The sequence below is a fragment of the Tachypleus tridentatus genome, chromosome 8 (assembly GCF_004210375.1).
Source record: "Tachypleus tridentatus isolate NWPU-2018 chromosome 8, ASM421037v1, whole genome shotgun sequence".
Lineage (NCBI taxonomy): Eukaryota > Metazoa > Arthropoda > Merostomata > Xiphosura > Limulidae > Tachypleus > Tachypleus tridentatus.
This window is the reverse complement of record NC_134832.1, coordinates 70,649,389-70,793,567: the sequence shown is the minus strand read 5'-3', so window position 1 is coordinate 70,793,567 and position 144,179 is coordinate 70,649,389. Positions and strand designations below refer to the sequence as shown.

The 144,179-nt window shown below is 32.9% G+C and overlaps 2 protein-coding genes and 2 long non-coding RNA genes across 11 annotated transcripts; 2 read left to right on the top strand and 2 right to left on the bottom strand.

Moving 5' to 3' along the window:
• The first annotated feature begins 3,663 nt into the window (after window positions 1–3,663).
• On the top strand, window positions 3,664–21,155 carry LOC143222622 (heparan sulfate glucosamine 3-O-sulfotransferase 6-like). Its single transcript, XM_076449332.1, has 2 exons — window positions 3,664–5,297; window positions 19,581–21,155. Exons 1-2 carry the CDS (start codon window positions 4,738–4,740, stop codon window positions 20,191–20,193), a joined length of 1,173 nt encoding a protein of 390 aa, XP_076305447.1. The 5' UTR covers window positions 3,664–4,737; the 3' UTR covers window positions 20,194–21,155.
• A 5,329-nt stretch (window positions 21,156–26,484) lies between these two features.
• LOC143222623 (uncharacterized) lies at window positions 26,485–29,440 on the bottom strand. Its single transcript, XR_013012390.1, has 3 exons — window positions 29,349–29,440; window positions 29,014–29,154; window positions 26,485–26,637 (listed from the first exon to the last, which is right to left on the bottom strand). It is a non-coding gene; the product is annotated as an uncharacterized LOC143222623 (long non-coding RNA).
• A 37,210-nt stretch (window positions 29,441–66,650) lies between these two features.
• LOC143222620 (nonsense-mediated mRNA decay factor SMG5-like) lies at window positions 66,651–118,096 on the top strand. Of its 8 annotated transcripts, XM_076449328.1 has the most exons (14): window positions 66,651–68,993; window positions 86,039–86,144; window positions 87,859–88,093; window positions 88,751–88,867; window positions 89,524–89,631; window positions 94,462–94,617; window positions 95,293–95,358; window positions 95,609–95,765; window positions 97,247–97,337; window positions 103,772–104,005; window positions 111,247–111,376; window positions 112,868–112,989; window positions 115,497–115,585; window positions 117,862–118,096. In XM_076449328.1, exons 10-14 carry the CDS (start codon window positions 103,841–103,843, stop codon window positions 118,016–118,018), a joined length of 663 nt encoding a protein of 220 aa, XP_076305443.1. In that variant the 5' UTR covers window positions 66,651–68,993; window positions 86,039–86,144; window positions 87,859–88,093; window positions 88,751–88,867; window positions 89,524–89,631; window positions 94,462–94,617; window positions 95,293–95,358; window positions 95,609–95,765; window positions 97,247–97,337; window positions 103,772–103,840; the 3' UTR covers window positions 118,019–118,096. The 8 variants fall into 8 exon arrangements, 5 of the variants coding, with proteins under 5 accessions (XP_076305443.1, XP_076305444.1, XP_076305442.1 ...); XM_076449329.1 differs by lacking the exon at window positions 88,751–88,867; XR_013012386.1 differs by lacking the exons at window positions 66,651–68,993; window positions 86,039–86,144; window positions 87,859–88,093; ... (3 more) ...; window positions 112,868–112,989; window positions 115,497–115,585 and adding an exon at window positions 91,265–91,770 and having other exon boundaries at window positions 103,775–104,005; window positions 117,862–117,993.
• Window positions 114,747–132,925, bottom strand: LOC143222621 (uncharacterized). Its single transcript, XR_013012389.1, has 3 exons — window positions 132,333–132,925; window positions 131,086–131,199; window positions 114,747–115,190 (listed from the first exon to the last, which is right to left on the bottom strand). It is a non-coding gene; the product is annotated as an uncharacterized LOC143222621 (long non-coding RNA).
• Between the last annotated feature and the right edge of the window lie 11,254 nt (window positions 132,926–144,179).

Genomic DNA, 144,179 nt, shown 5'->3' with positions numbered 1-144,179 from the left:
GGGTTCTTTATACAAATATTTTTATTTTTCTAAGAAATCTTCAAGTTGTGTCCATTATTAAATGTGCAAGTTTTTCTGCGTATCAGACAATAGTTCATTTAAAAACGTATAGTTAGATATAAATCTACTGCTTAGAATTCATTATGATTATTTAAACCATCCTAAAAAAATGAGGAGGGTTTTAAAATTGTTAAGGAAGTGAAATGATAAAAAAATGAAAGAAGGGGCAGACTAAAATGGACAACGCTATCCGAAATATAAAGAACAAAGAGGATCTTAAATGAAACCACAATACAAAGAGATGCCAATGGTCAAATTTCATTGTACAAATTGGTATGAACATTAGAATAGAGCGATTACAGATGGATATGTTGACCACGAAATCGACTTCACTGACGGAATTAGTTAAAGATTTTGATAAAAATGACTACATCAAACTTACACAAAGTAGCAGAACTACTTTGAAAGAAAAAAAAAGTTGGTCAAATTGGTATAAAACTGGTTTACTTTATGATTGATCATAGACGGTAAAACATGTCTTTTCAGGATGTGAGGACATCAGGATACCTGGTGCTAACTTCCCCTCTGGTTCAGAAAAATATCTAAATAACCACCTTAAGTAGTAGATCCAGCAAATAATTTTTTCATCAAGTTTTTCTTAAAATGTTACCTAAAGCTGTACTTTTAATTGGGACAGTAATAACAGTGGAAGTCGTGAAGTATGTTAAAGATAATCACGAAGAAGTAGGTTTGCTTAAAAAATTGTCTACTGTATTTCAAAAATGGAAACATTATACATTTTTTTACGTATTATAACTTATCTCGAACGAGATAGTCTGAAGTAATTTAAATTTAAAAGTCAATTTAACTTTTATATGTATGAAATTTATATATAACAACAAAGTTAATACACACAGTTTTCTTTCTTAACATAAAGATATTTTAATATACAAACCACAATACAGCTTATTATAATGGTTTTTACAAATAATTATTTATATACAAACGCATTGCAAACATACAGACAATACTGAGTCTTCTATATGTTCTGAAACTGAATAATTTATCGACGGTTCATGATGTGCGAATTAATTTGACGGGAAGTTAGCTAGCTTTATCACACGTGGGTTTTTTCCACATACAAAAATATTTAATGTTCTCTTGAAAATGCTGACGTCCGAAGTTAGTTCATTGAAGTTGAACCGATTGTAATGTGTTCGAAATCTATAAACGTTTCTGGTCAAATATTTCTAGTTTTCCGTTTAATAAGCGTTTATCACATTTAAAGCTTTCGAGTTTATAGTATATCAAATATAGCAAACCAATAATATAAACACTATCTCTTGCCGTGCCGATCCATAAAACTTTAAGATGAGTTTCTTAAAATTTCAATTGGCAAGTTCAAGTGTGAAAAATAAACTCTTGAAGAAATAAAGTAACATAATGGTACAATGTCAATTAATATTTGTAAATAGCTTGCTAATGAATTAGTATACTAGGATTTAACACAAAACTAATCATTATATGCTTTTAACTATGCATTTCAATGTCAATTTTTACCAATTAAATATCAGTCTAAAGCCGGAGTAAAATGAATGAAAGTGTAACTAAATAAAAGTACGATCTACTATTGAAACTCAGTTAAGGTTTTGCTTGTCTTTTTATATTTTATTAAACAAACTATAAGAAGTAGCACCTATTATATTCAGTAATAACTGTTTTTACACTCTATCTAGTATTGGTATTTTATATTTATAAGAAAGCTACTAAGTTTATTTCCGCAGTCCACAGTTTTGAACAACTGATAAGATGATATAATGCACAGTTGTTTTGTTATAACATTATTCAAGGTTCTGGACTCCTTTTAGAGCGTCCAATTCACGATTTTTTCCCCTATTCGACGAAAAGTACTCTGCTCTGAGATGGCATTTTATCAGCGTCTCGTCTTTTAAGAACTTCTTTAATTGTTTTTTTTTTTTTTTTTGAAATTTCGCATAAAGCTACTCGATGGCAATCTGTGCTAGCCGTCCCTAATTTAGCAGTGTAAGACTAGAGGGAAGGCAGGTAGTCATCACCACCCACCGCCAATTCTTGGGTAACTCTTTTACCAACGAATAGTGGGATTGACCGTCACATTATAACGCTCCCACGGCTGGCAAACAGGCTTTAAATATGGGGTTCTACGAGGACGGCATGCTTTGAACACAGAAGAGCGTAACATGTTTGTAACTGTAGAGGTGCTTACTTCAACCCCAGTTTCCCTTACCAGTTTCTGTATGTCATTACGTGTTAAACGAGGGTTCCTACTAACTTCTCTGAGAATCTTCCTTTTGGTTCTCTCTGGAATTTTGGTGGGGCGTCCGGAACGAGGGAAGTTAGCAGTCGATCTTGTAAGCTTAAACTTGGCAATTATGTTTTTCACAGTAGATTTCAGCACATTAAGTTGTGTAGCAATACTGGTAAGAGATACACGAGACTTGTATTTTACAATAATTCGGTTTTTTAAATCACTGAACAGTTGTTTCCTGTTCGCCATGATGACCAAACAGATAATGACGGAGACGGCGCTAAATTGCCGGAAGTACATTTTTTGCTGGCTAAATTCCAATAATCATGAACCCAGTGTCTAGTTCTGGAATGGTATAATGTAGTTTATATGCCAAACTAAACAATTTTTTTTCGGGAATATCAGTTTTTTCACACCTTTTCTGAAATGTACGAACACTTTCTGCTCCTCCTATTTTTGGTTATTTGTTTATAAACAGTTAATTTGTCGTTTAATTTACATAAAATTTATGTAGATGTGTGTTAGTATAATATTTATAATACATTGAACTTCTATTAGCCTAATTGTGCTACTTTTTCAGTTATGAGCAAAAACCCACTTGGGTCGTCGGGGTAGGAACACTTTCTGTCGTAACTGTATATAGTTTGGATCTAAGTGGTAGAAAATATTTCGATTTACTTTTTTTTTAACCTAATTCGTCAAATTTAATGTTTTTAGATCAGTATGGTAGTGTGTGTGTGTGTGTTTATAATTATAGTTCCTTTGGAACTGCGAGACAAGTTATGAAAAATATTTTTTTTCTGTGGTTCTATGAAGAAACAAGCCATTAAATACAAGTTTTTATTGTCAGATAAAAACAATGTTATTTTCATTGTACCCAATGCCGACGAAATATTTTGTATATAAAAATTAGATGAGATCATAAATCGAGATCAACTGTTTGTTCACAAACGTAGAGGATTCATATTACTTCTTTAAAATACACATGTAATGAATAGCAGCTAATGTATACTATTTGTTTACATTGCGTTGTTAAATTGTGTAAACCTAATTTCATTACATTTATAGCATTTACTACAAATGTACTTTGATTTTGCGTAGCTGTAAAGTAAGTTATTCATTAAAGACTGTTAACACATTTTGTTCTTTCATTTGCTCAGATAGGGCCTCGTCTCTTCTTTCACACTGTGATATAAACCAGACGTGGAGTTGATGAAATATGATAACCTGCGCGATTAGGTAATCACTTAGTTTAAAAATATTTACATAATTATCTGATATTACGTTACTAAATAGTATTTAAGATAAGTGTTTTAAGAAAACAAAAGTATAGAAGAAAGCATTTGCTATCCACAGTTTTAGTTGGAGGAAGGTTACAAAGAATCTTTCTGCTAGTAACGTTAAGGTCCTATTTTATATATAGCTTAGCTGTACCTTAACTTTTGTAATGTATGAATACAATTAATAGGATAAAAGGCAAACAATGTTTGTTTGTTTTATTCTGGTCGAAGGAATAATGATATTGATAAAATTATGTATCAACAAATGTCCCCCAGAGGCTCAGCGGCATGTTTGAGGACTTACAACGCTAAAAACCGGGTTTCGATACCCGTGGTGGGCAGAGCACAGATAGCCCATTGTGTAGCTTTGTGCGTAATGCAAAACAACAGTGTATCAACAATGCTAACATTGATAGATTTTAGTCCAATCTTAAAAACTCTCCGTTTCCATGGTGTGTGAACCTCGTGGCAACAGATGTTAAAGCTAGCTACGTGTTTATCTCTAGACCAACCTTTGGGTCAACGAGCAGCAAACAATTTTCTGTTTGAAATTTTATAGATGTGTTGCGCGTCACGTGTAATCGTATTAACAGAAGCATCCACGTCGTTTCATAACGGTTTACCCGTAGCTAATAGCAACTAAGTCGGTCGACTTTTCCTGCTTCACGACGAACAGTCGGCTCAGGTTTAGTTTCAACAGCCAATCACTTTGTAGCTGTCGTTACACTATTTCATGCTTGATGCACACACTACAAGAGTTCTTGTTCGTGTGGTTTCAGTGCACCGTAGTGTACCCTGGCTGACTGCAGAACGTACGTATTTTATATGTGAATCAGGCATTACATTACGCAAGTTGCCGTATGATTGGAATTTTTGACAGTGTAAATCTTACTTTCTGATTTAACTCGATACAATTTTATTTAGAGATCATAACAGAAGCCAATTTGATAGCTTGGCTAATATTTATACCTGGGAACAATATTAAAAAAAAATATTTTGGAAATACTTGGTACTAATTCACAATGAAAATTCAACTAATATCATAATTTATTCAATTGATCTTGAAAACAATGGGGTAACAGACAAACACTTTGTTATGGTTTTGTTCTGAGAAACAAAACTGATGGTATAGAAAAATGGGTGCAACGAACAAATAATCTGCTTCACGGTATGACTGGCTTCAATTCCTCGGGTGTGATTCAGTTTTACCGCCGCTGGCGAACACTTTTAGCGACGGGGTTAAGCCTTTCAATGATCTGCATGTTAGTGTTCGATATTCAAACTCATTCTTCTAAACACAGATGGCGGCAGTATCACAGTAATTTTGTTCGTGGTGCATCTGAAGAGAAGAAATCGACAAACATTACAGTCCTGAAGCAAATATCAAAAGACCAGAAAGAAAAAGTGAATAAGAGCTCGTCTTGCAAGAAACCTGTCGAAAGACATTGGTCGACAAACAAGTTCCACTATAGGCGTCTTGTTCAGGATTTTTTCTATGACTATGGAGATACAGTAAATAATTTTCAGCATGTTCCCAAATCTATGTTGAGAACGAATTTGAACAGATTCCACTGGGGTCGGCGATTGCCCAATGCTCTAATCATCGGCGTAAAGAAAGGCGGAACGCGGGCTCTCCTTGAGTTTCTACGGCTTCATCCTGATGTTCGTAGTCCGGGACCAGAACCACACTTTTTTGATAAGTACTATCACATGGGGTCCGATTGGTATAGGTAAGAAATTTTTATTCTAAGAGTCTCTTTCAGAATTAACCAAATTAACTAGTGCTAATATGTTACAGGCAGACAAATCCGAAACAACTAACGGAAATTAATATATATATTTTATTTCGAAGAACCATAAATTAAAGTAAAAGATTACTTCTCATAAGGCCTAGTCATGGCCAGGTGGTTTGGATGCTCGACTCACAATCTGAGGGTCGAAGGTTCGAACCTTCCGTACACCAATCATGTTCGCCGTCTCATCCATTGGGGCGATAAATAATGCGACGATAAATCCCACTATTCGTTGGTAAAAGAGTAGCCCAAGAGTTGGCGGTGGGTGGTGATGAACAGCCGCCTTCTTCTAGTCTTACACTGGTAAATTAGGAACGGCTAGCGCAGATAGCCCTCGAGTAGTTTTGCGCGAAATTGAAAAAAAAACAAAATTTAAAATCTGAACTGCACTCACCGTTCAATTTTGTACTTCTGAGGAGATAGAGACGTAATGTTGACAGATGGTGGGAAAGTATTTAAGGTACTCGTTGATACCTGCGTATGATGTAACTGTATTCGAGCTTTGAAGCTGGTTAAAAGACATAAGCAGTTGCCACCTCTCGCTTGCCAAACATATATTATTTTTTATATTCACGACCAATAACACACGACTGTTTCTTCTCATAATGAATAATTCCTTTATTTATTTTTTTTAAGTTAGGATAACTAATCGGACAAACTGTTAGACTTTGTGATTTTTTTCTCTAAATCTCAAGACAGTTAGATATATGATATGTTTCTTGCGTACACTGTAAAACACGTACAGACTTTTAATCCGGATAATTTATATAAACTCCAGATCAAAGGAAGATAACGCTAATGCACAAGCTCGCATTTAAAAAAAAGAAAGTGGTAATGTGTTTGGTTAGTACACTGTACCGTGTGTCGTAAAACATAATGTTTTACCTCATATTAAGTGGTAATGTGTTTGGTTAGTACACTGTACCGTGTGTCGTAAAACATAATGTTTTACCTCAATATGTAAATAGGATGCATATATATATATATACATTTCATATCTGATCATGTCCATTATTTAAATTAGAGTATTACTGTAATTGTAAATTTTTAAGTTATTTGTATATACTATGTATTTTCGTGATTTTTTAAACATAATATTTGACTTTTTTCTATATAAATAAGAGACGACGTTGCATCTGGAAGACATAATCTTTTTCATCTAGCTCGTATCTATTACTCTGTTGGAATGCCACCAAAGTTACTGTACATCTTGACGAATCACGTTTTAATACAATTATTAATTGACGACATTAAGCATGAATACACTTCTCATTGTATCAGTTATTTTCTTTGTTTGATTCAGTTGAGAATAGCGTCTAGCTGTTTAGTGAGTTGCAGCAAATTCTCAAGACTTTGTTTATGTGTAATATTAACATACTTGGATCATCAACACCAAAATAAACTGAAAAATTAAACACATACGTATATATAACTAATCGTTGGTGATTGAGGTTTGGAGAAAGAGTCGACTGAAAGAGTTTTATTATACGATATCTCTATACATCAGTATTTTGGTCTTACACGTCACAATTTCAGCACATGGTGCAATTTTTTTCTTTCATATTTAAGATGCATTTCAAACTTTTCGATACATCTTTAAGTCTGCATTATAAATATATCGTAAGACATAGCAACTTTACATGGTGAATCTTAGAAAGTGGTCAATGTTTTTATTTCTGAATTGTTTCATTGCTGTTAAGTTGGCCAGCGTAAGTTATAAAAGTGGTAATGCGACTAACGAAGAAGGTCAACTTATCTCTAAATGTTCTAATTCGACCACTAGAGCTGGTCATCTTGATTTCTTAATGTGATATTGCGAACTCTGATGATGGTCAACATTATTTTCAAAATGTCAGTATATAAATTGAAAACTTAGTCGCCATCAGGTATAAAATGTACAAATGTAACTATAAAGTTGATTGACTTGACTTCTGAAGTTTTTTAAGATGGCCAATATCATCTAAAAAAATGTCCGAGTTAAAACATTACTGCAAGTCTGTCTCTCATAGCAACTCGTTTTTTAATGTAAGTGTTATTGTTGAAGTTATAATAATTATAGGCCGAACTAATGTGTATACTACGTTATAGAGAATTAACAAAACAATTCAGGTATCCCTACTGTGCTTCTCTGATATTAATTACTGCTGATACACCTTCATTGGTAAGTAATGACTAGTAGAGAAAATCCATGTTTTACTGGATTGCCATACCTTCTAGTTTACAGATATTCTGACTCTCTCTCAGAGAAGTAAAAAATTCCTGCTTATCCATTTATTTCACTTGTTATACACAAGTATCTAACTTCTGCATCGATAAATACGTAATTCTATCTTTACTTCATTTAGTAGGCTGCATAATATATTACACATAATTGTACTTGAAACGTAAATACTTCACTTGTAACAAATAACTGAACCTTGTACAGATTGAAAAAGACAGAAAATAGATGACATACGCTGATAAATGCTTCGTTAGTGTCACGTTTCAAAACTTTTAAGTAGGTGTAAAAACCCCCAATCTGAAATTATATATATATATTTATATCTGTCAGATTCATGTGAAATTGTTATGCTGGAACTAACTTTCTGAAATTGAGTAGATTTAAATATTCATATTATGATTACTAATTTAAAATTTACTATACGATATCTTTATAGATTTATATTTTGGTCTTACACGTCATACTTTCGGGAAATTGTGCAATCTGTTTCATATTTGAGTTACGTTTTAAACTTTTTGATCATTTGAAAATATATACTTTGGAAGTATTATTTAAAAATTTGTGATATTTGAACAACTCAATATATTCTAGTAAGTATGCTTCAAAATTTATGTTCGTGTACAAACCGTTACAGTTTATAGGCTTCATTAGAATGTATATGCTGAGACAATATTGTAAATGTGTAGCCATTTAATTTAATATGTCAGAATTATTGGTAACGGTACAATATATGAAAATTGCCTATCATTCTACAGCGTAATGAAAACATCTGATGACCTTAGGTAGTGTTTCGATTGAAGATAAAACGTTTAATGAAACCCATTTATAATAATTAGAATATATTTATGTATACTTATAAAATGACTGTCATATTTTAGCATATATTTTATGTTCCACTGAATTATCTGGTTAAACACATTCATCAGTACAGAGGAGTCTGAACCCAGTACTTCAAGTCTCATTGTATGGATTCAATAAATTAATAAGTATATTAGAACCCCTTTGTTACTGGTAAAATTACAGGATGACATACAATACGTTAAACAGACGTTAATCCGTGATGACGAGAAAACCCACTTGAAGAGAAAATTATATATTTAAAAACGGCTGGTATGGGTACAGAAAGCACTAAAAGAGGAGCGAACAACTTTTCGATTTTCTTCTGTGAACCTGACAATGACCGAAGAAGATTAAAACGTTGTTCGTTCCTCTACTAGTGCTTTCTGTACCCATACCAGACGTTTTTAAATAAAAATGTTAAACAACTTAGTTTTTCATATAATCTATTTTCAAATATTTTGTCCACACAGACTTCACTCTTAAACAGTTGAAAACACGTATAAGCATTCAGTGACTGGCTTATTGGTTATCTAAGGTTATATTAGTATAAAAAATGTATACTCTATCAAGTAACTTAAGCTATTTAATTTTTTTATGTAAAATACATCAACGTTCAACCATTAAACCAAGTGTTTGTTAGTAAAGACGTTTTTTCCATACCGTGAAAGAAGACTTTTGGCAAAGTATATACTCATGTTTTTACTAAATCATAGGTTTAGGTAATTATAATTATATTAACAGTTTATCATCTGAACAAATTAGTGACGAACCATGAGCAAGATAATTTGGCTGATACACAAAACAGATGCACTTGGGTTTGAAAAACTCCTGTATTATAAATCACGTATCTATCTAAAAATGCAACACCACGAAAACGATAAAGATTGTGAAAACACAATGCTGAACGTCACAAACCCCGAAAGTATTGTGTATTTCTGTACCAATACCAAATACAGTTTCAAGTACATAACTAAGTATGCATGCCCTCAACAATTGAGGTTGTGGAAGCACCTTCTTCCTGTACACATCCTGTGCTTGTGCACGACCATTGAATTTTATAGTTTTAGACGATAAATACTCACCTATATTGTTTGGGTATCGAAAGCCGGTCTTTAGCGATATAGCCCACAAATTCACAGCTGAACCACAGGAGGGCACGCAGATAGAAGTCTGTTTTATTAGTATGTTTAATGAAGTTATCTTTTAAAAATTGCAGTTTGAAGGATCTTTTTTAAAAGTTTGAGTTGTACTCCCAAACAGAAAATGTATATTACTTATATAACTCACAACAACCGCCTACATTTCTACATGGGAACTAGAAACACCCATATATTAATTAATTTTGTTACACCCTATACATGTTGGAACACCCGTGAGTGTATTCACCAATTACACACGTGTTTCTTGAAATTGAGTGAGAAATTTGTTAGAAAAAGTATTTTAATTATAATTTTAATTTTACTGATATAAATATATTTTCCATTTTTATAGTAAAAGTAAAGTTTCTGAAGTAACTTCGTATATTTTCACTTTGTTATCTATTCTTATTCGGCCATCAGGTTTCCAAATCTAATATGTATTAAATTTTTATTATTTATCGTTATTTATCACACTGAAGGTTTCGAATATCAAGCTGCACTGTAGAAATAGGGTGAGATAAATCACGAAGCAAGTTGCATTCTGAGGAACACAAGTATTGTGTTTGAATATCTACAACACAAGCTGAAATTAAAAGCAAGACATTTATTATGGGCTAACCAAAAAGAAAACCCAAGCGTGATGGGAGATGCACAGCATCTGTGCTGAAATTCATACAATCTTCATGCATATAATAAAAATGAAATTTTACAATACAGTATCCTCCAGTGTCACAGTTGTATGTCTGCGAACCAATACTGCTAGAAACCGGACTTCAATACAGGTTGTGAGCAGAGCACAAATAGCCCTTTGTGTAGCTTTGTGCTTAATAACAAACAACAACTACACAGCGCTGTATTTAAAATACACAATTATGAATTCAAAATCGCATGCTATTTATATTGTTAGAAAACACACAAAAGGTGTTTGTTTATATCTCCACAATAATTAAGCAGTTGCAGTTTACGTACGCCTGTTTTTAGAAATCACCATTTTGTTAAGTATAAATAACTACTTCATTTGATAAATAATATATAGTAATAAAAGGACGTGTCTATGTGTGATCGTCATAACCCCAAGAGTAAAGAACCTAGAAACCTGAAATTTTGCACATATACTAAATGTACTCTGAGGGTTAGCACCTGGGTATTATTAATTATCCATATGCATGTGCGCATGCTTCTTTTTGTGAGGCAAGCAAACGAGAAACCACATAAACAAAAGCTGTGAATGCTGTAGTTCCAAAAAGAAAAAACTCACATACGTGAAATTTCGCATCCATACTAAGCTGAACGTAAGGATGTGCACCTGGTTACTATTTATTTTATCCACGTGTATGCGCGTCTTTTTAATGACGCAAGCTAGCAAAACACAACATAGAAAAAAAAGTAGCTCTACATATTACAAATATAAATTGCAAAGATATATAGGTTTATGCGTGCGCGCATGCGACTGTGCGTGTCTGTGTATGTGTGATCTCAAAACCCCAAGAGCAGCGAATCTAGAAAACAGAAATTTTGCACACGTATTAAGTAGGCCCTGAAGATGTTCGCACCTTTTTAATATGACAGGCTAGCGAAAAACCGCATAGAAACGAACTGTGATCGCTATAACTCCAAGAAGAAAGAACCTAGAAATTTGAAATTTTGCACCAATATTAAGTGCACTCTGAAAATATACACCTGGGTATTATTTATTTTACCCATGTATGTGTGTATTTTTTTAATTAGGAAAACTAGAGACTAAAACACACAAAAGATAAGTGGTTCTTTACTTTTAACAGATAGAAAAGCCAATATATAGTTTATACCTTATGTTAACTATTTTTCAGAATACACACACTATCAACCTAATAACCCGAGTAAAACCAGATACTTTCATTATGGAGTAATTTGTTATGACTGTATATCGATGACAGTATGTTATCGAAACACACGAAGTATTTTACGTTATTAGTGGCGTGTGAAGTAATATACATCTAAACCAATCACATTTTATACTGTTGTATAACATAATACTTGTGTTAATTTACCACACTACACTCTTCACTGTGTATACGTCTTGAGCCTGTAGATGAAAACGTTGTTCAGAGAATATTATCAATACTTCTGATATTGGTGAAAATTATACTTATGCATGTTTATGGCCTTACAACATAAAGATCCGTAGTTTGATTCTCTGCGGTGGACAGAATGCAGATACTCTTTTGTTTCGCTTTGTATTAATCAAACAATTCACGCTATAATATTTATCAGTGGTCAGCTGTGTGATAGAACTCAAGCAAAGAAGTCGAAACTAACCAATTATAAATATTCTAACATAAGAAATGCCTGAAAACTATAGTTATCGACTGGTTAATAGCTTATTAACATTGTATTATTTAGAACTATATCTAGATCAATGGTAAGCAATATTGACTACAAATCCTTACCTTTAAATTTTGATTTATAATTGAAGCTAAAAAGAATTATACTTGTCATAAGGTAATAAGATTTAGGTTATTGTATTTTCAAACATTACACTCTTTATTCTTCCTTATTATTTTTCCGAGAAGATACAGCAAATATGGTAGTAGGTTGAACACTCTTTACATAAGTCATATTATCTATATAAGCAATCGTGTTTCATTATCTTGAAAAGACAGGTGTTCACACCATAATAAATTTTATTAAAGATGTGAAAAAATTTGTTATAAAAATTATATAATTATTTCAATGAGTGAAATATTCTCAGCAGGACATATGTTTTATCTCTTTATATCACTTGTTGGTAGAAGTTTTACTCCTCCTGTAAAGTTGGATAAAAACTAGTAAACCAAAAGTTTTCACAGCTGTCTAGCTGAACATAACAAAAACATTTTTTTTTAGTTCTGTTTTCTTAAGTTGTTCGTTATTTACCACCAGTGTTAGCCATCTAGAAATAACAATGTCATTACCTGGATGAAGGATGTTTGCTGTTTTCAAACTTTATTTAATGAAAACATGACTTAAAACTAAATGCTGCGAACACAAACAGCAAAATTAAAAAAAAACAATGCGCATCTTTTAATGTTACATTATTAACTTGAAACTCGAAAATGGTAAAGCAGGAGAAGTTTGAAGAGTAATAGACTTTGTTCATAGTTGTACAAGAATGAAAACTTATGTTGTTTGTCTTAAAATTAAATGAACCTTGAATTTATATTTTATGATTCAGAATCTCACTTCATAAAAGGTAAAATTTAGAATAATTATGTTTATCAAAGTTTGTTCGAGTCGTTTATTTTAAGACCATTCTGAAACGAAGCGTTAATCGGTAAACACGTAACGAAATTTAATGATTTGTATTCAAGCATTAGCGTTGTCAACATCTCCCACTGACATCTCCTGTGTTAAATTTGGTAAAAATATGGCAAAGGCTAAAAGGTTGAGAGAGTTTGAACGTGGCAGAATTGTCGAGCTGCAAAATCAAGATCTCTTTCAACGTGCCATTGCTGGTGAGGTTGGGCGTAGTAAAACTGATGTTGCAAATTTCTTAAAAAACCGTGAGGGATACGGAACGAGAATTTCAAGTAGTTGGGCCAAGAAAATTTCGCCGGCGTTGATTAGGAGGATTCGACGGATTGTCTGGTAAGACACCACCCGATCGTCGAACCAGATTAAAAGCCCTAACGGACGCAGAATGCGGCTCAAGAACAATAAGACGGCATTTGCGAGATAAAGGATTTAAAAACCGTAAACGTCTTCAAAGGCCACACCTCCTTCCACACCACGAAACAGCTCGGTTAAACTTTGCTGAGAAGGACCAAACGTGGGACCTAGAAAAGTGGACGAAGGCTTTGTTCTCTGATAAGAAAAAAAATAACCTGGATGGTCGAGATGGCTTCCAACGTTACTGGCACGATAAGGATATCCCACCGGAGACATTTTCCATACAACACAGTGGAGAAGGTTCCATCATGACCTGGGGTGCTTTTTCCTTTCATGAAATAATGGAGCTTCAGGTTATACAGGGGCGTCAAACAGCAGCTGGCTACCTTGGCATGTTGGAGAGAGCATCCTTATTGACTGAAGGCCCTCGCTTGTGTGGAAATGACTGGATCTTTCAGCAGGACAACGCTGCAATCCACAATGTCCGCAGGACAAAGGAGTTTTTTATGGCGAATAACGTGTTTGCCCGAATTGAACCCCATTGACAATGTTTGGGGGTGAATGGCAAAAGAAGTCTATAGAAATAAACGTCAATTCCAAATAGTGCATGATCTTCGTGAAGCCATCTTCACCACTTGGAATAACATTCCAGCCAGGCTTCTGGTTGAATATAATAACGCAAAATGCATATTTTTTCTTCATGTTTATTGGCCTTAAGATTTTGGCCAGCAGTGTATAAACATATCACTGATTTGATAACATATTTGATATTCTGTTGTTACTATTCACGTAGAACAACCGTATCAGTTTATACTTGTTAAAATGTAATTACGAAATTATATACACCAGCTGAATCAGTTCACATGTCTTCAGGGAGTACAGCCACACTAGATTATGCATGTTAAAATATTATGAAATTTGGTTAAAACACGCTGTATTAAACACCAGCAGGTTAAACTATATAAATCAAGCAATATAATCACATTAGCTTAAGTGAGTTGACATACATCAGGTAGTATATACATATTAGCTAATGTGCAATAAATAGTCGCCAAGCAGAAGAACAGTAATCTTGTGAAATATAATTACTTTGTATAACAATACCACTGCTATCGATTTAGATATATTTTAACACTATTATTATATTGATAATTGAAAAAAAATATTATGTGGTTTATTCATATTACTTCAAGCAGGGTGAATCTTTATCATATAGCGATGCATCTGAATGGATCCTTATCCAGGAAATCATTTACGAACAGTTATACCCAAATGCATAATGGATCGTTTATTGTATCGAAAATGACTTGTCCACTAATCATAGTTGAGAAACTTCCTGATTTGCTAGAATATTTCATGAAAAACAGAAGCATTCTTGTCCTCCTTTTATCAAATTTAAATAGTTTTCTGTGTGGCTAAGGAGATTTCTTCTTTTGATGTGCAGAAAAGACAAGTTAACCTGTTAAAGACACTCGGGTTTGATGTTCTCAATGCGTTTTATATACCAAAATGCTAGTGAGATATAAAATATCAGCTATTGTGACTTTTTCTATCCTGAAATAGGTTATGTTATCGACTTGAAATATTAGTATCAAACTAAGAAGTTTAGATCAATTAAATCAACTAGTCGAACAAATTGCATGCTCATAATTCAATACAAAGGCTTATATAACTTCAGCTTTAAACGATAATGGTATTAATTTCTGTTGTTATTTTAAAAAAACGTTTGTTTCATAATTTCTACAAAAATCATGTTAAGATTGTGCAGTCTACAGAAGTTGAATGTGTTATATTAAAACGATTTTCGAGTCTCGCCACGACAGTACAGGCCATGTTGACATATTCATTCATGGTTCATCTAAGAACTGTGAAACTTGACAATAGCCCTGTAACGTAGTATATATTACATAAGACATGACTGTGAGACTGTCATATTCAAAGCAGATCTCTCCTCTCTGATTGCTTCCGTTTTGTGAATAAACAAGTGAATAAACCTACAGGATCTGCGTCCGACGACATGAACACTATCTCCTCTTATAGAACAGCATGAATTCTGTTTCGTTAACCAACTTCCTGAGGTATGAGATAGCTGAGCGCGAGATATAAATGTAAGGCTTTTTTTTTGGTGAGCCCATGTCCTGTTGACCTCATATCCAGACAAAAATCCTTTCTGATCATGTTGCAAGCTGTTACCTGGGAACGCGGACTGATTTTGCAACTGACACGTTTGTTCATAAATTCTCATTTGCTAAAAGACATCGCTCTTTGCTTGCAATGTTTAGTGTACAATATGTTGTAGGTCTTTTTTAGATGGTCCTGATGCCCCAAACTGAACCATATTCATTTGTCTTCTAGTGTCATGAGGTATGAGGGTGTGTTTATTTATAACAAAGCCACATCAAGCTATCTGCTATGTCCACCAAAGTGAATAGAACCTCTGATTTTAGCGTTGTAAATCCGAAGACTTGACACTGTCCTATGGGGTTACAGGTACAAAGGGTAGCCCTGTTTTAAAAATTCCAAGTTCCCGATCTGAACACTTCTTTTTGATATGAGTGTATGAATATTTTGCTCAAAAAGAATTGTTTCATACTCATCCAAAACGGTCATTTATAGTGGCACCACAATGTCTAGTAAACCCCAGACAATTTAAAATGAAGCTTCGATACGTGCGTTTCACTGCGATTTTCTATCGACTATGGTGACTATGTTACTTGCTGAATTACACTCTGTAAATTGTTTTAATATATCTTACCCAATTTTCTATATAACCAATGTTTATATTTGACAACGCAATGTTTATAAAAATAATTCCATTAAATTTCATTGTTTTATGTAATACAAAGAAAAGTACTTGGTGTTGCCGGGCTTTAAAATATAATTTTATAAAAACGTGAGCAGGAGCTGTCTTCTTCCACTAGTTCCTCGGAAGGACAGAGGTAAATCTTCAGGTTTACAAGCTAAAACCAGCGGTAGACACAGCGAATATTTCGATGTGGATTTTACATAAAAAATAAAAACACTCTAAATTATTCTACTATGTCAAATTATAGCACACGAACCCTTCGTCTGAAATAATTGTGACGAATTGCATGAAACGTCAATTTCAGTTACGGATGTTTTCCTACCTATTTCTTCTTTCAGTTGTGTATTCATTCTTAGTATTAAAGCACTAAAATTAAAATGCCTGTTAAAATCAAGTGTTCGTCCGATTATTTTTCCATCTCAACTCATTGTTTACGTTTGTGTGTGTGGAGGATCGTCTGAGGTATTCCAATACATTTTATCAATTTAGTTGCTTAGTGATAGATACGCCGACATCTCTGTTTTTATATCAATACTGTGCTGTAGATAGCCTAGTTTTGGTATCACATGTTATATTAAGCAGTTCTTTAATATAGTGTTTTATCACCCAATTCAAGAGCATGCCAGCTTGTAGGAAGACTATTAGCGTGAAAGAACTTACATGTGCTATCTGGATCATTTATTCTTGTTTGTTAAAGAGTATTAAACGAAAACTAGCTTTAGTTTTATGATAAGATTCTTATCTTGATATAGACCACGCGAACAAGTTAATAAAGATTTCTTTGTTTACTGTTTATTACCTACATTTAGACAAATTGGGGATGCTCCGCTTCTTTCAAAAATTCTAAAGTTGCATCCGCATGACTGCCAACATTGCAACTGTCCCAAACAATTATTTTATTGGTTAATAATACTTGCTTATTTTATAAGTTGGCTTGCAAGTAAAAAAAAAAACACTTATAATTTATAAGGATTCTTTTATACCTATTTGATTTCGAATGTAGCATACATAATTGAAGTGTGGGAACACGTGTATTTCGTAAATCATAATGTGTAGCTATTAAGAATATACATTTACGTGTGTCTGTTGTAAAGGTGATTCTATAAAAATGTGTTTACCACATCTGAATATTAGTTTTGTAAGTAAATTTGTTACATAATGTGTTATTTATAGAAGGTGTTTTGTAAAAACATGATTATGTGACTTTGCTATGTGTAAGTAAATATAAATTCAGCATTGCTGGGAATAATCATGTGATATTCCTTCAAGTTGACTTTATTTACATTTTGATATTTTTAACGTTTAATTAAGGTATGATCACTCTAGTGTGAAATATGTATGAAGCTAATATTTACATATAATCTTTAATTGCTTATACAGTCCTACAGTATGTGCACTGGTTATTGATACTGAAATTAATGTATTTCTACTCAAAGTAAAAAAAATGGCTAAATAGTTATAACAACTTTTTTTTATGCTAAACTGGATTAAGATGAAAAAACGTACAGCCGTTTTGTCATGTACAGTGATACCTAGTTTTCATAGGAAGGTACGTTAAGATGAAAGCAGAATTTCATTTGGAAGATTTCTTAGAAAATCATATTTAATTTTTTATGTAAAATAGATCAACATTCAACCATAAAACCAAATAAAGTACTTTTAGATTTTCTTTACTTTTATTCTGTATAAGATCAAGGCACCACAGGTTTAAAGTTGTTTTGTATTTTCATTTATTTATATTTTTAATAATATATGATACAGCATCGCACAGTATTAGACTATATTTTTCATCTTACATTTATATAGATGGTTGAGTACATTATATCAAAACGATTCTGAATATGCAAATCAGCACGTCACATTACAACCACTGCCGATGTAAAGTCGTGGTGAGTGTAATGTATTGTAGCTACATTTTGACATTGTTTCATAGCTGAAGTGATGATACTTCACAAACTTCTATACGTCTGGGAAGTGTAGGTGTCAGTCATTTCTAATACACAGTATTTATATACTCAGATTTGTGGTCTAGAACTTACAAAACAGAGATATTTTTTGCATTACATCAAATTGGAAAACAAATGAATATATATCAATTTTGGTAGGGATTCTCAAACACGTACCACTGATAGTAAGTGTAGCTAATGCTATGGTACATGATACAATTAATATAAAATATCACACAATTTATAATAAGCCATATCTGAGCTTTCCATGTACGTATACATACCACTCTTCTCACGTATAAGCTTACCTTCTCTCTGAACAGACTCGCCAATATTTTCATTCTTTCAAGTTGACAAAAATGGTACCACATATTCTTGAACTGCATATTCCGCATTAACAGGTACGTGTTACAAATATGAATTTTTGTTACTAGGTTTTTATCTTTTTTGAAAATTAGGCCTGAGTTTGTAATTAGAAAAATAAACAAAAAATGGTACGTGAGCCTGAAACGTTTGAGAACCACAATGAACTTGGGGAGAGGAGCATCCAGAAGGAGACCTACAACAAATCGCATTTATGATGAGGTGAAGAAAAGCGCAGAGTTTTGTAACAGATGATAATTTACGAACATGAAGATCAGTGACAGAAACTGTCTACATGGTCAAAGCAACAGTATACAAAGATAATGAAAAATGATCTCTATCCATTAAAGCGACAAACGTCACTATTATACAAATTGTATCTACAATATAGACAAGAAAATAACACGAATTATAGAAAACGGCATGAATGGAGAAAATGGCAGCAGTTGGCAACACTTGATGAAGCGTATGCTTACTTACATGCCTGTAACAAGTTTCGTGTTATTTTATAACGGCCAGTGGGTGAAATTAATTTCAAAATTTTTTCGAAGGAATCCATAGTTATCGCTGGTGCGAGAAGAAAGTTAAGATAAGGAGAATGGATACAAAGGTCAAGGCTTACTGTCAGAATGAAGGAGTTATTCGCAAATAAGGCCAACAGGGTACGAGCACATCAAGATAAATAAGACTCCCAGTCATAGTTCCGGTTCAATCGCTGTTTGTCTCAAGTGGCTGAAGAATGAAATGGATATTCATGTTGTGTTTTAAGAAGGCATACTGACTGTTAAGACGGGTATTGAAAAACCTTTGTCTCTGTTAACTAGATATATTATGAAAAGTATTTAGGGAAGAATGGTATGCTTTGGATATGAAAGCATTTCGACTATACCCCTCTGAACTGGAAACAGCTTTAAATGAAATGTCGCTAAATAGAGCATGACCTATGTTGCCACATAAAGTATAACGACGTACTGAAGCTTCAAAATTATTTTAATATAAAGTACTCAACCTCTGTATTGTAATATGTGCCTATTTTCCAAGTATATAAGCATTATCATGACTTTTTTCATTACAAAAAGTATGCTCAAGGAATTTAAAATAAATGCACATAAATTATAAGTAGTTTTATGTACCAAGTAATGGCAGAAATATCACGATGCACTCCCTCAGTTGTCATTTACAGATGGTTCATTCAAGTAAACTCTGTTTTTCTCATTAAATACATGAAAATTTGTAGTTATTTTCCATAACGATTTAATGTTTCCCCTTGAATTTCAGGAAGCAAATGCCGCCAAGCATAAAAGGACAAATTACTATTGAGAAGACACCCAGCTATTACGTGACACCTGAAGTACCTGCACGTGTCTACAATATGTCACATCACATGAAACTGATCGTTGCGGTTCGTGACCCAGTAACTAGAGCTATTTCTGATTATACTCAAGGCATTAGTAAGCAACGAGGTTCCAAGAGCTTTGAAGAAATGGCATTTTTTAACGTGACTACAGGACTTGTAGACACATCATGGAGGGCCATCAGAATCGGTCTGTATGCCAAACATTTGAAAAGATGGCGTCGGTTTTTTCCACTGACTCAATTTCATTTCGTGAGTTGTGAAAACCTAATATTAGATCCAGTAGGAGAAATAGCCAAAGTTCAGAATTTTCTAGGCTTACAGAAAGTCGTAGATCAGAAGTATTTTTACTTTAACGAAACAAAAGGATTTCCCTGTATACGAAAAAGCCCATCAAAGTCTCATTGTTTGGACAAAACAAAAGGGCGAACTCACCCTAAGATTAATATAACTTCATTGCAGAGGCTACGAGATTTTTTTAGACCCTTTAATTTAAAATTTTATCAACTTGTTGGAAAAGATTTTGGTTGGAATTAGATAAGAAGCATTATGTAACAAGAAGCAGCCAACAACACTTGGCTTAACTGCGACTTCTGTGATAAAGTTGTATGTTTTGTGCTGTGAAGATGTTACGAAAAGAAGTATTTTTAACTTGTTGTGCTGTAAGCTTGCATTTGTCACATTAAATTCTAGAGCAATTGTCCTGTTGAAATATCTTGAAACATTTAGTTGACGAAGACGAAAGATAAGTTATTCCTCCATGTAACAAATAAGCCAAAAATAATGTCTATTGTGTTCTATGTTTAAATACTGACACTTAGAGATATTCAGATGTCACTTTACCCATATTTGCTTTGATATACCCTACGCGCTTACATTTTTAGAGTCGGTTACGTGTTTTAGTGGAAACTGATGTTAAGTGTTTTTCGCCCAAACAAAGTTTTATTCATATTATCTGAAAACGTACAAACTTCAAGACGCAAGTCCTTTTAAAATATTTGTGTATTTTTTTAAAAAACCGTAAACACATGAACTGGATAAGGCTTATAAAAATACAAGACCAATTAACTACATTATGTTTCTATCAGTGAATATTCAAGTATTTCTTCAACATAAACTGAAGCAACTTGACTGTATTGCTTTATGTGAGTACGGTAATACATGTTATAATTTAATAAACACATCTTTAAATGACATTTTAATAAAAAATATTCATATTATTTTTATTATGGTAGTGCATTTTTTAATACCGAAGTATGTACGTTAAGTTTTAAATTAATTGTGAAAAGTAATCGAAAAGTATCACAAACTAAGATAATTTTTAACGAGTCTTCGAAATTATCATATATGTTATATTAAAATATAATAAAAAAACAAAGACAGATCATTAATAGCGTCAGTCTCTAAAATACCGAATTAGCAAAAAGTAAATATTTAGGTACAGTAAATTGTGTATAAAGACGTGATTATTGAATAAATGTATTAACATTTTCTCCACAGAATGAAGCCATTTCTGATTTTTGTTCTTCTTTGGGTGTCATTTGGGTAGTTATATCATTATGACATTATTTTATGTCCACTGATGACATATTATCCATTGTTTTTAATTTTGTTTTAAAATTAGTTTATCTACAATATAAAGTTAAATGATACATACTGGTTCGTTGTATACCTTAATATGATGGGATAGTGTTTACAAAGGATAGATATAAGGTTTACGTGTTTATCACTTCTAAGCACAAGAGGAAAACGGATAAATTCATACGAACTAAATTCAAAAAAGCTTAATTAAAATTAGCACAAATATGATATTTGCATATCTCGACTAGTTAAAAGCATTATTAAAGTCCTTATTATTTCAATAATCCTATATGTCACTTTTAATATTATTTGCGGTTTTCATTAACAACAACATAACATTTACTAAAGTAGTATCATTGTAATATATATGATGAAATAATATTGAGATTTTAAGCTATAAAATTTCAAGATATCGATTGTGTATAGGCGTTTAATGAGCAACATAATACGGGGAGTTTATATTTAAGAGAAGTTTTGCATCATAGCTATTAAGGTGCATGAGTACCAAGCCTGCACTATGTTATTTTCTTTCATAAATTTGCTCCTTAAATAAAACGTATTTTGGTGTAAAAGTTTACCAATAAAAATTGCTTATAAGTAAAATTACAAAAAAAATATATACATAAATAAATGCATGCACACAGTACACACACACACACACATACAAACATATACATACGAAATGATTCAGGAGTCTACTGTCAGGCAAACAATTTAAAAATGGGAAAGCGTAAAAAGAATTCATTAGTATGGATTCAATTATTGGGCCTAAACTCAACGGTATACCTTACAGAAAGTTAATTAATGTGTTTTATAGACTCTAAATGTAATTGGCTAAGTTGTATGCAATAAACACCAAAATATGTTAAACCAAATACTGATAAAGTTGTTTCTAATGAACAAGAGATATATACACAAATGCACCTATTCCACGCATATAGAATTGTGACAAGATTGAAGTCGGGAAATAGAAAGTGTTCCTAAATGTACATCTAACTTTGGGAGAAAATGCAGAATTACTACTTTAAAAGAACGAACAGGTTATAAACAATTAAAATAAAAATAAGCTAGCACACAAAAATTATGCTGGAGTTGTTTCTAAATAATCAAAATAATGTCATAGTGTTTAATCCGTGATGACGATAAAACCCACTTGTAGAGAAAAATATATATGTAAAAACGGCTGGCATGGGTTGAGAAAATCTTTTTTATGTAGAGGAGCGAACAACGTTTCGTCCCTGTGACGATGACCGAAGAAGGTCGAAACGTTGTTCGCTCCTCTACATAAAAATAAATTCTCAACCCATACCAGCTGTTTTTTACATATATATGTCATAGTATTTATCTAAAGAGTAGTTTAAAATGGACCTTGTTTTATACGGAATATAATAGAATGCCCGGAGGTGCTAACAGATGACACACTGAACTGCTAAGTTTGTTTGTTTTGTGGGATACCTGCTATATCCACTACGGTAAATCAAACTCCAAATTTCAGAGTGTAAGTCGGCAAACTTACCGATGTTTCACAAAGTTACTTTTACATAAATATCAGTAAATTATAAAAGAAAACATTTTTTTACATTTTTATTATAGTTACTAGTTACGTTATAAGCTCTACAGAACAATATATTTATCAAATTATCTTTATAGTTAAGAGGTATAAAAATGCCCTTACAAATCATATATACGTTGGTATATGATGCATTCCTTTTTAAAAACTATATTCAGAGTTATAAAAATCTAGATCTTGAAAAATAATCTCAAGTTGAAAATCCATAGTTGAAAGAACACGATAATCACAAGAACAAACACACAATTTGTAGGCCTGTGATGCAATAAAACAATTCAACAGACCAAACTGTAGGGGGGATGATTGTATGCTCCATACCCCCACTTAAAATGAAGGGAGAGATGTATACCCCCATCCCCCAGGATCTACACCCCTGCTAAATAGGGTATGAAATGTTGAACAAGAGGTCTCAGTAGTGAGTTGCACGGCCATCATTGCGAATAACTGCAAACATTTGCTTTGGCATGGTCGGTATAAGCGTTTGCAGAAGGTTGGCTGAAATGTTATTCCAAGTGGTGAAGATGGCTTCTCGAAGATCATGCACTGTTTGAAATTGACGTCCATTTCTATAGACTTACCTTGCCATCCATCCCCAAACATTTTCAATGGGGTTCAGTTCGGGCGAACACGCTGGATGGTCCAGAAGAATCACATTATTCGCCATGAAAAAGTCCTTTGTGATGCGGGAATTGTGGATTACAGCGTTGTCTAGTCATTTACACACAAGCGAGGACCTTCAGTCAATAAGGATGCTTTCTCCAACATGCCAATGCAGCCAGCTGCTTTTTGACGCCCCTGTATAACCTGAAACTCCATTTTTCCATGGAAGGAGAAAGCACCCCAGATTATGATGGAACCTCTTCCACTGTGTTGGGTAGAAAATGTCTCCGTGCCAATAACGTTGGAAACCATCTGGACCATCAAGGTTAAATTTTTTCTCATCAGTAAACAAAACCTTCTACCATTTTTCTACGTCCCATGTTTGGTGCTTCTCAACAAAGTTTAACCGAGCTGTATCGTGGTGTGGAAAGAGGCGTGGCCTTTGAGGATGTTTACGGTTTTTAAAGCCTTTCTCCTGTAAATGCCATCTTATTGTTCTTGAACTGAATTCTGCATCCATAAGGGCCTTAATCTGGTTCGACGATCAGGTGGTGTCTTGCTGAACAATTCTTCGAATCCTTCTAATCAACGCCGGCGAAAGTTTCTTGGGCCGACTACTTGAAATTCTGGTTCCGTATTCCTCACAGTCTTTTAAGAAATTTGTAACAGCAGTTTTACTACGCCCAATCTCACCGGCAATGGCACGTTGAGAGAGACCTTGTTTTTGCAGTTCGAAAATTCTGCCACGTTCAAACTCTGTCAAGTTTTTAGCCTTTGCTATATTTTACCAAATGTAACATCGGAGATGTCAGTGGGAGATGTCGACAACGCTAATGCTTGAACACAAATCACTAAATTTTGTTACGTGTTTATCGATTAACGCTTCATTTCAGTGTGGTCTTAAACTTTTGACCAGCTGGTATTTAGGCTAATTTCATAGTGTTAACATTTTCCCTATTAAATGCTAAAAAAAGTTTTTCATTTTTATTTTCCCTTTTCTTATTTTTATCTTTCGAAGCTCTACTCAAATAAGTGGTTGAGTCTAACAACGCAATATGCGTATTTTTTCTTGGTGTTCATTGGCCTTAAGCTTTTGGCCAGCAGTGTATATATAAACTCATGCTTTTAAAAGTCCAACAAATTAGTAATACTTCGCGGTCACCTAATTACTGATAATAGACGGTTCAGGTGTTAGTGATGATTAGAAAACAAATACCACTGACGTTGGTATAGTGAATGAAATTAGGATGTTAGTTACATACAATTTGTTCAGAATGTAAGAATGTAAGTAACCACGAAGAAAACCCAATCACAGATAATGGTAAAACGGGATATTTTATGAAGATCTATTAAACAATAATTATTCCTATTAAGTAGTAATTTAAAATTAACTTAAAGCTAGAGTTATATTCTGACTGCTGTAACAGTTGCTGTTACTCAGAAAATGACAAATGCTGTCGTGTAAAATCTGAATTTGTTATTCGGGAAGTTTCTTTTTTTCTCCATTATGTTATGAAGGCAAAGGTACGTGGGATATTCCAAGATAGATGTGTAATATGAGTACAACAGGGGCAATCGTGGGCCCTAAACTTGTGTGTATTGGGCAAGATTTCAAGCTGTTACCTTCTTAGAAGTTTTCTGTTGATCCTCCTTTTTGGTGCTGGCACCGACGTTTGCGAAATAAGTAATTACTTTCTTCGTGTTCTCAGTCTTGCCGGCACCGGACTCACCACTGTTTTTGAAAGGTAAATACCAACGTTAAGATGTTAACTTCACAGTGGTGTGGAGAGGCTTGTAAAAGGTCGAGGAAGATGGAAGCAAACTTCAGGTATTTTTATGAGTCAGGAAGTGAAGACACGGTAAACTTTTAAACAGCGAAACATGAATTTCAGACATTGGAGGAGAAGGAAAGAGGTCAAAGGTGTACCTGACCCTCCCGCGTCCAACAAAATCGGACATAAAAATCCGGTACCACGGACGGGACATTGGAAGACTGGGTTTAAGGGATCTGTGGGCTCCGATGACCAAATTCAAATAACAGAAGAATTGGGATGAGATTCTTCGGCGTATTTTCATTTAAATTATCCAGATTAAAACAAATGAATAATTTGAGGTTTCAAAAGCAGGCTTCAATGAGCAACTAAGTTTGAGACAAATCTCAAACTAAGGTGCAGATAAGCACACACAGATTAACCATTTGTTTAAATATTACTATACAAAATGATGTCTTGATAAAGTTCTGAAACGTTTCTCCTAAACTCTTGTATTCTTAATTCACTTTGAATTATGTAGAAATGATTCAATGTGTCTGCATTACGAGGTTTAAAAACTAACAAGTGTTTGTGCTTATATTTATATTTGTAATTTAATCAAAGAAACAGAAGCATACATACATATATATACAGTGATAGATGTAAATTATGACTGAGCTTGACATTACTTTTAAAATAAAGCTATCATAAAAATATCAAATAATAAATTCATTTGTATTGAGAAACGATTACAATATCCGTATAAAACAAACCGAATCAAAACACAGTTAATGCCCTCTAGGAATAGTTACAGATTTTGGAAGTTGTGTTTGTTTGTTTGTTTCTGAGGACTATCTGTGCTAGCCGTCCCTAATTTAGCAGTGTAAGACTAGAGGGAAGCAGCTAGTCATCACCACCCACCGCCAACTCTTGGGTTACTCTTTTACCAACGAATAGTGGGATTGACCGCAACTTTATAACGTCCCTACGGCTGAAAGGACGAGCATGTTTGGTGCGACCGAGCTTCAAACCCGCGACCCTCGAATTTCGAGTCGAACGCCTTAACACACTTGGCCATGCCTGGCCATGGAAGTTGTGAGTGAATGATACATAAGGCGTAATAATAATAGCCTTAATTAGGTATGTTAAAAACTTTACACTTTCGGAGGAAAAATATTTTAAACCCTATATATCTCACATTACAGAAATAGGGTATTAATGACTAATCTAGTTTACGATATTACGTTTGTATGTGTGTGTGTGTGTGTGTGTATTCTTACCAAGTTTACAATTTTTTTTTAATGGAAGAAATGTACACCATTAAAATACTCTTTCTTTCAGTTTTTCAACTGTCCATATCACAAATACAAATAAATTATTATTATTTTTATTAAGAAACAAACAATTTTAAGGTATATATTTTTAGAAAAAGTGCCAAATAAGATACTTTCATGATCAATAAGGTCTGATCTTCTCGATCTGAAAAGGAAAAAAAAAATTAATTAAAATAATGATTTTGAATGTATTTACTTGTAAGAACAATTAATAAACAAAAGTACTTCCGTTTTCCTCTTGCCCTTGTAGATCTGGACCACACGGTTCGTGTAAATAGGGAAACGTTTGTAAGGGTTGATACAGAAGAGGCCAGAGTAAGTCTAAATAAAAAGAAAGTACTAAGACACATTCTCTCATTTGATACATATCATACCAACATTTTTTTATACTTAGCAGCGAAAATTATGAATCAAGGGGAAACAAATATAGATTTAGGCAAGGTAGAAGCCGTCTTCAGCTAAGACCATTTTATTTTTAAATAATGTGTTTGGACTATGAAATAGGTTGTCTTTGAAAGTTGTGGAGACAGTAAATTTGAGTGAGATTCAAAGAAACCTTGTACACATATGAATGATAATGGTTAGCTATAAATTAATGTTATTATTTGCTTAATAGTTTTGTTTGGCTTAGAGGATAGAACAGCCAAGATGGACCAACAGGTTGCTTGTCGTCCCTAAACATTATGTTATGTTCAAAGTATAAACTGTTATAAGTGGAGATCATATGCTCACTTACTCGTTTTTCCGTGTCGACATACATGTATTTGACATACAAAGTATTAACTAAAAATATAGTTTTGTTCCTCAGTGATATAAAGGTATAGAAAGGACAGCTAACAGAAGTGGCAACTAGGAAGTGTGGAGGTACAGCGGCTGGAAGACATCTGGAGCTATTTTTTACAGAAATCACTTTTGAAAAATATTGTAATGCTTGTTATTGCCAAGATAACAGTAGTGTCAAATATTAAAACTAATACTTACCAAAGTTTTTCACGAAGATTTTCAGTCTACAGTATTATTCGAATCACAATAATTTAATGACTTTCTATTGTGTAATAATTTTAAACTTAAGATATGAAAACCAGTTTCTGCAGTTTTTTCTCATTCTTTTAAGCCTTGTAAAAGCCAAGACACCCGTTAAATATACTAGTAATAGGCAATAAAACATATCTTTTATATCCTCAGCATAGTACAGAATAACAAAATAAGATATATTTATTATTTATGGAGAAATATACAATTAATATCCTTTTATTAATATCCTTCTCACCCCCTACTGCTTGTTACCTTTACCCCGAGAGTTACACGTCCTTACCGAGGTATCCAGTAATTCGAGTGACTTCGATTCAGAGAAAAATGTTTGCTTATATTAATGTTTGGTAAACAGAAAGAAAATGTGGGTTGTTATCTAAGTGATAAATGATCAGTCGTACTATACAGAATACTCCAAGGAAATGGACAAAACGTTGATGTACAGGCGGTACTTTTAGACATGAGAAAAGAAATAAAGAGGGGGGAATCCGGTGAGAATATTTTCAAAATGTGGAAAAGTTGAAATCACGAATAACTGCATGTGTAGAACATGACACATATCGTCACTACTACGTCTGTTATTTGTTGGAACTGGGTATGGTAATCAGTGTGGTTGGCATCATTACATATTCTTCTTTGTTTTCACTCACAAGCTATTGGAATGTTCCAGACAGTAGTGAACAATGTCAGTCAGTCTTCGAAACACAAGTTGAACGAAAGCCTAAGTAATTTATTATGAGTTATCGCGAACGTTGCTGAAAATAAATTGAACAGCGTCAACACCATAATAAGTATATTAACATTTCTATTAAATTTATGTTTTTCTACCTTACCCAATCCAATAATTATGTCGCGCATATAACAACAGAGAGAAAATAAAGTCATGGTCATTGTTTGTTTAAGTAAAACAAAAACACGGTAAATGGAACAAAATGATATCAGAGAAAATAGTTTCGGTATATTCATACATCCTCTTCAGAAAACGTGAGACTGAAGAAGACGCACAAATGTGTAGAAACTGTTTTCGGTGATATCAAATTTTTGATAGTTTATTCCATCTTCTGTTGTGTTTTTCACAAACTTTTACACACGATGTGTTTGTTTATTATATTTTTGTTGCTGCTTTTTTTTAAGTCTCGCATGAGACCCTCTAACAAGTTGCCACTGTTAACAAATAAATTACATTCTCACTTTAAAGTGAACATAATCCAATAAAAACATGGTGCACCAAACATAAACTTTAATTTAGAAAATTACATTTTTTTCAAATTATTTTACTTTTTATATGGTTAATAAAATATTTCAATCACAGAAAAATGCAAGGTGCTTACGTTTCTTTTTTTAGCTTGGGATCTTTCATTAAATTATACTGAAACATTATAAACAGTCGCGAAAACATGCAACTAGAAAGATAAAATTATCCTTCTAATAAACGAATCTACCTTTAAATGCATGTATAAAAAAATGGTTGAAAATAGTTGGCACTTACGTATATAAGTTTAGCAAAATAACGATCCTTCAAATTATGCCAAACACTGGCGTCGTTCAGGTAGGTCATATTGGACATGTCTTCGGTTTTATCGAACTTTGGTGAGTTAACTTATTGAAGTTGATCCTTCTTCACCACTCGCTGTGGAAGAAAAAACAACTTATGTCATACAAAACTATATGTCAAGGTATAGCAATAGTTATTCCAATAATCCAGTGATGATTATATGTATTCTATGGTTTAATTTCAACAGCTCAAACACATAAGGCTATTGACGCGAAAATTTTCAAATGTTTTGTAAGAATAGGAATCTTCTGCAAAATACATCCACTTACCCTTACTTAGTATGTTCAATGTTACCTGCAGAAAACATCAGCCGATTTATATCCGTAGGTAAAATGGAAGAAAAAAATAAAAAATGTAGCTTCATATTAATATATGTTATGGATTTATTATGATTATAAACTGATTTTTTTTTTGCCTTTTAAATTCAGAGCATTATGGATGTGGAAGTGAGTGCGTTAGAAATAGTTAATATTATTTAGTCTTATTAACTAAAATTAATAAAACGTAACAACAAAGAATAAATCTTATTACAATGATCACAACAAATCACATGCTTCTCAAAGCTTTAAAAATTTACTAAAATCGTCATGTAACAAATGTTATCCAATAATTTCACGATTATGGTCTTGCCTTTTCGTGGGGCCCGGCATGGACAGATGTGTTAAGGCATTCGACTCGTAATCTGAATCTCGGTCACACCAAAATATGCTCGCCCTTTCAGCCGTGGGGGCGTTATAAAGTGACGGTCAATCACACTATTCGTTGGTAAAAGAGTAACCCAAGAGTTGGCGGTGGGTGTTGCTGACTAGCTGCCTTCCCTCTAGTCTTACACTGCTAAATTAGGGACGGCTAACACAGATAGCTCTCAAGTAGCTTTGTGCAAAATTCAAAAAACAAACAAACAAATACAAAGAAAGTATTATTAAAATACCTGAGAGATTTAAAAATTTCAAAACAGTTAGTTAACCCTTGTCTTGAAATTATTAGGCAAGAGGCTTATTTTCAACCTATTGTAGTATCGTGTGTTTTCTCATAAATACTGTCATTAAACTTAAAATGAGATATTTCGTGGCAAAAATTAAATTAAACTAGATAGGCCTTGCACAATCATCTCAAAAATCTCATGGTAGTGAATGCTAGGGTGAAATGACTTAATGTGAAAGCTAGCAGAATACGTTTACTCATAAAATTTTAATTTTCCAGTTACAGTTTTTGTTTATATGTCTTAAAAATATTTTTAGTTTTACATTAATTATTTTCAAATGTCTTGAGAAAAGAATAAGAAAAAAACACACAAAATTTCTGTTTATTTGATTGAACTTACCGGTATTTTTTGGGCACTTTATCAATAATAACACTCTCTTTTTTCAACTTTAACAAATTTCTATTTAAATAAACTTTTTTTGTTGTTGAGTAATGATTTAGTTTTCTAAGTTTAGTTTCATCAGAGATTATTTAAAAAACTTTACTTATATAATCATACACATATAAAATAATTATATCATTCTTTCATCTGGTTTAACTGTAATATTTTTTTATTTTTGCGTAAATGATTAATTCCTTCAATGTGTTCTTTATTATATTTATTTTTTAAGTAAATAAAAATGAGCTAAAGCCACCATATTCACTTCTGTTACTTGTTGTAACAATGTCTAACATTTTCTTCATAAATAGGATTATCCTTTCATTTCATAAGAAGCTTTTCCAAACACAAAAATTAATAATAATAATAATTCAATTTTTTTTATTTTTACAATTTCAACCTTCTACACAATACATTTTCTTTTGTTTCAGTAAGTTTTATGTCAAATTAAGGTTATATATACTTTTTATTTGGATTATAAATAAATGTGTTAAGAGTACCTTCTTTTAAAATCAGTGTAGTTCCAGCAAAGAACAAGATGCTCCGTAGCACAGTCGTATTTCTGCGGACTTACAACTCTAGAAACCAGGTTTCGATAACCGGGGTAGGCAGAGCACATATAGCTCATTGTGCAGCTTAACTACAAACAGGCAAAGAAAATGAAACAAAAGTGACAATAAAACATTACAAAGATTAAGAAACTTAACTTGAAATTACTGGTAATATAAATTATCCGAAGACAATATATTTCATATTATTAGCCTAGATCATGCACAAAATGATAAAACTGATAGGTTTTTCGGAATTTTTTTGTTAAAATTATTATTTCTATGAGCTTTCGCGTTCTCTGAAAATAAAAAAAAAACAGTTGATTACTTAAAATACGTATGAAGAGCGCTTATTTTTAAGTATTTAACAAGACACTTAAAATATCTGTCTAGCAGTAGAACAAACGATTCCCCTTAGTAAACTCAGCAGATAGCCAAATGTGGTTTTGCCATAAGAAAATACACACACAGAGGACAAAAGATATACTCCGCCTGATGGTACAAAATATAATAAATAGAATAGAGACATACAAATATATAAAACAAAATTTAAAATATACAAATTAATTACTGAATTAGTTTAAAGATGAGAGCAAATTCATGTTTAACCTATCCTTACTCATACTAATTTATAATTACGTACAAATCTAAGCATATTTAATGCACAAGCATAATTATATGTGCATACAGACTATACATTTACACATTTTAATAATAAACCTGTATAAATAAATAGTTTTATTTCATAAGTATATTGGAGTCATTGTTGTTTTGTTTTATGAAATGAAGATTATCCAGAAAGGGCTTAATGAAATTGGTTTATTATTATGGATTAACTTCACAAGAGATTAGCAGTTGTTGATTTACTTTACAATGGCTCCTTTTATCTTCATTGTTTATGCTCGTTTTCTATATCTATTACTGTCATAATCATTCAAGTTACTTGAAATTAATTGCACAGGAATATCGAACAAAAACAAATATTTCCTTTCCATGATTCTTACTCTTTTTCATGTTTACATGCAGAAAACACTATATTTTACCATCGTACTCTTGTTGTATTATTATTTTTCATTCGTATCTGTTTCTGTTGATACATTTTAAAGTAATTTTAATACGATGTCATTGCTTTTGAATATTAACTGTTGCTAGAGTAAAATTGATTTTTGCCTTTTTTTTTTTGATCGGTGATATAATGAAGAATTACATTTTGTTGTTGTTGTTTAAACGGATATTTGCTGGTTCTTTGCTACTGCCAACTGTTTATGTGGAAGAAATTAAGATACACTTAACATAGAAATCAGTAAAGTGAAATATAATTTCTTCCATTTATGTTTTGAGGTGTTTTTTTAACTGAATGCTATTGCTTTTCTCTTTTGAAATCATACAATTTTAGTATATTTCGGCATTGCAGAAATACGAGCAGCAGAAATATAACATTTACATTTTAAAAATGAAAACTTTAAACTAATATTCCCTTATTTAAACTTCTTTATAATTAATTTGGTGTGTTTCGTTGAACATAATAAAGTATTAGTAAACACTACATAGAAGACACTTAATAAAGACCTATATGGATAAACACTAATAATCTCAATAAAGAAACAGTTGTGACAAGCAAAGAATTACATAGAGGGCACTGCAATAAGACTTATATATAATAAATTTGATAAAGAACTGTTTAGAAAACAAACTTATATAAAACACATTCAATAAACACAAATTATATGGAAGAACTTTAATAACAATGTTTGGAGATAAAAAACTAAACAATGTGGCGTTAACGACTGTGAGTAAAATAATTAAACAAGAAAATGTACTAAAGACCTTAAGTAAAAAATAAGATATTTTAAGTGACGGCCCGGTATGGCCAAACGTGTTAAGGCGTGCGACTCGTAATGTGAGGGTTGCGGGTTTGGATCCCCGTCGCGCCAAACATGCTCGCACTTTCAGCCGTGGAGGCGTTATGATGTGACGGTCAATCCCACTATTCGTTGGTAAAAGAGTAGCCGAAGAATTGGCGATGGGTGGTGATAACTAACTGCCGTCCCTCGAGTCTTACACTGCTAAATTAGGGACGTCTAGCACAGATAGCCCTCGAGTAGCTTTGTGCGAAATTCAAAAACAAACAAACAAACAAACAATTTTAAGTGATATAACACGACATAGACTAGGACTTCAAAAGACGAATGAGAAGAAAATAACAATTGCTTAATTAAAGAAGAATCGAACTGTTTAATAAACATTGTAAATAGCTATGTACAAAATACTTAATCACTAAAGTCAATAATGATCTATAATGAACACTCTTCATAAAAAAACACTGTATAGCAATATAGAGAATAATTAAAATGAAAAATACACTTGATAAAAATATACTGATACACTTATAGTGTTTAATCATTTTGTAAGTTTATTAGAATAAAAAGATAATAAAAATACACCAGGTGCACATAATTTTTTTATGAGGAACTGCAGCTAAAGTTATGAAAAGTTTAGGCATTAACTAAAACCACTGTTAAAAATAGGACTTAAGTTTATATTTAAGCAGATCTCGTCGAATGCGTTCTAAAAACATATAGTTTTACTTATTATTCTGTCATCTAACAACAGATATAACAAACTAACATCATTTTCAAGGGGAGCCACGTTTTTTGTCCACCACTTGTATAATAAAGACCTTTATGCATATAAGATAAACAAAACTGGTTTACTTTATTCCCCTCTAATTTTTCAAAAGTGCTTATAAATATTTTGATTAAGAATCATACAGACAAGAAAAAGACAATGAACTTTAGAGAACACAAAATTATACATATTAAACACTTGATAGAACGTAATTCAACCTTATATATATAAAACACCAAATCAGGAATTATATTAAAAGTGCTTTGTAAAAAAACATATAATGCATTATGGTAATGAACCACAAAGAAGACAAATAATACAATTAGAAAAAAAACGATAATGATAGAAATTTTAATAGAATAAGTTAATTTGTTTGTTATGAATTTCGCACACAAAGCTACTCGAGGGCTATCTGCGTTAGCCGTCCCTAATTTAGCAGTGTAAGACTAGAGGGAAGACAGCTAGTCATCACCACCCACCGCCAACTCTTGGGCTACTCTTTTACCAACGAATAGTGGGATTGACCGTTACATTATAACGCTCTCACGGCTGAAAGGGCGAGCATGTTTGGAGCGACGGGGACGCGAACCCGCGATTCTCAGATTACGAGTCGAACCCCTTAACCCACCTAGCCAAATAAGTTAATAATGATTTTGCGAAATAAAAATATCTTAGTTTATTTATAGATAAATAAATGAATTAAAATTGAAAACACAAATTAACAGGAAATTATTATTTACATCGAAAAAGACATGATAGTTTTAATGTGCACAAGTGTTGAATAGTTTACCTAAAAGCTAATGTTTTAACAATAACAAAATAGGAATATAAAACTGAAAAATACTTTCATAAAACTTGTAAAAACGGTTTTATAAAATTTGTTACAATAATTCAGTGTGCTATTATTCTTGTAATAGCGGCCATATTAATGTTTCATTTCACAATAGTATTCAGCAAAAGTCGAATAAATATAATCAGATAATTCAATATGTTACAGATGTTAAAAATACACGAACCAGTCATGACAGGTTTAAATATAAAATTATTTATGATATATCTCATTTAACTTCTTTTTTTTTACATTTACAGCTTCGATAACATTGCCCAAACTTTATTTGTATTATTAGATGATGGCAAATGTTTTTCGTTTCCTTAACAAATGTTAACATTATTAGTGTACAGTAAGAATATAATTGAATCAGAAAAGAAATAAGAATTGCTTTAGAGAAATATGACGTAATAAAAATGAACGTACTATGGGTCTGGTATTGAAACAATTAGTAAACCAATACGGAATTAATTCAGAGCTAGAAATTTTAATCTGTATGACATATGGTCTGAATTTACATGTTGGAGAGTCGTAAGGTCCATGCAGAACTGCCTCTAAATTTGAACCACTTTCCAAAGGAAAAACAACCAGCAGTAACATTCACCGTAAAAAATGAGTTACTGCATAACAAATGATTATGAGGAACACCTCTAATCTAAATATTTTCAGATAATTACAGTTACGACAGAAAGAGTTCGTACTCCTGCGTCGTGAGTATTTTTTTTTATAACTTAAAAAGTATCATGATTAGGATAATGAAAGTAGAGTATATTATAAATATTATACTAACACACGTCTACATAAATTTTTATGTAAATTGAACGAAAAATAACTGTTTATAAACAAATAACCAAACACAGGAGCAGTACTGCAAATCGACCTCATCCACGTCGGCCACGTGTGACCACCCCAGCACAGGATCGCCACATCCAGCTTGTTCACTTGTGGGACCGTCTAAGACCAGCGACACAGACAACAGATGAAACGCATCACACTGCAAACGGTCCGTAACCACTTGCGAGATCCTCAACCCAATTGTAGTGCCGTTTGTCCGGCAGCATAATGTTACCTTCCAACATGACAACGCCCGACCACATGTTGCCAGGATCTGCACCCAGTTCCTTGAAACTGAGCACATTCCAGTTCTGGACTGGCCTGCGTATTCGCCAGACATGTTGCTCATAGAGCATCTTTGGGATGTTCTGGATCGACGTGTTCGCGACCGTGTTCCAGTTCCGGATAATGTGCTTCTGCTCCGTGTGGCACTCCAGCAAGAATGGAATAACATCCCACAGGCCACCATAGACAACCTGGTGAACTCCATGCGAAGATGTGTTGCTCTGATAGAAGCAAATGGTGGACACACAGGATACTGAACAGTAAATTTATTCAGCCTGACCCCTACCATGTTTGAAGGAGTGACAGTCCTGTTCATATGCCAATATCAAGATGTAATGGACAATGATTTGAAGATTATTCAATAACAAAATGAATTGTGGTTGATTTCGTATATTGCATGTCCCTAATGTTAATAAAAACTCAAAAGTCTGACATGGGGCGTTTATATTTTTGTTCAGTGTATATTCAAATTAAACTTCAGTTGTACTTCAAGCCTGCACTTAATTAATCTATATGCTGTGATACTAACACTTATTTAATACCTAGTACACATCATCTAGAATTTCAGTATCAAGATGGAATGAATCAACAAATAGTTTCAATCAATTTTATAGAGAACGACCTTTATATCTTCTGACTGTTGTATAAAAAACTTCATTAAATAAAATACATTGAAATGACCGCTGTAATATATTTAGAAGTAGTGCACAATTATGTTTAATAAAGAATAGACTTCGAGAGCTAATTAGTGCACAAGATAACAAGAAGCGAGTGTCATTCAGTTGAAATATTGAAGTGAGAAAACTGACAAGTTACACAATCATGTACAATTATTAAATACTCATTCTGATGATTAATATATTTGATGATGTTACAATAAAGTGGAAGATAATCGATTACATGCTACTGTAATATTGTTTTAAAACTGTATGGAGAAAACGTTTGAAAACTAAATTAATTTTTCTGAACAAACAAAGTGAAATCTTACATGTTTAGCTTATGTTGAATCCATTATTCGTTTATTTATGTATTGAAATATATTTAGTATGATGTATCAATGTTTATTTTCTCGTATTGTTATACAGATGTAAAATATAGACTTTATCTGAAACCGTAATAAAAACATAGTGTAGAAAAGTTGAATGAAAGCTGATCCAGTATTTTATGAGCTGGGGTGTTTATAGAATAACAGTGTATTTAGAAGTTTTATTAATAAATGTATCAGTATCCTTCTCAAGTCTCTAATTTCACATTGTTATTGTAAGGTATGTTCAATAATAATAATAAACAAGTGTGTTGGATATAGAAAATGTGGAGGAATAATAGCTAGATTTATAACTAAAGGTTCTTTGATATGATGATTGATAAGTCTCTTTTGGTAATAAGCTATATTCAAGTGTCAGCAATATTGCTGAAATTGTCCCCAACGTTTATAGATACATCACTGATACTGATCATACAGTAACTCTTTGATGGTAAGGATATTACTAAGTTAGAGTTGTGTCTAATAATTTTTGATAATGAGAATATATCGAGCTTTTAGTATAAATACAAACAGTTCTTGTCAGCAAGAAACAAGCTTAAGTCAAAAATTTCTGAAAATATCTATAGAAAGGCAAGAATATAGTTTTTGTTTTGTTTTATACAGTATTATAGATTAAACATAATTATTTCTTTAGATAGTTTGTTTAAACTCTAGTGTAACAAATCACCTTGTAAAGCAAAACAGAAGATTTAAAAATCGTTCCAGATTAATACATTGATTGAAATCTCCTCAGACATAACTTAATACTAGGCATTGTACATCCAGATTTTAACTGTGTTATTCAATTCTGAGAGACAAACGTCGTTAATTATATACGGTTTGATCGGAAAATGTAGGATATTTTCATCATATTTTCAAGTACAGTTGGATCAGCTGAATAATCGATAGTAGGTCCAATGACTTCCTTACTTCGTGCTTAGGGACCGACTTCTAGCCTAAAAACATTGATTTCTAAACAGATTTCTTTAATGTTCTTGCGACTTACTAAATAGTGTACACATCTAATACCCAAGAATATTTGACACTTGGTTGGATAATTTTTGCAAACTAATAAGAATTCTGGGTAACAAAAATACTTTAATAATTGATCATAGTCAAAGATGGTAAATCGACAGCCTGGTTTCCTGTAACTCTCGTTCTAAACATCAAAGTTCTGTTTACTCTTTCGTACATAAGTTGTGTTCAGATTAGCTTTTTGCATAGGCTTTCCCCTGTCACGGTGGTGTTAGTTGAGAGATAATGTAAAAAGTTGCTTCTTAATATTATCTGGATTGCATCTTGGTCTATCTATACTTGACAAATATAGTCCCTTTAATGGTCCAGCGTCACTGTGTAACTTCTTGTACGCATTTATTATCTGAGCTCAATTTTTGTGCATATTACGTGTGTGTAAATCTTACATGTAATTTTATAAAATTATAATATTCTTTTCGTCAAGAATTTGAAAATAGTGTAAAATACATCAGTTCTTCCTTCTTAAATAAATTTTTATTATCGATAAAACTTTTACCATCAAAATTCCGCGTGTCTATCTTTTCATGTTGCGCTGAACAACGGTTGCGTTAATCCAACCTTAATATTGACCAAATAATAGTTTCATGACGAGTTGTTTCACCATAATATTACTATTATATTTCATTCATTACCACAACTCATTAATCAATCACAAAATAATATTGTTTTACATTACCAACAGTATTTAAAATTAGATGTCGTCAATATAATGTACTACATAATTCGTACATAATGAATGTTTCTCAAAGTAATAATATTGTCATCAAACAGTAACTTCATTATCATAATCGTATATAACAAGATATATTATTTTATATATTACTAAATACAACACAGTCAAATAGCGTTGTAAATCAGCAGACATCCCGCTGTGCTACTGGGGGGTGTAAAAGTTCATTTCACATGCTCTCATCCTGTTTGTCTGTTTTTCTTCATCAGTTAAACATTTATACTGATACAGTTGATAACCTTTTACTATCTTTGACCTAATTGGGCTTCTTTGTCTTATGATTCTATGTGGTTCTTTCCACAATTTTGTCAGCTTTATAATGTTTCTTCTTTGAACTCTTGGAATGCATAATATGCATTAGCTAAAAAGACGTAGTTAAACTTGGCATTCTTCTTCAGTTATTCCAGTTGTTTGGTTGTTTGTTTTTGAATTTTGCGCAAAGCTACACGATGTCTAACTCCGCTAGCCGTCTGTAATTTACCAGTGTAAGAATAGAGGGGAAGCAGTTAATCATCATCACCCACCGCCAACTCTTAGGTTACTCTTTTACCAACGAATAGAGGGATTGACCGTCACTTTATAACGCCCCTACGGCTGAAAGGGCAAGCATGTTGATGTGACGGGTATTTACATCTATAGTCTTAGAGGACGAGCTTCTGTGATGCATTCATTAGTTGTTAGGTTGCAATACATTCACTTGTTGTTTTAATCATTATTTATGACTAAAATGTTGACTTATATGTTAATATTACTCTTCTGTTAAGGCATTTTTTGTTTAATCGATCTGTTATGATTGACATTAATATGCTGGACTGAGTGTTTTGAGCGAATAATGAACGCATGAGTTATTGGATTATATATATGGAATGATTTATGCGAAATGTTTATTTGTTAATGTAACGAACAATAAAACTGAGCCTCCTTAGCCCCTACCTAAATATTTCACTGCAGCTATGTCCATAAGTTGATTTGTATCTGCTGTGAAAACAATTTTGCAAACACTATTGATACACAGGAAATGGTCTGATATTTCTTCGCTTGGCGTTCCTTGTCGAACTTCGCTGCTTGAAAAATGAGAATAATATGATAAAATCATAAAAGATGCTGTCCGTAGCTCATTCAGTATTTTAATCTCATACATCTATGGCGTGCGTGAGCAAGTCTCTATTCCCTCAATCACCGAATTTGGAAAATGAACATAATTACATTGTATTGTTAATATTATTGTCTTTAGTCAGTGTGTTTGAACCCGGTACCTTTCCGCTTAGTACAAACACACTGACTCGATGGTTAAAGTGAGTGTAACCACAATGCCAGTGGTTTTTTTTTCATTCGTGCTACTCAGTGTGTTTTCATCTATTTTAAACGTGTTAGTCTTTGTAACCCAAATTATTATAATCCAAATGTATTATGTAGCTCTTAATATAATGAAATGCTATTTACCAAGTATTTGTTTCACTTATCAATTGATCCAAGTTATTCAGAATACCTCAACTTCCTTAATATAGCTAAAAATACCCCAAAATATAATGTATTCGGAAAACTTCACTGATTTATAAGTCACTTAACCTTGACTAAAATAATACATACAGAATATATAAAAACAACATAAATATTTTAATATTTACTAACGATGAGTTTACAAATTGAAATTGGTACCGATTTTCTTTAAGATAGTTCCACTAAATAACGGGATATTCTTCAAGACATGTAGTGTGAAATAATTTTGTAATGTCAGATTAACTTAATTCGTGAGACATAAAGAGATTGTGAGCACAAATGTAAAATCAAACTGAACGATCCTCATTCAAACACACTTATGCTGCAATGGATGGTTGCATTCAGTGCAGAGTCAGGTTGGAAGTTGTTAGGTATTAAGACGAAATGACAAGGAAAAATAATTCTGTTAAGACCACATTCCAAAGTGAATATACATCATGTTACTAATTTAATTAACTCACTAACAACAGACTCCTCCAGCCTGGTTAACATTACCTATATGGAAGGTATTTTTGTCCAGAGATCACTCAACTTTCAATAACAGGTGATGTTATTACCATTTCTGCTATGAAAAGTGGTGTTATTTAGGTGAATGATACAAAACAATAGATAAATATATGTAAAGCAAAAAAAATTTAGTGACTTTCTTGACCAACATGTTATGTTGGAACTGCATAAATACCAAATGTTAAAAGAAATCAGTATCAATACAAGCAGATAGAAAACACAAGGTATGGTTATATACCACAGTCCTAACTAGGACAGATATTATTAAGAAACTTAGTAATTTTAAAGTAACTTTCTTTAAAGTTGACTGGAAACATAGTATCAGAAATAGAGTTTGTCATTGGTTGTAGGCATAAAGTAGTTGATATGAAAATATTATGCTTAAGATTTACAGAAATTGAGTTCGTCATTGGTTGCAGACATAAAGTAGTTGTTATGAATATGTTATGCTTAAAAGTATGGCATTATTTCTATCATCACGTGTCAGTTTCTTTACTTGAATTACGCGAAAAGCTACTCAAGGGCTATCTGCGCTAGCCGTCCCTAAATTAGGAATGTAAGATTCAAGGGATGGCTGCTAGTCATCACCATCCACCGCCAACTTTTGGGCCACTCTTTTACGAATGAATAGTGGCATTGACCGTCACATTATTACCTACCCCCGACAGCGTTTTTGGTGCGACGAGGATTCGAACCCGCGACCCTCGGATTACGAGTCGAACGCCTTAACACACCTGGCCATGCTGGGCCCGGCATAGAAGGATAACTTAAAGTACCAGTTGTCTTTAATTAGCGTCTGTTAGTTTTCCAAAAAATTTCTCGATGGGGTTTAACATTCTAATATTTCTAAGCTTAATAAATGTCAAAGCTGTGTTGCCAGGCGACAGTTTAATGTTGAAAGACGTGTACAACCATTATAAAAGAATAGATTTTACACTATTCAATTATAGCCTGAAGAAACATTTGCCAGTGTAAGAATGTGTATCATGAGATAGAAAAAAAGGCTTAATCCATTGTTCTCTTGACGTGTACCGAGTGCTTAACGAATGGTAGTAAATAGTTTTCATTTAGATGTTATATTAAGTAATATTAATGTGTTTTTGTGTGTTAAACAGAATGATGTCGTTTAAAATAAAACTACATAATTGATTAATTTTTTATCGCTTCCAATATTCAGTATTCACCACCATCTTGTAAATACTTTCCGTTGAGTTTTCCTCTCGTTTTTTTTTTTTTTTTGCACTTCTTCGTAAAATCGTACACTTGAACTTCTGTAATCGAATGTTAAGCTTGATCGTCACATGGTAACATTCCCGCAGCTGAAAAGGCGAGTATGTTCAGTGATAACATTTTAACTTGATACTCGCGGATTACGGATTACTAATTTTATGTAATGTGATACATCCTTGGATTCACAAATTTTTTAAAGTAAAACGAGAGTTTTACAGGTTGGCATTTACATATTAATCAAAACTATTCGCCGCAAACTACAAAACGAAATTTTACTATTCGGCCTAACAAACAAACACTCTCAGAACACTATGCCATTATCTTATATTTGTCAGTATATTAACAATATTTCATATTTTCCTCTAATATTATGAAACTGAACTAACAACATTAACAATTTTCTGTTTATTAACCAGTTTCTCTGTATCACAAATAACATTTTTACACAACGTGCACTAATAAGTTTTGATCAAACTTCATACCTTTACCACTGAAATGCGAATGTTTAAAGGAAAACGTGAATGTAATTGATACTTGAAAGAAATACATCATTTATTACGAACACAGTTTCGTTAGTCAAGGCGTCAACAATCCTCGATGGTCGATAACATGGACGTAATAAATGATTTATTTTTCAATCGTACAGCTGTTCTGTTTTGTTTCAGTTAAAAGTTAGATGTATTAACATATTTATTCGACATTTTTCTTACAGCTTTATTTTTTCCAATAGTCATAATGGTAATTTTTAGTAAATTCACTTGTATGTATGTCTTATGAAATATACTATTATAAGTAAAATTCAATGAAATAACTTCGGTTTAATTACACACAATCAACCAACATTTGTAGTTTGCTGAAATCACTGGTAAACTGCAAAAATGGTAAGTGGTCAAGAAGTCTGCTTATTCCTTATGGATATGTGACATCAAATATCGCCTAAAATTACATTCAATAAAACATATCATCAAAATTATTAACAAATTAGGAATTATTGGGCGGAGAATACTGAGATATTACCAGTTTATTGTCCTTTGTTTATGACAACCAATACACTGTGAACAGTAAAATAAAATGTTAGACTGCTTAGATACAGGTCTATTTTCTTCTAATTTCCAGGCAACAATAATCACTCTGTTCTTTTTTATCCATGCTACTATATTTTCTTAATTGGAGCTTGACTGGGACTATTTGGGCTTTATATATTACTGCTTCATTTCTTTCACGACTATTGTTCTTGGAGATTACATACATGGAGAGGGTCCAGACCACATATTTCAGCCGCTGTACAAAGTCTGTGATATATGTATGTACTTTTGTAACACGTCTAATTCCTATAACACTTATTTTTTGTTTGAGAAACACGACCTTCATCCTGTGACAATTTTCACTTTTTTCTGTTATATTTTCAAGAGTTTATTTTCACTAAAAGTACAATGTTAGAAAACATTATTAGTGGAATGTATAAACAAATAATTTATTCTTGTATAGAAGTTGTAGTTTGGTAAAGTTTATTTCATACTCCAAATGAGTGTTTTGTGTAAAACTTTTTTTTTTTTTGTCTAATTGTTTGTAAAGTTATAAGACCGCTTACTTCACCACATTCATGATAGATTATACTCGGTTCTGAATCGTTTGTTTTATTTACGCTACACAATTGCTTCAGTAAATAACTTATTAATACGAGTCTTAAAATTTCTTAAAATCGGTAAAATAATTAATGAAATAATTTTTTTGGACATCTTGCAAGTCATAAATTCTCAGACTATGACACAGAGAAAACTCAGAACACTTTCAGAGCTGCACTCATTATACTTACTATGTAGTTTTTATAATACTTGTTGACGTTTCTGAGTCTACTGAGTGTTGATTTTATGAAATGTTCTAAGCGTATTTTACAATATTTGGTAAACTGTCCTTGCAACGTTCCAGTAATTGTGTACTTGTGCTTACTAATATTTCATGTATCCCATGTTGTATGCAATGTAGAGTTATGCAGTATTACTTTTGTATAATATATTTCTCTTTACTTTTGTATCTTCCTCCAGGTTTGTACAAAAGTTATTTGGACATTTATATTTATTAGAATTTAAAATAAAACAGCTACATTACCTAAATACGATTTTAAATATTCGTCCGAAACTGCTAAACTTTATTTATTTGCACTCATATGAGCGGTGAACAATATTTTATTTTTCACTCACTACTATTATCCGATATTAATGCACTTTCATGTACTTTAATGTTAACTGGAATCCCAAATCGTAATGTTTAAGATAAAACAAAGGCTTAAGAATATATTTATTTCGAGGAACATGTATTTAAATGTAGAACTCATGATTCATAAACTAAAACCAATTAATAATATTTGCCAAAGATGACATCAGTAAAAATATCACTGCATGGTAATAACCCCATTTGGAATACCAACAGAAATCTAAAATTCTAGTCAAAACCTAATACATATTTTATTCAGATATTATTTAGGTTTCGCGTATTCGATATATAACAAAAGCTTTCCTCGAAAATGTCTGGAAAAAGTGAATTGTTTCGTTTTACCTTGTTGTATTTAATTATCTTTAATTCTGCAGAACGTAAAACTCTTTCATTTTTGCCCACAGTGGCACAGCTGCATGTCTGCGGACACACACCTGTTAAAAACCGAGTTTCATTACCCGTGGTAAGCATAGCACTGGTTGCCCATTGTGTGGTTTTTGCTTAATTCTAAACAAACAACTAATTACTTTCGGAAAGAATATATAGTGTTGCTTTCTAACATAAAATGTTACACCCTTAACATACAGATATTTTTTATATTAAAAACTCAGAACTTCCAAAACGAGAATGTATCTTATACTTTATTATATTGTGAAACAAAGGAAAATGGATCAAGTTGCGACACAAGAACCATTCAGAAAAGGACTTACTACCAGTCGTGTTTGAGCTGTAGTAAGCACAGTTCGGCATTTTGTAACCGGTTAAAATCCATAAACACAAAGTACAGTGGCAAAATCTTTTATGTGTCCCTGCCAATACTGTGCAACACAATCAAGAAAGATATTCAAAAGTGAAACAAGATGCATCTATAAAAGGAGCTTCCACTACATAGTTGTTCATTCATCGCATATCTCGAACAGCAGAGAATGAAACAGTGAAGTGGTAAATGCAATACCGATAGATTTTAGTGACTTGGACTGTTGAAATGGTGCTTGGAAATCATCATGACTGGGTTTTGTGTCATGTACTATGAGTCTTTATTTTAATATAACAATCAGTTTCTGAATTCAAAATCATTGTTTCAAAAAACATTAAATCACACCGAGGTTATATGGACCAACGTGATGAAACGTTACAGCTGTCGCTACACAGAGAGTGTCAATCAGAAGTTACTTTTACAAGCAATATTTTGAATTCTATACTGAATTCTCTATGTCTAATGAATTATAATATTAAACAAGCATGCAATATTTACAAGACAGAAGCTTAACTTTATGATTATTGAAATATATATTAATATCTTTAAAATTATCTACCCTTCTACAAAATATGAATCATTTAAATTTCATATTTCTTGTACAAGAATGTGTATCACTAATATCATTTCAAGTCGAATCTCATTTACAGCTACTGTTTCAGTAGCAATATTTAAAGTTAAGTAAAATATAGTGTTTTAGTAACATAACTGAAAAGCTGCATCACAGTTGTGTGTATTGTTTCCGTAAAATCATAAGAGAGTTGCATCAAAGTTGCCTTAATCACCTAGCCATGCCGAGCCATTTTGAAAGGATGCAACGAGAGTCATCTATTGTTAACTGGTCAGATGAATTATGTGGCGCCACTGATCATGTGTGGAAAAACTTTAAAGATAAAGTTTTCAATATTCAAATTAACCACATTCCTTAGAGAAAGAAAGTTGGTTCACAAAGAGTGTAAGTAATAAAATTAAAGAAAAGCATCATAAATGTATGAAATTTAAATTGATTTGCACGACAAGAGATTCATGAAATTATAGGAGATAAAAAATTGTGAACCAAGAAATTAGAACTTCGAAAAGGAAGTACGAGAAAAGACAGGCTGGAAATTAAAAATTGAACAGTAAGGATTTCTTTAAGTACATTAAGGGTAAACAAAGTGAGAGAATGCAGATGGCGCCATTCAAGGATGAAAAAGAGAGGCTAGTGTATGATAATTATATGATGGCTGGGTTACTAAATTTTGTTTTTCTTCGATTTTCACTAACGAAGACTTAAGCAGTACTCCATGTTTTGAACAGTTGCTAAATAAACGAGTTTGAAAAAATTACTACATTAATTTTGAAGTAGTTTAAAAAAATTTAGAATATTAAAAAAATGATAAGTCTTCTGAGCCAGATCACATTTCTCCAATGGTTTTGAAGGAGTATAAATATTGGATATGTGAGCCATTTCCAACTATTTCCTGTCAGTTCTTATGTAGTTGGTAAAACCAGAGGATTGGAAGTTAGCTTAGGTAAATAGTCTTTTAAAGAGAGGTAATACAAATTGTCTCAGTAAATGTAGACCCATTTGTCTACATTTTTGGAAAATATTAGTAAATTATATTAAAACATGCTTTGCAAAAACGTTTGACAAAGTTCAGAATTGCGTTGTATAGTACCCATGGTTCCATTGAGGAAAATCTTACGTTACAAATCTTTTGATATTCTTTGAAAAGGTTATTGCTTATATAGATCAGAGTAAGAGTATAGATTAGGTTTATATGGATTTGTCAGAAAGCATTTGCAAAGTTCCACATAAATGGCTGTGAAGAAACGTATCTCTGTTGGTGTGAAAGATAAGTAACTGGATAGAAGAGTGACAAGAGTTAGGTTGTTACAGATGGAGATTAGTGAAACCGAACTAATATTGTTACTAGGGTACCTAAGAGCTGGGTCTTAAGACCACCATAGCTACTGTATAAACTTTATTTGTTAACCTTCTTTCTTTAGCTCAGAGGGTAGAACTAATAAAGGGGAGTGTATAACTGTTTTCATACAGTCGTTTCAATTACAATGTAAAACATTTAATTTGTGTATGATTTCAAAACCAATTAATTATTCAGGCAAGTTTTCTTCCCCTGAAATAAAATAAAAAATTATGATTTCCACAATATCAAATAGCGTCTAAACTGGTTTTGTCTTGATATCTAGTAAGGAATCTGACAGACTAAATAATTAATTTCAAATACAATGACAGCAACTTCTATACGAGGTTAATTGTAATAATTACACCGTTGCGACCTTTTACCATCATCATCAATTAAACATTGTAATTATTGTAATTTATAACCGTTACCTTAGTTTCTGCAGGATTATGCTATGATAATTGTCAGAATAATTTTGTTTTCTCTACAATGAATTAACTTGCAAATAATAATTCTTGCATCTTGAAATATATTAATAATGTAGATGTTTACTGAAGGGTTCTCTAATGTGTTTTGTTTGAATAGTAGACAAAAACAAAATCACGAGTAACAAATATTTTTAGTTCTCGCTTTTAAAGTTCATATGTCATGCTCTTACAGAGTCCATAATTATTCTCGTGATTCATGGCATGTGCACGTTTTACCAATGTCACATCAGTACAAATTGTAATTTCAAGTGTCACTCATGTGACATCATAGTAGTGCCTTCTGACTGAGTAACAAACACACAACACGTAGTGGAGCTAATAAAACCTCTTGGAAAATTATACAGAATTTTCATAGGGCAGAGAAAGAACGAAAACAACGAAGGTAAACACCCTCTTGTTTGTACCAGAACAGCGTTACTTTTATTGTTATTACAATAACAGAGGACCAAGACCACCTAGAGAGATAACCTGTTTTACCAATTGCGCCACATAAGTCGTCCACTCGTGTCATCGGATACAAGAAAATAGCTTCTGTAACTATATCTAGACCTAGGTAGACTGGAGTGTGATTTTATTCGTTTTGTGAAAAAAAAGGAGAAGTTAATATACAGATTGATGTTTCTATTTTATATTGACATGGGTGAAAAAACTTAAAACATTCAAGTACTGTCATGTCAAGTTTATGATACTAACAAACATAAAACACAAGTCATAATTGTTGAAAGATATTTCACAAACATATATGATATACAAATTCCACACAATTTAAACTTTACTGTGAAATGAATTTATTAAATTAAAATCATTGATCATCCACAAGTGATGTCAAAACTATTGTATTTTTCACATCTGAAAAAACACGCTTCTTTGAAACAGATATTTACTAAAGTTAAACTTTATTAATTTATTCTAATATCTTCCACTAGTATGGGAGAGCAGTACATAAAATTCAACATATGGGGTTGCGTATCTCAATGTCTAAAATTCGAGCCAAAGTGCAGCTAATTACAATCTGTAATTTCAGTTGTGCCCGAGTTATACAGATCAGTTATAGGAGGTCTGTTCAAAAAATACGCGGACTGTTTGAATTGCGCGGCTCCAGTTGGTTCCATGGGAATCCGCTTGGTGTCGCTAGGTTCGCACAGATCAGCTGATTACGACGCCCTTTCCCGATTGCAGATATCTTCATTTGTGTATTAGCTACGCGGTTTTAAGTGAAGTGCGATTTTTTTGTTTGGCGGATTTCAGAATGAATGACCTGAAGGAGCAACGACTTGCTGTGATATTTTGTGTTAAACTTGGAAAATCTGCGACTGAAACTTTTGCTATGCTTAACACGGCTTACGGTGATGTTGCTATGAAGCGTACGGCATGTTTCAAGTAGCATGAACGTTTTAAGGATGGTCGACAGTCCATTGAAGATGATGAGCGTCCTGGACGTCCTTCCACGTCAACTGACGACCCACACGTCGACAAAATCAACACCCTGGTGCGGGCAAATCGACGTCTGACTGTCAGGGAGCTTGCTGAAGAGTGTGGGATATCAGTTGGATCTTGTTACGAGATTTTGACCGAAAAATTGAAGATGCACCGCGTTGCTGCGAAATTTGTGCCACGCCTGATGACGGACGAACAAAAAGCCCATCGCGTTCAGGTTTGTCAGGAACTGCTTGATCGTTCAGAAGAAGATGAAAACTTCTTGTCAAGGATCATAACAGGTGATGAATCATGGGTTTATGGTTATGACATTGAAACGAAGGTCCAATCATCCCAGTGGATGGGTGAAACATCCCCTAGACCCAAAAAAGCACGCTAAGTTCGATCCAAGGTCAAGGTGATGCTGACAGTTTTCTTCAATGCTAAGGGTGTTGTTCACCACGAGTACCTTCCTGAAGGCTCCACAGTGAACCAGACTTACTACATTGAAGTTCTGAAACGTCTGAGGGAGGCCATCCGTCGCAAAAGGCCAGAAATGTGGAGGAGTGGCGACTGGTTTTTCTATCACGACAACGCTCCAGCCCATTTAGCCCTCAGAACTCGTGAGTTTTTGGCCAAACACTCGATCACTGTTCTTCCCCACCCCCTACTCACCTGACCTTGCTACTTGCGATTTTTTCTTGTTCCCCAAACTCAAAAGACCCTTGAAAGGAAGAAGATTTGAAACGATTCCCGAGATTAAGGCAAATGCGACGAAGGAGCTGGAGGACATTACAAAAGAAGCGTACCAGGACTGTTTCAACAAGTGGAAACACCGTTGGGATAAGTGTGTTCGTTGCGGAGGAGAGTACTTTGAAGGGGTCCCAGACCTATAACTTCTAAATAAAGTACATTTTGTTTTATGACGTCAGTCCGCGTATTTTTTTAGCAGACCTCGTACAGGTCAATTCCGACCATAGAAGTTGAATAAGTTATCTTATTTCAGAGGGAGCTTCTGAGAGGTTGGCCAGTTGTTTAAAATTAGGAACGATGAGATGATTTTGACTTCTCATTTAGCTCTCGTGAGGACAGGATGCCCATTAATTGAAAATATCGGTATTAATATGTTAACAGAATTCCAGTAGGGTTTAGAAAACTATGATTTTTCTGTTTTTAACCAGACAGTATTTGTGTTTAAATGTATTATATTTTAAAACAAAAACTACCTTCTAAATATCTACTGGAAGTTTAAGTTAATTTTCCTCTAAACATTTAGTCTCATTAGTAGCTATTTTCTATCACTAGTGCCTCGAAAAAGACCATGTTAATAATACTGAGGTCCACTTTGTGGATCAGATAGTGACTGCTGTATAAAGAATTCTTTTAATTATTAACTTGGCCACTAACAAATTATCGTCATTTCATCAGGTAAAATACAGCTAAATGGTCAGTATGACTATCACTTGTATGAGAAAAATATACAAAAGGCACACACTGCAAAGCCACTTATTTCGAAAGCTTTAGTGCTTAACCTTTGCCTAAAATGTTCACCATGAGAAATGATCATATAGATATATAAGTATAGTCAGAAATGTATATTTTAAGTAGCGAAAAAGCCAGTCAGACCATGTCCTGACCATCTTTTCACAGTTACAATTTATGTATTACAACTTGTTTCTTGTAATGTAATACATTACGTTCAGTATATGCTGTATGAAAATTTGGTATCCTACTTAAATCATTAGTGATTGCTGTATAAAGAACCCTTTAAATTATTAACTTAGCCACAAACAAATTATCGTCATTTTATTAGGTAAAATACAGCTAAAGTTAAGGCGTGCGACTCGTAAGCTGAGGGTCGCGGGTTTGCATTCCCGTCGCACCAAACATGCTCGCCCTTTCAGTCGTGGGTGCGCTATAATGTGACGGTCAATCCCACTATTCGTTGGTAAAAGAGTAGTCCAAGAGTTGGCGGTGGGTGTTGATGACTAGCTGCCTTCCCTCTGGTCTTACACTGCAAAATTAGAGACGGCTAGCACAGATAGCCCTTGAGTAGCTTTGTGCGAAAATTCAAAGCAAACAAACTTAAATCATAAAAGCCTGGTACTTACGAGTCGTGACGAACAAAGTCCGTCTGATTGTCAGAATTTCCTTTTGTTTTTCTGAAGCACGTGGAATTTTCAGCCTTTTAATAAAATTACGTGATTTTCTTGACCTGCACGGATTTTGCTATCTTTCTTCTTTAGCAGGCAAATAAACATGTTATCTGCTAGAAATGTCTTGTATAGTGTTCTTGGCAGATTTTCTAAAGGCCTGGAGCCACTTCTTCAGTGACTTTTTATAAGATCGATTCTTTGTACAGGTAATAAAAAAGCAATAATTACAAATCATGAATTTGTCATTGGGTATTTACACAAAAATGAATCTTTAAAAAGAAGATATATATATTTATTTAAATAAACAGCTAAAAGCAGCAATATATAATATACATGAACTGTTACACATCATTCTCAAACCGTTTGAGTCCAGTTTCATTTAGAAAATATTTAAAAACGTCTTTATAGTTTTAATATATTTATTGAATACTTCGCTAGATTTAGTAACGATTTAAATGCTTGGTTTGTTTTGAATTTTGCGCAACGCTGCATGTGGGCTGTCTGCATTAACCGTTCTTCATTTAGCAGTTTTAGACTTGAAAGAAAGCATCTAGTCAACACCACCCAATGTGAATAATTGGGTTACACCTTTATAAACAAATAATGAGATTGTTTGCATATTATAACATCCCCTCATGGCAAAAAGGGTGAGTGTATTTGGTGTGACAATAGTTCGAATCTACGTCCCGCAGACAACGAGCAGTGTGCCCTAACAACCACTAAAGCTAAGAGTCAGGATTTACTTCAAAATACATAAGTTTGAGTTATAAAAACCTATGGAGGAACTGGTTGGTCTTGTACACCACAGATGATGATGTTGTTGTTGTTTTTTTACCTTTGATAGATGATTTACTGATTGCACTAGAAAGAGATGAAACGCTAGAGTTTATGTTTTTCGTTACATCATGATGAGTTGTTCCCACTTGCTGGGCCTGGCATGACCTAGCGCGTCAAGGGGGTCGCGGGTCGCGCCCGAGTCGCGCCAAACATGCTCGCCCTCCCAGCCGTGCGGGCGTTATAATGTGACGGTCAATCCCACTATTCGTTGGTAAAAGAGTAGCCCAAGAGTTGGCGGTGGGTGGTGATGACTAGCTGCCTTCCCTCTAGTCTTACACTGCTAAATTAGGGGCGGCTAGCACAGATAGCCCTCGAGTAGCTTTGTGCGAAATTCCAACAACCAAACAAACCAAATCCCACGTGCTTGGTTTTATCTGATAATATTTCACCTGGAGAAGAAATATTGTTAAAGAGTTTTCGTTAATAACGTGGCTTCTGGGAAGCTTCTAACTAATGTTTTATTCCATGTTATACACACACAAATATATTTATATATACGTATATAAGAGGTGAAGTGAACAATTACATTTTGGTTTGGCCCAAAGATCATAAATGGGGATTTTATTGAAGTTCAGAGCCTACTATACTAACTCTAGCCTTCTGCCGACATCCCATTTCGCGCCAAAATATCCTCATGAAATCACTAGTCTCCTTGATATCTTGAGCAGTGACATTAATAAACACCTTTTTATCTAATCATAAATAACTCGTACTAAAGAAAGGAAACAACGCACTCAAACACACACACACATATATATATGAAGAAAATTATGAAAAGTATGAAGAAAAGCATAAAATATTATGAATAAAAGTTGTCATTGTTGGCTTAACCATGAAGTATTAGAGGCTATGATATTTGTGAACTATTAAAAAATACGAGTAAACAAATATAATGAATTTTGGAACAGATGATGAAGATCCAGCATATTTCCTTGTCAGAATGTGTTGAGACTTCTATAAATTTTTGTTTCATCTGTGATAGACTTATTAGACATGTTAAGGGAATGTTAACAAATGTTAGAAGTGTAAGAACACAGCATGGTATTTACATTCCCTCATTTTGTCTTTAGCCTCAGATAATCATTAGAAACACGTGAATGTGATTCTCAGTTCGAATGTTCCTTGGTATGTACGTATTTTAAAAGATTGAAGTAAATTATTTGTCTGATGATTTTTACTTTTCTTTAATCCTACTTTACTGGATAGTAATGCTGTAAACTGGTAATCAACTACATCTGCGGAATTAACTTGCTGTAATGTAACATTTGATTTTTGATATATTTGTTCTGTATGTTGTCTATTCCAGTAGACAGGTTATTTCGTAATCCATCAGAAGTTGATGGTAGCTCATGCTCAATTAAACTATAGTTAAGTGATTTAGTTTCAACACTTCTAAAGAAACACATCTGCTAGATCGCGACAATATTCTAAACCAGATTTTCCTTTCGTCTTTAATATTTTTGGCCAATAAGAAACATGTTTTGCTCTCTATATTTTGACCCTTTTTAACTATCTTCGGTTTGGGAAAAGCATTGTTAGATCTACCGAATATAAGATATGAGTTAGTTTTCTGCTGCTTGGGATTTTCTGATGGTTTTACATAAATGTGGCTTGAAATATTAGACACATTTGGTCTTAATCTGCTCTAATAAGAAAAGTGTTCAGGATGTGTGTTTACTAACTCCACAAGATTAAGTGATTGGTCATTTTTATCAGATGAATATTCCGAGTATATATTAGGTTTTCGAGCAGAAGATTAAGTTTTAGAAAGTGAAAGTTTTTGCGTTGAAAGTAGTGTGTTGATGATGTTTTCTTTCTAAATTTATTTTCTCTATTTTTGAATACAAATTTGCTTAAGAAACATTTCTGTGGTTGTTTTGGCAAAGAGAAGTAAATGAAATTTTAATTATATACTTTCGATGCTTCCACTGAAGATCTACAACTGTGTTAATTTGAGGTTTGGGAAGAGGAGGTTTTGTTTTCGGGTCTACAAATGAAATAAACATTCTAGAAAGATTTTCCCTGGAACGTTTTACAACTAGTTTTAATAAGAAGCAAAGGAAAAATAGAGATATTTTACATTTTTCTTTAGAGATTTTATGGACATTTTAAGGCTTTCAGGTTGGTTCGAAGTCATTGTTTTGTGGTAATCTAATGAAACAAATATATATATATATATACAAACGTAACCAAATCTCTGTTTCATTAATTATTTGAAGTTAAGCCAGAGCTACATAATCGGTTTTCGGCACTCTTCCTATCACGGGTATCGAAATCAGGTTTCTAACGTTGTAAATTCGCAGATATGCCGTTTCTTTATTAATATATTTTACTGGTTTCGTAATTTCAAAAGTCACTGTTCAGGAAATAGTCTTACTCAGAATATTTAACAGGACAAAATTCAAATACTGCTTTCCAACTGCATATAAATGTTTTAAAATACACTCTTGCTCAAAAAGATTGTTACATGTTCGAAAACGTGATTTTTGGTTATTTATATAATTTTAAAATTAAATTCACTTTGTGTATTGTCCTTAAACTTTCAAGTTTTATTTATCTACTACCATGCATTACTGGAGTTCATTTTGAGTCGGTTTAATCCCTTGAACATGGGAGTGTTCTGAGAATTGCCCCAAACGCAGTATCTGAGGTGAGGTATAAAAGCCAGGGATCTTGGTGTTACTTTCGTACCCTACCTGTTGGCGACGCATTTTCAACTATGTAAATATTTTATAAATTATGCTAGGTCCTACTAACGTAGGTTTGAGAAATCAGATGGTCGCCTACAACAACGCTGGGTTGAAACAAGGCGATATTGCAGGACGACTTGGTGTATCCAGGCAGACCGTCAACAGAGTTCTCAGAAAAAGAGCTGTAACAGAGAATGTGAGTCCCAGCAGACCTACCGGCCGTCCACATACCACTACAGCTCGAGATGATTGCCGGATCTTCACCATTGCTTATTGAAATTGTACGATGTCCTCCAGGTCTATTGCCTCTGCGTTACGTGCGCAACAACTGATCTGGATTTCACGCCAGACGCTTAATCGACGGCTGGTGCAAGTTGGATACAGAGCAAGACGAATGGTCAAGAAACCTAAACTGACAGTTAAACATCGCAACAACAGATTCAAGTGGGCTCAGCGATAACGTAATCTGACGATCGCACACTGGAATTATGTTGTTTTTGCTGACGGATCCAATTTTCTGCTATACCCCACTGATTGACGGATACGAGTGCACAGGCCTCATGGAGAACAGCTGAATGATTAAAATGTTCAACTCAACATCGCAAGAGGCAGAGGTTCAGTGCAGGTCTGGAGTGTATTCTGTTATACAAATATCAGCCAGTTGGTCATTCTGGTTCAAAACGTCACTGGTGCTGTGTATCAGGATATCCTGGATCACCACTTCCTGCCAGGGTATTTTCCAGGACAATGCACAAGCTCATACTGCTCGCAATGTGCAAAAATCCTTGCAACAACGCGGTGTGTTGGTCTTTGAGCAACCACCTGTAAGCCCAGATACCAACCCAATAAAGCATCTCTGGGATGATCTTGGCCGAACAGTCAGGAAGACGAACGAGCCCCCTACAACCCTATAGCAGTTACGCCAAGCACTGACTGAAGAATGCAACAGAATTCCAAATCAAAGACTCGTAACGTTAGTTGAGTATGCTACGCCACCTAGCGGATATTATTGCAGCATGTGGGGGTTACACACGTTACTGAGTTACATATTTTGATATGAATGTAATTGTTGCACGTTTACTGAAAGTTTTAGTTGTGGTTTGTTTTTCTTTGTTTCAACGTCTTATATAAATTCTTCGTTTTCTGTCATTGCAGCAGTTCATGAAGGAAGGAAGAATGGGTAAATCAGGTGTGTACAGGTGTGTGTGTATTGTTTTTAGTAATAGGAAATGTTGGATGGAAAACCAAACGGTCAGAGAAAGATGTAGACGATAAGTAGGCTATGAGCTATAGGTGATTACTCCAAAGAGGGTGACAATAATCAATGTTATAAATAGGGAGGAAAATATTATATTACCTCAAGGTACAGATGGAGGATGTAACTGACAAAGCAGAAAATTTAATATAGAGAATTAGCAGAATCGTCGTGAGTTTATAAAATAATCTAAAGAGATAAAAAGCCATGAAGTAATTTTGTCAGGGATACTCTACAAAACTAACTGTGAGATAAAGTTATAAATAGGTCATTAGGGCTACGTGCTAGGCTGAAATCTGTATGTAAGGATGAACACATTGACTAGATGTTTACATTTCAATAGGATAGGAGCTGACTTGTTTCCTAAGGCTACTTACTAGGCTTTAATAGAATATTTAAAAATGAACTATGTAGTAATGAGGACCAGGAGAAATTAAATTGAAAGAAACTAAAAGCAAGAGATATGTTTATTATAGGAAATAGGAATTATAATTACTAATAAGCTTAATTATTATTATTATAATGCTCTAAATATAAAACAAATAAAATAGATGACTTTATGCCACTGGTAGGAATAGAGGATATTTTGATATAATGGGAATAACTGAAACATGGTTAAACGTAAATGTTTTTGATATAGAATTTTTTTTTTTAAATAGAGAGTTTCTGACTATTTAAAGTGAATGTAATATTAAAAAGAGATCTGAAGATTGAGTTTATATGCAAAGTATGGGTTACATTCTGGTCAAATTAAGGATATTAGTTTAGAGATAAAATCCATTTGGGTCGTTATTAGTGGATATAAAAGGAAAGGCCTTTTAGTGGGAATTTCTTAAAAACCACAATAGTACTGATGAAATTAGTGAGATTCTTTACAATCAGATTGTGATTTCAGCTCTTAATGAAATCATGATGGAACATATACATTGGGTAATATTAAAGTCAAACCATGCGAGAGAAATGCTTTTGGAAACTGTTGAGCTTTTTAAGCAATTAGTCAATGAACCTATTAAAACAATGCTATGTTAAATTTATTCTTAATTTCAAATACAGAAATGATTATGGGAATTGTAGAACATCTGGATGGATATGATAAGTTCTATATTAGATGCAATGTTTTGTTGCAAATAGAGATAAATAACAACGATATTTGAGTCATAATTTAAAATAAAAATTGAAAGGATGTAACAAGAATAATCTGTTCTGAATTGGTCATCTGAGTTATTTGGCAACACTGATCAGACGAGTAAACTTTTTAAAGGTAAATTCTTCAGTATTCAATGAAAAGGGTAGCTGCAAGGAAACAATAAACAGGTTGACTCACACAGAGTTTAAGATATAAGATTTATTACAATCATCATAAATGTAAGGAATTTGAATTAACTCGTATGACACCAGATTCATAAGATCAAAAACTTGGTAAAACAATAAATCAAAATATCAAAAGGGATATATGAGAAAAGATTTGCTGTAGATTTAAAAATTAACAGTAATGATTTTTTTAAAAGTACATTAAAAGAAAAGAAAATGTTGTTTTGTCATACGTGGAGATGCTGAAATTTATCAAATTGTTTTCTCTACATAAAAGAAGAGTTGTATTGGTCTGATGAAACTGTTTCAGATTGAAAGTAGGTTGTTATTGTGCTGATGCATAATAGTTTTTTTTCCATATTTGCCAATGAAAATAGTAGAACTAGGGGACATAGGTATAACTTATGGAAGGGTAGGGGTCATTTTTAGCTAAAGCATTTTCTATTATTTAAGAGGTTGGTTGGCCTTTGGGATGGGTTATCTTCAGACGTTGTAGAAGAAGTAAATGAGAGTTTAGACAACACATTTGATAAGTATATGAATGATAACAACTGGCTGTAATTCTTTTTAAATTATTATAATTTAGTTTAGACGATGACACAACCGAGATTGACTAATGCTTTCCGAAAATGTTATGTTAATAGACGTGTCATTGTGTGCATGTCATATTGCAAAATCTATGTTGTGAGAAAATTAAGAAATTGTTAAAAAGAAATATGTCCTGATTATTTTATTGTGATCATGTTACCGAAAATCATTATTGAGTTAATTTAATATCTAAGAGCTCGTTTTAATTATTCTAGAGTATCGTCTTTTTCTAGGATGGTTTAATTGAATGGTAAGGAAAGTTAATTAACTGGTAAATTACTAATTTAAACTGATTTTATTAATTATATTTATATTGATCAAATATGTACTAGCCCGACTTTGTGGAACAATGACATTTTTGTCACCAGTCATAGCAATCTGGTAACACTTCCTCTGGTGACAGAAGCAAGACATATAAATTTAGCACATGATGATGTTAGATAGGAAAGGATATAACTGTACAACGATATGAATGCATTCTAGTGACACCTGAACCAAGTATCTAACGACAGTTACAATCCGTGATGACGAGAAAACCCACTTGTAGAGAAAAATATATATGTAAAAACGGCAGGTATGTGTAGAGAAAGCACGATGTAGAGAAATGAACGTAGTGCTTTCTCTTCCCATACCAGACGTTTTTACATACATAAAGACAGTTACATTTTTAATCAAACCGTCCGTCAGGTCTGAAAAACTGTTATATTCAGTAAAGCTTCGTTTATAAATTATATCTCTATTCAGATTGATTCCTCTGTAGCAAGTCTGTCTTGAATTCTGTTGGTGTTATTTCATCTTTTTACTAATAAAATCCAGTACAAATTTTTTTGCAATACATTTAATACAATAAAGAATACTGGATATAGTAGACGTAATGGAGTTGACATATTATTCTCTACTTTCATTCACGAGTTACTATAATATCCACACTAATGTTATTTAGAATGGAAAATGGTTGGAATTATGTCTAGAGAAAAACAGTAGTTGAGGTTCGTCAAATGATTACTAAACGTACTTGAATATTTATATAGTGGAATAGATAACGAATTATGGTTATTTCAGGGTCACATAAAACATATGTTACCAAATTTGTCTGCTTGAATCAAAAATACAATAACTAAGGGCCTAAAAGAAATTATAAGTGAAAACGACTCTATAAGATGTTGAGGGCAAAGATGATATGACAGGTAGTGTTTAACTAGTTTTAGACTAGCAGCAAAGGTGCAAAGTATTGAAGAAATAGATAGATTATATAAGTAACTATGAAACCTAATTACATCATTGGATTACATATTTTTGATTGCACTTCAAGTTAACAGTTTTTTCTGTTTGATAACAGATTATAAACATCAATGTACACATTCTCATCAAAACATAAGTTCACCATGGTGAGATAGACAACTGAGAACAATAGTACATGTACTGTTACGCATTTATCTTAAACCGTTTGTGTTCTATTTGATTAAGAAACTACATGAACACATTTTTTATAGTTTTAAAATGTTTATTCGATACTTAATCAATTTGATTTGTTTGTTTTTTAATTTTTCGTGAAACTACCAACCATCCTTTCAGCAAAAGAAAAACACCTAGTCAACACCAAACAACGTCAACTATTTGTTTACTCTTTTTAAAATGGAATAGGGGAATTGACCGTCATATTTTGGTTTTTCTTTACAGCTAAATGGGTGTATGTGTTTGGTGTGATGAGAGTTCAAAACAGCGTTCCGCAAATTGTGAGTAGAGCGTCTTGGCAACCATTTAAGCTAAGAGTCAGGACTTACTTGAGAATACATACCTTTTGGATATGAAAATCTCCGGAGGAACTGATTTTTCTTGTTCATCACAGATAATGTTACTGATTGCCGAAGATTCACCTAAAATAAGGTAAAAAAAATGCTGATTTCTATAAAACTAAATAATATCTAAACTAGCTTTGATTTGTTATCTAGTAAGAAATCTGCTAGGGTAAATAATTAAGTTCAAAACACAATAACAGAAGCTTCTACACGAGGTAAATTATGACTTTAATAACTACATTGTATCGTCCTTTGTGTTTTTAATTTCGCGCAAAGTTACACAAGGGCTATCTGCGCTAGCCGTCCCTAATTTGGCAGTGCAAGACGAGAGGGAAGGCAGCTAGTCATCACCACTCACCGCCAACTCTTGGGCTACTCATTTACCAACGAATAGTGTGCTTGATCCTCACATTATAACGTCCCCACCGCTGAAAAGGCGAGCATGTTTGATGCGACGGGGATTCGAACCCGCAACCCTGAGATTACGAGTCGAACGCCTTAACCCACCTGGCCATTCTTTGGTATGGCATCATCATGAATCATCTCATGATATTTGCCTCAATAATTTTGTATTCCCTGTAATGAATTAAACTGAAAGTAATGAACTGAACATAGCATCCATTCACCTTTAGTTAGATTTGCACTCACGAAATATATTAATAAACTAGATGTTTGGTGAAGAGTCTTCTAACGTGTTTTGTTTCAAGAGCATATAAGAACAAAATGAAGGTTAAAAATATTTTTATTTCTTGTTTACAAGTTCGTATCTCATACTGTTTTGTATCCTATAGATTATATAATTTTTTTCGTGATTCATGGCACGTACACATTTTACTGATATCATGGCATTAAAAATTACAGTGTTAAGCGTCCCTTATGTTACAACCTCTGGAGAAACTGATTTCTCTTAGAGCTCACACAGGGTGTCACTGATTGCTCTAGGAAAAAAAATGTGGTATTCTGACAAAGGCAAGACTTTATTTTTTCAGTAACATCATGGTTGGTTTTGTCTGATTTTAAACCTGAAGAGAAAATATTATAAAGTTGTTTTCATTAACAATTTGACTTCTAAGAAATTTTTAACTGATATCTTTACGAATTATTCCATGTTATACGAACATTGATATTTAAATTCATGTATGCAAGATATGAAGGAAACGATTATTTTTTTGGTTTTAGGAGGAGAATCCTAGAATCACAAACTCCTTATTATATTTTGTTTCAACACTGTAACCACAAAGAAGACTCAGAACTGAATTGCACTACTTAGAAAATGTAGTATTATCTAGAGGTTTAGCCAAACTTATAAATAGGGCTTGTATTAACGTTCAAAACCACACAATATATTATAATAACCCTAGCCGTTCTACCGACATACCATTTCATGCTCCCTCCAGTCTTGCAGTACTAAATTAGAGACGGCTAGCGCAGATAGCCCTTGTGTAGCTTTGGTGAAAACATTTCTTTTACTATAGATTCTTGTATCTCTTGTATTTGAACTTGTATATAAACCATGTACTACTTTGCTGAAGACCATATCTGAAGAAGACAGACCAAAACTCTTTCGAAAAGTGTTTTACGTTTTCCCCAAACTAAATCACTTTATTGTGTTTATAGATTATTGTTTACCAGCTCATTGTTATATTAGCCTCAAGTGCTTCTTTACTGAAGCATTAGAAGAAATGTTTCTTGTGCCTTTTGTTACAGGTGTAATTATTATTTTGTTTAACGTGTTGAAAATCAACAAATATCTTATCCTATATTTTAATCGATATAAAAGATAAAGCACATTTTAGGTAACACAAAAAGCAACATACGGTTAATAGAAAATACTTAAATTTATAAATATGAGTTTCTACATGGAAAAAACTGTAATGGAGAAATAAAACGTGATCTAAAATATCGTTTACATTAAACATGTAGAAGACATTAAAATATTGAAAATTTGGTCATAGCAGAGTATTACAAGAGAAAAAAACATAATTTAAAATATTGTTTTATCCATGAAGTATTAGAGCCAACGATATCTGGGAACAATTGGAAATAACAAAAAGTAAACAGATTTAATGAATCATGAAACAGAGATGCATTTCTTTGTAAGAATATGTCGAGATTGTCATAATTTTTAAAAATCTGAAATATGCTTATCAGACAAGGTACGGGAATGTTTATAAATGTTAGAACTGTAGGAACTCAACACGACGTACACACTCCCTACTTTGGTGTTTAGCCTAGTATAATCAATAGAAACACATGAAGGTGATGTTTAATTCGAATGTTCGTTGAGATGTACATTTATAGGATAAGAGTGATGTAAATGATTTCACTGTTTTAATCCTTCATTACCCGATCGTGGTGTTGGTCGTAAATTGTTGATTCCACTAAGTTTGTAGAATTGATTGGCTGTGATGTGAGATTCGATTTTTGTCCTATTTTGTCTCTGTGTAGTCTATTATTATATATACTATCATAAGGTAACGATAGCTAATTCTCACTTAAAATACAGTCCAATATATTTTAATTTATTTCCAATCCTTCTAAAGAAACATATCTGTTAGATCACAACAAGATGATGAACAACATTTTCCTTTGTCTTCAATATGTTTGCCCTGTAATAATCATGGTTTTCTTTCTACGTTTTGATCCTTTTTAACCAACATTGGTTTGGTAAGTACCTGGTTAGGTGTACAGACATGTGTCAATTTTCTAATGCCCAAGGTTTTTCTCATGATCCTTTATAACTATGGCTTGAAATATTAGGCTCATGTAGTCTTTCTTTATTCTAACAAGAAAAGAGCTCAGGATATTTATTTACTACAACTACATGATTAGTCGCTTTTATCAGCTGAATATTCCGAGTATATTTTGAATTTTTGATTAAATTAAACGTGACTTTTTTGATCTTCTTCAAATATTGTTAACTGATGGTAATGAGCTTTACCTCTAAAACTATTACACCGGTTCTTTAAATGTTTTAGATGTAACAGCCAAAAGGGAAATGTATACTGTAACGATTGTTCTCCATTAAATCACTTGAGACGACTCTGATTTATTGCATCCTGGTGGATATGATATTGGTAGTTGTACACGATCTGCACAAATTACACAATTATCGTCACTATTGCGACATGTAGGTTGATTAATTAAATGTTTGAAACGAAACTCAGGTTCAGTTTGCTTTTGTAAAGATAAACCAACTGATCGTTTTTGACTAAGTTACCTGACTTTGTTTAGTGCTTGAAAAGGAATAAGAGGTTTAGTTTTAGAAAGTGGAAATTCATGTGTTGAAAAAAGTATTTTGATATGAAATATTATCTTTGTTGATTTCTTTTCTCCGATTTTGAATTGAAATTTGCTTGAGAAATCTTTTTGTGGTTGTTTTGGCGAAGAGAAGTAACTGAACTTAGGTTGTTTTTTTAATTCCATACTTTCGATGCTTGTGTTGAAGTTTTGCAATTGGTGTAAATTTGGTAATTGGGAGGAAGAGGCGGTTTTGTTCTTGGGTGTAGTATATGATAAAATAAGTATTTTAAAAAACACTTCACAAATTTTAAAATATTTTGCTAATACTTTTAATACTAGACAAACAAAAAAATAAAGATATTTTACCTTTTCCTTTGGAGCTTTCCTGGGCATAATTCAAGCTTTAAGGCTTGTTCCTAGTCATTCTTTTTTCGTTATCCTAGTGAAACAAATATATATATTTAACCAAACCTCTGTCTGTCTATAAAGTTAAGATAAAGCTACACAATTGGTTTTCTGCGTTCTGTCTATGACAGGTATCGAAACCAGATCTTTAATGTTGTAAGTCCGTATATATACCGTTTGTCACTAGAAGTAATATCCAAAATATCGAACAGATTTTATTGTGGATATAAATAAGAAAATACTGTATTATATGTCTTTTATTTCCTTCTTTTAGCGGTTTCTTAACTTTCACTGTTCAAGAAATTTTCGATATCCAATGTGAGCAGAGCAAAGATAACCAGTTATGTAAATTTGTGCTTAATTACAAAATATCAATCAGTTAATTAACATTTGTCGCCTTTTTAAATAGCTAGTAGTAAGGGAGCAGAAGAAACTGGTTTCGTACAACCACCAAGAACTGTGAGACTTACTAAGACTTATAGATATGAAAAAGTTAAAGTTTGAAGTTATATCATAAATAAATTGTATTTTTATTATAATAACAATAAAAGTATAATTAGAACAACATATTAATTTAAAAAGGAAAATATACTAAGTAGTTATTTTTTAATAAATAGTTTATATATGGATTGTATGATGTGTGTGCATATGGCCAGCATATGTATTTATTATAGATTGTTTATTTTTAGTTGAGAAAATGGTATTTGCATGTTTTATTCTTGTCGCAGATTCATGGTAAATCGACCTGGTTTGGCTATATGGCAAAGACACCCGACTCCTAATCTGAGAATCGCGGGTTCGAATCTCCCTCACACCACAGAAGCTCGTTCTTTAAGCGGTGAGGGCGTTACAATGGGACGCTGAATCTCACTATTTGTTAGTGAAAGAGTATTCAAAGAGTTCTTAATACTTTTTCATAGCAACATTTAATGTAAGTATTAATCTGTCTTTGTTATAAATAAATAATGATGTGCCATTTCTACAGTCTACTGCTGGTGCAGCAGGAAGCACTCAGACCTACAACACCAAAAGAAGGTTCTCAAATCTACCAGGTGGACTCAACAGATAACCCAAAGTGGCTTTGTTGTAAGAGAAACATATTTTTAGAGTTTAAGGTTGCTTCGGTAAGTATGAAAAACAGAACCACAGTTATTAAAATGTTAATATTAGTTTTAGCGAAAAAGAAATTTATGAATATAATTTACGTTCAATTCAAATTTACAGCTGACTTCATTTTGTGATAACCGGAAAGAAAATCCGTTAACAACTTAGTCCAACAAAACTTGTAATGTAGGAATGGCTAGGTGGTGAGGGCATTCGACCCTCTATTCATTGGTAAAATTGTAACCAAGAGTTTGACATATGGTATTTCCCATAATGCACTTATTAATGTCTTTCTTAACGTTTCGTTTGTGTTTATGGCATAAAATACGTAAATTTATTCTGAAACTTGATGCAACGAAAAGCTGAATACAAGAGAAAAAGAAGGCTGATAAAAAAGAAACATAGTGACAAAACAATATAATAACACAGACAGCCTTAACGTCTATAATAAGTGAAGAGAGAACAGGCATGGAAGTGTTCGACGTAGTGTCCTCACAACACGAGATACTGGCGATGGTTGTGAGAATAATAATAAAAAACTTTTCTTAACAAACAGCTGTTAAAGCATCCGAAGTAATGTCTCTAAAATAAAAACTGAAGAAATGGCACATTATAGAACAGAAAGCACAAAAATCCGTTTCAAATCATTCCTAAGTTTTTGACAGAGCCGCTCTTTACTTACAACTGTTAAATAGATACGGACAACTATCAGCAGTGGTTACCACTCTTAAGTAACTCTTCTTAACTAAATAACGACACTGATTAAGGAAGTTAAAACACCCTACAGTTAAAAGCATGTAACGTGTTCAGCGAAACATTGTGGCTCGAACATGGGGCCATTAGTCAGTGACCTCCAACACTCGACATTAAACAACACCAGCATTACTATCACGTACAGCAATTTGTAAAACCCGGAGAAATTTTACGTAACTTGTGATCTTTTATGTCATGATGTAATTAGTACAGGTGTTTTCTTGTTGTAATATTTTCTTCTAACTGAAATTCACAAAAATCTCATTGCATATATTGCTTACTTCGCACGTTATAATAAAACATATTCTTTTCATTTATTCGAAACTGCTTTGTGTCTCTGTGTAAGGAAATTCAAATTCGTAGTCGGCTTTTAATTACCGTCTCGTGTAAAATATACTTAAAAATAAACTAGCAAAAACACTTCGTTTCAGTAAAAGTTTTAACGTTGGGAAGATTCCAAATGCATTTCTTGTTTATCTAGAGTTTTCTTATTTAATTACTATAAAGACATATTTCTACAAAACAGATTATGTCCCTCAAATTTTTACATGAAAAGAATAAAAATCAAAGTATATCCATATTCATAACTTACAGCCATGACTTCCGTTAACACGTATCCACAAGGGCAGTTGATGATGTGTTGTGGTGCTAAATAAACTGAATAAAAAATTAAGTAAAACTGTAAAAAGTACCAAAATAACCATATTTATGAAAATATTTGTAAAGGTGTTTTATTTGTGTTTGTACACGAAGATTTAATGACGATAGGTAAAATTCTCCAATCTTTTTTTTGTCTGTTTAAGAATAGTTTTACTTTTAAATTACAAGTAATGTTTACAAATCTAAATGATCAATTAGTTAAATGTATTGAGTTGGAATGTCTATATCACACCACCATTAAATCACATTTATCAGTCTAATATCTGCTTCATACTCACGGTCAACATCTTTGATTAATTTGAACATTTTCACCCAAATTAACACAAACGACTAGAAACTATGTCAAAAAATTATGAAAAAACATTCCAATGGAAGTAACTTCGAACTCCTGTTATAAAATGGCTGTGTTTGTTTGTCTGGAGCGAAGATATACAACACTTTTAATCATGTTCACACAACCAGGGGCGTAGATGTTTTACACCCGATGGGGGGATGATTTTTGCAACCACTTATGTGGACTGTTCAATTTGCAAATTGGTAATCTCTGATTGCGAGAACCTGAAAGCTGTAAACATGCAGTCACAGAGTAATCTTGTTGCCACGATACTTGCATGTATACTTAGGCCTACTGACTGATACTTACGACTATTGCTTAGATCGAAAAGCTTAGAAGCACGCCTATATTAAAGATGTACATTTCGGCTACTGAAAAAGCCAACATCTTGGCCTAATTATGTAATTCCATTGGTAAGAACACGAGAATCACAAGAACAAACACACAATTTGTAGGCCTGTGATGCAATAAAACAATTCAACAGACCAAACTGTAGAGGGGGTATAATTGTATGCGCCATACCCTCCACCTAAAATGAAGGAGGGGATGTATACCCTCCATCCCACCCAGAATCTACGCCCCTGCACATAACTTAGTAACCCAAAACATACTTTGGGGGGGAAAGGAGCTCAAACTGTACTTCATTTTTAATTAAAGTGTTAATACCAATATCAGCCGTCTTTAGAATACATTTTTCTTAAGTGGGATTTTCGTCATCATGAATCAGTACAACGATTTCTTGCTGGTTTCATTTCCACAATTTTTTTTATAGTATACAGCATTACATTAGAAACGGCCCATATCAAGAACTCATACAACCCAAATTAAAATATCACCTGTATAAGTTTTACACTATGATTTTATCTCCTACAGATACAATTGTACCGTTTAAGCCTCTTCAATCGTAATTAACAGAAGCAGTGACTGAGGATTTTTCGATTGGAAACAAGTGATGTACAAGGAACTGCTTATTGTTTCGTTTCTGGTTGTAATAGTATATGTTTTTCACATTTTTAAGACATAAAATAGATTATTCATACATTTGAGTTTGGGTTTTGACAGCAAACATAATTAAGCAAAAAAATACTTCTTAATGATAATTCTGTCATAATATCTTACTTGTCTCTTTATAAGATGAAATATCAATATTTATTAGGCTTTTTAGTACTTGACTAAATTTCTGAAATTCTTTTCCAAACATTAACGTTGCTAAGATACTCTTATAGTATAATTTTATCGGTTGAATTCTACAAAGTAGATGTCCAATCACAGTCGTAAAAAATATTCAGGTAACAATACATAAATGTTATTCTTTTTTAATGAGTGTTGTCCCGCAAGACATTATAAGAAAAAATTGGATAGATATTAACAAAGAATCGGAAGTTCGAATCACTCCATCACGTAACATACTCTTTTATCCTTTCTAGTGTGTGTTCTTTCATCCATAAGGACGCTATAAAGTTCGATAAATTCCATTTTAGCCACTCAAGAGTACAGGCGAAGTACTTTAAGCATATAGATGTGCCGGGCCGCTACGTACTTGTACTTGATAAAACTTCTGACAAAGCTGTACGATTTTTTGTACAATTTGTACCATCACTGTTTGCTCTCTGTACCTTAACCCTGGAAAATATTATCATCCCTCAGACCTTGATGCCTTGATTGAGTAACTGCCAACCCCCTTTTTAAGCTTGGGGATCTTAATGGACGTAATCACCCCTCTGGGGTGGTTCTAGTATTGGTGTGAGGGGTCGTGCTCTAGAGCATATGCTCCTGAATCACAACCTGTCTCTCTTCAATACTGGCTCTTACACTTATTTTCATGCACCCAGTCAGTCATTTATTGCTATAGATCTTTGTATATGGTCCCCTTTGCTTTTCACTTGCTTTTCTTGGTAGGTTGACATCAATCCACGGGGTAGTGATCATTTTCCTGTCATATTAAGGGAGATTGGTCAGTGCCACCTGACCCGTGTGCCTCAATGGAAGTTGGACTAGATCAACTGGCTCTCATTCACTGCTCTCTCAGAACTTGATTCTGCCATCTTATGTAAATCATCGATAAATGATTGTGTAGCAGCTGCAACTAACTGTGTTGTCCAAGCAGCTGCTCAGTGCATCCCCAAAACCTCGACATCTTTCCCATGATATCCCTGCCCTTGGTGGAATTCTGCTTGTCCTATAACAAAACGATCATAATAAATTTCATAGATATCCTACGCTTATAAACTGCATTGCATTTCAGCAAGCCCGTGCATAGGCTCGCCGAGTTAGACGTCAAAGCCAGAAAGAATTTTGGATTAAATATACCTCCAGCATTTCTTCAACTACCAGTTCAAAAGTCAACGGGACAAGATCTGGAAGGTAAGTGGGTGGTATACTTCTACCCCCTCTCTATCTTAATATTCAATGGCTATGAAGTTGCTGATGCTCAGAGCATTGCCAATACTTTTGGTGAATACTTTTTCATGTATCTAGCTCTTCACACTCATCCTTTTCCTTCTTAGCTATTAAAATACGAGTTGAGTATCTGCTTCTTTTCTTTTCGACTGATTACCGCTATGACTACAATGGTCCCTTATGATGGTGGAGCACAAACTTCTGCTTCATCGATCTGACAATATATCAGTTGAACCTGATGATATACGTTATGATATGTTAGGCCACCTTTCTCCTGCCTCTCTTAATATTCTCCTAGCTGTCTTTAACCGGATATGGCAGGAGAATGTCTTTCCTGATTCTTTGCGCCAAGCTATAGTAGTTCCTATTCTTAAACCTGGAAAGGATCCAAACATTCCTTCGAATTACTGTCCCATTGCTTTGACGAGTTGAAAATGTCAAAATTCATTTTTTTCCAGCCAATAGAACATCTCCACTGCAACCAATAGATCAAGCTGTAATTGCGACGTTTAAAGCTTATTATTTGAAGCGAACTTTTTCTGAAGCAGTGAAGGCTACACTGGAAAAGCTGCACTATCTTTAACTGAATTCTAGAAAAATTACATCAGAAATTCTATCGAGAGCATCAACGAAGCGTGGCTCCAAGTTAACATGAGTAACACGAGAGCGGCGTAGAAGCACGTTTTGTCTGATTGCGCAAGCCATTCCTGCCGCTTTGAGTCCGAAATTAGGGATGTTTCGCAAGACGTCGTCAAAATTGGACACAATATTGAATTCGAGTCTTAGAAAGTGGATAATGTTCGAGAATGCATTTACGCACATTCTGAAGCTCTCGACAATGATACGCTCCTTAATTTAGACCAAGATCGGGCATATCATGAAGAAGAAAAAAGTCCAGAGTGTAACGAAAGTACTAGTGATGAGCAGGAAGAATAATTTCTCTTACAGGAACTTGAAAAAGTGTTTCGGGCAGTGGAAACTGATACAGACTTAATTATGAATCGTGATCCAGACCGAGAACACTACGAAGAAATGAAGAAAAAGAAAATGGTGCAACTAAGATTTGATAGATTTTCATTAAACAGTAAGTTTTTACACTTTTAATTTTTTCAAAATAAAATATTCATTGTTTTAATTTTTCAAGATAAAGGTTATCAATTAATATCGTTTTTATTTTACCTCATAACTATATGTGTTTTTTTCTAACTAATGAGGCTTAATTATTTCTACTATGAAGAAATTCCTTATGGTATCCACATATCATTATTTTTCCCATTGAAACTTTTCCCCCCATTCAGTGCTGATTCAATCAATGCGATAGTTTTTCCAACGCATTAACCGCACTGTGCGAGGTATTCTCGTATATTTCATTTTGTAACTTTGTACCTATCAAGAATAAGAATAATCACGTGACTTGTTAGTTTACCGTTAGAAGCGAATAAATGTAGAGACGAAGTGGTATCAATGGACCTGTCAGTTGGTAGATATCCGTCCAATAGGTACTCCGTATAGAAAGTTCGTGTAGTGTGCATACATAACAAACTACGAATTCACAATGAATTATTCGTATGTTCGTTGTTATTTATTTAGTGTTATAGCTGTATCACATTTTTATAGTGTGTGGCAGTTAAAATACGACATTCAGTTTTCTGAGCTCGTATGAATTACACTGTACAATAGGTCTGCCCAATAAGAAAAGCACGGGCACATAATAACACGAATAGCGAATACTGATTGGTTAGTAGTTCAATAAACAAAATTCATTTTTCTTCCTTTCTTTATTTTATGAGTGTACATAAACCTAAATAATTAGAGTACAGAACATTGATGAATGAGGTCTTGATGTATTGTGTGTATGAGTTTGAGAAGTTGTTACCTGGATTTACTCCGGATGTTGTCATCAACATAGTTTAATTAGAACACGCATACCTTTTATCCTGCTAATTGTCGCAATTCTCGAATCACCATCACTTTCTAGTAGATGTACTCCTGTTATGTTTCCCAAATATTAAATCCACCATCCAAGTTCGAATGAATTGTTTTCTGTAAAATTTTAACATAAAGCATTACGTGGTATGAAAATATCAATAAGTTAAAATTGAATTTATCACAGTTTAAGTGATGGTTTTACGTGTAATGATAGTTTATTTAACTTCTTGTTGATTATAAACGTGTGTCATAAATCACAAGTGAATTAACTTGCGCATTAAGCTGGCGAAGCGAGATTATATTACTGTACTTACCGTCAGAAATAAATGTTAAACCTATTACATTTATAATACTATATTCTATATCTACTCCCATGAAAGCTTTCAACAATTAGAATAATGTATAACAGTAGTATTCAAACCACTTTAATTTCAACATATCTGTTGCATACGACGCTTTTCACTCATCAATAAAGTGCATTATTAAAAAATATAATATGCCTGATACTAATATATAATAATAAGCAAGTTACTTATGTCATGCTTTGCCATCTTGAGAAAAGTCTTTCACTCCATAACATTCGTGGCTGAGTGGTTAGTGTGAGAGAATCATATACCAAAAACATCGAATTTTAATATTCTTAGTGAAAGAGCACGTATAACCAATTGTAAAACTTTGCGTTAAACAACAAACAGAAATAATTTAATTCAAAGTGTCAGAAACGTACATATTGAGGAGCAGTTTGATATATCATTAAAGTTATCAATACTTAATTATGTCAAGAGTTAAATAAAAATAAGGCTGATATAAAAAAAACGGAAAAGCAGTTCTGAAAACAGAGTCAAAGAATTGTTTTCTTATACAATAAGTGAGATAAAATTACTTTTAAAAGTCTGTGTTGTTCCAGAGTTTAAGCCATTTTTTATGTTATTGTTTGAGATTGGTCCGCACTCATATAAAAATTTTACAAAGTCATGGAGAAGATCAATGTCTTGAAACTATGGAAGTTGATGTTTCAGCGATAGTTTGTAACTACCTATCATGATCATGAAGTCTACATGTACATTGTGTTACTGGAGCAAGTTGTTTTCATTGTATTTCAATATTAAATTACGTTATCAGTGAAATTTTTTTAAATATTATGCAACAATTAAACTTACTTTTACTAGATGCTATAACTTGAGAAAATATTTTAGTTATGCATGATACTTCATGGTGTTATTTTACAAAAGTGGATACTGAACTTTCACATGATCAATGTATAAATTTAACTATATTGAAATCATTATTTTAACAGCTGTCTCTAGGATTTTAATAAATGCGGTGTGAAAGTGTAACTATACTTACATGTATGATGACGTCATTAATATCTTAAGTTGTAACTATTATTTTCCGTATTTTAACAAGTATTAATACACTTTGTTACAACTAAAATCTTAAATGAACGTCTCACTATTTATCCATCTATTTCTTTTACAAGGTCACAGTTGAATTAAACTTGGAGAGTGTCTTATGCTATTAGATGTTGATCACTGGTAAACATACCTCTAATCTTCAGTAGTAACACAAATCTTGTGGAACTATGGAATACATTTCTATACTATTCATAAAGTCTTTCAGACATTGTCCTACAAGGTACTTGTTTCCGCTATCATTAGTAAAACTTGCATATTATTCGAATATGGCAGTTATTATCATGAAAAACATTTATCACCTTACAACTAACCATAATAAATGAACGATTTTTTTATTTAACTTTACTGTTATATAAGATATGAAATTACATGAATTCTTAGATTCTCCATGTGTAGAGTTTGGAGACTTTTAAGAATTACAAAAGTCATATACTTAAAGAGACAGTGATTATACAGTATACAAACTACCGTGGAAATTTCAATGTTGTTATCGTATATACTTCAAACAGCCTTTAACTAAGAAGAGAAAGGTGATTAGAGCCTGTTGAGTGTGATATTTAAGAACGCTTTCCAACTTGGTTTAGAAAATATATACGATAGTCGTTAAATTTAGAAAAACCATTTGACCTTTAGTACCAGCTAAATTTTAAATTATTTCATATAGAATATTGCCACGTGGTCACTAATATACATGAAACACTTGAAAGCAAAGTTACTTTGTATTCATATAATCTGAGTAATACTTCCGTTTCTTAATATCTATTTCAGTATCTTACAGTTAAATCCAGTTATTCAAATGCAGACAAATACCTCAAATTATAAATCAAATGATTATTTTAAAGATTTTTGATAACATGAATTACAGAAATCTGTGTTTGTCGTACCCTGATATACTATCATATATACTCTTAAAATATCAGACGTAATCTGTTACAGTATTTTTGATTTTGTCATTCAGTTATTATATACAGTGCCCAACATTATGTCAGCAGTTGAATAAGTCTGAGTGAGCTTGTAATCATTTTTCATACAGAAAGATCGATTCACTTCCACTTAAATTTGTGAAATCAGTTTTGATCGACTTAAAAATGATCAGTGATTGCTATGAATAATAACAGTTACCTTTCCTATAGTACCAGTCTTAACATTGCTCAGAGTATAGAAGGCATTTCTAAATTTGAAAGTCAGCTTAATTATCTAATAGATTAGTATTTTCAGAAAATTACAATCGTGCAGCATGTAGAGGTTCTTTACGTTGAGACAAAATCTTCCTATGGTACTAACTCATCATTTCAATGTTATAACGTCAATGAAAAATTTCCTCGGTGTAAGTTATTACTGTTCACAATGTGACAACGCATTTGAGCATTTAAATGAGCATAATTCTTCTGAATATTTTAATGTTTGTAAAAATGATGAAGGCTTGAGAGTTGAACCCCTAGTTTGTAGTGGTTGTAACAAATTTTGTAAATATGTAAAATTTTAAAAGAAACATAAATAAAAGAATAGTAAACAAACGACATCTTTGATCATTTTTACCAGAACGCCGTTAGTATCAGAAAACAAAGTAGTGATTTTGATCGATATGGCAAATTCACGTGTGTGAGTAATTAAACATTATCTTAAATAACCGTTTCAAAGATTCGTCAAATATACATTTGTTTTTTGTTTGTTTTGTTTTTCGAAAAACATCATGAAACCAAATTATAATTTATTCGACGAATTCTGTCCATTCTTAGTTTACAAAGAAGGTACGAATTATACAGCATCAGAACACAATATGAAGCAGTTAGACAGACACTTCACCTTAAATTATTTTATTCGCCAAGGAATGAAGCTCAAAATTATTATAAATGATGGAAAAATACGCTTATCGTTATCAAAAGTCTCGGAATTAGAATAATTGTCAGTTACGAGTTTATACTTCTGTTTTCATTATTGTTTTGAAAAATATTGGATTAGAAGAACTACAGAAAAAATATTTATCTTACATTTCAATATAAACTAAAGTCATAAATATTGAGAACCTCTCATTGCGTTAGTATCCACAAGACAAAAGTTACTGGATTCTCACTTTCAGCAATGAAAGAAAGAGTACATCTTTCACTTTCGAAAACAGATGCACAGGTGAGAGGAAAAACTGTGAATGTTGATTCCTATTCATTTCCGTTGTTCTCTTGAAAATTATGGTGAAATTCGCATTTCTCGTTCTATATCTTTAGATACTGTCGATCAAATATAGATATATTTCGATGGTGCTGTCTTCAATCGAGGAAAGAATTACTCACAGATGTAGGTTCGTCTGTGTACATAACCGGTTTATGTACATATGGTTATATTCAGATGAAGGTTTACATCATCACAATCGAAAGTTTTCACACTTAATCATGGATACCATACAGCCAAGTACTTGTTATATTATGTACAAAAATCCGAGAAAGTAAAAATCCAACTTGCTCTTAACGATGGTGAGAAGCAACTCCTAAATTATTGAGAAGTTGGTTTCTGTATGAAATATAACATGCTACTACCATGGTTATAGTAAATATTATGACAATGACACAGAGAACGTGGTTCTAAATAGATCCATCTGGTTTGTTTTTAATAGCACATGTAAGTAACAAAAACAACTCGAAGCTCCAGGATACAAGATCGTGACAATATGGAAGCCAGTATTTAAGAAAATGAAGACTAACGAAACAGATTTAATTAATTTATTAAGGGACCATACAGTAGTTTTTTGATTGATGTATAAGATGCCGTTTATGGAGTGAGAGTCAACAAACAAGAATTTTATAAAACATATAGTGGAAAAGGAAAACAATTTCAAGATTAAAGATCTGATATAAAATATGACGAATAATCTGGAGGATATACACTTGTTTTTATCTCACACTCTATCTCTTGGAGATTCACACTTTAAGTTGGTGGAATATTGATATTTATGAATTGAAATACGTCGTGGTAGTGCCTTACTCAATACTATAAATGTTCTAGCATATGAATAATTTCAGTCAATTTTAGACATCGATGAGGATAGAAACTTCGTCACTGACATCGAGAAAACAATGAACTCATTTAGACTTATTTGATTCTTTCACAATGTTTATTTACAAGAAACAAGGTTGGGAATATCTTTATCAGTGATCAACTACCTGACCATGCAGAGAAACAATTATACATCATCACCCTGGACCTTAGTAATAAAAGCAGTAGTCAATGGGTCTGTGTTTACTTTGGTTGAAATAAAAAAGGAGCACATTTTGATCCATTAGGACTCCCCCACATAGTCTCAAAATAAGAAAATTTACCAAGAACTATCTCCACTAACCGTCCCTAAATTAGCAGTGTAAGACTAGAGGGAAAGAAGCTAGTCATCACCATCCATTATGAACTCTTGGACTACTCATTTACCAATGAATAGTGCGATTGACCGTGACTTATAACGCTTTCGCGGCTGAAAGGGCGAGCGTGTTTGATGCGACAGGTATTGAAGCCGCGACCCTCGGATTACAACTCTCAAGAGATTTAACCACCTGGTTCATGCCAGACAATTGGTTCTTAAACATTAGTCTTAGCAGCGACAGTGTTAAGAATAGGCTGCTGGCATTTGGTACTGGCTATTTATTTTCAAGCCACAAGTATAAATCAAGTGGTTAAGACCAGTGTAGGAGTAAAGTGTCCACAGTTTGATAGATGTAACGAGTGCAATGTGTGGCAAATTTTATTTAGGAATGTAAGTCGCCCCTATACTTTTAAGATATGCAGTTTTTATATGCAGTATGTACGATGGAGGAGAAATTAAAGTCTATCCTAATAAAGTAGAGGTAATAGATAAAGAGAATAACACACTGTAAGAAATAGAAGCACGATTTCAGGAGGAACTTAAGCTATTACATGCATGGGATACATCAGCTAACAATAACTTTCAGGAAAGCAGAAGGGTACTATTAGAGTGAAAGTACTGAAATTATTTATAATAAGTCTATTCTGTTAAATAATAAATTTCAGCTTTTGGTGTATGCAGATGAGGAAATGTTGAATGGAAAACTAAACGGTCAGAGAAAGATGTAGGCGATAAGTAGGCTAAGAGCTATAGGTGATTACTCAAAAGAGGGGGACAATAATCAATGTTATAAATAGGGAGGAAAAAGATTATACTACCTCAAGGTACAGATGGAGGATGTAACTGACTAAGCAAAAAATTTAATATAGAGAATTAGCAGAAGTGTCGTGAGTTCATAAAATAATCTAAAGAAAGAAAATCCATGAGGTATTTTGTTAGTGTTAAGAATAGGCTGCTGGCATTTGGTACTGGCTATTTATTTCCAAGCCACATAATGTTTTCCGAAAATGTTGTGTTAATAGACGTGTCACTGTTTGCAGGTCATAATGCAAAATTTATGTTATGAAAAAATTAATAAATTGTTAAAAAGAAACATGTCCAGATTATTTTATTGTAACATTTTACCGAAAATTATTGAGTTAATTTAATATTTAAAAGCTCGTTTTAATTATTCTATAGTATCATCATTTTATATTCATGATGATCAAATATGTACTAGCCATACTCTGTGGAACTATAACGTTTTGTCACCACTCGTGGCAATCTAGTGAAACTTCCTCTGGTGATAACTTGTGAAACCATGACGTCTTGGTTTGTGATGAGATACCTTTACCACCTGGATCCTGGCTTGACCAGGTGGTTAGTGTTCTTCACTCGCGGTCTGAGGGACGCGGGTTCAAACCCCATCATACCAAACATGCTCGCCCTTTCAGCCGTGGGGGCGTTATAAAGTTCGGTCACTCTCACTGTAAAAGAGTACCTCAAGAGCTACAACAATTTTCAAATGATGATGTTGATGCCATATTAAAGGTCGATATGATGTAGTTATTAAAGTCAGAATTTACCAACTGTAGAAGTTGCTGTTATTGTACTTTGAATTTAATTATTTAGTCTAGCAGGTTTTGCATCGTAATTGAAACAATTTTATCTAAATGTTTTTAAATTTTACTTCAATAGTTTTTTGCCCGCAATGGCCTGGTGGTTAACGCACGCGATTCGTAATCCGAGGGTCGCGAGTTCGAATTCCCGTCACACTAAACATGTTCGCCCTTTCAGCCGTGGGGCGTTATAACTGCGGTTAATCCCACTATTCATTGGTAAAAGAGTAGCTCAAGAGTTGTCTGTGGGCGGTGATAACTAGCTGCATTCCCAATAACCTTACACTGCTACATTAGGAAGGGCAAGCGCAGATAGCCCTTGTGTATCTATGCACGAATTTCCAAAAAACATACAAACGTTTCCTCATGGGTCCGACACACGTTTCACCATCTGATGGCGTGTTACGCAAGAGCTGGGATAACAAGTCGTGTCTATTATCTTTTTTTGTGGTTATAACTATTACGCAAAGTCAGAAATTGCGTCGCGAAAAGGTTGAAACAGTGTTAAATAAAGGTCGTACAAAACACTTTTTGATGTATAACAGTCACCTAGAATTTATAATTTTTGCTACAGGTTGAGTACAAAACTTCTGTATACAGTGTTGTATATAACCTACTTTTTAGGATAATTATGAAATTTACATATTGGGAAAATCTTTTTCTTATAATCTATTAGTCTTTATTGTGTTTTGTTTGTTTATGTTGTGTCCAACAGTGGTTTGTATTTAAAGTACTGCCAACCATTAATGTGAGCTGCGAAATATTATTTTATTTATAACATTTGCCAATGACATTAATATTTTAGCTTTATGTGTTGACTTTACCATTGGATCTTGGCCATAGTCTGCATTCGATTTCTGTTCAGAATTTAAACTCTTACCTATATTGAGTGACTTTAGATCATTACTCCGGATAATCAAGTTTGTGTGGTTGCCAGACTCCAAGTCATTACTTCACCATGCAGACCCTTCCTTTCTCAAAGAGTCAGTTTCTGTCATTCAGCTGAGTATTCCTGGCTCCCCTCCATGCACCCAACACCCACCACTGTGATGAACTATCCACTCGGCAGCTAATCACACAAGGTTCCTGCGTTATCCACCCCCAAGCACCGTCCATCACCTGACAAGCCCCAGCGTACAGCCTGTACCCTAGAGGTAGGCTTAAAAACTCTATCTCTTGTATCCTGCCTCCATCTCCTCACCTTAGATAACACACTAGTTATTGAATCATTCCATGTCAAATCATCCAGATTTTGGAAAATTTTCAAGGTTACCCCCACAAAATGCCTTGAAAAAATTCACATGTGCTCATCTACCCATATAATAAAAAATTGACAAAGATTAGATCAATATTTCTAATAGTTTCTGATTTACAGCCCTGTAAAATTTAATTATATTTTTGTTATTTTTGGCAACTTCATTTTCGGGCAACTTTGTCTGCTTAAATCTGCAAGAGTAATGGTGGTAAAAGGCTGAAATTTGCTACACTGTCTGAATTAATTCCACAGATTTCAAAAATGTTCTTAAACCATGTTTATCTCTCTCAGGATTTGCATAGTGAGGCTGTAAAATCACCTGAAAACCCAAAATCATAAAAAACATTGGTTTATGTAATAAGCCATAGCTCTAACACTTAATATGATACAAAGCTGAATTTGTTTTTCAAATTTCCTATAACATATCAGTTGATAAATCCGCAATTGTTACAATTAAAAGTCTTTGCAGAGAATAACTCACCTGAACTGAATACTTTTTTAAATAAAAACCTTACGGTCAGAGGATACTCTACAAAATTATAACTCAAAAAGTAGGTTGAACACCATCCTGATTTTTTTGTAGATCATATTCAGAGATGTAAGAATATATGGTAAAAATTTGAAAAGGCTGAATAATTGGTTACAAGGTCAAACTGTGGCCTGAAGTAGGGCTATTTTTAGCTAAATTATAAAAAGTTGCATGTGGCTAAATTTTTTTACAGGAGATCTAACAGACTTTTAATTACAACAATTGCAGATTTATCAACTAATATGTTAATAGGGTATTTGAAAAAAAAAATCAGCTTTGTATCATATTAAGTCTTAGAGCTGTGACTTATTAAATAAACTAATGTTTTTTATGATTTTGGGTTTTCAGGTGATCTTACAGCGTCACTATGCAAATCCTAAGAGAGATAAACTTGATATGAGACCGTTTTTAATTCTGTGGGATTAATTCAGTCAATGTAGCAAATGTCAGCCTTCTACCACCATTACTCTTGCAGCTTTAAGCAGCCAAAGTTGCCCGAAAATGAATTTGTCAAAAATAAAAAATAAAATAATTAAATTTTACAGGGCTGTACATCAGAAACTATTAGAGATATTGATATAATATTTGGCAATTGTTCATTATATGGGTAGATGAGCACATGTGAATTTTTTAAGGCATTCTATGGGGGTCACCTACAGCCCCCTGGATGATTTGACATGGAATGACCCATTTGTAGTTTGTTTTTTCTCTATCATATACCACTTGGAGGAGACCTCCCAGGGAAGATTCTGTTCTTTCACTTTACCTCCTCTGGGATCTAAACATCCACCTGCATGTTTGCCATGCATGGTGACCAGTGAAGAAGAGGCGAGGATCCTGTTGGTTGAGGGATCCAACCCTAACACACCACTTTGGCCTTGAATTTCTGTAGATGGTCTGTCTTGGGGTGGTCCCCCATTGGGTCAATAGGCTGGTTCATTTGGGCTAGGGTTAATCAAGTACCAGTGTTGGATGTTCTCAGCAGATGTTGTGGACATTGCATCTGAATCTTGTGTTTGGGTACAGTGCTCACGAAACCCTGGCATTGCTGCAGTGTCCTTGTTTGGCATTGTAATGCGTCCCCTCATAGGGCTCCATGACACACTGAACTCCTCTTACATTCAAAGGTGATTGGGAATATACCAATTGAGGTTATGCCTCATGCTACTTTGAATTTGTCACAAGGTGTTGTTGTTGAGAGGGATTTGAAGAAAATACCCACGTTGGAGATTCTCGCTGGTTTCTCCACCCAAGCAGTTTCTGCAGTGAGGGGTAGTTCACTGTTGGAATTATGGTGCTGATCACTGTCCTCATTTTAACATTTACATCATCACATCCAAAAAGAAGACTATCTTAAATGCAAGGTATGGCCAAAAATTCCAAACCCTCTCAAATGTTTCCAGTGTCAGCGGTTCGGTCACTCGAAGACATCATGTTGTATTTCCTTGACGTGTGCTCTTTGCAGTGGCAAGTACCATAATGCCTATAAGTGTGAAACAGACCCTTGTTGCATCAGTTGCAATGGATCTCACCCATCCTACTTTCTTTCTTGCCCTAAATGTTTAGAAGGAAAAGAGGTGTAGCATTTGGAGACGATTCAAAAGATTACTCACCTTGAGGCTTGAAAGTTGCTGTCTATCACTTCATCTCAGATGCATGCTGCTGCACTTCTTTCCACTACTACAGTGAGAGTGCAGACAGATCTCTGTATGCCTCCAAAAGAATCATTCTCAAACCAAATGAAATATCTTTTGACCTCTGTGGTTAAAAAAGTTGATGAATTAATGTCAACACCCATCTTTGCCCCTAGCATTCATTCCAGCAAACCCCAAGATCCACTTCCTTTGGTTTTGGGTATAGGTGTTTCCTCAGGTACATCTTCTCCCATCCCAATTTGCCTATGCATAAATAAAAATGGCCACCTTGATGCAATGGAACTGTCAAAGTTTACATTCTAATCTGGATGACATCAAAACACTGATTGCTTCCTACCATCCTGTATGTCTTTCTGTACAGGAAACATTTCTGAAACCTGCCAGTACAGTCACCTTTTGGCAGTTTTCTATGTACAGAAATGACAGGCTGTGTGATGGAGGGGTGGCACTGTTGGTTGACCAGCATGTGCTCACCCTGTCACTCAGCACACCCTTGGAGGCCGTAGCCATCCATGTTTCCTTGGGTCGTACCATCACTGTTTGTTCTCTCTACCTGTCGCATGGAGAGACATGATCAATCAGCCCTTGATAGTCTCATTGAACAGTTGCCATCTCCCTTTTTATTCATGGGTACTTTAATGAGCATCATTCCCTCTGAGGAAGTGTTGAAATTGATGAGAGGGGTCACTCTGTAGGGCACATTCTCTCAGATCACAATCTATCTCTTTTTAGTACTGGTTCTTATACTTCTTTTCATGCACCTAGTCAGTCCTTTAATGCTACTGATTTCTCAATTTGCTCCCCTTCATTATTCTCCCATTTCTCATGGAGGGTTGACAATAATCCATGAGGCAGTGCTCATTTTCCTGTAATTTTGAGAGAGACTGGCTGTGGCTGATGCTACCTGATCCACATGCCCCAGTGGAAGCTGGATCAAGGAAACCGGCCCTCTTTCACTGCTCTCGCAGAACCTGATCCTACCATTGTCTGCAAGCCATCAAGAGAGGACTGTATGGCAGCAGTAACTGACTGTATTGTAGAGGAAGCTTCTCAATGTGTTCCTAAAACCTCGAAACGTTTTTCATAATATCCTTGTCCATGGTAAAATCCTGTCTGCCACCTGGCATGGAGGGCTCAAAAACAACAGGAGAATATTTTTTCTAATGCCTGGCACCAGGCTATCATCTTACGTTTCTCTAAGCCTGGGAAAGATCCCAAGATTCCTTCAAACTACTGTCCAATTGCTTTGACGAGCTGTCTCTGTAAGACCTTAGAGAGGATGATTAATGCTCGTCTTGACATGAATTAATTAGACTTGAAACGTCAATCAGAGAAGCCTTTATCAAACGACAACATCTTGTATCAATATTCTTTGACGTAGAAAAGGCTTATGACACAACATGGAAGTATGGCATTTTGCAAGACCTCCATATATATGGGTTACGTGGCCATTTACCCATTTTTATTAAAAATGTTTTAACTGATAGGGGATTCCAAGTTCATGTGGGTCGACAATTTCCCGTTCTTTTCTTCAGAAACTTGGGGTCACTCAGGGCTGTGTTTTGAGTGTCCCACTTTTCAGTATAAAGGTTAATGCCATCACTGAACAACTCCCTCTCACTGTTGCAAACAGGCTATATGTCGACGACTTTCACATCTTGTGTCAGTCGTCGAACATGAGATATATTGAACGGCAACTACAAACTGCCCTCAATTGTGTACTGAAGTGGACCACAGCAAACAGCTTTAATTTCTCTCTCTCTAAAACCATTTTCATGCACTTTTACCACCAACGAGATATTTACCCTGATCCTGAACTCCGTATCAGCAAAGTTGTGCTGCCTGTAGTCCCTGAGACCAAGTTATTGGGGCTTATCTTTGACCAAAAGCTGACCTTTATACTGCACTTAAAGCAGCTATGGGTCAAATGCACAAGAGCACTGAACATCCTCCGTGTTCTCTCTACCACCACTTGGGGAGCTGATTGATGTTCTCTGTTAAAGATATATCGTACTCTTATTTGATTGAAACTCAACTACAGATACCTGGTCTATGGCTCTGTCAGACCCTAGGCCTTAAAGATGCTGGACCCAATTCATCATCAGGGACTTCAACTCTGCACTGGAGCTTTCCACACCTCTCCAGTTCATAGCTTATACGTAGAATCTCATGAACCTTCTCTGCTTCTTTGCCGTTTGCAACTGTCTTTACTATATCCTTCAAAACTTCGTTCCTTACCTAAGCATCCCACCTGAGGTTTTGTTTTTCCTTGTTGGTGGGTCATACTTTTTCAGAACAGACGATCTGCTATTGCTCCTTTGGCCTTCGCATTCAGGTGCAATTGAATGAATTGGGTCTGTCCTTGGATAACATTGCAGTATCCACTGGTCCCAAAATGTGATCTTTCTTTACGTCATCTGAGATGAGCAGTTACTTCCAATTGGAAGTACCGTATTTTATTTACTGAACATCTTTCAAACAATCTTTCCATTCCAATTTATATGGATGGTTCCAAATCAGGTGCCTCTATGGGCTCTGCCATGGTTTGTTGCGGTTCAGTGGTTGCTCGCAGAATCCACTCTACAGCTTCTGTGTTCATTGCTGAACTGTACGTCATTTCTCTTGCCCTGGATCATATTGAAGCTAAGCAGTACTCCAACTGCACTATTTACACTGACTCGCTTAGTTCTCTACTGGCTCTTGAATCGCTTAACGTTGGCTCACACCCTGTTCTTGCTGATATTCAGAACCAACTGGCCCATTTCTCATTAACATCTACTTCTATCCAGCTTTTCTGGATACCAGGCCACGTTGGTATTCGCGGGAACGAGCTTGCAGACACGGCAGCTAAATCTATTTGCTCTGGCACTATCACCACTGTGCCTATTCCATACATGGACTATGGTCCTGTATTCAAGGCTCGGCTCCGTGCCAGCTGGCAGTCGACTTGGAGTGAGCAACGCGACAACAAACTTTTCCTAATAAAACTATATATTGGACTTCGGCTGTCTTGCTTCCATAAGGTTCAAAAGGAGGATGTTGTTCTAACTAGACTACGCATTTGTCACAGTTTTTTTAACTCATCATTTTCTTTTATCTCAAACTGATGCACCAGTGGTAGTTTGTTTAACACTCAGATCACTGTAAGCCACTTTTTACATTCTTGCCATCGCTATGACTCTCAAGGATGGCACTATTTTAAACATGTTCTGTCCCAAGGTTTGTCCATAACATTAGTGTTATTGGTGATGGTGACACTGTCCACCTTAATAAAGTTTTTTTTAACTGCCATTAATCTTTTTAATGTTATTTAAGTGTTTTATATTTATTCATTACACCTTTTTAATTGTGATTCCCTTTTAAGAGTCACAATCATTCTAGTTCGATTTGAAATTAGAAAATGGCCAAAACATTAAATAACTCGACACCAGGACTGGAAAGGCAAACATCAGGTAACTAATGCTACCAACTAACTACCCGTTAGTTGTCCTGGCGAGTTATTATTACAATTTTGCTGCATGTCTTTTAACACTTTTATTACTTTACCTTTTGATGATGGCTGTAATGACACATAACCCAGAACCAGGACTGGAAAGGCCAACTTCAGGTGGCTAACGGTGGATCTTGTACTTACCTGTTAGTCTTCCTGGCAGGTTATGACAATTATCATTATGCTACAGAAAGCCCTTTACAATTTCTCTTACTGTAGTTTCTCTCTCGACATTGTAGACTAGATGTCAACATTGGTTTTATGCTATTTATGTTTTTAATGCTGTTTTGTTTTACCTTCATTTCCTTTTATAAATTTTACTACATTTACTTTATTTTTACCTTTTTACCAGACATTTGGTGCAGATAGCCTAGCTGCTTTGTGCCATAAAACACTAAATCATCCAACCAACCAATTAATTAAAAAGCAGAGTGCTAAAGTAGAATATTTTCATTGTTTATTGTTAAGTGACAATATATCAAAAGTTTTAAGTTGTTTTTTAAAGGTTTATTTTGAAATAACAGACTTAAAACTTCATATCATAACATGTTATAGCATTAATTTCACTCACATACTCTTGATACTGAAAATGTTTAATTACATTTTGAATGTAACACAGTGACTTGTACAGAAGAACATTTAATGGGGCATCCAAAGGTTAATTAATGTTTGATATTTTTCCACAACAGTGGATAAAATGAAGAAAGAATAAATAATATTTATTTAGAATACAAATAAATCAATATGTTGGCTACCTTTTTGATTACAACATTTGATCTTTCTATAGTGGATTTTTAACATTTACTTGAGGTTTTGTTTTTGTGTTCATTTCACAAAGCTGAATCTCTGATGTTCTTTTTGTCGTAATGGTTGTGTACCTCGCATTATTTTTAATTTTTTCAAATATTGCATTTTTATATTTTGTCTTTGATATGAACTTCATGTATTTTTAATTTGTCTATTTCTGCATATGTATTTTTAAGAATTAATAATCAGAGACATCACCACAAGTGAGACAGAATCTTTAAACGTAAAGCATAATTAATACTGAATGTTTTTTAAACTTAAATTATGACTTTTAGTGAAATGAAAAAGCTAGATAACATGTCTTTGTGCATTATGGCTGTAACTAATGGTCTGAAACCAAGTTTTCTAAACTTCTAGTTACAGACTAAATTATTGATTCAAGATTCATTGGTGTTTCTCTCTCTTGTTTTTGTATTATCGTATTCATTTCACATAAAAAGTAACTGTTTCATAAAATAAAATTCATAATTAGATATGTAGTCCAACCTTCACTTGTTTTCACAGCTATGTTATAATTTTTTTATCTTTTTTATTCCAACAAACATTCACATTTCCATGAGCAACAGTTAGAGGCCTAATGAAATTATACATTAACCCACCTTGCTGATAAAAATATAGTTATGAAATAGCTGATAATATCATTACAACTGATATAAATAGAGACTATTTATTTTAGTATGTATTATTTATAAATCTTACCTCTAATAATCTGTGCTCATGAGCAAAGGCACTGTAAGTGTTCATTTTATTTCAAGTTACCAGTTATAGTGTTTCTAAAGAAACAAGCAACTACCAAAGTAATAACTTCAAAAAAATAAATAAAACAAGCAGGAAACCAATAAACTGATTTACTTCCCTTAAGTACCATACAAAATCCCAGAGCCATGATGTAGTTAGATTATTTGAAGGCATGTAACCAGTGGGATTTCTAATATAATAACTGAAAGTTTAAAAATTTACAATTGATACAAAAAAGAAAGAGAACTTTACAGTAAATAGATTGCAACAAAGAAAGTAATTCCAGGTTTCAGATAATATGTTTTGGATTTTGTTAGCTTTGGAAATTTAAAAGTTGTAAAGCAGAAATTATAGTAGCTAAATGTTACAATTTTTGATAAGACTAACCTTAAAACTTCACTGTTCTCAAACTATTTGAGTTTAAAAATAAGCAACAGACATGTACAAAGACTAGATATTTTCAGCTGTGTTTTCTGAATAGATGGGAAGTTGAAAATTTTCTACTCTGAAATAAAATTTTTACTTTACCTTTTGATAATGGCTGTAATGACTTATAATCATGAGGCCCTGTATAAGTAAGTAGTAACACAGAAAGTAATTTAGAATGTGTAAGAGTGATATTCAAATGCAAGTAACAAAGTAATACCACTCTAACCAACAATTTTATGGAATTACAAGAGAATGATTGTCACATGCATTTAAAAAAATTAATGTTATGTGGTAGTTAGTCTTTGGAAATTCTTAAAACTGTTTAACACCTTAAAACTTCCCCTTGTGGAGACTGCCAAATAAAACTGATGGTCCAAAGATTTTGAGATGCTTGTTAAAATGTTCTGGGATATTTGTAATCAGTGTGATATAATGGTCAGGGTCGTGTAATTCTGTGATAAAATACTTAAGTCCTGTCTATTAACTTGAAGTTCCCTTGCATATTTGGTCTGGCATGGCCAGGTGGTTAAGGCACTCAACTCATAACACGAGAGTCGTGGTTATGAATCCCCGTCACACCAAACATGCTCACCCTTTCAGTCATGAGGTTGTTATAATGTGACAGTCAATCCAACTATTTGTTGGTAAAATAGTAGCCCAAGAGTTAGCAGTGGGTGGTGATGACTAGCTGCCTTCTATCTAGTCTTGCACTGCTAAATTAGGACTGCTACTGCAGATAGCCCTCACGTAGCTTTGCACAAAATTCAAAACAAACACACAATTTATGCATATTTACTCTTATTTAAAGGAACTTTGTAACTTTGGACAATGACATACTGGAAAAAATAACCTGTTTTGTTTATTACTAGTAAATTTTGTTATTTTCGTGCCATTGAAAAATAATTTTGTTTCTGTCTTCTTCTCTGTTTATTTTTCAGAGGTTTGTAAAGAAGAAAATCTAGGAATGATCTTTGTCATGTCGTCGAGTGTCTAGGAGAAGAAAACAAAGTAGTACTAGTCAGGAAGATTCAGAATTAAGTGAAGGTGTTAAAATATTTTTATTTTAATTTAACTACTAGATGAAATAAAAGTAGATAACTACCAGTTCTGTAGTGCCTCGCTACATGAAATTGTATTTTGTAAACATGAAAATGTAATTATATAAAGCTGTAGGTTTGAATTTGGGTATTTGTCTGTAGTTTGTACTATATAAGTGATTTGGAAGTCAAGATAATGAAATTTCATATCCAGAAGTACTTAAAATATTATAATTGTAAATTATTCATAGTGAAATGGTAAAACACCCTTTATGTTAAAAATGTAAAACTGTGACAGTTATGCTGTACAACATAGTGATTAAATACTAACAAAGCTTTGTAGAAACTTAACGATAACCATGATGTCACATTACATTTCTCAGATAAATATTATTCAAGATTTCAATACATTTCACCATTTCAACTTGTGACTGGTTAGATATCTCACAATAATGTTAATATGATATTTTTATTTTAAAAAAAAATTTCAGGATTGGTAATTTTCAATTTTGTTTGTATAAAATACATCTTTACTATAAAAAATATTGTGTGGTCATTAGTAACTTAAGTGACATAGATTTTATCGTATCATTATTATTTATCTCAGATGCATTGCATGGTATTTTTAAATATTGTAAGTATATATTTTAAAGTGTCTAACAGATTGTATTATTTCTGTATAAAATTGTTCAATATTATTACGTTCTTTATGACAGAGACTTTTGTACTTTGAAAATAATTTATGTTTTGCAATAGATTATGTCAAACAACCTCATGTTGGATTAAAGTTATTAATGGTATTTATCAAGTTTCAGACTTCGTCATAACTATGACCAGAACAGTTTAAAATAGTTCCAATTTATCTTCTTCATTTTTATGACTTCTGATAGATCAGATATGATTATTTCTTTGTTTTTTCTTGTCACATTTTTTAGATTTATTTCAGTTATCACTTTATATTTTTCATTTATCTCTTTGTTATGGATATTGAAATATAAAACTTTGTAATTTCTCAAATGTGTGTCAAAATTCTTTAATTTCCCAGAATGGTTGATATTGATCCCCTTGGTTTGGTAAGACTGTAAAGGGGTGAATAAGGACTTAAGTGTTGATAGGAGGACAGAAATAACTTCTGTGCTAAAGTTGGCCTATGCATCTAATTACTGTATGACTCTCCAAGTTTGTATGTTGTTAAAATTGCAATTAGTCATGTAAATGGTTGGACTTCTGAAGAGACAGAGAAATAGGTTTAATGTTAGAAACTTCATGGACTTGAGACTCAAACTCTAAAACCTACAGTCCGATATTCATTAGGCAACTTTTAGAGAAAATTAAAACCTCATTCTTTTCCACATTTTATGTTTCCTAATGATTGCATCACAAAAGTTGATTATATTTTGAAGTTTCACTTCTAATTTATGTTCTAAGAATTTGAGAATCAGTGACCACTTTATAAATTTGTAAAGGGGTCAGCATCTCATAAGGCTTTAGGAAATCCTGATATTATTTTGGTAGATTTAGGTGTATGGTATATGATGTACTTGTGCTGTTTATGACCTCCAAGTTCTTATCATTCACGTTCTATGTAAAGTATAAAATCAGTGGCCTTTTTTTAATCATTTCAAACCAGTTTATGTAATTGGTCGAATAAACGTACGGCAAAAAATTTGTCATTAGCGATTGCTAACTAATTTCTGTGTGTTATGAAAACAATGATTCAGGTCACTCTGAGTGAGACTTAGAAGAGAAGAACAGTAGTGACACAGCTAGTTGCACCAGTGGTAGTATAACTGAGGATGGAGTCGAAGAAAAAGAGTTGAGTGACTACGGTGAGCACAGTGGACTTGGTGTTGAGAGTGTCACGAGCACTGCTGTTGACTGCAATGGAGGACTAGAAGAAAATTTGATCAGTAATAAGGCAGTTCTGCAAAACGGACTTGATTGTATTAGCAAAAGGTAATAATTGTTAGCATTGGCAAAAATATACAGTTTCTGAATGAAGTTGCACAAATTCTTGAATGGCTATAAGTGGGCAAACTATAGCAGCAAGTGTGATAGTTAAATTTTCCTAAGACCAAGTTCCGTAGCTCTTAGCCATATTCAGTTGTATAAATGATAATTTGTAGAACTGGAAAATTAACTTGATTAATCAATATAATCAAATACCTATGAGTATTTATAAATTATGCCATATAAAATAATTCATTAAATGGAGTTACTGTAAAATCAGTTGATGTTGCAAAAGTAATCAACTGATGAAATTAGTCTTTCTTATTTATTACTGTTTTCAGTTGTTCCAACTGTCCAAGTCCCATGTTATTATTAAATTTCACTAATTGTAGTTTAGTTGTTTTTTTTTATAGTTTACTGAAAATTGTAAACAGCCACTGAGTTTTGATGTAGGCTTCATATGGTGGTAATTCATTATTTTGATTTTGTGATAATTAAATAGTTTTTTTTCAAATTGAACACTGATAATTACATCTTTCATCTGAGGTATGCAAGTCTAAAGAGAGAGGAAATTTATTTAAAATTAAAATATTTAATTATCAGAACTCAGTAGTCTTGAAAACAGATATTTTAAATTACAAGAACATTTCTCTGTATCTGTAGCACCACATCAGTATCACTAGAAGATAAAGATAATACAGAGAATGAACACTTATTAAATAGAGATGTACAGAGTAAATCTGAGGGAAGTTACTCTGTTTCTGGAATAGTGACTCCTCAGTAAGTTTTTTTTCTGATTACACTGTGTAACATAAATTTTGTTCCTGGACAGTATATGTTATTTCTTCATTGCTTATGTTGTAAAAGTACAGAAAATAACCATTATTCCCTTTGAACTTTGCTTTTGCAACCTGGATAATAAAATTAACCTATTTTCTATGTAAAAATAGGCCCATTTGCACATTTTCATTTACATAAGGTCTGAATGAAACAATATATGAATCAAGATTTACGTGTATTTATACTAAATTTATATCAGAATGAACAAAAATGTTTAGAAGTGAGTAGATTTTCAAGATTTGTGACTGTAATGTAAATCACTTTCACGTATCAGCCCCCAAATATAGTCTCCCATCATGTTTTTGTTATATGCTCCCAGGTCACAAAAGCAAAGTTTGAAGAGAAAATTAGGTCTTTTCCATTTACTTTAGGCACAAGCAATTGGGAAATAACACTTTCTGCCCAGGAACAAGAAAAAGTAAAAATTTTGTTACATAGTGTTATTTTATGCTCAGATTGATAAAAATAAGTGTCTGGTATTTCAGTTTTAAACTCTTTAGTTTTGCATAATATTTTAATATGATGAATATTTTTGTCAGTCTTTAGATATAGCCAACACCAAAATATCTTTTTGAGAAATATCATCCCAAATATAGGTAGTTGAAGTCATTAAAATCATCAACCAAGAAGGACTTTTGCCGGGTGTCAAAGTTGTTGCTGATTGGCTAATCATCAATAGTGACATTATTGTAACTTATGGAGAGGTGATTAAAGCTGTTACTTTGTTTGTTTAAATTCTCGTATATTTATGTTAAATTGTAATTTTTTCTGGATTGTTATTATCTTACTACAAGTTATTTTAAATTGTGGCCTTCATATATGATATCACTATTTTTGCTTTAAATAACCAATTTGTTCTAGCATTTGATTTATATAGATATGTATGACTAATTTCTATTTGCTTATTTGATATCGTATGGTAATTTTTATATGGAATCAAACTTTTGATATACACTGCTGGCCAAAATCTTAAGGCCAGTGAACATGAAAAAATATGCATTTTGCATTGTTGGACTCAACCACTTATTTGAGTAGAGCTTCGAAAGATGAAAATAAGAAAAGGGAAAATAAAAATAAAAAAACTTTTTTAGCATTTAATAGGGAAAATGTGAACACTATGAAATTAGCCTAAATACTAGCTGGTCAAAAGTTTAAGACCATACTGAAACGAAGCGTTAATCGGTAAACATGTAACGAAATTTAGTCATTTGTGTTCAAGCATTAGCGTTGTCAACATCTCCTGTGTTACATTGGGTAAAAACATGGCAAAGGCTAAAAAGTTGACAGAGTTTGAACTTGGCAGAATTGTTGAGCTGCAAAAGCAAGGTCTCTCTTAATGTTGCAAATTTCTTAAAAGACCCTGAAAGATATGGAACGAGAATTTCAAGTGGTTGGGCCAAGAAAATTTCACCGGTGTTGAGCAGTGTTGATGCAGAATGTAGATCAAGAACAATAAGACGGCATCTGTGAGAGAAAGGCTTTGAAAACTGTAAACGTCTTCAAAGGCCATGCCTCCTTCCACACCATGAAACAGCTCAGTTAAACTTTGTTGAGAAGCACCAAACATGGGACGTAGAAAAGTGGAAGAGGGTTTTGTTTTCTGATGAGAAAAAATTTAACCTGGATGGTCCAGATGGCTTCCAACGTTACTAGCACGATAAGGATATCCTGGGGTACTTTCTCCTTCCATATAACATTGGAGCTTTAGCTTATACAGGGGCATCAAACAGCAGCTGGTTACATTGGCATGTTGGAGAGAGCATCCTTATTGACTGAAGGCCCTTACTTTTGTGAAAATGACTGGATCTTTCACAAGAACAATGCTGCAATCCACAATGCCCACAGCACAAAGGACTGTTTCATGGCGAATAACGTGATTTTTTGGACCATCCAGCGTGTTTGCCCAAACTGAACCCCATTGAAAATGTTTGGGGGTGGATAGCAAGGGAAGCCTATAGAAATGGACGTCAATTCCAAACAGTGCATGATCTTCATGAAGCTATCTCCACCACTTGGAATAAAATTGCAGCCAGTCTTCTGCAAACGCTTATATTGATCATACCAAAGCGAATGTTTCTAGTTATTCGCAATGACGGCCGTGCAACTCACTACTTAGACCTCTTGTTAGGCATTTCCTACCCTGTTTTGGACTTCTTTTTGGTGTGGTCTTAAACTTTTGACCAGCTAGTATTCAGGCTAATTTCTTAGTGCTCACATTTTCCTTATTAAATGCTAAAGAAGTTTTTTATTTTTATTTTCCCTTTTCTTATTTTCATCTTTCGAAGCTCTTCTCAAATAAGTGGTTGAGTCTAACAATGCAAAATGCATATTTTTTCTTTATGTTAATTGGTCTTAAAGATGAATATTACAGAAAAAAGAAAACTTTGCAGTCAAAAGAACTACTCATACTGATTAATTTTGCAGGTTCACATTTTTTATAAACAATATGTGCTAATAAATGAAACATAGAACTTGGTGCAGAAAGAGCCCTTTCTGAGCGGCAATCCGAATGTTTTAGTTTTTACGTTTGCTGCGAGGAAAAGTGCTGTGGCGTAATAGTTGCTAAACGAATGGCCAACGCCAGTGTGTTGAATGTAAATAAACATGGCCAGTGCATACAGAGAAACAGAGGCGGAGTCTGTTTTGACTTTGTGTTCTGAACAGTGTCGAGTAGTGTCATATCAATTCAAACCTACTCTGAACAAACCTAGAATAGTTACTTTTTTAGATCTGACAAATTCTAGTGATGAGGACTGTTCCACAAGCGAGAGTAGCGGAACTGTGAGTGATACTGATTGCGCCCAGGCTGGTTGCAAGTCGGTCATACCTCCAGTGGAAGAATGGTAAGCCTAAGTCATGACAACAAATATGGTCTGCATTATTTCACGTGCAATTTTAAGTATCTCAAAACCTGTCTGGTGTTTATAAATTATTGGTATTACAGACTTGGTTTTATTTGTGTATACTTTGCCGACTATGGTAACTAATGCTCGGCCCTTCTACAATCATTGTACCGGGTATTTATGACTCGTAACAAAATGAATTTCAATTATACGTCATAATTCTGTCTATAAAATCAAACTAGATGTAGCAGTCTGAATAGTTAATTTAATATTTACCATTAATGTATAATTTATATGACATATTCCGTATGTTTGTGCAAGGTGCAGGTGTGGTTTATGCGAGCAGATGCCAACCAGGAGAGAGAGTGCGTTTGTTGTCGCTCATGCGACAAGGTGTCAAACCGATTAAAAGTATGTAATCCGGAAAAAGTCCAAATAGATTTACATAAAATACCAACACTGAAATGAACAAAATTGACAGCTCGCAACGAAGCGTGTTTGGCAACAATTACACCACAGTTGTAAAACATCACGGAAACAGCTGAACGACCGAGAGGAACTTGAGTTCGAGGACCCGCATATTTTGTTTCATTTTTTTACTAAAAAACTAAAGTTTAAAAATATGGCAACCACACAGGAATTATACCTAACCAAAGTACAGTTTCTAAGGCAATTATTAAATTTGTTGAAAATTCACCTTTAACACTCCTACGAAAAGACGTTTCTAGTCCTGATTTCTCCAAGTCTGGCTGTGGTTTCGCTAGATAGTAGATAGGGACAGTGGGAATCTCGTTAATCCATTCATTAATTGATTTAAATGGCAATTTCATTTAAATACAAAATTATTAGCCTAATAATAACCTTTCAAGTTGCTCTGGGGCCTACTAGGCCCCACTTTTCGTAGGAGTGTTAAGACTTTGGCCAGCAGCGTATGTATTATGTAAATAAATTTGCTTTATCCATATTTGTAACTAAAAGTTGTTATTTATAATTTGATTGATTTATAAAATCCACTGAGCATTTTATTTTGGGGCTGGGTGGTGGATAGGTGTGGCCTAGCAGTTAACTTAATATACTCTAAATATTCTCATCCCATTGCCACAAAATTATATTATGCACTTTTAAATATTTGTTGCACTATAATGGTGGTCAAATCCTACTATTCCATTAGAGTATCCCAAAGGTTTTAGTTAAGTCTTATCCTTCTAGTCTATCAATTCAAGATTAGGGGCTGGTGGTGTATGTGTGTGTTATATCACTTTGCACAAGTTTTTGAAATAAACAAGTATTTTTAAAAACATTTTTATATTCAATTTCTTGTATAATTTGTTTATGAAAACATATATGTAAATGGTATGGGTATTGGTAATTGACTGGTTCTCATTTTCAACTCCCTTTAGCTGAGTTATTGAATTTTTTTATAAAGAAGAAACAAAATAAATGACAAGTTGACAATGGCAAAAAGAAAAGCATCTGTTTGTGGTCATTCTGTTAAGGTGCATAAAAAGTCATGTTTATGGAAAGTTGTAATATCCAGTTGTTATTGGCTTTTAAGCATATCGTACTTAATTGAGAATAGAATAACGCCATTAAATATTCTAGTAGTTTTACAAATGGTATATATATTTTTATTTTAATGCTTATACAAGCATACTGCTGAAATGCCTCTTTATTTTCCTAACTTTATCCATTACTTATTTCCTTAAACTTACACCATTAATTTTGAAAGAGACCCTGTGAAACTTAGCAGAGGTGAGATAAAACAGATCACACCACTTACTAAATCTTTCTAGTAAAAACCCGAATCCTTCATTTAGTTTTAAGTTTACTCAGGACTCGTAATCAGTTCAGTTTCAGATTTCAGTCATTTAGTTTAAGACTAATCTAAATTGTATAATGTAATAAAGGATCTTTAAAATAATTTTCAACTCTTGTTTTGCAGATTTTAATATGTACCTAAAGTCAAGCTTTTTCCTAATAGGTCCTCATTAAATACAGTTTCATGTTAAAGTTAAGTGCTGAAATAAGATCCATAGGTATTAACTTTGAGACTTTCTTATTTTCCTTTAATTAGAATAAATACATTAAGAATTACTTTATCACTTTAAAGTTGATAGGGTGTACAAAGTAGGGCAATACATAATAATGGCCAAGAAAATGAAACTGAGCTTTATAAAATGTTTTGCAATTTTGTATTGTATGTGGCATGTTTTTACATCAAATTGTTTGATTATATATATATATAACTGTATTTATTTCATATATATGTTGTTACTGCCTTCATTCTGTGTAAACATAGTTACTTTTGTTACTTCAGTATCCAAACTTTTGTCATGAGAACACTGAAACTGGCCAGTTTAGATAAAATGCTTGTGTTTAATTTTTTCTTTTGCTCTCCAGCTTTCATTAGTTCTCTTAACTTTTTTACAATCATTTTGTGTGTTGTAATAATTAATGTTTATTTACCTGTTAGATATCAGTGGATATGTATTCTGGAATATCATATTATGCTACTAATATGTAGACTTTTTGAGGGAAAAAAAAGTTTAAAATTAATTTACATAATATTAATGAGATTGTTCAAAAGTGTTAAGTTGAATTTTGTGTTAATCTAAGTTTGATTTTTTCACACAAGTGTATAAGCTAAAATGCATACATAAACATTTGTTTTTTTGCTTGTGGTGTTACTAGGTTTTTCTCTGCATACAGTGTCTTCACAATTTTGGCCAGTTATTAGCGAGGCTCCCAAAGACAGGAGTCAATTTTAACTCTGAAAAAGAATGCTTTACTGCAAGTAGCACAGAAAAAAGTTTCAGTGGAGCTGTAAGCCCTGAAAGTACTGAGGCTGTAAGTTTATAACAATCTAACTGTTATTGTGTTATTGACTAGTTACTGGTGTCCATCTCTTTTTCATAACTGTTTCTTTGTACACTTCTCTTTTGTTCTTTTTTTCTGTTTCTGTTATAAGCATTAATGATAAACCAAAAATTTGAATTTGATGCCAACTGAAGAAATGTGTAAATATTATGATAAGACAGTTAAAGAGTAAGTGAATATTTGTTTGAAACTTCCTGATGAAACAACAGAAGAGTTTTGGAGAAATCAGCACATAGTTTAAGAGATATTAATATAAGCTGTTGACCTGCTGTTTTCACAATCGTCAAGCTGTAGCAGAAAGAAAACTAACACTGGAAGTTTTTGCCTGACTTGTATGCACCATTATTCCGAAAACTTAATTGTGAATATTTATTAACTTTAGAGAAGTATTGAATTAATTTCGTACTTCTGTTTTATGTTATTACACAAGAAGAAACCTTACACTAATTACTGAATGATATATATGTATATGTGTGTGTGTATAGTTTCTAGACAAAGATGAGACTTGTTTAGTTTAGTGCCTGGGTTTTAACAGGCAGAATAAATTACTTTGTTTTTATTTAACCTGTTAAATTTTATTCAGGTATTTGTTGTTTTCAAGAGTATTCTTTAGTGTTAATCTTTTGAATTAATTATATTTCTCAGGGAGTTGAGCAACCTGTAGGTCAAAGAAAACAGATGATGCGGAACATGGCCCATCTGTGGTTGAAGGTAGGAATGTTGTGCAAAATATATTGTCATGACTCTATAGTATTATTACAAATATAAATATATGTTTTATTCTTTAAAATTTATTCTTTATATATTTTTTGTTCTTGTTTGCAAATTCTACTTGACTAATATTTTAATGTTAAAGTGAATTTTCCTTTAGTATACAAATATTTTAAATGATGAAATATATTAGTAATATTTTTTTGATTCATATGTCTAATATTTCACTGATATGGGTATGTGGATCTAGGCTGCAGTGAATGATTTGGAATGTAAAGTAAAAGTAGGAGGATTTCCCCAACTTTCCCCTTATCTGGTTCCTGACATTAGCTCCTTCTGTCAACATTTGGCATTGTTAAAGCAGCTGAGATTATCCAAGAGATTTGTTATTGTTGTGCCATCTGTTGGTAAGTACATTCAGTAGCACAGTTTACTTCTACTATTAGTTTTTGTTTCATAATTAATAAATAAAACTGAATGTTATAGATACTCTTGTTGAGTCAAGTTACTCAGCACAATATGAAAGTCAAACATAGAAAATTGTGTTATTCTCTTCTTACTCAGAGAGGTTGTTCCACTATAATTACTTCTAGAACCTTCTAAATGTGTATTGAAAGTTTTTAATACAAATTTCTATTTCATCTGCTATTTTCTCAATTTTTAACATTATATGGGTGCTGTCTGTTTGACTGGCCTTGTAACCAACACAACAAAACATGATATCTTAATTATCCTTTCCTTCTTTTTAGGATGACTGCAGATTTCAGCAGAAAATTACAATTATTTATCCTAAATGGCAACATGCTTGTAACAGTGTGCTTCTGTTTTTAATTTTGTTGTTTTGTTTCTCTTTTATTCATGCTTCATTATTATCTATAGTAACAAAGTGCAGAAATTTTATTTTAAAAACAATTAGGATACGTCACCCATCATCTAACAACATATATTCTTTGTGCATTCCTCAAGGCAAAAAAATTCCCATTTACGTTTTTTTTTAATCTAACCTATTAAGTTTTTAATTTGTACATTTTAGGACTTTTTGGTTAAAGTTTACACATCTATAAAAAAAAATAACATGTTAAAGAAAAAAATTAAACACTTCAGGATTGAAACCTTTTTGATCTTGGAAGCTGATCTTCATCGAACCTAAGTTGGTTGTCCCAAAAATAATTGTATAATTTTCAAATACTCATTTTGGAATTAAAGTTCAAAGAGTAAACCAGAATTACTCATACTTATCTTTCTTTCTAACTTACCTACTTATGAAAAGGTTTTAAAAATTTCATTACCTAGTGGAATACTGATATCCTTTTACTAAAATGAAACAAAGACATTACAGTCGCGTAGGTCATAGAATGGCTTTTTTATTGGTTATAAATATGTAACGTTAACAAGAAAGCATGAGTAAATAAATAACTTAAATAACTTATTTTAATTTCTGGCCTGTTAGTATCTGTAATCAGAGTATCTAATTATGGAATATTGTAACACTTAAAGGGAAGAAAGAAAGCCTAAAACAAATAATTCAGAGCTAAAAGGTATTGTGTGACATGTAGAAATAAAGATTAAAAATTGACATAAATATATCCTTTTTAAACTAATTGAAACTTGAATTGTAAATTATGTATTGATGCCAAGCATTTTCACGTGCATTGACAATAAAGTTGTTTAATTGCATTTTAACTGTAACTCAGTAAAAGTTATGATGTGCACTGAACACCACTATATGACTTGGAACAATAATTCAGAGTTCAATATTCATTAAGTATTTTTTTTTTCCTAATTATAAATGCTTTTTTTGTGTGTTTGGCAAATGTAAGATATGATAGTTTGAATGTGATTTTATTAAAACTACTTTTAACTTCTTTGTTTCTTCACTTGTTATTAGTGATAGCTAGTCTTGATGAACATAAGAAAGAAAGTGTGGGAGCAAGAAAAGCAATTAGGTGGCTGGAAAATGAACTGAGGCATGGAACTAGGTGAGTAACGTTTTTTAGTTTTTACTGCATAACCTACAAGTAAAAATGTTGTGTTGGAATACAAGAAAATGTCTGTAAAAGTATAATATGTATCCAACCATATATTTTTATATTCAGTTAAAAAAAATTAAAAACTAACATGTAATATACGTGTATTGTGTGGGAAAAAATACTTTGATTCTGTAACCTCCATTATTTTGGTTAAATAATTCATAGTTTATAATGTTAAAAACCATGTTTTAATACCTGTGATGAGCACAGCACTGATTAATAGCTCATTGTGTAGTTTGTTTTTAACACTAACCCGTTACCATACTCTTTTTGGTTTGGAAGTATAATTTGTCATAGGTTATTGTTATTATTTGTTTGTTTGTTTGTTTTTTTCAATTTTTCTGTGCAAGTTTCATCTATGTTTTTATTCCCAATCTTGAAAATTGAAAATATTCTTTCCAACTTGTAAAAAAAAATAATGCCCTACATCACGAATTGGAAATTATCTCTATTCTTATACTTGCACTTGTTATTTCAAAATTTTAGGCATAGTTAAAAACATTCATTATCTTTCAGAAGTCAGACTCTGTTTGTCACCTTGTAATAATTTTCATCTTTCAAAACAAAATTAAATTCAATAAAACTATTACTGCTATTTCTTAATATTTTCAGCTGGGAAATGATTGTTATAAGGCAAATATTTTTGACTTAGTTATAACTTGCCATCATATCATTTATAAACATCTAACTAGGGTTACACTACCTCTTTGTTTATTTCTGTATATAAATATATAATAATAAATAAATTGGAAACATTGTTTTGAATTGGTTTGATAGTATGAAAGGTACTAATATTGTTGAGTTTGTTTCTATGTATAAGTGTAATGATAATTAGGTTTAGGATATTTTCAAAACCTCATTAAAAAAAGAGTAATTTCAAGTAACCAATCTTGGATTGAAGACCAGAGCTTACAAGGTTAAGGTCAGTGTCTCATCCTGGTCCTCCAGACAGAGGTTGGTGTCAAGGCCGAGAATGTTTAAACTAAGAGCAGTGGCGAGAATTTTGAAGACAAGACCACAATCAGTAGTGCAGTTTTATTAAATGAGATAAGTTTGGCTTAAAATGGACACTTTTGATACAATCATAACAGTCATAAATAGAAAAGTCTTACAGAACAGGCTTAATAAGTTTTTGGTCAAAACAAAGATAAGGTTTGCATCTTTACAGAATATACTTTGTTATAATGGTACTCAAATATTTTATGTTACTGCCAATAACAACAACAGATACACAAGTTTTACAAAGTGCAGTCCATCCCAGAATTTTTTGGTTGGAATTTCATCTTAACATCTGATGTACTACAAAATGGGATACTTCACTTTGACACTGTATTGTGATTATTATTATTATTGCTGGCCTATTAATAATAATAGTTAGAAAAGAAGTACCATTTGATAAATATATTTTTATAAGCTATGTCACAAAAATTACCAGTTTATTACATTTTGTATAGCATTGCCAAATCAATGTGAAAACTTTTTTCTCTAACTTTATTGTTATTTTGAACTAAACCTCTGAAAATTAATGCAAAGAATACCTGAGCACATCCCTGTAATATCAGGACTACAACACAGGAATCATTTTTCAAAGTTCCTTAACAACTATTGCAATCCTTTCACAGGTTTATCAGTGACTTTTGGAAATTTGTTTTTTGTTTTTTTTCAAATTTAGCTGTTGGTTATTTATTGAAGCCACTTGTGTGCATTTTACATGAAGAGAGGTTAAACAAAAATATTTATTAAATCTGTTTATAATCTGTTTGGTCTCAATGATCTTTGCCTTTCATTTTTAACACGTTGGACTCTGTTTTTTCTACGGAGAAATTTGAATATGCAAACTTGACAATTTTGGGCTGAATAAAAAAAAAAATAAAACTGTTCCTTTGATTCTGAGAAATTATTTTTGTGTATGTTTTACTAGGTACAGAGTATTACTAGTGACAAACAGAAGGTTAAATCTAAAATATGTGTGGTGTTTATCATACTACTCTTACTGTAGAAGTTTTACCTCAGAACTGCTTTCAGTATTGGTAAAGGTAATTCATCTTTCTTCAGAAATTTATATTGATTTTAGAATAGTGAACTTTGGTGTAGATAACTGATTTTTAGTGCAAACTGGGATGCATGAGACAGAAGAGACATATCTTTGTTTAAGTTATAATTATTACTGCAAGGAGAAATCCTATGCTAAATGTCATTTTCATTTAAACAGTGACTCAAAATATGTACTAGGTATTTTTAATTGAGTACAGGTGTCATACTTTAGTAACTTGGTATTCATTGAGCTACCACAATAAACAAATTCTGTAGTAGTCTTAGTTTTGAATGGATGTCGTAAATAACTCCTGGATACTTAGGTGAGAATCTCTGGTTTGTAACAAGGCAGTTTAAGTTATTGTTATATGTTATATTAGTATTTTCAAAATACAGTAACTTTTTCACACAAATAAGCTGTGAATGTAGTGCTTTTAAGTGAAGGATATTTCTGTCTATTATTAGTAAAATGCTGCTCCTTTCAAATCAGAATTTCAAAAGTTGATTTTAATTTGTTATTAAGATCATTGATATTTATGAATATCAAAAAACCAAATTATCTATATTTATTGTAATCACAGAAAAATAAGAATAAACAATAACTCATAATAATTGCCTTTGCCTTTAACATTTTTTCGTTTTTCATGTTTTGATACTGAATTTATCTACATTTATACATACACAAGGTGATTAGTTTGGTAAAAGATAACAAAGTAACATATTTAAATAATGAATTTATTCTGTTCTGTTTTTCTATGACATTTCAGACATTTTTCAGGAAGTAAATACCATGTGACATTTATTAAAGTATTTTTAATTTTAACATGAAAGTCACTTTGCACTTTGACTAGTTAATAAAACTACTTGATAAATTCAGAGGCAAACCTTTATTAACAAGTACTTCATTAAAAAATATGTATTTTTTATATACAGAGGTCTTGTAATGTTTACTGCCAAATTGTGTGAAAATACTAAAATATTAATAGTAATAGTATGGAAATGAGAATGAGTATAAAATGGTTACAAACTTGGTTTATTTGACCGAGCTCATGTGAATAAGATTAATTAAAAGCAGCTACATACATTTTTGTTACCAATATGGTTTACACATTTCCAATTCCATCTGAAAGGTGCACAAATCCCTTTGGTAGCTGAAATCAAGTTCTTAGGACTTCTTCTTGACAGTAAGCTGACTTTTATTCCACATATTAATTAGCTTAAAGACAAATATTCAACAGTACTGAATATGCTTTGCATCCTCTTTTCCACCTCTTGGGGAGCTAATAAGTGCTCTGTACTTAAGATCTATAATTTTATCTAAGAAGGACTGTCAGTCTCTAGACTTTACTTCATCCAGGGGCTTCCTGCATTTCACCAGTCCAGACTTTGTAAACAAAATCATATGAAGATTACTTCCCGTATGTTTTCAAGTATCTTTAAATTATGTTGCAAAGCTCTGGCCTCTGCCACAGTATCCCATCTGCCATTGTATCTTTATGCCTTATTGGGCTATGTATTTTGCAGATAGGTAGTCTAAGATTTATACCTTTGGCCTACTTATTTAGGTAAAGTTGACTGAGATGATTCTGACATTTCATCCTGCTACAGAATCTTATAATCAGCTCATCTCACCATGGATTCTTGCTTTCTCCACTTGTTATTCCTTGAGTCACCTAAAGAACTTGGATACTTTTACCTGAAAGCACAGTGGCATTTATTTAAGAAACACCTTTCAAGTTACTTTTATATATATACAGATAACTCAATATCAGTTGACCATGGGTTCATCTGTGATTTGCAACAACTTTGTATCAGTTCAACAGTTTCCTTCATGCTCTGTGTTCATTATTCAGTTTTATGCAATATCACTTGCTCTGAAATGTATAGAAGTTAGCACTACTCTAATTGTATAATCTCTACTGACTCTCTTAATACTATGAAGGCTGTGAAACCACTTAATATTAGTTCTCATTAAGTTGTCTTGAGTGTTGTAAAATGAATGTACTATTTCTCCCTATCACTTCTTTCTGTACAGTTTTTTTGCCAGCCATTTCTCACCTTTTTAACCATTCCAATCATGATCACTTATTATGCCTGTTAGGACTCTGTAGTGTTAAATGACTCATACTGACTCATATCGATGTGCTAAGAATCAATTGTTCATTTATTGGATCCTTTGTTTTCCTGTGACTCATCTTCCATTACCTTCATAATGTGGCTTTGTAAATGATTTACATAAGCCTATAATAAATTATCATTACAGAAGAGGAATCTTCTGTAGGTTGCATCTTACTAGATTCATCATATTTCTATGTCATTAACCATCCCAGTTGAATTGCCCTCTATAAGACATTGAGTGGGCTGGTATGTGGACTACTACTACTAATTTTCTATTTCAGTTCTTACATTATCTGGTAGTTTCCTTTTCTGAATGCTTTCAACTAACCAATGTACTTATTTTTACTACATCTGTTAGGCTCTAACAGGTACTTTTCTCAATTATATAGTATTTCATTCCAGTATACCTTTATTTTTTGCTGGATCCCTTCTCTGTTCCACACTAACAACAATTTTAATTATAATTACTATGGGCTGCAACAGGCTGTGTTGAAATGAGGTGTGCCATAAGACTATCTAGACACCTATTGGATGGTATCACCTTATTATGGACTGCCACTCATGGACAATTACTAGTAGAGCTAAAGGAAATCCTGGTTGTCCCTGCCTATCATCAGGTTGTATAAACTGGGATCAGTTTACTTTCAGACATGTGGGAAACTTGGTTCACATATTGCACAGATTTCAGAGTACTGTTCCTCAGGTCCCTCCAATGCTTTTTATCTCCCAGACGTTACCAGTGGTCCTTGGGAGTCCGTACCAACCATAGTTTCCTGTTGCTGGAGTGGCAGACAAAAGCTTTTCCTACAGAGTGTTTGAGCATGTTTCTCCACTCTTGGAGAAGAGGGCAAAGTGGGGGCCTTCATACTTTGTTTTCTCCAAGTGTAAGTAGGAGTGGCACCAGCCTCCATGGGAGCCTACTTGTAATTCCAGTTCAGATTTAACACAAAGCTATCTGGTTGGTGAGTGCATGGCCATTCTATTTTATCAATGTTGATTTCATTTATTGTTCATGGAAGGTGGTCCACTATCTTCTGACAATTCTGAAAGTGAAGTGGTCCTATTCTAGGTCCTTGGTTGAGCACAGGTACCATGGAGGCATCCTGATGGATGGGTTCTATATATATATTTATAACCATTCTGTTCAAAATACAGCAATGGTGTTCTGATGGTGTAAATAGTATACCATCCCTTAAATTGAGTGGCATCATAGAATTAAACATCTAAATGCAGTTCTCCTCTTCAATTGGATGTGCTCATCCTATCCTCATGCAGATGTTTGAATCCTGCAGGCTGGTTTTTGAATATCAAGAGAGCCAATCAACTTTAGTCCTCACACAGGTTTGGGGTTGTCCATCTGTCTCCCTCGATTCTTCCTTCTGTGAATTGGGTTATGGAAAGTAAGCAGTATATTTCTGTTTCTGTCTTGGGCACTCCCTCATTCTCTCATGAGATATGGATGTTACTGACCTTTGAATGTTTTGGACCAGTCCTATAGTGACAGGAGTTTATTGCTTGCAGTGAGCTTCCAGCAAATACAGGATGACACATTTCCAGATTTCTGGGTCAATGCTAATCCTGTATCATGCCCTGGAGTCTGTGTTTACCTCACATCCATGATTTTAGGGCCTGAAATGACTGTGATGATCCTTGCCTTACCTTCAAGCAAATGTCAGTACCCAGCGAGGAGGTTTTAGATGTGGTTAACATGATAAATATGAGTTGGTTACGTTTGTGTCTGACATCTTAATTAGATGAACACAATCCTCCTATGGCAGTTCCTGGAGGGGGCATATAGATACAAGCCAACTTTAGTTAAAACTGGCAAAAAGTGTATGTAAAATAAACAGACATACAAGTGAATCACACTTCTGCTTTATATATTTATATTAATAATATTTTAATGTGATAGCCTACATTTAATCCTCATGTTAAGGTTATCAGTTTAATTTTTAACATTTCTAACAAAGGTGAAGAAATGCATATTGTGTTACATAATCTAACAGCTGTTCAGTTTTTAATTAAATTATAATAAATGGTTTCAGCTTGAGTTTTGAGTTAAAAGTTCAAATATCTCTTATGAGAGAAGCATAAGGTAAAAATTATTTTCAAACTTTCTTCACTAAAGAAAGTTTGAAATACGTTTTCTCTATTTTATTAAGCTTGTGATATATATAAGAAGATTATTGGCCGGTGATAGTAAACATATATACTGTTACTTTATAAATTAGCAGTGGAAATTGGGAGACTACTGTCAGGCAATATTTTCTGAAGATGGACTTCTCTATGAAACATGTGTTATGAGTACTAATGAACAAGAAGGGACATGTGTTGTTCACTTTCTTGGGTATGGTAATGAAGAAGAAGTTTGGATTGGAGATCTTCTTGCATCTCAAGGAAAGCATGCAAGAGCACAGCAGGAACTTGCAGTCCAGGGTTATTTTGCTGATAACATTGATGTGGAGGTAAAATATGTATACTCAGTCAGTAATTTAAGACTTGTATAACATTATACATTTATATATATTTATTATATTGACCTTTAAGTCATTGCTAACCTACATTACAGAAGCTACAAGGATGCAGCACATGTGCACCCATCTTACTGTATCCAAGAGCATAAAACTAACCTTTAGTCATCACAAAGTTACCTATCTTGGCTGAGCTTTAGTGGGCTAGTATTTTCAGTTATATATGTATTATCATTACTACAATTAACAAATATGTTTTTAAACTTATTTCTTTTGTAAAATATAGAACTGTAAATAAAGAAGTAAAGCAAACAATTATCTCTTCCAGTTACAACCTTTGTACTCAGTTGCTGTTTGCCTTAGGTTGCTAAGATTTAAGAAACTTCACACGTGGAAGATGAGAAATTAAATAATTTTTAAAGGTTTTATATATATACATTTGAATAACCAAAAATTTATAAATTACTATATTGATACCATTGTAATTTATCAAGTGTAGTAACTAAGCTGTATTTGGGTCTTAAAGAATATGAAATTTCAAACGGGCTAAAGACCCAACTTACCAGCACAAAGTAATACTTGAAAATGGTTGAGAAAACCACTTGAGGGATATTTTAAGCTTTTGATTGGTTATTCACAAGATGTAAGTGCATATAAGGACCTGTTTTCAAAAATGGGAAGAGGTGAGTAGAGCCACTGTGTTTAATTCAATATATGAATGATATCTCAGCAAATAGAAAAGATAGGAGGCTCTTATTTCATATTCTAGCTTTTCAGTATCAGTAATTTGAGTTCCTAATTTGTACAAAACAATAAGCTTCGTTCTTGGACACCCAATCTGAACAAATGCTGCATTTAACATACCATGTGACACACAGAAATCAATGTTTAAAAGCGTTTTTTTAATATTTATTTTTCAATTAAGGAATCAAATAATGTATAATATGAAAATTTACAGTATAATCTACAATTTGATACCAAACATAATGACATAAATTCATAAAATAGTATTATAGTATTAAAGCAGTATTATAATTGCCTGAGAACAAGCTATTTTTTTATGTAATATATTGTAATGAATATATGTATGTCCATGAAAGATATCATAAGTGAATGTTTTAAAAGTATTGCATGGTATTGTAAACAGTATAAATACAAAAATGCTTTGTTTCTAAACTCTGCCAAAGTGATTTTTGTATCTAAACTTTATGTAGTATTTGTCAACCTTTGACTGTGTTCTTTTAGGTTTATTCCCATTTTGTTTACAACTATTTAGTCTTAGTGCCAATGGAAGTAGACAGCTTTGATGTCACTGGTTGCTCCACACATTTTTATTTTTGTGTGTTTTATCTTGTACAAAATAATACTTTTTCAAGAATTGAAAGAAATCCTTTTAATTATTGCACAGAATAAGTTTTTTTCCTTCAGATAACTTAATACTTGGATGTTAAAATGTTTAAATATTTAGTATTGTACTTAAAGCTGGCAGAAGTATGTGTAACATTATTCTAAAACTGAAATCTATAAAGCTATACAAATTAATGATAATTATTGGAATTATTATTTAAAATACTAAAGATTACTTGTAGTAACATCATTCTTTCCAAGAGGTAACTGCTAAAATGATACTTCTAGTTTCATTTTAAAGGTATTTTAGTTTAAAAATAAAATTGTGTTCTCTTCACCAGGGCCTGTCATGGCCAAGCGTGTTAAGGCGTGCGACTCGTAATCTGAGGGTCACGGGTTTCCATCCCCATCGCGCCAAACATGCTTGCCCTTTCAGTCGTGGGGGGCGTTATAATGTGACGATCAATCCCACTATTCGTTGGTGAAAGAGTAGCCCAAGAGTTGGCAGTGGGTAGTGATGACTAGCTGCCTTCTCTTTAGTCTTACACTGCTAAATTAGGGACGGCAAGCACAGATAGACCTCGAGTAGCTTTGTGCGAAATTCAAAAACAAAATCTCTTCACCAGAAAGAGTTATTACCTGAGTGTGCACTTCAGTGTAAGTTCCTGAGCATGCTGCAGGCCTCTAACAAAGCTCTCATTCCTACATCTGTTAATGTGTATTGTACCAGTCTGTTGTTTCATCATTATTAAACCATAGCCCCCCAGCAGTAGGAGGGTGACACATCTTTTATGTGTAGTAGTCACCACAAACACAAGTGTAGTCTTTCCTTTCTTCATTATCAGGTAGAATAATACTAAGTTTAAACTTAACAGTTAGAACTTTCATTTGAATTACGTTGATTTTGATTTTCTTTTAATTCACCTTTTATTGTTTGGGGAAACATATCCTATTACCTGTTACTGTTATTTAATCCAATGTACAAGTTTCATCCAGTAATCTTCAAGGTCATTATTAGATCTTTGGCTATTGCCATACTTGTTTTAGGGTATTTCTAATTATTGCCGTTATTTGCTTTCTTTATGATTTAAGAAAAAAGGACTATCATAATATGAGCTTCATGTTTTCTACTGAATGTTCCCACATTAATGATATCCTTCAAGGTTTTTAAAACTCTTTGACAACTACAGACAATGATCAGTGATATTACTGCCATTGTGCACAATTTGGCTGGTTTGATTCTTATCTCTGATATAGGATACTAACTACACTTGTTTTACACTTGGGATTTACAGTTATGTGTCTTTTGTCTTCTCTTTCTGCAGTTAATTTCTGCTAAATTTTGAACACCTGCATGGTCCTCTTTCACCTGATTCTTTGAGTCTAGAGATATATTTTTCTTTCAATCTACCTTTTTTCACCTTATTTCAATTTCTTTTTCATTCTTCTGCTCCTTTTTGTCCATCATGACCCTTCCAGCTTTAGTGAGGCAGCTTGCACATATCTGTTTTCCACTTTGCTCTGGGTTTTCTTCCATTTGTTACATTTAGTTGGATGTTTTTTTGGACTGCTCCTTGTTAGGTTGCTTTATTTTCTTTATTTTATTATTAAAGAAATTTAATTTCTTTATTTTAACCCTTATCCAGGATTTCTGTCTTGGGTCTTTGTGATATGGTGTTTGGGTTTTTTGTGGTTTTTTTAATTAAGTTGGTTTCTTCAGCTGATGATGCAGTTCTTCAGCAGTGTTCGTATGCACCAGATTTTTATTTTGTGTGTCTATATATATTGTTTTTTTGGAGTGATCCTCCTCTTTCTCTTGTCCTCTTCTTACTATTAACTATCTTCCTTAAGCCATGGAGGCAATTCATTCCTGGAGCTACTTGTTGACTTCAGTCCTGTAAAAACTACCCCAATCTTTTCCATTGGTAATCCCTTTGCTACATCCTATGAAGTTCTGTAGGTTCTTTCTCAGAGGTTTTTCCTTCCATCTTTACTCTGCACCTCTCCTATTGCATAGGCTGTGATGTAATTCCTCTGCTCCATTCTAGAGTTCTACTTCTGTATTTTTTTATCATTCCAATGAAGGCAGAAGGCTATTAGTCTGTCCCACTTAACCCAATTTTGGTCTTTCTTTTGGTCAGTTTTCTCATCATGATGGATAACTTCCACATCTTGATTTGTCTACATATTTTTTGCTTCCTTTGATTTACCTCAGTGATCAAATATTTGATTCTCAATAGTTCCTTTTAAGTTCGTTATGGCCCAGTCTTTTTTTTTTCTCTGAGGTCATATTCTTGAAGCCTATTATATTACTAATCTATAGACACTTGGTCTCCAATTACCACACCAAGTGTGGCTTACTTTGTTTTGACTTCCCTTTTCCTTCAGGAGTAGTCTCATTTCAATCTCAACCCTCCTCTAACTACATTCGTGGAGAAGGCACAGCCTACATTTTTGTCTTTGTCACTTGGAGGTTTTGATACTAGGACTCTTGTGTTTCCTTTGTTTCCTGCATGAGTTATTTTGGAGGATTCCCTCTTCGCTTGAATCTTTTGTTCCTCTTAGATTTGCCCATACACATTTCCTTCAGTAGTTTATGACCTGTCAATGCAGGTATCAGTTGATCTCACATGGCCCTGGATACCCTTTTTTTCCCATTTATACAGACTTGCATATGATTGGAGACTTTCATATCTCAGATCAGTGACTGTGTGCTCCTTCTGCATATAAATGTGAGTTTCTGTATCTTTGGTGACTGCAGGTGGTACTTAGTGCTAAACACCCACCAGTTCTGTAACTACACCTTTCAGCTGCTTCTGTTCCAATGAGGTACAGCTCTGGATGGCTGATCCATTTCTGATGCCAAGGGCAAGGTTTCTCTGGCTCTACATTTTTGAGCTAGTCTCTCCTCACAGTCTAACCTTCATTTTCTGTCTCATCTGTGTGGTATTCTTATTGTGATCCATTCAAAAACATCTGTTGTTCCCTACCCCATTGTGGAAGTACTCACTCTCAGAACTTCTTTTGTCTTGGTTCTGGTCTTTCTCATATATGATCATGATCATCACATTTAGTTACTTATGAATCATGTCTTGAAAACTTAAGCTAAGGTGATAGAAGAACAACTCTCTCCTAGATCTGGTACCTTTACATACAGTGGTTTATCTTCTGGTATTTGTAGTGGATTTTTCTCTCACTTTTGACCTCCTATCATTACTGCCTTTCCACTCACTTTACTTTCAATCTCAGATACTATAGGATGTGATACAATAGTGTCCCATCACATACACCACAGTAACGTTTCATGTATCCTGGCTTTTGTCTCCCTCTTGTTGTCAGTTTCCACTCCACAGAACAACTCTCTCCCAGATTTGGAACCTATCCATACAGTGGTTTCTCTATCTTCTGGACTGCTTGTTTGTTTTTTCTTTGTTTTTTTCTGGTCTTATAACTACCTTATTCAACATATATATATATTATCCAGACAGTGGGATGTACCAATAAGCAGTTGGTGTGTAACAGGAAATACTTACCCAAAATATGCATTCAATGGGTAGCATGGAAAATGTTAAGCCATCTGCCTCTGCTTATTGCCTGCTGTTGATATGGAGTTTTATACAAGACCAGCCAATCATTAATTGACAAAAATGTAAAACAAATTGACAGTCAGGGGGTGTATATACACAAACACCTGGTGTCTTTAGTTGTAGTAACCTTTGTGCTGTCTCTAAGTAATGGACATAATTCCAGGTGATTGTGTCTGATGACAGTGGTCCATTCACATCTTCAGTATTCTCCCCATGCAAATTTCTCTCTTCCCTATTTCTTATAGTACACTTGTTTTGTTTTGTTTCTTTTGAAGGGGTGGCTTTGCTTCATTAGTTACAAGCTGCTGAGGAAGTAGATATGGAGAATTTCTCATTTAGTGATGTGATTGCTGTAATACAAAACCAAGTGAACACACACCTGTATTCAGAAGTAGAGCTAGAGTGTTACCTGGTTGTGTAGTACAAGACATGTCATTAAATTATGAATCAAGCCAATCTTGACTGTTAGATCCAGACCAATGAGCTGTGGGATGATATTCTTTGTACACCTCATTTGTATGATATCCAGTATTGAATAGCCTGAATTATAGCTTTAATCACACTATATGCTCATGCCCAGCTATCCATCTGCAAGTTAATGAACAGTTGAACAGTCTGCCATTCTGTCCATCTCAGTGATATGTTGGCATCCAAAAAAACAGAAAAAAAGGTTTCTATGGCATTATGTTTTGCTCTACTACCTCTATTGGGCAAAGAGTATTCTCAACTTGAGATGGACATAGTCTTTCAACAAATGCTCCCCATTAACTTACCCCCCACCTTATGGATATCACACCCCATGGGCTTTCCCTTCCTGGTGCTGTTTCCAGAAAAGAGTTCATCATTGTAATTTCTTTCCACCATTTCAAGGTGAGAATTTAGCTCTTAGTGATGCAAAAAAGATTAGTAACATTTCTAAAGTTAACATTTATTTTACCTGTAAATGTATTTCAGATTGATACACCACCTCCCATTCTTCCTTCACTTTTGGTGTATTTAGTTTGCCTCATGAGGCAGATGTTTGTATGGATTACTAAGTGTGGATGATGTGTTGCTCTCTTATTGGTGAAAGTATAGTTAGTTATTATTACATTTTAAGAAGAAAAGAAGTATGTCATCAGTTAAACCACCAAAGACAACATGACGTTTACTACAGATATATTTATTTTTTAATATATACTATTGTAGATACAGCCCTTTGGGCAGTGCCCTTCTTCAGTTATCTGTAGTTGAACAGTAAATTTGTGAAAGAAAATGTTCTAAATCATCAAAGGTTATATGACTTTAACAAAGAAATGTGTACAGTAATGATTACAAATGGTTAAAATAGTATAATAGAGAATTAGTGAACACAAGTTATAAGAAAAAAATCTATGAATAAAATGGATCATTTTAACCACATATAAAAATGCATCATATATTCCATCATATTCATGTGTTGTAGAAAATTATAAATAGGAAAAACCAACATATTATTCATACATTTTGGGGTCACAGTAAGCTGTAACACAGATAAACCAGTGGCTTAACACTAGTTTGCAAAATAATTACTTTAAAATGTTCAAAGATATCTTGATAGGATAAATGAAAGCTTTAGCTTTTTTTAAAGTTTCTGTTCTTTGCTTTAACTTCTTTTAAACATTTTATACAGTATTATGCATTTATTTAATCATGTATTATTTTTTCAGTGATGTTTTTTTTAACTTTCATCAACTAATTTTTCATTTCTTTTACAAAATTTTCAGTTGTGGATTTTTCTTTTTAAAATTATAATATACATGTATATTGTTTTATATGTACAAAACAGTCTAATTTCTTTATTGTATTGTTTTAAACATTGTTATAAGTGTTTATCTGTTATATTATTGTGTAATCTTTAATTTAAGACTTTTCCATTTACTATTCAGCTAAAGGTACCTGAAGAAAGTATTACCCAACAGTTTTATCCACATCAGTATGTATTATTAAAAATATAGTTCTCTGTAGTTAACATCTTATCATTGGTGGTTTAACCTACAATATACTTCATTTTTCCCTTTCAATAACTACTATGCGTAATTTATTATACAGTTTTATATATTATAGACTAGCACAGAACGCTTAGCATGTGTAGAAATGGGAGCTTTGTTAAAGGCTTGTAGAATGTGCAAGAACTTATATAACTATGTGTGTGAAGGAAATCACTCACTCTTTGTGGTGCAGAGAAGTAGGTATCTCTGAAATACATTTTTCAGGTAAGAAAAGTTTTAACATTTGAAAGTGAATTGCATTTACATTGTATCATCTAAATTCATTATTTAGAACCATAGTGAGAGTATGGAATGGATTGGAACCAGGTACGGATCTCTAAAGCCTGGAAACAAAACCTGCAAAGAAACTGTTTCACATCCAATCATTTATGCCACCTCATGCATGTCATACAGGTTTTCAGGTATGGTCTTTACAGGTCACTTGTGAACTTACTAGTGAATAATGAATTTTCAGAACTAAAGCAAATAGAGAAATAAAAGAAGCTTATTGGATTGCTAATCTAAACTGTTCAACCTTTCAGAATTAATCTAGCTCCTGGAATTGGTGATCTCTGTTCATTGGTTTTATCTCTGTCAAAAAAATAAAAATAACTGTTCTTTCCTTATTTTTTTATGAAATATGAAAGCTGAATTTTCTAAAATTTGCTGTTCGTTTAAGATAACTTTTCATATCTGTTTTTATAAATTAATTAGTATGACATATATTTTTAAATCAGTCTCCAGATGTCACCTTTATTTTACTTAAACACCTAAGCATAGTTTTAAATACACATATATTTAGCCATTTCTAAATTAAAATATCCCTAACACCTTTCCACAGACATTACTGCCATTGGCTATGTTGTATAAGAAATGAGACACTTACAATAATTTATAGACAAATAAACATTTCCTGGAAAACTGGATGACCTTCATAATATCACTAAACTCCCTCTCTGTATATAAATATCATTCATTTGATTACACCACCACCACCAGTTTGCCCCTGAAGAAGAAAAGCCCACCTTATGAAAGAGCTCATATTGTAGTGGTTTTTATTTCATTTTATTTTACGACTTCAGCTTTGTTCTTATTATCCTCCTGCACATTTCCAATACTCTCTTCAATGAAATTTATTTTTGTTATTAATTCTCTTGTTTTTACCTTGTGTGTTTTTGATCTTCTAATTTTCCTTCTCTTTATTCTAATTTCTGTTAATTTATTTCACATCTATTTGTTCTCGTTTTCTTCACGTTATTACCACTGTTTTGTGATTTCCAACATGTTTTTAATCTTGGTTCAAACATACACTGTCATCTTGAAGTCTTGATTCTATTTTATTTACACTAAAATATTATTATTCCTTATGCTAATATTGCAACAGTCTCTATTGGTGTGTTGTTTTCTTTTATTACTTAGTAAAAATATTACTAATTCCAGTCTGCTTACAGGAAAAAAAGTGATTATCTCTTTAGCTGAAATCTCTACAACTTACATAATTTCATGAACTAACAATAACTAAGGGATAGGTCTAACTCACATATAAAATAAACTTTCCTATCTGTGGTACTAAATCAAATCTGGCTGTTTAACCTCCACTAATTCAGTAAGTGATTGAGAACATGGTAACAGACTTACTAACTAATTAACTGACACATTATGTGACAGAGTAACTATGTGATACATGTTTCAATATTAAAATATATTTTTCCAAGTCTTCAAAACTTAAGATGCAGCATGTAAATCACTCCAACTGTAAACACTTAGAACATTTATAGACATCACAAAATACAAAACATCTCAATTAAAATTATAACAAGAAAAACATATTTCTAAATTTGTATAACTGAATTTTTATTGTAATAAAGCTAACTATAAGTCAAGGTAATTTTTCATTGCTTTTTTTTATATAGATTGTCACTGTTTATTACTTATATATATATATAGCTTGAACCCTTTTGTTCAATTGTATGTACAGGGTTCCAATCCAGCTTGGCAGTATGCTGATCAACTCCATGGACCATCTACATCTTTTGTAAGTCCATATATGTTGAACTGACTCACTCATTTGTCTTTAAAAGAATGTAAACTCACCTCTCAGTTCTTAAATAATTTCTCAAAAAACAAAGAGTACATATGTTTATGCTAATATGTTATTTGGTTTACTAGCTTGCAAGGTTATCCCACAATTTGCAAATGTTTTCAGACAAATAACAGAGAAATTTACATATGGCATCACTGTGGTGAACATCATTTTTTTACACACATTTGTCAGAATTTGTAAATATTTTCTTGATAATATATTAGTGAATTTACAATATAATGCACACAATTTACAACAATCAGTGAACAGTATCATTGTAATATTTTCTTTTATCTGAGTAGTCATTTTTCCAAACATCACTTATATGAACTTGTGGCTACCTTTCTTCTATTCATTGCTCATTTAATGAAAAATATATGTATCAGGTTTTAAGTATGTATGGACTGGATTTTTTGCAGTAGGTGTTTGTAACTTGTTGGCAATAAATTTCAACAGTAAACAAATAGCACACATCCACTTGCTTTTAAAAATGTTTTAAAATAAGTCAAATTTACATACAAATGTTTGTAACACTGTTGGTTATCAGAGTTGTATCCAGAGCTTTAAATAATTGTTTCCTTTCATCAAAGTCCACACAGGCTGATTCAATTACTTTAGAATGCAGTTGATAAGACAAATTATTTTTCTCTACTCTTATCACAAAAGTACCAGCAAATAATTCATTTATATTACCCTATGGGTTACCACAGTTGTATCAGGCTTTATAAACACTCCTTAACAGTACAAATTTTTCTTGTTATCTGAGTTAAACTGTAAAACTCCTTTTAAGACATCAATTATTAACAATTTTAAAATATTTCTTTTACTTAACTTTGTTTGGTGATTGCCACAGTTGTATCCAAGAAAAAAATAGTTTAAAGTTTTAAATAAAATTGTGATTTCCTATAGTGAAAAGAATATTTTGTAAATATATTTGACTTGTTTTGATTATTTCAAAAGTCAATTGAATGCCACCCAGTTTGTGTTCAAAATTTTCACAAATGCTTATTTTTAAAGAATTCTTCCCTCTTTTGCTATTAAAATCCTGATAACATGACTAGTCTGTGTGATAAATGGCATTTGCTAATTGATTAGTTAATAGGCTCATTAATCAACTAGGTTTGATTAATTAATATGTGCATGCTCCCTACAATCTATGCAACCAAATTAAAAAAAAAATTAAAATTGGCTATGTGCTGTCTTTATAATATTTTTCAGCAATGCTCTTTTTTTTTAAAATATGAAACTTCCTGTTTTATTCACATTGTTTTGATTTTGTTAAACAGTTTTGAATTACCCTTAATTTTTTATGATAAAACTCTTCCAAATACCCTTGTTTGCATATTCTTAAAAATGTGCTTTTGTCTAGAAAGAAATTTGTTATAAGTTTTACAGATATCCCCTACTTAACAAATTTATTATCATTATTGACTAAATACCACAACAAGGTTGATATTATATTTGTTTTCCTAACAAATAGTAATCTTAAGTCTTCTGCAAATTGAAAACATTTTTCCCTATCACAAATAAAGGCAGTAATGTGTTAATTTATTTATTTTGTTTGAACAGGATTAACAAGAAACTAATATCCAGTAAAGATCTGAGTCGTCAGAATATGTTTAACTGCGTATCGTACACTGAACGATAGACTTATAAATATTGCAACTCAATAACACTGTAGTATATCATTCAATTAGTAAAATTTAATTTTAAACAAAAAATCAAAACAATAGTAAAGTATCTTTATTGAGCCTTTAACAGTGTTCATGTGATGTCTGTGTTTCATACATATACATATGCTCATCAAATTATAGGAAAATTTTAAGCCAATACTAGATACCACTATTTAGTGTGTTTGTACTAAATATCATGCACTTTGATTAAATAGTTTCTACTTTGAGAAGTAAAAAATCAAAAGGTATCAGTGACATTGCTTTTGTCTAGAAATGGTTAAATGAGCTAAACAAAAGCTACTGTTTAAAATTAACTTTGATGAACATATTGTGAACCATATTGTCTGCCTCAGTGTTCATCTGTCTCCCATTCGAAAGCTGCACATGCAGGCAAAAACCAACATTCACTTCAGAAGTGATGTGAGAACAAGTAGGAATGATGTTGACACCAGGTGTTCTTTTTTTGCAGGATATTCTAAACTAAATTATTAGGAATTAATAATACTGTCATTCACATTTTTAAATTGTAACATAAATAATAAAAATGTTGATTTATTATATGTTACTATTGAGCAGCTCTTAGCCTGACTTAAGTGCTGTGCAGTTACTTTTCATGCTGGGTAACATAAATAGCTCAAAGCTTTACTCTAAGTGAGTAAAATCAAGAGTGCAACACAACTAACCTTTTAAAGTCCATAAAATAATTAAAAAAAAGATTATCTTAAATGTTTTCTGTCACTTGTAATGGGTACTTTTGCTTCTAACTTACTATTTTACTTAATTAAGATTCTAGATATTCCACCACTACCACCTTTTCCTCTGGATGATGAAGGTGTCACAGATGACAAAGCTCCAGCTTCAATGCTGATGTCATGGTATGTGAGTGAATACCATACTGGTTACTATCAGTAAATTATAAAGAAACCTTATGAAGTCATCAAACCTTTTTGGTCAAAAAATTGTCCATTCTATTTTACTGTTATATCCTTCAGTATGTTCAAAAGTTCTGAGTAACTGTTTTTGACTCTTTTACTAAGGATTGACGATTTCTGTCATCTAATTCTTAATGTATGTACACTTGAAAATTTCGTTTTTTAAATATCTGCATAAGTATTACCTCTTTTGTATGGCCTAATTAGTATTTCAGGTTGTGAGAGTGGATAACTTGAAATTGTGAGCAGCAGAACTTGAATTATATGAAGTGTTTGGCTTAGCTGTTTAGCCCTCATGTACATAAGGTGCATCTTTAAGTTGAAAATTCAAATTTTCTGATTTCTTATCTTCTTTTTTATAACACATTGAGCAGTTTTATCACTGGTATGTGATTCCATATTGGATTTTGTTTATAGCTAAACAATACCAACAAGATAAATTCTCTGTTAATTTATTAAAGTTACATTAATTACACTGCACAACTATTTTTTTGGAAAGTTTTGCTTTCCAAAAAGTTGTTGCTGATTGTGGCAGGTACCTGGTGGGTATGCATAGATATAGTTTTGGTTTTGCTTCATCACATTGGAACTCTGAGAAATAGTCAGTTAACTGTTTACTGGCAATAACGTATTTAATTGCATTTATGTTTCTAATACGCTATTAAGTTCAACATAATTAAAAGTGTTTTGCTCCTGATTTTTGTTTGTATTCAATGTCCGGTGCATCACGTTGCAGTGTCCAACAGTAGTCAGCAAGCATTGATGGATTCCAGTTGCCCAGATATCATTTTTCCATTGTAGCAAAACTGAAGATTTCGATGAAACGGTACATGATGGGCAAATTTGGATGTGATTTTTTGATCAACAGCCAAAAACCTATAAGGAACACCCAACAGTGTTCAAGAAGCAAAAACTTTGTTGTGCAGTGTTATTAGTAAGATTGTAACAGACATTATTGTGAGGCAATTACCATGTTACAAGTAGTACTTAAATCACTGGATATGCAGTCTGTGATAAGTGTATGGATCACCAACTCCAGAAGATTTATACAGTAATAAGGAAATGAGACAGAGGTGAAGGTTTAAATAATAAATGAAATATGTATTCAGACCCTTCCTTATCTACTTTGTTTTAGTAACCTTATACTTTTAAGCATCTGCTGGTTCTCATTACTTGAAACATTTTTAATAAAAGATTAACAAAATTATTGTAAGAAAATAAAACCAAGTAAAAGAAAATGCTTACTGGGAAGCAGAGATTTGGTTGGCAGGAAGAATACATGGCTATGATGACTGGCAGTGTTTGACTCACTATAATTTTACTCTAGCGTTATATAATTTAGTAATTCAGAAGTTTTGGATTCTGATATGCATGTGAACTCAATGAAAGTTATTGGTAATCCCAAGAATTACTGCTAAATAAGGACTGGACTGTTCCTTTTGGATGATTTTTGATTTGCACGAATCAGTTAATGCTGTCTATAGACCAAGGATAACTTCATGATTGAGATTTCTCATCACAAGTTTACTAGTGTCTCTATTTTGTACTTTGACAACTTTGCTGTTTCTAAGCCTTATTATATATGATATATGTAGAAATCTTAATGCATATAAGTAACTTGTATCTATGTGAATGCTTACATTCTATTGTTCAGTTATATCACTTGATTAAACATAGCTGCATTTCTTTGAGTAACTTATTGTATCTGTATTTTTACATGTGTAAAATCTAGGTATGTGATAATTTATAACAACTATATGCATGTGTTATCAATTTCATTATAGATTACACTTGTTTATTAAATATATTTTGGTTTCATTTTACTCTTCTAGTATGTTAATATGCCCTAACTCGACGTGTTGAATGTTAAGATCTCAGGCATTCTTTAACAAGGTTATCTCAACCATTAGATCAGGGGTTCCCAACCGTGGGTCGCCACCCCAGGGGATTTCCTTGGCAGGGGAGTCGCGTAGCATTGTTAGAAGTAGCTTGGGATAACATTAATTTTATTTCATCAATTACATTTTCATGTCGCGAGTGCCAAAAGGTTGTGAACCCCTGCATTAGATAATACATTACTGTTGGATAATGTTTTCTCATGAATGTACTTAATAACTACTTACTTTCCTTCTTTTCTACCCATAATTATTTCAGGGTGAACTTTGAACCTTAATCTTTAACACATGATAGTGACATTATTTTTATTCTTCTTGTTCTAGGCCTTACGACAAATGCGTACTGAAAGCTGTGAATGTCAAGAACATGGCAATAAAAAATGTTGTCTTTGTTGTTCATCATGAATTATTGTATCAAAAAAAAAGAATTAGTTCTTTCAAGTTTTTACTGAAATTGCTCTGTCTTATTCATGTAAAGTAATATTCTTGTAAATTCTTTAAGAAGAAATTATGCAGGTTATGTATTGTTTTTATAAATAAATATTTGTGTTTTCATCAACTCATTGCATGAAACATCATTTGTTGACAGTGTATTACATATCTATATATTGAATATTTATTACTTTGTTTTTACTATAGATGTTACAGAAATGAATATTCTTAAACTTAAGTTTTTTGTTGTTGTTGAAATATTTTTGATATACACTTTTCTAATTCCTGAAAATCACTAGAGGGTCTAGATAAGGAATTTTAGTATTAAAAAAGTACAATAGGTATAATACTGCTGTTGTATGACAAGTATAATTAATTATAATTATGCTTCACACCATAAGAATTGCAAATTGCTCATTATAGCCAGTCACTTCTGTAATTATGATCAATAATGTTTTGTCATATTGTCTGCTCACTGAGTTATGAGATTCACATTGAAATCCTGTTGTTGAGATATTCATATGTGCTGAAGGAATACAGATATGTTGTAAGCTATATAAAGCATGAACCTGAAGTGAAAAGATGAATACTTTAATCAGACTGGACTTGCTTCATTAACTGATTAATACAGTGTTCTTAAATCATGGTATGTACAAGTAAAACCAGAAAAGTTGGCAGTGAGTGTTGCTAGCTGTTTGTCTTTCCTCCAGTCAGTAACTCAAAATGAGTGGCAGCAACAGAGATAGCTTTGTAGTTTTGTCATATCAAACAAATAGTGAGCAATTTTGATGTTAGTTGGAATCAAATTTGAGATCCTTGATTTGTGAGCTCCCTCTCTCAAATTGCCAAAGCTTAAAATCTTGAAGTCAAAAATAAATAATGAAGCTAAAACTCGACATCACAAAATATACCATTATCTAGCTCTGTACTTAATAACAAACAAACATATATATATTTATAATTCAATTTTTTAAATATTGAAATAATCAAAATATCTAATTTTAACAGGTTTATAATTTCATGACAATTGATATGATTGCAGTTTTTATTAACTCTTTAAGTTCAAGTAAATACCTCATTAGGTTCTTGCTCATGTAGAGAATGATACACAATTTAGCTGTGTCCACATACATCCTTTACTGCACGTGTCATGAGGATTTTAGTGATTTGCATTCAGGATTTAATTAAACTATTTTTTACGTTCTACTAATTAGTATAGCATAAAATTGTAGCTAAAAATCTATATTTTACAATAGTATAAGTTTTAGTTTCTTACTTTTATAAAGCAATATTCTTTAAAATCCCAAATTTCTCCTACTGTGACAAATGTGACAGTTTTTATTATAGACTGTCCCCTTTTCAAATTTATTCACAACTATAAGAATAAAATTTTACATATATTACTCACTATATTACCATCATCACTGAAACAAAATATTTATAGCTTTGTATCTTGTTTAGTTACAGAGCTATCAGATAGAAAATCAGACACCTCTTGCCACACCCACCAGCATACACAACAATATTACACTTTCCAAAAAAGCACAGAACATAGTTAGTAGAGCAGAGAGATTATGTAAAAGCTTTATGAGATGTTTGTTGGACTCTGACAAATTGTTGCTGACTTGAAATGCTTCCCAAACACTGTCAAGTACACCATAGATCAAGAGACTGAGATGTGTAAATTTGAAAATAGGAAAGGAAAAGTAGAACACCTAAATTAAATGATACCGATGTTTTTTAATATCTTTGTTTATGCAGTCTTTGAAGCAGAAGGAAGACTTTTGTTGATCTCAAACTATGAGATAAACGACCATGTATCAAATAACAGAAAAGTGACCAGATCTACAGTATCAAGGAGACTCAATGAGAATGGAGTATTTGGTCATGTAGCAGTTAAGAAAACCTTTACCTCGTCTTTCAAGTATTGTCAAGATACTGAAATTTGCTAAAAAGTACGTAAACTGTACTGTTGATGATTGGAAAGGGGTGTTATGGACAGTTGAGTTAAAGTCTGCAATATTTGGTTCATAACATAGGTTATACATCCAGCAGAAGAAAAAAAAAGTGAAATATATTTACCTCAATATAGAGCATCTACCATGACGTACGGGGGGGGAACCAGTGTGATGGTTTGGTGGTGTTTTTGCACTGAGGCGACAGAAGATATTTGTAAAATAGCTGAAACAATGGACCAGTGCAACTACCATCAGATACTGATCTGTCAAAGTATACCAAGTGGTTTGCATATTATTGGATTGTACTGTCAAGAAGTTAATGATTTCAAACACTCATCCAACCTAAGCAAAAATTACTTAGCTAAGAAAGAAACTGTTTGAGTGATTCAAATGATGTGATGGTCCCCAAAGAGCTCTGATCTCAGCCCAGTTGAACAAATCTGGAATTTTATAGATCAAAAACTTGACAAATCAAAAGTTAATTCTGAAGAAAATTTATGGAGTGTATGAGAGGGATTTGGAGTAAAGTCCCAAAGGACACTTTGATTAAACTTGTTGCAGAAATGCCTTACAGACTGTCTGCAATTATTAGTGCAAATGGTAGACATAGAAAATATTAACTGTGCTAAACTCAAGCACTTCCACTGAGTTTCTGTTATACTAAATATGCAGGTGAATAAACTTTTAATGTTTCACCTGTGATTTACCTTCCATTATTATTGGCCAGGTGATTAAGGCACTCGACTCGTTATCTGAAAGTCGCGGGTTCGTATCCCCGTTACACCAAACATGCTCGCCTTTTCAGCGGTAGGGACGTTATAATGTGAGGATCAATCTCACTATTCGTTAGTAAAAGAGTATCCCAACAGTTGACAATGGGTGTTGATGACTAGCTGCCTTCCCTCTAGTCTTACACTGCTAAATTAGGGACGGCTTGCACAGATAGCCCTCGTGTAGCTTTGTGCAAAATTCAAACCAAACCATTATTTTTTAAAAGTAGCCTGAAATCTAATTTTTGACAGACTTTTTCTCAACACTTTTCTATAGTACTGTCTACATTATATAATTATAATTTGATACAAACAAGTTATTAAATTCATCTTATAAAATAATTTCATGGAAGAAACTTTAAGACAGTAAAACATTGAGCTCTGCAAGCTTTCGCTGATTACAGTCATTATTCTTTCCAGTTTTGGTTAACTGCCCAAACGATATAAGATGAAGATAAATTGTGTTATTAGTTGAAATTGTAGAAGACTAACTCCCTTCAGAGGACACAGCAGATAACCTGAAGGGTCTTTGCTATAAAAAAATACACGTGATCGAGAATAAAGATTTTTCTTTAACTTATTCATTTGCTTTCGCTAAAATTTTCTTGGGGCAAGGCGTTATATCTGCGGATTTACAATGCTAGAAAGCAGATTCAAATACCCGTGGTGGGAAGGACATTGACAGCCCTTTAACACTTTGTGCTTAACTACAAACAAACGAACTGTCGTTGAAAATGAAATTGTGTGTATTGCTGATTTTGCATTCTTGTGAATATTAAAATTTAAATATACACGATTGATATCAGTAGATTAATATAATACGACACAAATGCGACATTTGTTATAGTTGATTAATAAATCACAAGTGATTAGCTATTAAATAAAGTATTATATTTCTACTATTTCTATTTTATTTATCAGTAGGTAATTAGACTGAGTTTTGGAAAAAAGTTATATTTCCATTTTTTTATCAATGGGTGATTAGGTATTGGAAACGTAATGTGTTTCAAATAGCCACAAAACCTATATGAGTGGAAGTCTCGCAAAGTGCTATATCTCCACCTGGTATCACAAGCTTTCTTAAGGTAAAGAACAACAACAACAGAAACAAGATGTGTCTTGAAAAAGGCTTCCTTGATTGAAGTTTCAAGTCAAATCAGGTGGTCCACAGTGAAGCTCTGTCATCAAAATCCACATTGGGTGGGTTAGAGGTTGTTTGATTCAAGGAAACAAACAAGACTAGTGTTAGCCATCCTAAGATTTTACAGAGACAGCTTCTCAAAGGAAGTGGGCAGTAGATTGAAAGTATGTTAGGATCCTTGCATTTATTCTTGAAATATAAACAAATGCAAATTTACAGTTTGTGTAACTATTATAAAACACACAGATGTGTTACTCATAACAACAGCTGAGTCTCTGCATTTTGTTTTTAGTATTTACAAATTTAGTTTCAGGAATAGAATATGTAGCAGAGATCTTTGACACTGTTCATGAAGTTTACTTTTGATGTTCCTTTTCACAATGCTTGATCCACAGATGATACTTGCTTTTCTTTCTCACATATAAACGTTTGTGACGTCTGTACATGTCATGCTTATTTAGTAAGTAGTACTTCTATACTTCATCCTCTGATGAGACTTCATTGTAAGTCTACTGGAGGTTCATGAGGATATGTTTTTGTTCCCAATTTTGTGTAAAGCTGCTCTCGAGAGTTATGTATGGTAGCCATCCATAATTTAGCAGTTGTAAACTAGGGTAAACACAACTAGTTAACATCACCTTCTTCACATCATGGAGTTATGACGTTCTGAAGAAGGTAATGTTACTCTAGTTCAAGTATAGTAGTAAATTACATAGTATTTCTAAATCCAAATAAAATTTTATTTCTTATCCACAGAATCTCTTGGAAATAAGAAATATTTTTTACTTTACAGATCCATGCCTTTGGATGATCATTATTCATCATATAAATATTTATCTTCATCCCTTGTCTGATTTGGTAAACATTTTCAGCTTAGTCAAGACAATATTCACCTATAGGGCCAAAAGCTCTTTGCTTCCCTGTATGTGCAGAAAATTTCAACCTCAAATTCTTGATCTGGATGTTTCCCTTATACAGCAGAACGCCAGATACTGTTCATGCAAATTTGTTCAAGAAAGAAATCCAGTCAGAACTGCAACAAATAATAGATTATTCATCTCAGGAAGGAATCACAATTACACTTTCAATCTTACTCAAGAAACTGGTGTGTTATGTTTTTCTTGGATGAAGTCTGGCAGCCACACTTTGCCATTTAAAATACTTCACTCAAAGTTCAGGATATCAAGGAGTCATAAAGTAGATACCACAAAACATTCTGCTGACAAAATCAGGTATTGTCTCAGATAAGTACTCAGCATCCCTTTAAATCTTCATTCAATATCCCACCTAAATTGATATTGTTATACCTCGCTTAAGCTACCAAGATGTCTTTACTTGGTTGGTTCACACTGTTTACAGATTGACATTTTGCTGATAAAGATATTTAATATCCTTCTAGAAATACTAACGTTTTAAGTTAATTCTCCAAGGGTAGAAATATTCTAAATTTTCAGCAGGACACCTCAAAATTTTCACCGGACATTACCGAAAACAAGAAATCAAGTAGAGACAATTATTATATAAAACAGAATCATTTTATTCATAGCACTGAAACATTATTTCAAAGCAAGTGGCAACAAGCCTTGTATCCATTAAAAATGACACATCAATCAAACTGGTAGATTTAGTCATCCAGCACTGAGACATAAGCTGATGTAGACTCAGTATCTCTGTTGTCTTTACGTGTGTGAGTTCCATGTGGACTCACAAATTGTCTGTTTTTGTTTTTTTTACTGTCCTTCCACCAGGATTCTACAGACTTGCACAGTAATTCTATGCTTGCAAGATCACAGGTCTTATTTTTAGCTAATTTTATTGTCATCAAGTCATTAAGAGAATCATTTATTAGTTTGGACCACCAATCATCCTTAATAACTGCCATCTGGGAAAATCCATGTTCTGGTTCAGCAGATGACACGAAAATCACCTGCATGCAGCATACCAAGGCCAACACTGTTGATCCAGGGAAAGGTTTACCATCCTCAACAGTAATTTGACTTGCAACTGACTCTTTCGTGGCACTTTTTGAGAATTTGGCTCTTGTCTGACCACTAATAACAATCACCTTTCCTCCAAGTAACCACTTGCCAGTTTGTTCACATGTTGTGAGCTCTTTAACAATTTTCTGGGATCTCTCAACATGATTCAGATTGCCCAGCTTCTCTTTACAAACAGCGAGTTTGTCAGAAACAATGTTCACAGTAGCAATTGTCTTGCATTTTGAGACTAAGAGATGTCAAAACAGACAGAACTGCCAAGAGTATGTCCATGTACAGGATGAATTTCAGGCTTGTCAAAGTACTGTATAATCCTGCAGCTTTCTGTCCACGTTCCCCTTTGTCATGCAGCTTTACTTGATACAAATGCTCCGCTAAAGCTGACCAGTTATGAAAAACTGACTCCAGAGCATGCTCTTTGTAGGCTACCCATTGGGTTCCTGTCCCTTTTGTTGGCATTCTAACAACAATGTTGTTGGCTTTACCAGCTTCTTTGAAGCCAGCCCAGTTCTGTGACAAATTGTCATAAAACTTCCATAGGTTTTCTAAAAAGGTTTGGATACTATCAAGGTAAGGGATGTTCTTGATGGTCTTCTTAATTGCAAGTTCCAATCTGTGACTAACACAATGGATCCCTATCAAATAAGGTTTTTGTGCCTTCAATCTGTTGACAAGTCCTTTATTTGTGCCAAAATTGACAGCTGCCCCATCAGCTGTCAGGCATACAATTGATTCAAGCCAGTCGGGAAACTTGCCATATATGGGGACAATGCTGCAAATACAAAAAAATTAGTACCCAATATTAGTTACTTTCTGTAAAAAAACAAAAACAAAATGTAAATTTGTACTTTGGAAAATTCTATTGCTCCATTATCTATTATGCTAATTGTGATAGGTTAAGCTCCAATTCTGTCAGTGGTAAATACATGGTTCTTCTTGGTTTAAATCAATTGAAAAATGCTTGAGTTTTCACTGATGTATATTAATAATGGAATGACTATGTAAATCTGAATTAAAACACAAATGTACATGAAATATTGTCCATTTTAATTTTTCTTAATTAGGAATTCAGGATAAATCCAGAAAATTCTCATCCCAGGTAATTAAGAAACCTTTACCTGAACTAAGTGCCTGTAGCAAGTGTTCAGAATCAGCCTTCTCATCTGACTGCAGACATAGGAAGTGGGTTACTGGGTAACAGCCACTGTCCAAGTATCTTACATAGACTATCTCCTGCTCAATGTCAGTCATAATGCCAAAGAATAATGAGGTGTGCAGACGAGATCTGACATTAATTATCATTGTTTCTGCAATATATTTCGTAAAGATAACTGCTTGTTTGTCATTGGCATAATGTTCTGTTAAGTTCATACTAAAGTTGTGCTCCTGCAGCAACAGAAGCTCTTGAAAATTGCTGAATGGTTGGGCATTCAAAGCCATATAAAGGGCAGTCCTGAACAGTACAAGTAAACGATCTTTCTCAGTCTGGTAAGTTTGCTCAATTCTTTCATCATGGGAGTTAAATCAGGTGTTTCTTTTGCTGTCTTAGCTTGACAACTTAGACTGTGGGTGTGACTGTTTTCATGCTCCTTAACAGCACTTGCTCTCAGGTTGGAAGATCCTGTTATGAAGGTGTTCTTCTGCCTTCCACTACTTTGGTCATATTCCTGACAAATTGAGCAAAACATCAGTCTGGTAACGTTATTATACTCCAGCCATGGTCGGCCTCTATTCCATTCATTCTGGAAACGACGAGTAGGCTTAGCGCCAGTACTAGCAGTAACAGTTTATGCTTTAACACTTGGGCTTGGGTCAACAAGCTTGGATTTTTCACTCGGGGTTCCATAGTGTTGTCTTCTGATTCATTAGTCTTGCTCGTGAAGCCAAACTGAATTAGATAGTGAGACTTTCCCATTTTTTTACTATCAGATGCCATGGTCAGATCGTCATGAATGTTTGACAGTCATATGACTATCCGGGAAGGCAAGGATAAGGCGACCTAAAAGGAGCATTTTGTGAGTGTTCACGACCGTTTTAAAAAATTGTTTTTTTTGTCTTAAATTAAATCTTAAATTTTGCAAGTTATTTTCCACTCATTATAGAATATACTTTTAAGCAAAATCTTTGGGCTGTGCATACACAGCTTTTGCCTCACTTATTTTTGAGGGGACGATGTATTTGTGTCCGATACGTTAGGAATATGACCACTGGTCACGATGTCCGGTGATAGATGGGAAAGTGCCGGTCAAACTTGATATTTTAACGGACATGTCCGGCTTAAAATAGAAAATTTTGAACCCTGATTCTCTGAAGTTGAACCGTTCATAATGTTTGAATTCAGTAAATGTTCTTGGTCAAATTTGGTAGTTTTACAATGAATAAACATCATTCACAATTACAGTTTCCAAGGCATCTAGTATATTGACCATAGCAACCAACAATATAATTTATCTCATGGCATGTTGGTTTAAATAGTTTCAAATGAGAATCTCCAATGTTCAAAAACACACTAACATTTTCATAAAATGAATGCTGTTGGCTCTTACTCTCTAAAATCTTCTACAAATTTAGAGAGTAGTCAGGGCTGGCACAATACATATTCAACAATACATGAACATGTGTCACACAGAAACAAGCATAGGTATCAAAATAAACATATAATGGTAAATACTTTACAAATACAAAGTTCACACACATAAATCATTGTGATTTAAGTTATTAGCTTCAATATAATATTACACAAAAAACTTTTTTTTATTTTGTTGTATTTTTTGCACTGTCTATATTTATAACAGAAGTTAAAGAAATATTTTTTTTTTAAAATTAACCTTTTCTTGATATTTCTTGTCCTATCAATGTTACAGGGGTCAGTTGCACTCCTTTGTTTTCTTTAAACTGTACAATGAATTTTTGATTTGCATTCAATGCTATACATTAAAAGTGTCAACCAGAACTTTCTCTTTTAAATTTAACAAGTCTATCAATATTGCTCTTAAAAATAACAAATCTGGTATATTCTTATTATCTGGTATTCACACTTAACTGTTTTTTTTTTTTTCACCTGGCTACTGATGCAAACTCTATTGTCTTGATCTCTCTTCCTTCAGTGTCAAAAAAAAATTTGAGGTTAAACACTTAATTTTACAATATGGATTTCCAACTTCGCATAAGTACCGGTAGATTTCTGGGGCAACCACTCACTCAAGATGTTAAATAGTGTCTGTATAATGCCTTGGTAGACAAATCAGTGGCAAGTGGTTTTACCGACTTATTATCTGTTAACATGTTACATAATACGTCATTCAACACAACATAGAATACAACATTCTACCCACAGTAACTCTTTCCCTTCCATAATCACCAGTTTTGTGACCACACAAATTGATGCAAAACTCTAGGAAACTGACAACTAGTAAAATCAGAATGGTTTGGTGCTCACCACATTTACATGGGTGTTGGATCTTGACCTCTTCAGATATTTTGTAAATAATCTAACCATTAGATACTTATTTGGCTGAAGTTGTTGGTTGAAAAGTATCTGTGGTTAAGTATTAGAACTACAAACTGTGATGGAATAAATTTTATTCTGTACACAAAAGGAATTGTCACATACCTGAATTTATGTTGTAGATGGTAAAAAACTCTTCCTTGATTGATGTCTGACTACCAGTAAGAATAATAAATATCACTTTAAACAAAAACTTTAATAAGAGTCAACAATGATAGAGTTGTTTTCTCAGCTCTACATCTCTTCCTACACATTGTCTTTTAAAAATATCTGTAATTCTCTCTGACATTTTTTAAAGCATTATTTATAATAAACACAATAAGTATATTTTAATTTATTGAATTACAAACGGGCTATCTCACATTCACTACAGCTGTTGAATTATTCTGGCTACAGGCTAAAAATTTGCATTGCTGAGTACACCTTGACGAAGGGATGTATTTTTATATACTTATAGTTTATACTTAGAGAGCCACTTAAATAATATTAATTACAGGATATTATATAATGTTTGCATGTTATTATTTTGTGTTCCTAATTTAATTCAGCAAAGTATTAACAAGTGTTAACTTTTATCCAGACTTACTACAATAAAGTACAAGATCCACAAGTAAGTACTAAAAGTCTTGCTTTTATATTTCTCATTTATTGTTACAAAAGTGAGTACAATGTGAAACTCAGAATATTATTAGAATAGAAAAGAAAATATGAGTGAAACAATTTCTCAGGAATCTATGCATGTAAAATGCATGTGCTACATAATTTAGTGTTTGTTTATTTTACTCCAGTTTTAGTCATTTGTCTACCAGGTGTTTATAGGTGCATACTTACATAGTTCAAAGAATATTAAAACAATAAAACTAAATGAAGACAAAATTTAAATTGTTACAAGTCTGGGATTATTTAGGATAAATAACTTATTTTATGTAACAATCTACAGTTATTCTAGAAGAAAAAAATGGTAGATTTATCTTGTATTTTTTTTTCGAAACAATCCCTGAGGAAGGGTAAGAACAATGAATAAGCCCAACAGACTACCAGAAGTTAGAGTACATTCATATGATGAGATGAAGCATCAGTGAACAGATACAGATCCATCTTAGATAAAGATAGTGGCACATTGATGGTGATGCCAGAGAGGCAAGCCACCAATATACATCCTGGGCTGGAGGAGGGGACATATGAACTATTTTCGTCAAGAATTCAGTGAGTAATTCTTTTGTGAATGCAAGGTTCAGAGGAGAAAATGGAAATGTCTGTGTGTGATCAAAGAGTTAGTTAATTTTAGTGAAGCCATGGTCCCCATCATCATATTATCTCTCATGAACTATAAGTTGAACAAGTGTAGATTTTGGTGACTAGTCACTCACAGGCAGATGGAAAAAGGCTGAGCAAAACTCAGAAAGGGCTTAAGAAACACTCTCAAGTGAAACTTGAGTGTGAGCAAGGAAAAATTCAGAAGTATTCATGAACACCACAACTTCGATATACTGTAGATAGAAGAAAGTGGTTGGAGGAGAAGAGAGAGAGAATTTGGGTAAGACTACAGGTAAAAATACAGAATTATCCACCTCACCTGTGTACGTAAAAGTGTGACCCAAGTGGATTTAGTAATGACTGACAACCTCAATGAATCATATACAGGTAACAAAGGAAAGTTGTGAATTAGAAATTCTTACACAGGAAATTGGGGACTAAAGCAAGGTATAGTGGTGGAAGTTTCAGTTTGCAACAGTGTGTAAACTAAGGATAAAATGAAGGATTGATTTTAGCTTCTGATTAAATTTAATTAGGACTACAACAAAAAATTGTGGAGAAAAGAAACAGGGAATGATAATCACCTACAAAATTCTAAGGAGCATGGTGCAGCACCTCAGCCTTTGGCACAGAGATGAGAGGTAAAGTATGGTTAGAAGAATCAAGTAAAGACAAAAATACTGAGAACTAAAATGTGAAACCAATACTAAATAATCTGACCCCATTCTCCCATAACAAACCTAACAAGAGAAATCCCAATTGTGGAAATCAAGGAAAAGGAATTCAGAATCATTAAAATTGAAGATATAAGAATCAGACAGGTGTGAACTTGTAAGAATACAGTTGGTCAAGGAAAGATAAAACAAATATTATTTATGGTTAGGATTAGGAAGAAGCAAATAAGACTAACTTTTCCCATAACTGGAGATGGGTACTATTGCTTGTCATTTACTAATCTGTTTGCATGTCTTTATGAAAAACCATATTTTGGAAAATTAGCTGTCGAGTTACGGTGCAAGTTTGTTACTTTTTTTATCCCTGATATTTCTTAATACTTATTATCCATAAAACAATATTTATTACTTTTGAATTCCTTTATGTCCCTTTTATTAACATTTATATTTTAATCACTTTTCATGTCATATTATTATTTTGCTGTATAAACACCCATAATAATTTCCCTTTTAAGTTAAATGTTTTAAATACCTTTTCATACTCTTTTATACCAAAAAATTGTTGTTCCATAGTTTATTTGTAATCATAAAACACAAATAAAATTAGTCCCATATGTCAAATTATTTCAGTATCTAATCAAAACAATTCTGGTGTATCATGATAGTCTTCTTTTCATAACTATAATGTTACTACACATTTCTTCACACTTAATTTAGTAATTTCCAATTTTCCTACAACAAAGAAAGGTCTACCTTTTAAAGATACCAATATTATGTGGTTTCTTATTTTTCTTGTTCATTGATTTTTTGAACATATATATCTTCTGAACATCAGAAGCTGATTAATCAAAGGTATCATTATGATATCTTTGTTATATTCAATTACTCTCAACAGGCAAGTCAGTTTTTATTGTATCTTTAATATAAACTTTAAAACAAAAATGATTCTGTATCATAAGAAATAGGTTACAAGTTTATGTTACAATTTATAGAGATGAATAAATTTAAAATAAATCTAATGAAAATATTAATTTATAACTCCCATGAAAAAAACAACAACTTGTATATATAGAAAATATTATAACGACCCTTTATCTATTTGGCTATAATATATTATGTCTTTTGGCTTTTTAACACCAAATATGCCCTCGGTGAATGAAAACAAAGGTTTGGGGAAATATCTTATAGCATTACATTTGAAAAGTAACACCATTTGTCTCTAATTATCACAAAGATGCAAAGTGTAAAAAAAAAATCAATTTCTGTAGTATTTTGGACATTATAAAAATGGTATCCACATCACACATGCAAGATCAGAACTAATAAAACACAAAATAATATAACAAATGGCAGTGATAACGTACAACCACTAAGTTTTGAAACTGATAGCAATATGGATCCTGCCTGCTACTGACTGCAAGGTAGATGCTCTAAGCAACTGATAACTGCCACAGCACTCTCCACAACCCTGTGAATAGTGTCTTACAAATGGAAGAGAGTGGAGAGATGAAGTCCTAAAACATGCTCAAATACCTGCCAGTGCTGTATACAGAGGAAGTGGAAGGAGAGGAAGAACTGATTAGCTGTAGCAAGCTTCTGCAGTTGTACCACAGCCTCTTCAAGTGCAACAACCTGCAACTGATAACTAGCAGGGATGCAATAAGTAGATCTATCTGAAAATGACTGGCTTGAACATAACATTGAACCTGTTGGTTATTTTCATTTTTTTTCAAGATGGAGCTTTCTAATTTAGTTCTCAAGAGAGGAAGAGAAGAATCAACCTGTAGACTAATGGAAACATTTTAGCTCACCATCAGTTGTTCAGAAATGTCCAGAAATAGTTTTGAACTAATAACTTCCTTTCTTCACTTTCCAGACAATGGTCTTCACAAAGTACAATGAGGTCAGCTTCGATTTTATTCTATCTGGAAAATATATCCATTATACATATCAGTTACCATTATTATTATAGCACTGAATTTGGTCCTAGTAAACACCTACCTATTAATGAAAGCATCAAATTCAAAAGTTGTGTATCTTACAGGCAATAACTGTTATCTAAACCCATCAGTCAGGGAATAAAAAATAGGCATTATGGAGTAACAACTATAGTTAGGCTTCAAACTTTATCATTTCTTATGTTAAAAGAATTATTGTCACTTCAGCTGTTCTGTTGTTTCTGAATCTATTTGTTCAGAATTACTGTAAGGATGTGAATACAGAAGTGCAATAATGCACACTGAAAGTTTCTATTCATTATCAAGTTTATTTGTTAAACTACAAAGATTGAAATTTGTCAGATTATGTTTTCTTTCATTTTAGAGAAAAATCTATTCAATGCTGTAACACTGAGTATGTACAGTTTCAAATAAGCAATACACCAGTTTATCCATATTTGATAAACTGAAAAAATGGTAATTTGTCTAATTTTAGTAATTTTCTTATTTGGGAAATGAGTAATAGCTGTAGGATACAAATATACAACTTTATCAATGAACATTCTAAAAAGCTTGTACATTTAAGTAGTTTAGTCAATATATCAATTAACAAACTACCCATATTAACTGTAGAAAAGTTGACTCCCTTTTCATAGTATATGTCATATATTCATTAAAAATAGCCAAAAAAAGGGGTGAAAATTGATTAATTATAATAAAATTGAAGTAAGATCCAAAGCTGTTTGCAAGAAATGTGAAATTCCTTGAAAAGTATGTCCATCTTATGGCATGATCACTCAAGAAATAGCACGAACACTTTTTTGTAAAAATGGCTGAAAATTAAGTAATTCAGACCAAAATAATAATGTAAACACAAACCAGGGAATGATGCATTAAGTAACATGTAAGATGCTAAAATCAGTGAATGATAATAATGAAAAAACTTATGAAATGGTGAAATTGACCGTACTTTATAACACCCCCACAGCTGAAAGGGCGAGCATGTTTAGTGTAACGAGGATTCGAAGTCGCGACCCTCGGTTTACGAGTCGAGTGCCTTAACCACCTGACCATGCCGGTCCCAGAAAAGAAATATATGGTGAATAACATAGAGAACTAACCTATTATCGGATTCGCTATATACCATGTTCAGTGAACAGAACAACACTGAAATCCGAGGTTCGATTCCTCAAAATGGAAAGGACGCAGAGAATCAATTGTGGAACCCTGCTCTTAAGAAACACAGCAACAATCGCACTCGATTAGCTATTTTATCTGCATTAAATTACTTTCGCCAATTGCCAAGCTCATCTTTACTGTTTGGGATAAGGCCTATAAGTCTTTAGTTGATTTTTTTCATCATTGAAATTACACATTTTAATGACGAGGATAAATATTCATAATTAATTCATGAGTCCATTGAATAATTAATCGTGACGATATATTTCCTTATTGTTTACGTATCTAAAGTTCTCATTTAAACGTGCCAATTTGATATTTATTGTTATTAATCGAACCTTTCTTTTTCAATTTTGCGAAACAATACTCATTACAACAGGCTTAATACTAATATATAACTTAGTATTGTTACCTGAATATTATTTTCGACAATCACAATATAGTTACTAAGAGTTCTTCAACAACAATATATATTGTGTAATTTCAACAGTTATTTAGATTATTAACATATCTTAGCAACATAAACCTTTAGAGAAAAGTAGCCCATAGCGTACGCAAATCAAAGAGACAGAGAAATTTCCTGAATAATGGATTTATTATTGCAAATTTTATTTGCCTTAGTTATCTTCCTTGCGGAAATCCAAACTACGGTGTTTGGAAGAGCTATTTTACCAAGCACACATGTAAAAAGCTAAGAACACGTACATCCGTCGAGGAGAAGATATTGAAGTTAAATGTATCCCACCTGGTTACAAACAAAAATATTTATTCAGCGATGTTGTCAGCTACAAATGGACAAGCCGAACAGGCACAATTGGATCTGTAGGAAACAAAATCAGAATGGACAAGTATACAGGCGACCTTATAATTAAAGACGTTCAAGCTATCGATATGGGTGATTACAACTGTAATGTTATTTACTGGAATGAAGACATCAGGCCACAAACCAAACAACAAATCGTTATTAACCATTATTTAAAAGGTAGATAATTGTACTGAATATTTATAACTTCATGTGAATATTTATCTTTCACTTAGAAAATAATTTCCGCTAACATAGTATTCTAATTAACGGGGATTTAGAGTTAACATCAATTTAAATTTGTCCTGGAATCTAATACAATATTTGTACAACAAAAAACGTTCAAGGCTCATACAAAAATACACGTGTGGTGAGTGGCCGTAAAGTTACATACATAGGCCAAACTAAGTGCTGTTTGAAAGTTAATTTAGGAATATATACGAATACCGCACAGATCGCTTGTTTGTTTGAAGTTAAGCACAAAGCGACACAATGGGTTATGTGTGCTTTGCCCACCATGGGTATCGAAACCCAGTTTCTAGTGTTCTAACTTCACAGATACACCATTTGGGCCACACGGATGTACATAGATCTTTACTACCGTAACAGATGGATATACAGACATTGACGTTACCATAAGTCTTTTAACTGCGAAAGCGCACACGAATCAAAATATTCAACAAACACCGTTCCAACTCAGTGATGTCGAGAAACCCACTTGTTGAGAAATTTATATGCAAAAACGGCTCGTTTGGGTTGAGAAAATATTTTACATAGAAGAACGAACAACGTTTCGAACTTCTTCGGTCATCGTCAGGTTCACAAAGAAAGAGGTAACTGACCGGAAGCTGACCACGTGTTTGAAAGGGGTTGTGTAACTGAGTGTCGGAATGTAGAGGGCGGTATCAGATGTTTGAATATATAATTTTATTTATTTTATTATATTAATATAGATATAAAGGCGTTCCTTTATATTGGTTTATTTTGGGTTTAGGTTGTTGTATAAGTAAGGCTTCTTTAATTTTGCGTTTATTTATGTTTGTTTCTTTATTTAGTATTTGAGTGTTTTCTATGGTTATTTGTGTTTATTTGACTTGCAGTGTTCGAAAACGTATGAAGGTGACTTTTTATGTTCTTTGAATCTGGTTTCCATTTTTCTACTTGTTTCTCCAATATAGAAGTCGTGGCAGTTATTACATTGTATTTTGTAAGTAATGTTGGTGTGGTGTTTGTCAGTGTAGTTTTTACATAGTATAGACCTCAGTTTCGTGCCTGGTTTTTGAATAAATTTGGTATTAACTGGAATGTTACAATTGCTTGTATTTGCGGTGTGCGTGAGTCGGTTTTACGTAGGTAGGAGTAAAGTGTTTGTGAAATATACCTCATAAACCAGATTGTCCATTACGACCAATAATGTCCACATATGAATCGTTTAATTACAATCTTGGTAAATACATATATAGCATGGGCATTCTCCAAATATGTAACATCAGCCAGCTCATTCATCAAAGACTCTTTTAATTTCAAGTCTAATCTAAATCAACTTAATCATAAAGCCTTAATGGCCAGTTTCGATGTTGTATCCCTCTTTACAGAAGTTCCAACCACTGAAGCCTGCAAGATAGCCTTAGAACTCTTTTTCCAAGACCCTAACCCAACTATAGACATTCTCAGTAACCAGTTAGCAACCCTCATAGAATTCATCACGATAAAGACAAACTTCATGTTCAACAACCAAATCTATATACAAACAAATGGCCTAAGCATGGGCAACCCAGTATCACCAGTTCTAGCCAATATTTTTATGACACAAGTTGAAACACAAGCAATTAACACAGCATTACATCCACCACTATACTGGTACAGATATGTAGATGACACGGTTGCGGGATTCAAATCTACAGAACACATACTTAATTTTTTCAATCATATTAACTCTATACATCCCGACATTAACTTCACATGTGAACAGGAAGAAAGCAATCAAATATCATTTCTTAACCTCAAAATTACAAGAACCGACACACAATTCAAAACAGAAATCCACCGAAAAATCACCCATACTGGACTATACATTCCTTGGGACTCAGCACATGAAACAAAACAAAAACTCAACATACTAAGAAACCAAATAAACACAGCCATAAAACTATGCTCACCAGATAAAATTAACGATGAATTAGACAAAATAAAACAATACTTCATCAACATCAATAAGTTTCCTCCACAAACCGTAGAAAACATTACACGCACACATCTAGACAGAAAGCAAAATCAACCAACTAAAGTAAATATATCTCACGAAACCATATACTGTTGTATACCATATATTCCTGACATCAGCAAACAAATAACCAACATTTGGCAAAAACTAGTAACAAAATATGGCATTCCAGTTAATACCAAATTTATTCAAACACCAGGCACAAAACTGAGGTCTATACTATGTAAAAACTACACTGACAAACACCACACCAACATTATTTAAAAAATACAATGTGATAACTGCCACGACTTCTATATTGGAGAAACAAGTAGAAAAATTGAAACCAGATTCAAAGAACATAAAAAGTCACCTTCACACGTTTTCGAACACTGCAAGTCAAATAAACACAACATAACCATAGAAAACACTCAAATACTAAATAAAGAAACAAACATAAGCAAACGCAAAATTAAAGAAGCCTTACTTATACAACAACTTAAACCCAAAATAAACCAATATAAAGGAACGCCTTTATACCTATATTAATATAATAAAATAAATAAAATTATATATTCAAACATCTAATACCGCCCTCTACATCCGACACACAGTTACACAACCCCTTTCAAACACGTGGTCAGCTTCCGGTCAGTTACCTCTTTCTTTGTGAACCTGACGATGACAGTAGAAGGTCGAAACGTTGTTCGCTCTTCTATGTAAAATATTTTCTCAACCCAAACGAGCCGTTTTTGCATACCGTTCCAACTCATATTGTTTTATTTAACCATCTGTAATTCGTGTATTATAAATTGTGATTGATGAATATGTAGCATTACATTTCTAGTTTATTGTATTGTATGCATAAATATATTTTCCTTAATTTTCATTTCTCAAAAATAATAATAGTGTTTTATTGCACCCTATGAGCTACTCTCTAAGTTTCATATTCTCATGGGTCATGTGAAGTTCGCAAAAATCTACTAAATCAAAAATACGATAACTTATATCCGAGAGCTTTTAAAAGGGATACATTTCGTTTTCATTGGCAAACTAGAAATAACCGTTTCGATTAGTTTCTGAGTGTTCATGAAGCAAAATAATCGTGAGGTATACCTACTGACAAAAAAAGGGAACACTAAACAAATGTAATAGAACAATAACCCGAAAATTATCATAAATAGATGACAGTTTATTACATTTTGCACTCCTTTATAATCAACAAAAATTAAGATTATTGAACAATAAACTTATATGGGAACAGATTTCTACGCATTCACGTGTCCGTTGGAGCTCAACTTTCGTTTATAAAAGACTCAATACTGAACTAATTTGGTGGGTATTTTCAAGGGCGGTCTTAGTCATTGTGAAGCCCCGGGAGAATTCAATAAATGGGGATCCCATATTGATGAGAAAAGTCAAAAGTATATTGACAAGCACAGCATCGGGGACCCTTCTATGTCTGATGAGCCGAGTAATTGGCGAGTTTGGGAAACAGGTAAGACCACCTGTGAGTATTTGGGTTCTAAGTTCTAAGAAGCTCTTTATGAGTTTGATAGACAGAAGATCAGGAGCGCTAACAATGTTGTTTCTCTTTGCCCAAAGATACGCGGACACAGTCTTTTTGTAAGGAAAGCTCGAAGCTACTTCAGTGACTTTCAATGATGTTAAAGATCTGCAATCTTTCTATTAGAGCATTTTCCCATAACTCTCTAGACATAGTTTCTAGTTTTATGCATTATCTTGACTTTAAAATGTCAAACTCATCAGAGATGTTGCCTGTGAGTATCATGCCGACATAAGAGTCATCTGTGTTACTGAATGTTGATGTGATATAAACATTCCAGCTTAAGATGTTTAACTAATTGATGGTTTACACTTATAAATTTACAAAAAATTATAAATCGTTTATAAACAAAAAAAAATTTCACTAGACAATTTCACATATCGTCATTAAAACTTCGTGTTAAAACATACAAAAAAGATTGTTTAACTTATGTCAGTAAAATGGTTAACTTGGCAAATTTTAACAGTTTTATTTAATTTTTTTATTTCAGTTTATTCGCCACCAGATAACAACATCATCTGTCCATATGGATACATGTTAGGGAAGAGTGATTGCTGTAAGTTGTGAATAATGATATACTTTTTTTTTTTATGGAAAAAATTCTGTTTCGTAGACACATGTGTTTACATTAATTTAAAGATAAAACATGAAGTACATTTGGATTCATCACAACTCAATGCTTTTATTGAAACCTCGTAAAGTGTTTTTGTTATTATATTTCTTCAAGTATATTTTTCACGACAGGATGATGAAAAATCGGTTGAATTTTAATTTCTTTTACACAGAGACACAAAATAATATGTGAAGTAAGCAATATATGTAATAAACTTTTTGTGACTTTCAGTTGAAACGAAATATCACACTACAAAAATACCTGTGCTAATTACATTATCACATGAAAGATTACCAGTTAGGTAAAATTTCTATAAGACCTGCAACTTACTATACGTGATGAAAATAGCAAGGTTTCCTAGTGGATAGCGTTGCGGTCTACTATTCAAATGGCTCCAGGTTCATTTGTTTTCAACTATTCGTTGCATCGTGTTTCAGAATAAGTTTACAAAAACACACCAAATGCCCACAAAATGTTAACAAAAACATGAATAAATGTATTGCGGAAAATATCCTACATAAGAAATATTTTTCAAATATTTAAATTGTGGTATTATTTTGAAAACGATGTTACTTTATGAAAATAAATACCATGGTACTGCGGTTTGTCAGAAGACTCACACCGCTAGAAATCGGGTTTCGATACCCGTTGAGATCAGATCACTGATAGCCTGATGTGGAGCTTTGTGCTTAATTCCAAATAAACAAACTAAGTTATGGAAACTATTTTATTTATTAGTAAATATTAAACCATATTAAATGTTTCATAATTTCACACAGAGTGAATTTAAAACACAAATAAACCTTTTATATGAAAAATCTTGGAAAGTGTTTTCATTGCTATGAAAACTGTAGAATATCATTTGAGATGCGAAATCAGAATTTTTAATTTATTTTTGTGTATTTTTAAGGTAACAATAATACATAGATCTGCAATATATAAAAATATATTTTTCATATATATACACCTAAACACTTTTTCAAATTGATCTTCACTAATTTTTTTCTGTACGTTCGATGTATCTGACGATTCTTTTGGAAAATATGTTAACAAAGCAGCTTTTAGAGAAAACTTATAAATACTATAACTTATTTATCTATAAAACTAAATGTTTACGAGCTTGTGTTGGTTCTGTTACATGATTTAATTTCCTTGTTTTTGTCAAATTCGTGGTGTTTAGGATATGGTTAAATACATACGTTAAAATTATTCCTTTCATTAAGTTCCCTGCCCTCCTGGACAGTTCAGAAGCAAAAAACAGGAAGAATGTGTCCCGTGTCCCCAGGATCATTATAGTGATTATTTTGGATCATACAAATGTTCGGCTTGTCCTGAAAGACGATTTACAAACCCCGGAGCCTCTTCACGGGATGCATGTAAACGTAAGTTTTATTACATACTTATAACCGCACTAAGAACAACTTTGTCTCAGGTATATTTATAAATTCTATTGCTGCAAATACTTAACTTTCAAATAACTTTAGATATTCTAGTCAGTATCATTAACAAGTCATGTTATTTATGTAGTTTAATATTATCCACTTCTTATATTGTGAATAAACCAACTTACGTTATGAACTTAATACCAAGTTCAGACAAGTGACCTGTTTCTACTATTCAAACAAATTATTTTGTTGTGATTTTATTCTTTGGTACTCCTGTTTGTATTAGATTTTTGTTTGAAACAGAGGTTTGACTGGTTTTTGTTTCGATATTCTATATCAGTTACCTTTTAAGATTTTATTTTCTCTTTTTTGTTAGTTTTAATGTAACTTAAGTTATTTTTATTATCACCGTTTGTTCCTAATTTTCTCCGACTTTCATGTTTTTTTTTTGTCTAAAATACGTTTGTTTTTTCTAACGATCTGAATTATACGTTCTCACAATACAGAATATAAAATACAGTAGCGTATTGTTGTATTTGCAAGTTATGGCACATTAGGCCACATGCTTAGCATCTTATATCCGAATGATTACAAAAAATTTCGAAATAAAAATGTTCTTGTGTCATGGTTGGTAACTGCGTAGAAGTGAGGACAATGTTTTAAAAGGGGGCTCAGTTTTCCAATAAATCAGAAAAAACTTCAGAATTCGACAAGTTAGGAGTATAGGGGGCTCTAATCTACCCTGGACAACTTCATCATTTATTATGATTACTGAAGAGAAGAAACAATTGAAAAACAACATAATTGTGATGAAGCTGGACACATATTTCTATTGTTTACAGAGTAATAAACAATAATTTGACTTAACAAAGGATTATAGGCTAAAGGTTTACAAACCAGCAACTGTTTTCATTTGACAAATGATTGAAACAGTGGGAATCACGCTATATCTTCAAAGTCCACAGTGTAACGATACAATGGACATTTATTCATTTAGCCGTTTTAAATTGGTATTAGAATCCGATATACAGAGAAGAGTAAAATTTGAAAAGTGTTTCTGGTCAAAAACTGACATAATCAGCGGCTACTAATAACGGTAATGAAATTGAGTACGATCGGAACAGCCCCTCTAGCTTGTAATACTTACAGTTAATTGGACAGATTTTTAATTTTAATTCAGACAAAACTGAAGCAGAAAATATAAACTCAATGCAACAAAAATTGTACAGCCACCCTCCGAAACATTCTTCGTACGTCTATGATTTTGGACAAAAAAAATTTAGTAAAACTCCATAAATAAGTATTTATATAAATGTTTGTACAATGGTCTCTATATATAGGATGTCTTATCGACACATTTATTTGAAAAAAAGATGCTATACATCTGATTTAATAAAAACATCTTCTGTAATTTAAGTTACGACTATGTTTTAACAAATGGTTTCGGTGCTTCATTCCCGTTGGTTTCCTTTAGTTATAGGTATTGAAATTGTTAATGAGTTGAAATTAAATATTTTTCGCAGGTTAAATATTACCCAACTGGTGCGGCTTGAAAACATTTATTAAGAAACGATATCAATGTTAAACAATGATAATATTGTTTTAATTTCAGCATCCCTCACAGAAAAGTTATTTACGCCTCCAGTTGTTTTTGCCACGGTGGGAATACCACTTCTTGTGCTTTTATTACGGTAAGCATAATATTTTTGTTGGTTTAATTTGTTTATTTTTAGGTGGTACAGAGGCATCCAATGGGATCGAATTCTTTCAAGTTTATAGCTAATTGGTTGGGCAGGGTAACATTTTGGATATATTTCAAAATCTGTATGGTTTGTTATAAATATTTTGAAATTGATATCTTATGAAGTAAATTTTAAATAGCACTTATGAGTTTTATACTGATTAAATATTTCTAACATGTAATAGGCTTACAAATAAGGAAGGTGTGGAGTTTTACAACTATGAAATTAAACTCGAATTTTTAACTAGAACTTACAGTGGGTGAAACAATTTAGATTTAACTGCTTATTATCAGTATTCGTAAGAAATATTTAATCACCACCTAATTCGTTTAATATACAATTAATATTTTCATTTTAATTTCTTTCCCTAATTTAGAATATGATTTAAAATTGTTCTCTAAGAACAGAACTCTGCGACGTTGATTAAAGCAATTAAGAATCTTATTATGAAACGTGTCAATTGCCAGTGTACTAATATTCTATTGAAATATTGTAATGACGTTAAAGTTGTACAAATTATATTAAGATTGCTGCTACTTATTGGTTAGCTCATGTTGCTTTTGATACAAGTGTATTGATAATCACAGCTACAGACATGTTTATCAAAATTGAACTGTTCATTTTTTCAGTATTATAATTCGTAAACGAGAGAGTCTCAAAGTATCACTGTGTTGCCAAGACAGGAATTCAGGAAAAGAAAGAAACTTCAATTTTGTAAAATATTCACCAATTAGAGATTCTAGTGTAGAACGTGTGGAAGATGCAGAAAAATCTACAAGAAGTTCTACAACGACAAATTTATCAGAAATTTGTGACGTAAGTGTTAAGAAATTTTGTTCAAGATCTTGTTAAGTAATTATACAATGAATGCAAAAATGTAAGTTGCTTTTTGTTAGTGTGAAGCATAAGCCTATCCAAACGAAATCCGTTTTTAGTATTATAAGCCTTCAGATTGGACACTGAGGTACTGGAGACAAAAACTTGAAATATACAGTGGCGAGATCGAATCTCGTCATCGAACATGACTGTCATTACAGCCTTATAGCCATTATACTGTAACGATCAGTTTCACTGTTCATTAATAAATAGTAGCACATGTCTTGTCTGTCACTTAAAAATTAGGGACGGATAGCGAAGATAACCCTAGGCTTGTACAAAATTCAACAACAACAAAAACAATAAAACCGATACAAAAGTTATCTCTATCACTCGTCGTTAGATTGAAAGCAGCGAGCCAACACACCAGCCGTCACACATACTTGAACTACTATAATCGAATTATGGGACTTCATCGTCACTCTTATAACACACTCATAGACAGAAAATCTAGAGAGTAAATTCGCAGTAATGGATTTAGAACTGTGCGCCCATTCTAACTGCTAAGGCACATTTGACAAGCGATTATATTAAATTGACCGAAACAATAATCTTAAAATGTACCATATCAAATACTAAATCTACTGATACAAAATACACATTGCCAACGGACTGAATCCCGGAAAAGACGTACTTTATAAGTATTGTTCTCACACTTTAATAAATATTTAATTTATATTCTAATTTGAATATACAGACTCAAGACCACTCTCATGGAATGACAAATCATTGTTCTGAATGAGATTCAAATTTGCTTCAAGTTTGACTCTTTGACTTTAAGGAATTAGTTCATCAACGTATTTTTTTGTGATATTCAAGATTGTTTTATTACATTTTATTACTAAATTAGGTTGAAGTTTGACTTTACGACCTCAAGGTAGGCCTGACATGGCCAGATGATTAAGGTACTCGACTAGCAATGTGAGAGGCGGGTACTTGAATCCCCGTCTCCTTCTAGCTTTCGGGATGTTAAAATGTTACGGTCAAATTCACTATTTGTTTGTAAAAGAGTAGCCCAAGAGTTGACGGCTGGTGGTAATAACTAGGTGCCTTCCCTCTATTCTTTCACTGCTACATTATAGAATTTTAACATCGAAGTTTTTAAGTGAAATGAAAAAACAAACGACTTTTTGGAAGTTGTTCATCACCGTATGATATTTAAGATATTTTTTAATATTTCAATAATAAATAAATAATATAAATTCGTTTTACAGTCTGAGATATATGAACAATAACGTAGTAGCTAAAGTTTCTATTACGTCCTTCTTGTATTACAAGTTTTGGTGGACCAGTTTTTTAACTGTTTTGCTACTCGTTTGTCACGAACACAAAGTGAGTTAGCTGTGAAGTTAAGATAAACGTAAACTGATATTGATAAATCATCATAAGCGCTGAAAGTAATTTGGCATTAATTACTTTTTCTGTATTTCAATACTTATCGAAATTTCTTTATTTTCTTAAAATGACAAACCACTATATATCTATATATAGGACAGATTAATATTTACACTAAATATTGCTAGAGGAAAATATTAAAAACCACACATCTGATATTTAAAAATAAAATGAGTTTAATGTATTTTTAACATCAATGTTAATACATTTGAGTTACTTAATTACGAATGTTTTTCTGTTAAATAAGGATATTATTTATTTTATGTGACCAATTTTGTTTCAGACAAATATATTATTAATATATTTTTGTGTTTATTTCACAAGGATAACAAACACCCAATGATTTCAAGTGATCTTACAAAAAGTGAAATTGATGGATTGCCGAAAACTGAAATTACCAACCAACTCTTTAAACCTGTCGATGAGAATCATTCAAAAACATTTGCATTATCTGCAGAATCAAAAACAAAACCTCCTACACTTCAATATACACTCTCTAAACTCACAGCTCTCGCAGATTTTCTTTGCCAGAATCCAAAGTATAGAATTAAAAATCAACCGAACTTCAATTGCACCTCTTCTTCAAAAGAGCCACAAAGAAATTTATCATATAAAGTAAAACCGAAGTTGAAAATATACAAACACCTTACAATTATAGACGTTCAAGCTTTCGATAAGGGTGACTACAGCGGTAATGTAATTTACTGAAAAGAAGACATCAGGCCACAAACCAAACAACAAATTGTTGGACACAAACTAAGTTATGGAAACTATTTTATTTATTAGTAAATATTAAACCATATTAAATGTTTCATAATTTCACACAGAGTGAATTTAAAACACAAATAAACCTTTTATATGAAAAATCTTGGAAAGTGTTTTCATTGCTATGAAAACTGTAGAATATCATTTGAGATGCGAAATCAGAATTTTTAATTTATTTTTGTGTATTTTTAAGGTAACAATAATACATAGATCTGCAATATATAAAAATATATTTTTCATATATATACACCTAAACACTTTTTCAAATTGATCTTCACTAATTTTTTTCTGTACGTTCGATGTATCTGACGATTCTTTTGGAAAATATGTTAACAAAGCAGCTTTTAGAGAAAACTTATAAATACTATAACTTATTTATCTATAAAACTAAATGTTTACGAGCTTGTGTTGGTTCTGTTACATGATTTAATTTCCTTGTTT

Excerpts from the sequence above, each read along its gene's own strand:
- LOC143222622 (XM_076449332.1), top strand. The coding sequence starts at position 4,738 with ATGACTGGCTTCAATTCCTCGGGTGTGATTCAGTTTTACCGCCGCTGG. Across the intron at positions 5,298-19,580 it reads ATGGGGTCCGATTGGTATAG|GAAGCAAATGCCGCCAAGCA; the intron begins GTAAGAAATTTT and ends CTTGAATTTCAG.
- LOC143222620 (XM_076449327.1), top strand. Across the intron at positions 104,006-111,246 it reads CTGATAACATTGATGTGGAG|AACCATAGTGAGAGTATGGA; the intron begins GTAAAATATGTA and ends TTCATTATTTAG. Across the intron at positions 112,990-115,496 it reads ATGGACCATCTACATCTTTT|ATTCTAGATATTCCACCACT; the intron begins GTAAGTCCATAT and ends TACTTAATTAAG.